Source organism: Diadema setosum, chromosome 17, assembly GCF_964275005.1.
Source record: "Diadema setosum chromosome 17, eeDiaSeto1, whole genome shotgun sequence".
Taxonomy (NCBI): Eukaryota; Metazoa; Echinodermata; class Echinoidea; order Diadematoida; family Diadematidae; genus Diadema; species Diadema setosum.
The window spans coordinates 26,060,926-26,205,104 of record NC_092701.1 but is presented as its reverse complement, the minus strand read 5'-3'; the positions used below and the strand labels follow the sequence as shown (position 1 = coordinate 26,205,104).

At 39.3% G+C, this 144,179-nt stretch overlaps 3 protein-coding genes across 3 annotated transcripts in view; all 3 read right to left on the bottom strand.

Moving 5' to 3' along the window:
• Positions 1-50,220, bottom strand: part of LOC140240460 (complement factor H-like) — an 89,335-nt gene extending 39,115 nt beyond the window's left edge. Inside the window, exons 1-21 of the mRNA XM_072320230.1 lie at positions 50,151-50,220; positions 47,352-47,570; positions 45,363-45,509; positions 44,918-45,115; positions 42,757-42,939; positions 41,148-41,327; positions 39,364-39,543; positions 37,397-37,591; positions 36,319-36,522; positions 35,034-35,255; positions 33,701-33,892; positions 31,846-31,962; positions 29,797-29,886; positions 28,434-28,676; positions 27,464-27,739; positions 26,389-26,568; positions 25,243-25,428; positions 22,614-22,805; positions 21,745-21,963; positions 19,106-19,327; positions 17,022-17,197 (exon numbers count right to left, since the gene is read on the bottom strand). Coding sequence (XP_072176331.1) covers positions 17,022-17,197; positions 19,106-19,327; positions 21,745-21,963; positions 22,614-22,805; positions 25,243-25,428; positions 26,389-26,568; positions 27,464-27,739; positions 28,434-28,676; positions 29,797-29,886; positions 31,846-31,962; positions 33,701-33,892; positions 35,034-35,255; positions 36,319-36,522; positions 37,397-37,591; positions 39,364-39,543; positions 41,148-41,327; positions 42,757-42,939; positions 44,918-45,115; positions 45,363-45,509; positions 47,352-47,570; positions 50,151-50,220 — 3,891 coding nt within the window. The remainder of the gene's footprint in view (positions 1-17,021; positions 17,198-19,105; positions 19,328-21,744; positions 21,964-22,613; positions 22,806-25,242; positions 25,429-26,388; positions 26,569-27,463; positions 27,740-28,433; positions 28,677-29,796; positions 29,887-31,845; positions 31,963-33,700; positions 33,893-35,033; positions 35,256-36,318; positions 36,523-37,396; positions 37,592-39,363; positions 39,544-41,147; positions 41,328-42,756; positions 42,940-44,917; positions 45,116-45,362; positions 45,510-47,351; positions 47,571-50,150) is intronic.
• Positions 50,221-59,757: 9,537 nt separating this feature from the next.
• On the bottom strand, positions 59,758-60,567 carry LOC140240567 (uncharacterized; the record flags this gene model as incomplete). Its single annotated transcript, XM_072320330.1, has 1 exon — positions 59,758-60,567. A coding segment is annotated over one exon (810 nt), but the record flags the coding sequence as incomplete, so codon positions are not given.
• Positions 60,568-72,926: 12,359 nt separating this feature from the next.
• LOC140240566 (uncharacterized) lies at positions 72,927-129,399 on the bottom strand. Its single transcript, XM_072320329.1, has 15 exons — positions 128,649-129,399; positions 120,364-120,543; positions 118,921-119,106; positions 113,286-113,477; positions 109,934-110,152; positions 108,902-109,123; positions 107,661-107,812; positions 106,159-106,167; positions 102,945-103,092; positions 101,671-101,868; positions 85,202-85,375; positions 83,252-83,503; positions 81,075-81,266; positions 74,018-74,119; positions 72,927-73,126 (listed from the first exon to the last, which is right to left on the bottom strand). The coding sequence occupies exons 1-15, from the start codon at positions 129,397-129,399 to the stop codon at positions 72,927-72,929; spliced, it is 3,177 nt and encodes a 1,058-aa protein (XP_072176430.1).
• Positions 129,400-144,179: the final 14,780 nt, after the last annotated feature.

Below are 144,179 nucleotides of genomic sequence, written 5' to 3'. Positions count from 1 at the left end.
TTCCTGAGGAGTTGAAACAGTGTGCCTCCTTGTTTTCATTTAAAGCAAACTTAAAGAAGTACATTTTATTACAGTATACTTCAAATACGAACTAAAAACAAACAAATTATACAACTAATGTTAGTCTCCCGATAGCAACAACGCATATCGTCCCCTCTTTCAGTAAACCAAAATTATTCTAAATTCCAGCCTATCTGCCATTGTGCACCTTCAAGCACCTGCACACACATTCACCACCACCACTATCACACACTAGAGTTTATTTTCCCCTGCAACCTTCGCAGCAGAATTTATATTGTTACGAATCTAGTACGTCCTTATCTTTTCCTCGGGCCGGCCATCTTTTCAAGCAATGCTTATAATGGCGGCCCTCTGCATAATCGTTTCTTAACTATAAATCTTATTCTTATCACTGCTGCATAGACATGCATATTGTATATTATATTTCTTTCATATCGTTGTTTATGCAAGTCAAAAGACTGTGTTAAATTTATTTTATATATTTCCTACATGTTCATGATTATGTACTTATATGTATCGTGGTTTATGCAAGTCAAACGACTCTGCATTGAATTTACTTTGTATATTTCCTGCATCTTCATGATTATGTAACTTATGTATATTGTTTAGCAGAAAATAAAGTATCTATCAAAAAAAAAAAAAAAAGATACGGCATGACAAGGCCTTAAGGCGGTGTCGGACAAGCTACGCGGGCTTGTGGCGAGGAGGTAGTTTAAAGCACGTAGAAGATTTTCCGCGGGCGGACAAGAATGTTTGCAATTTTCGCACTTGTTTCTTACCTACTAGACGCGTGCTACTTAGCTTCTACTTGCGTGCGTTCCGTGTGACTCGCGCGAGAGCTTTGAAACCGATTCATTTTCTGTTACGAGCGACTTACGGGGATTGCGAAGTACCTGCTTTGGAGTTGCCTGTGAGGTGCTACCGGTAAGGGTTTCCTACTTGTGTTCTGCGCGTACCTCTACGGGCAACTCCCGTGACTCTTCCGGAACAAGTTTTGAGCATGCTCAAGGCCTTGTCATACCGTATCTGGGGAAGTTTTGCGGCTTTACTTGCGGGGAAACAATTTTTTTTTTTTTTATTCAAGTTCCATATTCCACATTCCATATTCAGGCTTCATATTCCATTTGATTTCAGAGTAAAATATGTATAACACAACATTCAATTTTAGACATAATTTCACAAATGTATAAGGACATGTAATAAAATGATGTGTAAATATGAGGAACCTACTAAAAAGCAATGCTTGTAGGATGTAGGTTCCAAAGAAACAATATAAGCGTTTAGTACAACATGCTAAATTACGAAAGATGACGAAACACAAGCGAAATCGGTATGTCGAGATGATAATAAACTCTACACAATGTACAAAATAGTTTATGATGGTCAAGGTAAAACTCAGGGATTCAATGCTCCATAAAATTGCACTATTGGTCAAAGAAATATAGTCAAATGAAGACACCCGAGCGAGGCATCATTGAGAATAAGAACAGATATATCAAAATGGTCACAGCAAGTAACTATACATAAGATTGTAAAAAATTGGCTTTTAGATTTTGCTTAAAGGAACTTAGAGAACTTGATTGCAGCCGAACAGAATCTAACTCATTCCAGAAAGAAGGACCGGTAGAAGTAATTGTCTTAAGGGCTAGAACTGTACGAACGGGAGAAAAGTGATATGATCCACTTTGTCTTGTAGGGTAATTATGAATTTCACTGTTTTTAACAAACATTGAGGAAAATAAACTAGGAAGATCGCCAATGCTCAACTTATACATAAAAATTCCAACGTGATACAAATACAAATCAGAAACTTTTAGTAATTTACTGGAAACAAACAATTCATCTGTATGATCCAAAAAATGTGCACGATTTATAATCCGCAAGGCCTTTTTCTGAATAAAAAATAACGAATCTATTTTAGCCTTAGAGCAATTACCCCAGGCCAATATTCCGTAATTTAAGTAAGGTAATAATAGAGTTGAATAGAGGGAATGCAGTATTGGCTTGGGGAAGAGGTACTTCAATTTGTGAACAACTCCAACGTTTTTACACAACAACTTACATAAATAATCAACATGAACCTTCCAAGAAAGATTACTATCAATATAAATACCTAAAAATTTTGTTGAATCTATTTGATTTAACTGCAAACCATTCACTAATACTGAACCTGGAAGAAACTTTATTGTATTACTAAAAACCATATAATTAGTCTTGTTTATATTGAGCGATAATTTATTCGCCTGTATCCATTCAAATGCCAGTTGCAGTTCGTTATTCACAGAATCAAGCAACACATAAGGATCTGAGTGAGAATAAAAAAGACTTGTGTCATCCGCAAACAGAAGAAAAGACAGCAGAGAGGATGAGTTGCGGAAGTCATTAATATAAAGAATAAATAAAAGAGGACCTAAGAGGGAGCCCTGTGGAACGCCACAGCAAATCGAACCTATTTCTGAGTCGTGGTTATTCACAGTAACAAACTGAGTTCTTTCGGTAAGATAACTTCTGAACCACTCCAAGGCCTTTCCACGAATGCCGTAATGATTTAATTTGTACAAAAGTATTTCGTGGTCTATTGTGTCAAAGGCCTTGGAGTAGTCCAGAAACAAGCCGACTGTATGCGACTTTGAGTCTATAGCTTTCGCAACTTTCTCTACAAATAATAATATAGCATGAGTGGTTGCATGTTTTTTCCGGAATCCGAATTGATTATCAGCTAAAATATCACATTCATTTAAGAATTTAAGTAAACGATTATAAACCACCTTCTCAAGTATTTTAGAAAAAGAAGACAGTAATGATATTGGTCGATAATTTCCCAACTCATCCTCTCTACCCTTCTTATAGATTGGTAAAACTTTGGCAATTTTCATTTGAGCGGGCACAATGCCGGTAAGTAAAGACAAATTCAAAATGTGGACTAATGGTGAAAGAATTTCATTTATAATACATTTTATGAGATGATTAGAAAATCCATCGTGACCTGCACTCTTCTTGGAGGAAAGAGAATTGATAATGTCTAAGACCTCTGCTTCAAATACAGGGAGAAAAAATAAAGACTGAGGATTGGAATTTAGTAGGTATGAGTGGAAAGGTCTGTGTGCAGACGAAATGTTGCGTGCCAAATTTGGACCAATGTTAACAAAAAAAGAATTAAATGCTTCCGCAATTTCTCCATCATCTGTTATAATATTGCCTTCATAGACAATCTTATCAATTACACTTTTATTTTCATGTTTATGAATTACATTATTAATTATACACCAAGTAGATTTTACATCTGACTTATGCTGTTCAAACAAAGAACAAAAATAATCCTTTTTCGCTTTACGTAACAGGGATGTAAGGGTATTTCGATACTTGATGTACTTTGATTTATTCAAAGCTGTGTTATGTGATTTATATCTGTAAAACAGAGTATTTTTCTTGTTTATGGATCTAAGTAAAGCTTTAGTTATCCAAGGTGATCGTGGAACTGTTTTATAATTTCCTCTTTGATTTCTCAATGGAAAATGTGAGTGAAATAAGGGTAACAAAGTGTTCATAAATCTATCATACGCATCATTCGGGTCAATGGAATCAAAAACTTCATTCCATTCCATTGAGGATAAACTATGTTTAAACAGCTGAATATTATAATCAGAAAATATTCTTGTTTGCGATGAATTATTACACATCTTTTGTTTCTGTGATTCAGGTATAACAGGATTAGTAGAAACTATAACGGGAAAATGATCTGATATGTCTGTTACAACAATACATTGATCACCATAAGTGTGATTGTTTGAAAATACATTATCAATCAGTGTTGCGGAAGCTCCACATAATCTTGTTGGCTTGGTGATACAAGGAGTGAAAAAGGATGATACCATGGTATTTAGAAAATCACGTGTTTGTGGCTTTTCATAATCGAGTAAGTCTAAATTAAAGTCGCCCATTATATAACTGTGTTTGTTGCGGAGATAGGGCGAATCTAAAATAAATTCAAGGATTGACATAAAATCAGAATGATTACAGTTCGGTGGCTTATAAATTTCTCCTATTAATACATTCTTACCGTCTGGCATACTTATATCAATAAAAATACTTTCAATTGAATCCGACATGTAATTCAACTGGGTTACCATTTCAAATTTTAAATCATTCTTCACATAAAATGCCACACCTCCACCCCTTTTACAAACTCTATTATTTGTGACCAGTGTATAACCGTCTAATTGTACTAGAGAAGTGAAATTTTTGGTCATCCAGGTTTCACACAACCCCAATACTGAGAGTTTTACATTCAAAGTATCAAGAAAAAAAGTTTAATTGATCAATGTTTTTAATCAAACTCCTTATGTTATGGTGCAAAACTGAAAAAGTATAATACTCCGTTTTAAAAGACTTCAGCTTTGCTACATGTTGCGGTAATATATAACTAGATGTTCGTTTCTGGTGAGGAAAAATATCATGGTTATCATGAATAAAATCAAAATCAGGCATATCAGCATTAAGAGTTTCGATATCTTCGATTCCATTACATACATTCGCTAACATTTTGTAACCGGCATACCTGAGAAAGATGACAAGATGATATAACATTGGTTGGAATCACCCCCAGAGTTTCTAAAGAATACAACAACATAGGACATTTCAGTTTGGTCAACCAATTCGTAACAATGTGAAATACATGTAAAGCCACACGATCTGTCGCACGGGTGACTTGGCTGCAATAAAGCCATATATAGTATCGTGCAATCGACAATACACGTACCATCAGAGGAGGTATGACATAAATACAATAAACTTTCAATGAACTGTTTGCTTGATTTCAGCAGAAATAGGCTCAGTATAAGGACTAAGAAAGCTGTAAATAAATGTGACATCATAGAGAAGGCGAGGGCAAGAGAATTAAGGAACCATCTGTCTGGTATGACCGATGGAAAGCAATGAAATTGAACTTGGGGGAAAGTGAAAAGGAGTCCCACCTCCATCCAATTCATGAATAACAGGACGACAACAAATATGTGAACGAAAAGCACCTGATTTCTTGAGAGCGGAAGATTCATGGATACATATTGTGTTTCAATGCATAATACATAACAAGATGCATGAAGCGTCGCACGGGAGACTAGGGAATACCAAATCTGAAGTACAATGATCTCGACAAGACGTGATTCATATAAGAAAGCATGAGAAAAATGTGGCATTTGACTTTTGGTGAACTGAATTCTCGGTTTACATAGAAACAGACTCTGTGATGTGTATGCAATGGCTATGAATAAATGGAACATTAAGATGAGGCGAAAGGCTACAGAATTATGGAACGGTAAACGCACATCTGGTGTGACTGAAATAATGACGTAAAAAGAACTACAGGACTAGAGTTGGGCTGGAATGGAATCCCACCACCACCAGGTTCATTAACATGGCACCAAACAACATGCCAGAGAAATGCACTAGATTCGCTTGTTCTATATAATGCGTATAGGCGTGTTCTCATATGAAGAAGAAAAAAAAAATTGTCGTAATGAGTTTTATATAGAAATTCGGGAGGATTTATCCGAATAAAAACACATCATTCAAACAAGAAATTTCTCTCATAAAGTGCCTATTAGATGCCGGCAGAGAGAGAGAGAGGAAAAAAAGAATGATATCACAAAACAACCAAAATTAATGAGCAAACAGGTTTATGTTATATAAGGCAGCATTACACAATGATCAGGAGAGTTAATCTCTGTATGTTTCCCATTTCCTCGTACCTTTCTCCTTGCAAAACAAGACTACGTCGGTGCCGACGACGGCTATCTTCGTTGACAGGTTTTTATCCTTGCGAAGTTTGAACGCAGTGTTGGCGAGCTTGCTCCGTTTGGCTTTTAGGGCTGGGGGGAGGTCAGATCGGACGGTGATCCTCTTTCCGGTGCTAGGCGCGTTTACACCCGCCTTGCTAGCGGATTCGAATGCCGTGAGGACGCGGTTTCGCTGAGACATATAAACGAATTTGGCAATGATCGGTGGGGGTCTGTCGTCTCCCTCGCGCTGCGGAAGTCGATGGACGTTCACAAGGCTGATGGTATCGGCGTCTTCCTTGGGAATGCCGAGGTGGGTGAACGTGTGTCGAATAACCGCGTCGACATCCTCGTTGGCCGTGGTCTTCACACCATAGAAGAGGAGATTGGCCTTCCGTTGATAGATTTCGGCAGCCATGATCTTCTTTTCCAGGTCAGCAATTTTTGCTTGAAGCTTTGTTTCCACCTCCGGTATCTTAACATTCTCGATCTCGACGACTCTTGCTGAGTTGTCTTGGACAGCCATTTGTAGCTCCTTTACTTTCAGGTTAACAGCAGTAATGTCCGTGTGCATTTGCTCGAGTTTGGCACACACTCTGGTCTCCGAATCCTTTAATGAGCTCATGACATCTGCGAGTGTGAACGTGCCTTTGTCACCGGCTGCTGCAGTGGTGGCTGTGCGTTGCTGTGTAGGGCGTTGGTTATCGTTCGGCATGGCTGTATGGTGAGATTTGCTTCTCAAGTTGTAGGAGTTTTCCATCAGAAGCGAGCAAAAGTCTACTTTCAAATGTTATTACACCTGAAGTTGAAGCAAAGACAGTTCAGAAAGTACTTTCTATACATACGTTTCGAGTTGCTGGCTTCCTAAAGTCGGCGAAAAACCAGTGGTGGTGGGAGAGCTCAAGACTCATGCGTCCTCCATGTTCGAGATCGTTACGTCATCCATTTGCTACCCGGAGCTCTCCGCAGTTGGCCCGAACTTGACAGTACCTAGCACTTATCTCGTCCTTAGTTGCCCGAAGGTGCGCACGCTAGTCCAATTTTCCCGCAGCAAAGTTTTGAGCATGACCAAAACTATTTCCGGATGAGTCGCGAGGATTGCCCGAAGAGTTCCACGCAGAACACCCGTAGGAGGGCCGTAGCCGCCGCAATTCACAGGAATTTGACCCTGTTGCGACACGGATTGTCGCCCCTACACGGATTGTCGCCTCCTGCTCGGGGCGACAATCCGTGACGGGCGTTGGCGGCACGGATTGTCGCCCCCTACACGAATATTGTCGCCCGCCCTCGAAGCACATTTTGCTGGGTAATATCGTTCTGGACATAATCATTGAAATACTAACACATAACTTACATGGCTACATCCATGCAAACATGCCATGTAAAAAGTCATGGTGAGGTTTCAAGGAAGTGTGTATGTGCGCGTGCACATGATAATTTAGTGTCCGTTTGTGCGTGTGTGTGTGTGTGTGTGATGGAAGAATGCGTTTATTATGTCAGTTTTTTGCGTATGTGTTTTTTAGCTGCGCGTGGGGAGGGATACCTAGTAAGCTGTTGCTGGCATAAACGTTGATATTGATTTTATCAGCAGCTTTCAATTTGATGAGTTTGTTTGGCAGATTTGTATAATTATGAATTCGGAGTGGAGCTTGCGTGCGGGCAGATGCTGCTTTTCTGCGTACGGTCCGTTATGTCTTATTTATCAACATTGGGAAATCGTTTCATCAGGAAGGAATGTGGTATCGGTTCGGGTGTGCGTCGGTATGTGGGAAGGGGGTTACATTTCGTTATTGCAAAAGTTTGTTACTCTGAAGGCTCATTCGTCCGAAGGCTCATTCGTCCGAAGGCTCATTATGCCGAAGGTTCGTTATTCCGAATTTCAGTTTTGGATCAACGAACCTCTAGGTATAGGGAATTGTGTGTTTCGGATAAATGAAGCCTCGGAAAAAACGAAACTTCGGAATAACGGAACCTTCGTGTGTGTGTGTGTGTGTGTGTGTGTGTGTGTATTTGGGTTGGTGAATGTGGGTGTGGGATGATTTAGGTTTTGTTTAATCAGGGGTTGGTGGGTTGGGGATTGGATTTGAAGAAGGATAGTTATAAATGGTATGACAGATGTTGGTAGGATTTAATATTTAGGATAGATGTAGGCCCTAGATTTGTTTCGGATGGGGAGGGGAGGGGGTGGTCGGGTTTTTTATGACTGATTTCATTCTAGATTCGTGTAATGTATTTGTGTTTGTTTTTTTTTAATGTATATGCCCTTGTAAGTAAGAAGGTGTTACATGATCCAAACCAATGTATTCAAGGAATACAGGTTTGGTAGGGCCCTACATGTCAAAACTTTCTCGTGAAGAAATTGTTAGTAGGGTTGGTCTATAATCGAGTTATCTATGTTGAAGTGAGATTATTTGTGGTATAAATTGACAAATGGATTTGTTTCTGTTTCGAATTGCCATTTGTAACTTTTTTTTTTCATGTTACACCCAGAATGAGTCGATTTATGAATGATTTGAATGAAATCAATGAATATCAAGGAAAAAGTGTTTAGTTGATTTATTTGCATTATGAGGATTTGTTTGAGTGTTTGTTGGTGTTTGTTTGTATTACGTTTGTATTAGCGGTGTGCAATGGCAGTTCGTTTGTGCTAAAATCAACTAACGATTGACAATTTTTTTACGGCCTATGGAAATTATTCGCTCATGCATAAAACATGCCAAACCTATTCTGGTACAAAGAATAGTTGTATGGACGTTCTAGTTTATAAGACTGATGGAAGAAAATGACTGCAGTGAAAAATGAACAAAGACAAATAACATTTGGGGAGGGTACCTCCCTCGTATGTATTTTCTCTCGGTCTCTCTCTCGCCTAGCCCGCCTCACCGCTGATATTGGTTCACACACCCATACTATTTTTAGATCAACGCTGGTGTGAATTTTTTAAACACGTGCTCATACACTCTGAAGGCGTTTGTATTGCCACAGATAGCGCCACTATATTCCACATACACACGTAAGCATACAGGCTCACGTATACACACAGACAAACAAACCACTACCACTATGACCACCACACATGCACAGTTTCTACATATTGTATTATTATACTCCAAACACACACACACGTACACACATTTACACACACACATACACACACACACACACACACACAACAAATCATACACATTACATATCATGCAGCTCACAATACACACACACACACACACACACACACACAGACACACACACACACACACAAATACGCATAACTTACCAGTCATACCCATCCCACCAAAGCTTAACACCGGAGGAACCACCCCGAGCCCGGGGCGACAATCTGTGACGGGGCGACAATCCGTGTCGCAACAATTTTTTTGTCAACACGGATTGTCGCCTTCGAGGTCAAAAACTGGGAACTGCACAAGCGTCACGGATTGTCGCCAGGCGACAATCCGTGTAGGGGGCGACAATCCGTGCCGCCAGCGCCCGTCACGGATTGTCGCCCCGAGCAGGAGGCGACAATCCGTGTAGGGGCGACAATCCGTGTCGCAACAGACCCACTTGAAGTAGGTAAGTTGCCCGCTGATCTATGCCTATGTGAAGGGAGTGCGTGCCATTTGTGGGCTCATTCTCTTCTTTGTCCTCTGTCCTCTGTGGCGTCGAGGACTACCTGGTCCCTTTCGGACAGGACTTCATCCGCCGAATGGACTTCAGCAGCAATTTGATGCATTTGCTGTGAATCTTCCGGGCTTTGTGGCTGTCCATCCACTGGACGTTCTCTGCCCTTGTACACTTTCCGTCTACGGGACATCTTCACTTCTTGAAAGCTAGTTGACAAATGATTGTTTGCCCATCCACTCGAACCAGCCTATTGTTCAGACTAGCACTCACCTCGCAGGCGACTAGTACGCAGATAACACGCAGTTGTGGCGCAGGTACTTCGCAGAGCCCGTATGTCGCCCATAACTGACATACAAGAAGCTATCACGAAGCTATCACGTGACACCCACGCGCCTAACATGCAGTTCAACGGAATACACGCAAGAAGGACTTATAGACCAGGAGCTGGCTGCTGGTCAATTTACCCCATCAAGCCCAAAAGGTTTGACCCCTCAAAGTTACTGGGGCCACCCCCCTCATTACAAAACTGGGCGTCAGCCTGATATCTGAGGGCGGGGTCGTTCCCCAGGGACCCCCCCAAAACGCCCCCCCGGCGGGTGTAATTTACCCCATGGAGCCCATGGACCAAACCTGGTCTAAAAGAATGGCCTAGGGGTGTACATAATAAAAATATAAAAACTGACAAAATATCTGGTCGGGCACCCATGGATCGAATTTGGCCGAGGAAAGTAGGCCCCACTATGGGTGTGTAAAAAAGAAAAATAAAAGCTGACAAAATATCTCACTTAGAAAGAGTTATGAAACATATCCCCTACCTTTGCTACTCCCCCCCCCCCCCCTTTCTGAGTGTGAAGGGCCTATACGGTTTGGAGAGGTATGAATGAGCATGTCATAAAAAATAATATGGAACTTCTTGAAGTAAGGTGGAGTTATAACAACAAAAGCATTGTGTGTGTGCATATATTTATCCACATGGCCCACCCCACTCCCTCCCCCAAAAGAATGGAGTTATCGATATCTACAATAGAAACATACTCAGAGAGTGCAGACCTTTGCCAAGCAGCTCATTTCCACCCATCCACACATGCTAAAAACTGCCAAATTTCCCATATAAAAGCCTTTTACTTTTAAATGCCATCAACTTCCAGCTGTGTGGTAGCCCCTTATACCTTGAGCACATGCTTTTACCTTCAGTGCATGTATGCAAACCTCAAATTCATGCAGCTTTAACTCCCAATTTCATTGATCTCATCTGCCATAAGATAAAAATCATCAAAATTTCATAAGAATTCCCGGATCACTACCAAAATTTATATTAATCATCTGTTCAAATGTAATTGTGTTATTGTCATCTTTTCATACAAGTTTCATCCAAACCTTTCAACTTGTTTTGCATACAAACAAAAATGCAGACAATACTACTATGTAAGTAACATGAACTCCTCAAGAGGCGGAAATAATTACAACTGTATCCAACATCCTACAGTTCAACTGTGTTACCATGCATGTGGAGCAAGCTCATGTACAAGAAACTGTATTGATACAAAACTGTAGTGCGTGCATAGGCCATAGTGTGGTTAATTGCATGCATATATTTGTATGTTGTTTACATTTTATTCGTTGCATGCAATTAATCTCTACATTTCGAAGATCTGCAACACGTGTATCATTAGTCTGCAAACAATGAAAAAGCGGTGCTTTCCTGACCTTGGTAAGTGAACTGGGCTTTCCTATTGTAGGTACTAAAATACTGGTAGGCCCCTATGACAGTAGTACATGTAATGATGTATTTCATCACTGGATGACAATTAGTGTCAGTAACAGAGCAAGCAAAGAAGGTCAAGAGTCTAGATCTTGGACTAGATCTAGGTCTCAAATATGCTATGATATGGCTAGATATCTAAACCTATTTCCTATACACGCTATAGCTTGCAGAGTACCTGGTACTGTTTGGCGAAACCAAATGAACTGGAACAGGAGATGGATTGTCAGCGAGACGTAGTGTATTATGAGTCATAACTGAAAAACCAATATAAAGAACAACAATGTTCTCAGCCTATATAGGTTTAAGTGTCAAAGGTGTGCATTGCTTTAAATTTGCATAGAACACTTAAACCCTGAATTTGTTAAAGTCACTGCACTTCCAATCATTCATAGAGTCAAAAAGGCAGAATTATACTACATTTCAATTTCTCTATCTAGGACATCTTTGACTTTAGGATTAGAAATAGCCTTTATGTATCATAAGTGTTGAAGATGCAGATGTTCCAATGAATGAATACTTGGAGAATTGGGTAGGAAGATTTGGCAAATAATCTCAAACTCTCTTTAAATATAGCAAAAGAAATGACAAACAGCCTGATTAAAGTTGCAAAAATTGTGATACTGATGTCTTAACAAGATACAGTACATGCAGCATGTCTACCATGCCAGAAACATGGACATAGAGCCTTAAGATTGAAGAGCTGTGACAAAATGAAGCGTCAAATTGCTTAGATTGCAGATCAAAACCATTAATGGTAGTAAGATAACATTTTAAATACCTGTTCATTACTTTATAGATATGCAGATGATATGTCCAAAACTATGAGATAACATGCACTACTGAGTGTAACAATGGATGCATATCATATCTGAAACCATTTCTCCTTGTAAATCTAATGCAGCTTATTCCAACTGGAATTTACTAGAGTCACATAAGGTAATGTGAGCCTGAATGTTGTGATCCTAGCACTACCTCATACAAAATAAGGAAATGGTGTTTTTGTCAACTAAAAACATGACAGGTTATTATGAGGTTTTAAAAAGAATCTGAGTGAAGGACTGATAGTTGTTATTTGCATGTTATTAAAGGCATGTTGATGAAAAGATAAACTTTAATTTGGTGTACAACTGGCCATAAGTATTTGTGTGGTTGGTGTGAAACCGTAGTGTACTCTCAACAAAGGCTTTCTTTAAGCATTTTTTAAATAGCTACTTGTTTCCTATAAGGTGAATACATAAAGTACTCAGTAGGCTGTATATAGAGTAAAACATGATGCAACTTCACACACATAGCTTTCAAAATCTGTTAAGTGTTCCTGCTTGGAGGTCCACTGATAGTATCCCTGATTCCCTGTACAGTATAATATTCAAAAGGTATGAACATCTTACAGACCTACACTGTATTTGGTTTTGGTGTTGTTCTTTTATTTTCATATTTACTTCTACCACAACTGTGAAGCTTCAATATGCCTAATATCAGATAATTTATGCACTGACATAGCAATGCATCTGAGTCATTCAATACCCCATTTAATCACTTTTTCTTCATATGTTGGACGCTCCACATTTATGATTGATGTACAAGCTACAGTGTTATAATCCGAAATAGTGACCATGGTTGTGAGACATTTTATTTACCACTATGTACATACAGTATAAGAATACATGTATATCCATGGTCATGTGTAAGCAGTATGCATGTGTGTGTGTGTGTGTGCGCGCACGCACATGCCTGCTGTTACAGCATATATACACACCACAATATCCAAAATTATATACAAAATTGATCAAAATATGCATATAACTACTACATTTAATATACAGGTTGGGCTTTATGGATGATAGGCCACACAACATGAATGGATATCAATACTTAACCCTTTCTGTATGGACTTAAAAGATATGTATCACCATACAACGTACCTCTTCCTTCGGAATGACTTGGTACATTACAGTACACATGTGGGTGCGTATTGCTTTGTGTGTAAATGTGTGTATTTGTGGGGGGGGGGGGGGGGTATAGGGGGAATGGTTGTCCCAGGGGCAGTTTAACCCCTTTCCTGCCCAGCCCAGATGTAATGTCAGCTTTTCTACTGTTATTATGTACATGTAGACTTCTACCTCTCTGCACATTACACTGAGAAATCTCAACCCATAAGGGGTGTTTATGTGTGTAGGGGGCCTCAGGGGGGCCCAATGGGGCAGTCTGGCAACCCCTTTCCCGACCAGATATTGTGTCAGTTTTAATGTTTTTATTATGTACACCCATAGTATTTTCATTGGACCAATTTTGGTGCATGGGCTGCATGGGGTAAATTACACCCGCCGGGGGGGGGGGGGGGGCCCAGGGGGGGGGGGGGGGGGACGGTCTGGCAACCCCTTTCCCGACCAGATATTTTGTCAGTTTTTATATTTTTATTATGTACACCCCTAGGCCATTCTTTTAGACCAGGTTTGGTCCATGGGCTCCATGGGGTAAATTACACCCGCCGGGGGGCATTTGGGGGGGGGGGGGGGTCCCTGGGGGACGACCCCACCCTCGGGGATCAGGCTGACGCCCAGTTTTGTAATGAGGGGGGTGGCCCCAGTAACTTTGAGGGGTCAAAGCTTTTGGGCTTGATGGGGTAAATTGGCCAGCAGCCAGCTCCTGGTCTATTAGGTATCACGCGTTTATCATGTAATACCCACGCCAAGTTCGCCCTAAACCTTGTCCGGCCGCAGAAATTATTCTGCGTGCTGAAAAATCCCCATACGCAATAAGCCCGCTTAGCTGGTGTGACAGGGCCTTTTTTTTTGGCAGCGGGTAAATAGAGTCAGCGTGCGCACCTCCGGGTAACTACTTTTGAGATACATGCTAAGTACTGTCATGTCCGGGTCATCTGCGGGGACCTCCGGATAGCAAAAATGTTCTTCGGAAGTCGCACGCAAGGCTGGTGTGACACGGCCTTTAAGCATGCTCAAAACTTGTTCCGAGTGAGTCGTGAGGGTTCGCTCGCAGAGGTACACACAGAACACCAGTAGGAGACCCTTATCGACAGCACCTCGCAGGCAACTCCAACGTAGGTACTTCTCAGTATCCGTAAGTCGCTCGTAACTGAAAACGGATCGGTTTCAAAGCTCCCACGCAGGTCACGCTTAATACACGTATGTAGAAGGTAAATAGCACGCGTCTACCAGGTTAGAAACAAGGGTAAAACCCGCAAACAATCTTGTCCGCCCGCGGAAAATTCGCCTGCGTGCTGGAAAATTCCTCCTCGCAACAAGCCGGTGTAGCTTGCCCGGAAAGGTGTGACACGGCCTTGACTTAAAAGTAAATCTTGAATTTAATGAAACTGATTTACGCTTTCATTTCTAAATTACCTCCAACAAAATAGTACTCTATTCAGCTATTGCTCATACCAATGTAAGTATTATTTGCTGTACATTTTTTTTTTAAAACTATTAAGGATCGAAGTCGGGAAATATTTTTTGTAATACCTAGTAACCAGAATAAAAGGCTTGAAATATTTTTCAATGGAAGCACTGTGGTCTATTCACATAATAAGGGTACGAAAACACAAATTACCTATGCATGCCAATTCATTTTGACTAGTATCATTAGGCCAACTTATGCGACAAAAAAAATCTAAATACATTGTGTTCCATGTATGATGTTTCATGATTATTAATTGTATTTCTCTCGAGAAACTTGGATCCGCTCACACATACACACACACACACACACACACAAAATCCCTAACAAGATTCTGTCAATCACTGCATTACCGATTAAAAAAAAAGACATCAAATGCAGCTTTCCCTTTAGAGCATAACATTGTTACCATGCAGCATTTTGGAACATGCTTTCGTAGGAACGACATTGGCATTGTGTACAAAATCCAAACTGGTTTCCCTAAGCATGCTTTATCAGTGATACATTCTACTGTGATTCAAACCTATCTGAATTATGGAGCACTTGAGTCTGTAATGTTTTGTATGTCCTTTGTTTCTACTGTCTTTTAAAGGTTTCGTCTTTTACCTCTTCCTTCTGCACTTTCATAAATGCGGCACTTTCAGAGCGTGCTATTTTTCCTCACTGTTTTTCCTTTTTATTGATATCAAGGGATGCTAACGATTGTTCTTTTTTTTTTCCTCTGCAGGGACTGCAATATACAAAAAAAAAAATGCTTTTTAGCAGTCCCCTCTATTTTCAACAGCTGATTAAATTACCTATTATTTATAATAACCTCAAATAATTCGACACGATTTTGTTAAAAGTTTGTTATTATACCGTATTAAATAACAAGTTACAAGCTGATGTAAATATTCAAAATGCCAACCCCAGTACGAAATGCCCAGAGTAAGAACGCTTTTTGTTCACAGTATTTGAAATGGTGTTCTGGGTAATAACAGCTATATTTGTTTTTCTTTTTTGTTGGATGTTGATTTATTTTATAGCGAATAGTAGTAGAAGAAGCAGATTGTATGTTGTTCAATATAGGAAGATGATTGACGTTGATTATTATTGATTTTTGTTGTTAGAAATGAATGTTGAATTTTGAAGTATATGATATAATAACGTATAAGTGAAATAAGAGATTAGTATAGATAATAGTTATTGATTTGGTATATTGATAGAAACAGAATTCAGTGGTTGTGTCTTTTTTTAGGCACGCATATTTTGATACATATGATATACTAGTATATTCATACTATATAAAGGTTCATTTTTTGTAACAAACCCAGTCAGTAAGTTGGATTTTTTTTCATCGTGGTTGTAAATTGATATATTGAGTCTCATTCCTTATTCTCTAATTTTCAATAACAGTTCTGTTTTGTATGATGTACGACCTATTGTGTTATGTTAATGCTATTTGTTGTGATTGTTGCCTTGTATGTATGTGTTTACAGGGCCCCCTGGAAAACAGCACTTGATTACTGACGGGGCCACCCTGTATAAATAAAACGAAATAATAATAATAAAAACAATAATGATAATAATAATTTGTGTTAAGAAAATGGCGTTGTGCTTCTGATTGTGCATTTTTTGTTGGAAGTAGAAATGATAAGATGAAATTAAATGAAATGAAGAAAAAAGAAATATTTAAACCTAATTTACTAAGATATTGAAATAGAATACTGCGTTTATATATATTGATTTTAATGTTAGTTTTCTGTCGTGTACGTTCTGGACAGATTGGTCGACGACTATGAGGTTTGAAGTAAAACTTGATAAAGGGTAGATTTAAATTGCAAGGGGGGGGGGGGCTCAAAGAAAACTTCTAGTTGTATTTGGTTATGGTACCTTTGTATCAGCACTTTTCAATAAGATCACACATACGAGGTTTTCTCGAGTAAATTGCATGGCCTCAGTCCAACCGAAAGCAACGTCCATTTTTAACTAACCTTATTTTCCATGTCTGTTTCTGTCCCCTCCCCTACATACTCCCCTTCCTCTGCCAAGAAAATGGACTAACCCAGCAGATAGTCCAATAGTCCGAGACTATTGGTGGGTTTAACACCGCTATAGGCAGACTGGACCAGGTAAAGAGCTAAATATGCCAGTGACAAGAGGAGACAAAATCCTGGTGATTTTCATTTCATCTTTCACTGAAATTGGTGGTGAGCGCATGACCCCTAGAAAATATGATATTCTAATCTTGCTTCGTTATAATACATTTCAAAGAACATGGAGTATAAGAATGTAAAGTGAGAACAGTATCAATTTACTTCAGTCCCATTTTCACGAAAAGTACATGGTCAAGGATACATATTATGAGAAATGGCTGGGTAAGTTTTCAGGGAAAGAAAATTGAGGGGCAAATCTCATTATCAAAGGGGAACCGTAGAGTGGTAGTATACCTGTCGTGCGTGTAGATGACGTGCGTAAATATCAGCCTCGATCTCGACGTCATCATGGTTAAGGGCTGATGTGTCACAATCTATGTGGACAGGCCGGTTGGGGACGATGACGAATGTTCCGTCACTCCTCGTCTGAATCTGGGTATGACTGAAGCTGAATTGGACGTTGCTTTCTTCTGCAAACAAAAAAAGCAAAAAAAAAAAAAAAAATTAAGAATTTTCAATTCACGGTCTTGAATAGACCCTACCTATGACATATACATACGCGTATAGGTACAGGTAACCATGTAAGGAACCCCAATGAAGTCGATGCTGTTTATTGGTCATGCATCATACCCCTTTGCATACCTAAAATCTTCGACTTAAAATGCACTATAACGCATACCAAAATGGGTGTTAGTATAGTTCGGACTATTGCAAAACCGCATTGATCTACTTGTTAGAAAAATTGAAATTAAAAATTCCCTTCTGAGATTTGGAAAGGAAGTAGTTGAAAACATTAAATACTTAATTTTACCGAGTATCATGCAGTAATTGTGAGGTCTTCAAATCTTCAAGTGTTGACGACGAAGACAAGCATTTTGTTTTCCTCATAAAGAATTATTGATATATGAACCCCCTCCTTTCAAAAATGCAAAATGCAAATGCAAAATGGCAAATGTGAATCGATTTGTTATATAAAACATACTTAAAAAATCATTTGAAAAACAAACAAACAGAAAAAGGGGTTACAGCTCGTTATTCCGAAGGTTTGTTATTCTGAAGGCTCTTTAGTCCGAAGATTCGTTATTCCGAAGGTTCGTTTTTCCGAATTTCATTTTCGGATTAACGAATCTCCGGAATAACGAACCTTCGGGATAACACCACAAATGTTCGAATTAACGAACCCTTTTTCATTTTCGGATTAACGAACGTCTAGGTATAGGGAATCGGTGTGTTTCGGATTAACGACCCTTCGGAATAATGAACCTTCGGAATAACTAACAGTACCCGAAAAAAAAAAGAAGGAACTAATGTGGGGAAATGGAAGCGTTGTGAGGCGATGACATCCCACCTTGCTATGCAAAGATGATGGTTACTGTAAACACGTGAAATTTCCGTAACTCTTAGGTAATTATTTGCACATTCTTTTTCAAATTTGGTAATAGAATATATATATATATATATATATATATAATGGTATTATTATCCGCGTGTTGGAATAAGAGCATGAAGACGATGAAGACAAACAAGTTGACATAATGCATTAGAATCCAACTTCATTTATTTGTAAACCAAATTTTCGACCCTTGCGCGTTTCTTTGTTATTATTATTATTTTTCTGTGCTGAGCTTCAAATACAAATATCACTGTTACCCTGAGGAAGATCCGTGCAAGGGTCGAAAAATTGGTTTATAAATAAATGAAGTTGGATTCTAATGCATTATGTCAACTTGTTTGTCTTCATCGTCTTATATATATATATATATATATATATATATATATATATTAATGAAATTGATGTACACATTCATTTTCTTATTTCGAGTCACGTACACTTTAATCTGTATTTTGATATTTTCTGAGATATTACTGACAAGAAATTTGAAAAATGAAATCAGTCAATCAGTCAAACAAACAAACAAACGAACAAACAATTGATTCACACTGTATCTTAATGAGACGTCGACCACAAACGTTTTGTTTAAATTCAATAGTTTTAAATCACAGTTAACTGCGATATAGAGTCAACACCTGGAAAAGCATCCATTTCATTATTTTGCATGGATATCTATTGACATTGCAAATACAACTTTGCTGTCAGGTGGTTGTGTTTGTATTAAAGTAGGCCTACTATTAATATCTTTACATAGGGATTACTTCAATGATCATAGATCTAATATGCTTATCTCAGTGATTTTAAAAACCAACATGCCCTGTTAGTACGAATGACATTTTTCTGCTCATACATAAAGCGGCTTATTGGAATAAGTCAGCTGAACACCTTCATGACTGTGCCTTCTACCAAAGTGTTTGACATAGTACAACCAGTAGTTGTAACTCACTACAAAAACCAAAGTTGTAGGTGGTTGCGATCTACTCACTACAACTGGGTGCACTTCCAGTCCAGCGACTCCTCAAACACGTCCTTCTCGTGTCACCCAAGAGGACGAAGCGCTCTGGGTGGGTGCAGCGAGAAACCAGTACCGTACCACTGGGGAGACTACTGTCGTAATAACTACCGAGCTCTTGAGTCTCTCTTCCGTTGACAAATTGCAGAACGTCATCAACTTGATCAGGGACTTGACAGTGACCGAACCGTGCGACTGTGTCCAACAGGCAGAACCAGTTTGGCATGGTTGAATAATGATAAGAGATTTTTATTTTCATTTAATAAAACTCCTCATTCTTGTTAAAGGGAAATCTTTAGTGAATCTTACTTCCATACGTATTGGAATTTTTCACCAAACAGTTATATCGGCACAATCGTAAATAGAAAGTAGAAAAGACATTGACTTCATTGCTTCACAACTCTCCAACTTGGTGTGTTTTTAACATAGCCTTATCAGAGGAACAGTCTGTGACTTCACTTATAAGGCTGATATAATGAAAACAAAAGAAGAAGTCAACAAAATGTCAATTTGTAATGAAATGAAAAACTAAATTTTCCTTGGCTTGTTACTGACCCATTCAGGGTAATATACATGTATTTCCCCCTGTTTTTTGAATGCGGGAGACCATTGAGGCAATTGTTCTTTCATTTTGTTGTCAAGTACAAAAATATGTTTGTTTTTTACTCCATATTGCAGTGAAGTCATAACTTTTGGAATCTTCACATCCAGCTAGGGCGGCATTGAAACTGCAAAAATACATAACTCTTGAACAGATTATCCGATATTCCTCAAACTTGTTCTACTAAATACTGCTGCCTTCACTGAATTCGCAAATATATTTGGGTTAACTTGTCCTTTAACTTTAGTTCCAAGTCAGTAGAAAATTGTGAAGAGATGACGTAATCACCTCGATCGTCCACTTCCCGTACCTGACTCCGAGCAATTATGTTATACAGCTATGCTTCAAATTCCATAAAATAATTACTTTGTATCATAAACATTTTAGATTTAATCATTATTCTGTCTACCAAAGTGACCTTGAACATAAGGATAGTTATTTACGTTAAGAAGTTACCTGTCGATAGATTAGATATCTCTTCTGTAGGAATGTAATGATGTAATATTCCAAGTGGGGTTGCATGAAAACACAAACAATTCAGCTTTATCTCGCTTGCAAGTACCCTACCTAACACACTGCAATCCTACATGCAGGAAGTTGTGGTAAATCAAAATTGAAATATGTAAATCCAAATTGAAATTTTACTGAAGAAGGCTGTGAGAAATTGTACCAATTCAATTTATATTACACATACGCAGGGGGCTTCGATCGATTGGTGGGGTGGGGTGGGGGTGGGGGGGGGGGCAAGCTTGGAAGATACGTGCGAGGGAGCGGAGCCACCAAAGAGGTTCTATATATCAGTAGGAGCTACTTAGAGTGTAATATCCCCTCTCCCACACATTGTGACATGAGGGAGGTTCTGCACTTTCAGAACTGAACTTCAACGATCTGGTACGTTATCATGGTTCTCCCAATAGGTGTACATAGTACGTCTTGACAATGTTGTGACGACATGCAGTTTCACTTTAATGGCTAAACGAATAATAATGATAAAGATAATTATCATTAAGAAAGGGGAAATTTGTGACATGTTTGTCACAAATATCTTAAGTGTTTACTTTACTTGTACTAGTTTCAAGTGGACGGATAGCTAAATTGTTTAAGAGAGCAGGTATTCGGGGATTCAAATGAAAATTTCTCGCGAACACATTTTAAATTTTAATGGAATTTGGGTAATTGTAAGTCCCAAAAGTGAACAATGTGAACTATGGAGGGAAACCAAGAAGGGAAAGGGTAATTTGAAAGGAAGATATCCCCTCCCACATGAAGAAGGTTTTGAAGTTTTGGAGCTGAAGTGACAGATTTGATGGAATTTTTTGTGATGAAAGATTCGGAAGTTTGTCAATGTAAACGTGTACCGTGACTTTGGAAAAGGACCGAGTGGCGGAGGGTATATCCCCCTCCACCGGAAGAGGAAATTTTGCATTTTCGGTACCTTATACCCGCGCCAGAGTAGCGCTCGAACGTTCCAAATCTGGCACAGTTCGATACAGTTCGCTTTTGAGCACCCTAGGAAAGGGCCGTCACTTCATCAACATCATTGAATGTATTTATTGTGTATTCCTGTGGAACATACATTTGAAAAGAAAAAGTAACTCTCTATTGTTTATTTTGTGCCTAAAAGATTTCTTGAATTTGTTTGTAATATCTAATTTTCTTGGGAAGATCCTAAAACTTTACCAAAATATTGTGCTAGTGTTGTATGTTCGTTTGTACACTGTATTCTTGAAAAAGAAGTTGCAGAAATATATTTTAATTGAAATTGAAGTAAGCCTTTGAGACGGCATGGCTGAAATGTTTGAAATGTCACGAGTAATGTCCAAATCGTTCCACAACAAAAGAAATACTTCCAATATAGACTTTAGACAATCTTTTTCTCATATCATTTCCAAACATTCCTCAAAAAGTGTGCACCAGATCGTTCAAATTAGGTTTTCCACACCCTCCAAGTCGATCGGTCGCTTTGCACCCTCGATCCTCACCCTTGCCCTTAGCACATTTTATATCTTACCACATTGAGGTACTGGTGGGGTAAATGTGCCGTCGATACAAGTCGTAGATACCCATATACTTTCTGGCGCGTAGCTGCTCCTTGAACAAACGAGTGAGACTTGGACTGTCGACTGGTTTCGCACTCCTTCGCCAAAGACGTCATCTCCATGATCTACCCCCGTAACGGAATACATTTCGCCGTTCGATGCCGTCGGCAGACGACAGTGTTGGGGAAATACTTCAGCCAAAGGGAAAGTAAAACAGTGATTATTACAGTGTATACATGAGAATTACATGAACAGTTTGTCATACTAAGTGATAAGCAGCCTTACTAAGCATGCTATAAGGCAATACTAGTATACTAGTCATCACATGATATTGCCTTATGAATAAACTAAATTCTAAAAATGAGTTCATCATACATCTATAATTCATGGCTATTGTTACCACACCCACTTGTGGCAAAGTTTATGCCTAGGACTCCGTCCGTTGTAAACTACGATGAATAGGTCATCCATTTTACCCTTTCTCAGTCGGCAGATTCAAAGGACCCGGTTTTCGATTCCCGAGTCTATAACTGAGCAATATTGTGTGCAACCGTACCGTCCCCTCTGGTGAGAAACACTCTGTCCCTCGGACATGACATAAAATGGAGGTCCCATGTGAGAGAGAGTCACAACTCATGTACATGTACTTAAAAGATTCTGGTTCATTCATTTAGCGTAAAGAGCAGGGTGCACTTCCAACTGGACCCCATGGAAGACCAGCTAGTACAGCTAAATATGGGCTACCCAGTCATCATGTCACATTCAAATGAAACAAAAAAAAAAAATGTAGAGAATGATTACATAACAACTCAACTACCAATAATCGCTACAGGCTGCCTACCTTGGGCCACACATTCGGGTACGCTGCCACTCCACTGGCCGTACAAACAGTCGCGAACTGCGTTGCCGGTCATGGTGTAACCGTCTAGGCAAACGTAGCGGATCCTAGCCCCATGTACATAGCCTTCGACGCCCTCCTGAGGTATGTCTTCAATAGTTATGTCATTTGATCGTCCAGGCTCCCCACATGACACTGGTTTCGAGTAGTAATGATAATAACGATAATGATCCTATAACACAGCTGTACTACTACTGCCACTGATGGTCATTGTTTGTAAAAACAAAGTGATATGGATGATAACAGTTGGTCCTGATAACAAAAATAATACATTATATAATGCTAATACTATAGCTGATCTTGATTTATTACTCGATAATTACCTCTATTTTTTGTTTATTTGCTCTGTCAGAGAGACTACCTTGCATCTATACACCTGACAAAGAGAGACATCGTGGATGGTAAAACACCTTGCCCTATAGGTGAACGTAATAATCACCAGACAAGATTTGAACCCCTGAGCTTCCTGTTTGAGGATCAAGAGACTTATCGACTAAATCATATTGTTCCATCGAACTCAAGGAACTGATGATGGGGGGGGGGGGTGGTGGTGATGGAGGGTGTTGAGAATAATAGTTTGGAAGGAAGGAGTGGAATTACGTACAGGAGAGTAACGACCGAGTCGGATGGAGAAGATTAAATCTGAGCTGTGTTGTCCTGACAGGTTATACCAAAGTCTCTGATTCTCTGGAGATATGGAACGTCATGGTACTTAGTTGTTGAATAAGCACTAAAAATGAACATCTGAGAACTAACGGACTTTCCATTTACCTACTCACTGTTTTCCCCAGTGTTAGAATAAACCCCTCAAACAATCGATTATTCATAGATCTCTTGATAGTGACATCATAATGCTCGAAACATATTGTATCCGGGAGTGCGCTTTTTTGTGTCGCATGCATTAGAAAAGTCATCAGTCTTTTGAGTCAGCACTGTTCGACAATGTCTGAAATCGAGCGGCCATGATGTGAAATGATTTCTCTGATTTCATAGTTGTTACTCCTGGATGGAGCGGGCTTAGATCATGGGTGTTCATCTTGCAATCTGACGCACATCGACCCTTTAAGCTCGATCTTGAAACGATCATGACATTGTCCAGAAACATTCGGCATCATGATATGATTTATTTCATGTGGTTCTCTTTGATAACGCGCCTGTCAAATTGTTTCTCCGGACCCCGAGTACCTGGGCACTTGCGGGGTACTCGACGTGTATTGTCGGGGATTCGTGCAGACAAACGTCACTGCCTGAGGGAAACATGTTCGGGGTTGTGGCGGTGGCTCGAGTGTAGACACCCCTGCCGGACGGGGACTATGTACAGGGTTGTGGCGGTGGCTCGATGGTGTTCATTTGGGCCGGGAATTTGAGCCGGGATCTCGTCGGGGATGCATTTGGGAGCTTGTCACTCAGCTAATTCAGCTGGGAATTACAGCCGGATTTGCGTGCAGCACATGCACGTATTGCACGTTTTTGTTTTTTTGTTTTTGTTTTGTATAGGCCTACATATTCATCGGCAGCGTTTATACGTCTCCGGAGACGGTTGAATAATGCATGATTTGAGTCTTAAAACGATGATGTATATAAAACAAATATTAACTGCTGTGTATTCGGATGGTGGTGGAAATTACCCTCACTCGGTGCTTTTCATACCGATCCTTCTATCACCCCGAGGCGTTAGCCGAGGGGTGATAGAAGGGTCGGTATGAAAATCACCTTGGGAATGATAATTTCCACCACCATCCTCATGAGGAGTCAATATTTGTATACGGACACACACACACACACACATATTCCAACGAATGACTGTTGTTTTATTTTCCCTGACGTAATTACGGAGAACACGCGATCTCGAACTCAACGTCACTTAAGAAACGTAAGGGTTTCATTGAAATCGAAAGTATGAATGTTATGAAGTGTTGAATATCTAGGTTACTTCACACAAAAAAGTAGATGAGTTGATAATCTACTTACCTCACAAATCTCTTATTGCTGTGACACATATAGTTATTAAATTCAAATTGCATCATTTAATCATTCATGAAACTATAATTGCAAGTATTCAAATACGTTGATTGGAGGGTTTAGAAACCATGGCGCCTTTATTTACCCCCATCTCATTTGCATGAGCATTTTTAAACGGTGACATGACGTTTGCTCCTGCGACAATTGCTCCGGTTCTATTTTGTCCAACAACCGATCCAATGACTCAGCCACTTTAGTGTTGAGATTTGGGTTGTGAAAGGGTTTTAGGTTTAATTTGATATGAGGATTAGGATTAGGGTTAGGTTGTGTTTGCTGGTAGGTTTTATGTTTGGCTTAGCGTGCAGATATTTTATGGGAACAATTGTCGCAAGAGCAAATGTCATGGAACTATTGTGAACAGTAGGCCCTATCACAGTTTCATGGAAAGATGTATGAAGATTTTTTTTTTAAACTGGTTTCTCGTCGAAAGTGCGCTTTGAATGAAATTGTTACCTGTCTGTTAAAAGAGTGGTTTAACTACTATTTATTACGAAAGACAACGTCAGCATTATACTAAATGGCATTCCACTTTCAAATTAAGGCAGATCACCTTTTCGACAGGCCGGAATTTGGGTGTGGTTCCACTCTCCGTTCTCACAAAGAGGTCGCTGTAGATTCGATACCTGCTCCGACAACTCATATCCAGGTCTGCATTGGAGCTCCATGCGCTCACCGTGGTGATAACTCATTTTTACGACCATATTTGAAGTGTCAAGTTCTTCTACCCCGCAGGATGCTGCTTCCACAAAGGGGCGGGGCAGCGGCACGAACCAAAAAGTGCCGTGTGCAAAAAGAGCGAGTGAAACAGAATACTGATAGTATAAGGGATAATTTCGATGGAGATGGAACTGTTTATATCCATTTTCACTTATATACTGAAACTGAAACTAAAAGGACACAAAATGAACACAATTAAATTGGTTCATTAAGTGTCATGATTTACACACACTATCATTTTTTGAAGAAGATAGTTACAAGCAGAGATTACTAGTTTGGAAGTAAGTATGTACTACTTATTATAATTATAGATAACGTAGAGTGAATATACATGGTAATTTGGGAGAACGAAACATAGATAAAGTGTCTGGGGTAAATACAATTTGAAAGGATAGTTACAAGTAGAGACTACTAGGTTTGAAGTAAGGAAATACAAACAATGATAAATAAAGTATTCATAGGTTGAATATACGACATAATAACTTGGGGAATGAAACATAGATAAAGTGTCTGGATTGAATACAATTAATTAAGTCTTACTGACTTGAGTGGGAGAAACTTACTGAAAATCTAATAACTGTGTACAAAATTGTTCCTTCTTGAGAGAGAAAAAAAAATTATTGAAAATTAGATATGAGAATCTAGAGAAAATAAGTTGTGAAAAAGAGAGATAACGCTATACTGTCAATTATAATCCCGTGAGAATGGGGCATTTTTTTTCTGTTTAGAAAATGGAATTTAGGTGTGTTTTTTTACACAATACATAGCAAATTATTACATCGTCCTACGTATGGCCCATAACAAATACACACTATACATAATAATTTCTCGTGATGAAGAAGAAAAAAGGTAAAACTCTCAAACTATATCAATGCTGTGCATCTGCTATTCGCTCACTCTTCATCAAACAAATCAGATCGAAGTAATTAAAAGGCCATCTACTTTGCCTGCTTTCAATTAAATGGAGATTCGGTCTCACCTGGCGAGCAAGTGGGGACTGTCGGAAACAGGTTGCCATGCCTACACTCCACGCTGTCTGACGGAGGCCCCTCGTAACCGTCATTGCAAGCATACCGCACAACGCTGTCATGTGGAATGATGTCATCAATTTCGTATTGCAACAGTCGTCCGTTTTCAATAGGCTGGGCCGTGCAGTTCTCTGAATATGGGGGAAATATACATGTGATACATAATATACCTTTAATTCCTGATTATTAATGCTTAGGTTTATTTATCGAAATACAAAGATTATGTTACTATGATTGTATTATGTATTATTGAAGCTTGTGTGAATGGAAATTGTTTTGAAAATTCTTTACTCAGGTAAGCGGTTTGTATATTACTCTTTGTTACTTTACTTTTGAAATAAAATTATTTGAATTTGAAGTAGAATCTAAATTTGTATCCCATTGTCTGCTTGAACTGTGTCATATTGTTCATGAGGCACATATTGTCAAACGTTAAAGTTGTGATAAGTGGGAAAACATGGGATAAAAAACAAAGACAGAAATAGCCTTAATGAAAAGGTTTCTATCAGAAACATATACGTTTGAAATAATTCATGAGTATATTTCCATATTTTCCTTGTCCTGTCCTCCCTGAGACAGCCATCAAAATCACTCTCCAAATAACAGTGGTCTTTCATATCTGCACTTTTACCCCCTCCCCGCGTGTATTCACATAGAAAAAGTATACGATATGATTTGTCTTTGCTAATCGTAATTATCTGAATAAGGAAGAACATATTTAGTTTAGATTGACATTTTCCGTATCATCGAAATCATGAATTGTATGTTTTAATATGTCACTGCATTCGTTTAAAAAATGTAAAGATAGAACTGAATGAAATCCATATCAAATTACGGTTCCTTGACCGAGAAACGTCTTTGGTGTTTCATGAGGGAAACATCGCTGATAAGAAACTGTAATGACCGTATTATTCTTCCTCAATTTAACTAAAAACGTCAGTTGATTTGGCCTTCAGTTTTTACATGTTTCTACTCTAAGATATTTTCTCCACATATATATGTAGCTCAAAATGCACTCAAACTTACCTGGAACACATATCGGTGGGTCCGAATCCCAGCCCGTTACGTTAAGACATGTCATTTTGTGCCTTTTCACAGTCGACCCGGCAATGGCGTGACCATCGTCGCATCGATACTTGACGACTCCCCGCAGATCGTTTCTTCTTTCCTCTTCAGTTCCGCCTGTTGGTTTCGCCAGGATAACTTGACCGGGCGCGCGATCAGTCACCAACCTGGCGTTGGTTACCTGCGGAATGGTGCACCCCTCGAGTTCGCTGGGACTCTGGCTCTGTTCTCCGTGGACTGCACAAAAAAGAAAAAAAAAAAAAAAGAACTGCCCGGTGGTATAATTATAATTGAAGACTTTGAACGCGAAATCAAAGAAATGCCAATTTTATTCTTTAGAGTAAGGTGAGCACCAGATAGAGAAAAAACTCTTTTCAATGGTGCTTCATTCGTTATATAACAAGTAAAATGTTTGTGAAGATGTCATTTAAATCATCACACATGTTTTGATTATTTTCCTTGCTTTTCAGCAGATTTCATCTCTTACACCTCAACATGACGTATACATATCTGTATCGGTTACATCTAATCTCATGCCATGATTGATCAGAATTCCCTTCCTCCTTACATTAGGGAGCTTTAGATTTTAGACGCGCGGACGTTCAAAGGAAAAAACATGATCTGAGCATGCGCAGTAGCACGCGTAAAGTCAATCTATTTTTAGCTTGCGTCGCCTGAGTTGTTTACTACGCGTACTGGGCTATTTTCACGTCCGCACAGTTTGCGACGTAGAGAGCTTCTTCATGCACTGATCATATGGGGGCGCGATTTTATTTTTTATACCTTGCGTCCCAGCTACTTTTCCACACGACGCAGGGAGAGGAGAACGTCCAGCGCACTCGTCGTCTCAAACGTCCGCGCGTCAAAATCTAAAGCTCCCTATTATGTCCTAATGAGTGGAGAAAAGAAAAAAATGACAAACATCACTCACCCCTTACGGGCCCTATTCCAAAGACTTCCACTTCACATAGAAGAAAACTCCCTGCGCTGCTAGGAGGTAAGTCGATACTGACGTACCTCCCTGTCATTTGGTCCTCACATGTGATATTTATACCATGGTTGTCTGGAGTGCTTTGTAAAATCTGTTGCAGAGTAATGTTGCCCCCACATTGAGGATTTTCCAAAAAATTCTGCAGCGAGCCGACCCTTACAGCTGCACCTGTAAGTTGGCCCTCTAAATAAAAAAAAAAAGCAGTAGCAAAACAAAACAAAACATCGGCAAAAAGACGAGAACGTCATAATCATCATCAACAGTATCTTTATCATCATCATCATCATCATCCTCATCAATATATAAAAACGACTGAAATGCAATCAAATCGCTTATCTGTATGAGGCCTGTGTCCTAAGCAGGTTTAAGTCATTTTATAAAATAATTTGCAACAGCTGTATACGGCAGCCTACAAAGCAACCAGTCAGCTTTGGTCATCAAGTTGTTGCTGTGGTAAAATAAAATTACTGCAGCTTGCAGGAAACGCAAACATTTATTTTTGACACTACACTGTGACACCACACTTGCAACAACACCATGTTATAATTATATATATATATATATATATATATATATATATATATATATATATATACACACACACACACACTGGACAGCAAAAGAAAGCATCCACTTCTGTCAAAGGCCGCACACAAAAAATCACCAGCCAGAAATTAAAAAAAAAATACACAGGTATATATGCTGCAATATCCATTAGTAATCACATACCCAATGGCAAGTGATTATCTCTATTACAAAGGAAAAAAAATGACATGCACAGCATTTTGGTCACTGAATCAAAAGTCACAAAATCACAGGCATCTCTGACGCATGCTCTGGACAAGCTGTCTGGCGTAGGTCCTTGGGAAGTTCTGTCCATTACTCCTGCAGAGCTTGGATCAATGTTGGTTGTTTAAATATGTTGTCCGTTAGGGACCGTTTTTGATTGGTGGAAAGTGCTTTTGTGTGGGACTACTGATTCAGTGACCAAGATGTTGTGCTTGTCAAGTTCTTCTTTGTTATGAAGACATTCATTTGCTTATGTGCATGTGATTAGTAAGAGGCATTGTAGCACACCTGTGTACAAAAATTGTTAATTTCTAGGGGGTGAATTTTTGTGTGCGGCCTTTGACAGAAGTGGGTACTTTCTTTTGCTGTCCAGTATATATAATGATAATAATAATATCATATATATAAGATATTATTATACATCATAAACACTGACTTTATAGAAGCATAAAAAACACGACATACTAAATGGGTTACAATAGCTGTAGATTTCATAAGATTTGTGCTTTCTTACCAGTGTCAAACGCATTGAAAATCCGTATTGAGTTTACCAGATATGTTGCTTTCAAGTCTGTTTTCCACCACAAAGGTTTTTTTGACGGACCTGTAAAGTACACACAGCATGAAATACGGCGTGATGAAACTAAAAAAAAAAAAAAAAAAAAAAAATGAAAACTAAAAACAGAGACTGATAGAAGGCGGGCATCATCAAATTCTGTGCCATAACCATGACAACGATATCACATAAACATCAACTTTTGACCATGATCTGACCCCTTCGTCACGCCCCAACAAGAATTAAAGAGATTAATCAAAAAGCACTTTAAAAAAGTTCAATCAGCCATATTAGATTAGCATACATATTGATTTGAACTTTCATAATTATGATCGTTGACCTCGTAACCCGAATTATATTTCGCAAATCGCTGGACTTGTCTGTGCCGATTACATTTCGATGCCTCGAAACGATCTTAACCTTTCATTAGGAAATCATAAATGAATACGGCGAGGAAATCGTCTAACAAACCTTAATGATAAACAGGACATGACAATCTATTGAATGATCTGGTTACTTTCGAAATATCATTGTGAACAGACGTACTATGGTAAAATGTACGTATTGATGAAGTGTGTGTGTGACGATATCAGTATGCCACAGGGAGAAACACTTTACGACAAGCTAAGATTATACGAACCGTATACACCTTCTGCAGAATACCATGTGATTTGATGTAATTTGATTTGATTTCTGCATTTCACGTAGAATAGCATCATTTGATTGTTCTTAAGGTTACAGTGTAAGCATGATTAAAAAGATAGGTACAAAGTGTTGCCCATTAGAAAATTGGAATTGTTGTGACGTCATTTTTCTTGATTGCAGGAACTGAAAAAACTTTAACCTAAAAGATGGATAAGGCGCCATTTTCAGTGCTTGCTCGATATCAAAGGCGGCATCTTATACATGGCTGTATTCACAGAAAGCAAATGAGCAATTATTAATTTATGAAGAAATAATCACAGAGAAGAAATAGATATCACAAAATAATATTTGATATTGAAGCAACAAAGAGTGCGACTGTTAAATTTGTAGGTTTGACATATAGGTTTAATTTGCTAAATTCAACCAGATAGATTTGACCTAACATTCTAAAAGAATATTTTTTTTTCTTTGTGAACTAAACTTTCGCATAAATAAAAGAAATATATTATTCAGAGGGGTGAAGGCTCAGGTTTGAGTTTCTTCGTTTGTCTCCCTCTAGAAATAAAAATTTGTTAAGATCGCAACTGCTGATCTGTATGAATTAACAACCATGTCGGAAAAAAAAGGAACCAGTGGGACTCGAACCTGTCATCTACTGCTTCGAGTCCCACTGGTTCCTTTTTTCCGACATTTTGTTAATTTACAGATCAGCAGTTGCGATCTTAACAAATTTTCATTTGTAAAGGGAGACAAACGAAGAAACTCAAACCTGAACTTTCGTAATTTAGGATATCGGTTGATGATTATTCAATTTCTGCTAAAATGAAAATTTGTCATTTCTGTTTCCAAACGATATCAGATACACATAATGGATGATATAGCCCAAATATTCCGAGGTGAAAGAAAAAAAGATAGCCCTCCAACCTCGTATCAAAAAGGGGAAAATAATATGATATTACCGATTTATGAAAGAAAAAAACTTGAAATAAAAACTTCAGAGAGAGCTGTATAAAGAAAAAAAAAATGATAATCCTGAAAATTGAAAAAAAAAGGGAGATGACAAAAATCACACTCCCTCAACTACGGCGAGTGGACAAGTTCAAAGATGAGACAGATTAAATACAGGAATGTATATTCTTGTATATCTTACCCTTTTAATAAAATTCATAAAATTTTGCTTATCGTGTTTGGTGGAAGGAATGGGAGGGGGGGGGTGGCGGTGGTGGAAGTGATGGCATGGGCCTACTTTCCCCTTGAACACTGAGGTATAGCCATCGGAAAGCTGTTTACATATTCTGTTTATGGCGAGTGTGTTGATTTGGTTGGTCCGAGAGAATAAAGCGACTTCCGGTGCGCAATTACCTATTCTAGTACAGGAGTGTCCACTGTAGTGACCATTGGTACGACCGTCAATTGCCAGTTGGGCAGTTGGACGCTGTTTCGACTGAAATGGCGTTGATCCAATCGCTAGATTTGTATCTGTCCCAAAAAACAAACAAACAGACAAACAAGAAACGAATTAACATAAGTCGCATCATTCTGCGTGGGACAACCAAAATGACAAGATTTTCCCATATCTCACTTTGCTCATAATCATGTTTTTCATTTCTCATATAATGTCAACGTGTCTATACATTTGTCACCAACTTAACAATATTGTAATGCAATGATAACTTATCTTATTTTGCAGCTGAAATCATCGCTTTCCTAGCATGACGAGGAAATGTCAATAAAGATGTCATCATCTGAGAAATATTTTTCACTGGAGACAAATTACTTAACATTGAGATGAAACTGTTGTCCATGTTTGAAATGATAAGTTGAAATAGTGAGCAGACAATTTGCTATCGCGAACTTCCATCGCAATTGAGACGGTGAAACTGACACGTCTTCTCGTGGGGGACGCTCTACAAAGAAGTTAAGTCGATTTAAAATTCTGCAAATGTTGAGATCAACTTAAAGTTTATTGTGTGCCGATGTTTTCGCTATTCAGTTTTTTTATATTATCATATTCCCACGATCAGAATTTGCTGAAAATATTACAGAGAAATTCCCTTTACCCTTATTTTCTTTTGTATATCAATGCCATAATAAAAAAATAAGTCAATTTTATTTGGAAGTTACTAAGACACACATAGTAGACCGTAATTTTAGGTTGATATTTAAATCTAAGATCAACTACTAAATTCCTTGTGAACCCCTTCCCCAGCCCACCCTCGGTTAGGTAGTCTAAAAGGGTCCTACTGTAGCTGATCGCCTTCTTGCCGTGAAGTTTGATAACTTTGTGTTTGTTTTTGTATTCGTTTTTTTTTTACCCTCAACAATATTTTTTTCCTGAACAATATTACACATCATGTAATATACCAAATTTCTAAATACGCTTTCTTAAAGCAATGAGGAACTATTTTGGCCAATTTTAGATATTACATTAAAAAAAAAAAACCAAATTAGCCGCCAAAAACTTCCTGATACGAAGAAAATAATAGATAGACCGGTCAAAGGCGGTGCATTGACCAACTTTAAATCAATATTTATTGATTTATGTAATAAAATGATAATTGCTTTAGACGTTTATACAATCAAAAACAGTTTATACAGTTAGAGAACTTTTCCTAAATGACTTTCGCAAATTTGAGTTTTGATGTATATAATTTGCCATGTCAGTACAGTGAAAACTTTGCAGTTAACAAAACGTATATAACATGGTATGTACCATGGAAATTAAAATGTCTGCACTGAGCAAAAGAATTCTTTTTGCAGAACCTATCGGGCTCTAAAAAGTTATCTTAAGAAGCCACCAGGACGGTTGATATTAAATTTTATTTCAATTTTCAATACGTTCAGACGACAATGATACAGAAGCATTTCATTTGACCCCATGCGCAGAGATCAAATGAACACCTGCGTGTCCACTATTGTCCTTAGCGCCTTAAGTTTGTAAGAGAGGTCCACGAGAAATTGTTCGTTACTTTTTAAGTACACCAAGTACCTCATTCTCTCTTTTTTTTTTTTCAAAAATTTCATAATGTATATTGAAATGGCACGTAAATGGCAGTCATGATGTTTCAGGTAAATAAAATTATAATGAAAACGATTGCAAAATTGTAAAGAGCTATTTTGATAAATGTTTGTGATAGGCCGTGATGTGTTGGTAAGGTATCATGTTCGTAGCAGTAGAAGTAGCAGTGGTAGACAATGTTATCATCATTGCTCTTACGCAACAAGCACTTGGGCGTGGCGGGGATCCACCGTGATGCCCGACAGACGAAGGTTTCGCTGGTAATCGCCATGTGATAACCATCGTCGCATTGTGCTGTGGCCGTAGTTCCGTTCTCGTACAGTCCGTCCTGGCGGGGATCTCGTCCGTAACTGACCGTCATGTTCTCGTTTGGAATCGCGGTACATGGATCTGTATATGAGAATGGGAACAATGAATCAAATTGAAAAGTAGAAAATAAATAAATAAGTAGACCTAGACAGTAACAATGAACTGCTGACTAGATCGTATTGCCCAATCCAAAAGCATAATTATTGTCCTAGCCAGAGACGAGGGCAAAAACGGCCTTGCGGAAGGTAATACGTTTGATGGCGTTACTCGAAAAATGACTACCCAACATCATTGTTTTGAATATTAATGCCAAAAAAAAAAAAAAAAAAACACACACACACACACACACACAAATTTTGCTCTTAATCTTACCAACTTTAATCCCCCTTCCGCCCGAATCAACGTTGCAATCCAAGACTGCATGATGTGGAGGAAACAACGAATCCTAACTGAAGTCGAGTCGAAAAAGGAAATCTAGTGAAGATCTAGTGAAGAAAGTGACGGCAGCGTCACCTCCACCACCTTTTGCAAGAGAAGTTTGTGATTATTAGCCATTTTTTCTTTTTGAAAGCAGAGGAAATTTTCAAATTTCTACAGCCTTCTTATGCAAGGCAGATTTTGATGAACTCCTAACATTCTGCTCATTGGTTCATTTTGTGCAGAATTGCCCTTTTAGCTCTGACAATGATTTTGAGTTTACAAATTAAAAAAGAATGGAATGCTGCAATCAGAAAAAAAGAGAAATTTCTGGAAATCTGTGTATGGTAAATCTGTGATATGCCAGAATTTAATTTGATTTGATTGAGTGGCTTCCTAATCATTATCATAAAGGTTGCAATACAGACTTTACGTGTGATCGCGAGGAATAAAATATCAATTTGGTTGGCTGTGTGTGTGTGTGTGCGTGTGTTTGTGTGTACAATAACAATTCATTATGTATAATGGCGCAGTGCTTCATGAAACATACAGAAGAATAGCCTTCAGCTTAACCCATTCCTTGTAGGCGACAATCGAACAATCCCATGCACTTTGTATATTGATGGTTATTGTGTTTAATAATAATAATAACAATGTTTTATATGATACCCAGGGTAGCCTCTTCAGTGTTGCAACTGGTCTACCAGAGGCCCCTGCTATTATTATTACCCTAGACTTTGCCAGGTACACACATGGGTCGAGAGGGACATAGTGGGTAAAAACATCTCGTCCAAGGACACCCTACCAGGATCGCATCTTGGTGCCGAGGAAACAGCGCCAGTTTGCTCCTGTATCCAAATCCCGTCGTCGCATCGGCTTCGGACGGGGCCAGTGGTAGTGTAGCCTTCTTTACACTTGATACGTCTGAAAGCCCCCTGTGAGAGGATGACCGTGGACTGGAATCCTTCAGTCAAACTACTTCTGTACAGGATTTTCCCATTCGCGAGTATGTCTTGAACACATGTTTCTGTAATAACAATGGTGTATTCAAGGAGACGATACCGTAATGCGAGACATTTCAAGATGGCATAACAGGAAGAACATTTCTCGAGGGAAGTTTCTACGACCAACCCCTTCCTATGATTTGTAAGAAGAAAGCATTAGTTCGCAACACTGTGCTATTTACGCCAGTCCGACGAAAAATTAATAAAAGATTGCTATATTTCATTGTTAAATAAAAATGGTTATAAGGCAGATTATGTTCAGAGGCAGTTGTCCAAGTCAAGCGTTTTGCTTATTGATAACGGTCTCTACCTGTACACTTAAAGATCTGAAATGATATTTATGTATAATTTCACATGATTATATATTTCTAATGCCACATTTTGTTTTTATTTTCATGATTTGTGAATAATATGTTTGATATTGTCATACATATATCTTCTGTTATGTACAAGTGGAGAAATAAAGCTTACTGAAACTGAGGCTCGATTCAAGGATTTACCAAAACACCTCCTTTTCTCATTCTTGCGGTCACTTGCTTCCGTCAAGAAGACTGTCGTGAGTACACGGCCGATTCGGCGTAATAGGTACGTAACACTTCACATACTCAACTTTCCTCTACTTTGGTCTTTGTGAATATCATGCCTCGCATTGCCCTCCACCCCTTCCCAAGGCAGCAGGGTCCTTTCCACTCGTGTACTTTCGCGACCCGACTAATTTAGTTAGTCATTCTGAGCAAGGACCTCTGGCTGGGTCTTTGCTCTTTTCTCTCTTGTGACTTTGACTAGTTTCGCGTAACGACCCTTTGCTTGCAATATTGCAATCATTACAGCGGGAAGACTTTTGCCTAAGGATACTGATATCTTTGAGTTATATTTGAACGAACCTACCTACAAGTACAAGACAGAGAACAAGGACACTGAGATTAAAGGAGAAAGATATGCTATAAAGAGAGAGATAGAGAGAGAAAGAAAGAGTGATATAAGGAAAGAGAGGGAGAGGGGGAAGAGCAAAGAGAGTTAGGATGGGGAAGAAGAAGTGGGGATGAAGGTTCAGAGGTACAATTATTGACAGGTGTACCCACGTACTTGCTGTACATGTTACGGAACCCAGCGGAGGGTTGTACTGTCCATCGTCGCATACAGTCTCAGACACCCCATTAAGCTCGTATCCGCGTTGGCACGTAAGCGTCACACGAGTACCGTGGGAGATATCTGTCCAGCTGGGGTGTGGCGGGTCGAAACTGGCCGGATTGAGGTGAATGTCATTGAGAAGTGGCCGTTGGCAATCATCTAGGAATAGGAAAGATAACAAACGTTACCATTATCATATGGATGTAAATGAACTGTAGATGGCGAACTTCATGAAGTCGCCATCGCATATTATTGACTCTGAACACGTATCATTGGCAACGGTTGGTTAAGAGAGGTAAAAGAGGTCGCACAACCGGCAGAGAGAGAGAGAGAGAGAGGGGGGGGGGGGGGGAGGATGAACATAGAACGACCTGTTTGAATCAAACATTTACCATTTTGTTCGAGAGCTTTCCATTTATTTTCACTTACTTTTAAGTAAATGAGTTTAAGATGATGATGCCATCTTTACCACTTAAATTAACATAGACATAAGTAGTAGGCCTACTGAACATGCTTCTACAGATCACCGTCATCACATCACAACACACACTTCAAAGCACTGTACATCCTCTGCCCTGCTGTTTATCCTGTGAATGGTTATATTTAAAATGTACGTTCACTTTATTTTACGCTTATTCTGTGTCGTTGGTTTACCTGGGCCATCTTCCAAGTCAAGCTCTGCTTATGAAGATGGCCCCTTGCATTTTGTTTCATTTAAACATACTATTTTTCTCTCTAAACTTAATTTAAACTGATCCTTCTCATATAGTGCGCCTTCAATTTGACATTGTTTTAATGTTTTCCTCTTTGTACGTTTTTCCTTAATGCGAATGTACTCCATAATATGTATTGATGGGTATTTAGGGACAATCCATACATTTTATAACATTTTGTTTAATTTTGTTTTAATTGTACTGAAAATGAAATAAATGAAATAAATTGAACTGAACTACATGGAAATACAGTCTTCAAAATCAGCGGACTGTGGACACGCTGTTTTAAAGCAATGAGGGCAATCCATGGCCTTACTTACTGTATATGCTGTTGCAGCGGGGTAGCGGGTGGGCCCAGCGTCCGTTCGCTGTACATCGGTTGGATTGACTGCCACTGATTCTAAAGAGCGCGTTGCACAGATAATAAACCACATCTCCGTCTCTGTACACTTCTCTTCTGTTTCCCTCGTTTATCATACCGTTCGCAGGTGGACCCAGATCTTCGCATATAATCTCTTTTTATTTTCATTTTCAAAGAAAAACAATTGTGGAGAAATTGCAAAGTGCTAGTAGAGGAAGAAATAATGCTGACTTACTTCCAGCAGTGTTCAGGACGATAAAGGGGGGGGGGGGGCGGTTACAGCAACGCAAAAGAAAAAATGACAGGAGGAAAGTGAAAAAGATTGTCGAAGGTAACAACCAAGCTCCATCAGCAGGACTTGGCACTGGCAGGCAACAACTAGGCCTAAATGTAAACCTGAATTTCTGTTTCGAAGATGAAAAGAATATATTGAGTTGTTAAAGAGGAAAAATAAAAGGTCATTTTGAGGGTGATAGTGAAAGTTGAACAAATATAACACTTCACAAATCGAAGGTTTCACATGACTTTATGAAAAGATGCTTGCAGTCGAAGTCACGTAAAAAACTTGGCGGGGACACCAGTGCCTCAAAGTCTCCCACCATGTACTTTATGTATAAGTAATGTTGTCATAAAGATCACATCTTTTCTTTTTTTGTGACTAACTTCCTCTCTTCAAAAGTCATCATCACTTATTGCCTATTCATTACAATCATTGATGCTTAGGATATCGCTTCTTTTTTGTTTTTGTTTCAAAGAATGGAATATAGTGTCAAATGTTTATGTCAGCTAATAAAGGATTAATTTATTATCATTATCATTATTATTATTATTATTATTATTATTATTATTATTATTATTATTATTATTATTATTATTATTATTATAATTATTATTATTATAATTATTATAATAATTATTATTATTATTATTATTATTATTATTACTATCATCATGATCATCATTATCATCATCATTATTACCATTATAACTATTACTATTACTATTACTGCTACTGCTCCTACTACCACTACTACTAGTACTGCTACTATACTACTACTACGTAGGTAGTAGTACTGTTGTTGGTACTAATAGCAGTTGTAGTAGGCCTAAGTGAAGTATAATTACAGTGCACTCCCGTTATAACGAAATGCTCGGGACCGGCGGTTTTCTTTCGTTATAACGAAATTTCGTTATAACCGAACAAATACAATATATAACGAAAACAAGGAAACTACGCATATATATCATATTATATTTGCTGAGTACTCATCATACACTGGAAAGCTGTGTGAAATGTGATGGGATAACTGTATTACAATAATAAACGCAAGATCCACTCAGAAAGTGTGTGTGGCACAAGGAGCGAACACACAGTGGTGTGAAGCGTTCACCCATGCAGAGACGCTATAAATGCTTGTTCCGCTACGTATTTTCGAAAGCAATTCGCATTTCGTTATAACGGAGCACATTTCTTTTGTTTTTCTTTGTCTGTGGCGCTCGGAAAAGACTTCGTTATAACGGAAATTTCGCTATAACCGTGTCCGTTATAAGCGAATTTTGTGCCATAGACTTTAATAATGATAATTTTGGGACCAGAAGATTTACTTCGTTATAACGAAATTTCGTTATAACCGTGTTCGTTGTAACGGGAGTGCACTGTATGTAGTAGTAGTGGTAGTGATATTTTTCATATCATTGTCAATATCACTATTAGTTCACTGTACTATTATTATATTTTCATGATTATCTTTACTTCTGTTATCGTTACCATATTTTTCTCACGATTATGATCTCTGTTATCAAAATGATGAAAACGAGCGAAATTTGTCTTTCCCAAAATCTTAATGCACATTTTTTTTGGTACGTACTCTTGTTCTTCACAAGTCAATCTTAGCAGGTAGTGTCACACAGCGGAGCCCATCTTACCCACACAGACTGCCTCCTCGCCACTCCACGCTCCATTCGCTTCGCACTCTCGGTTGGCGCTCCCCTGCAGTCCGTAGCCAGCGTCGCACGAGAATCGTAACCTGCTCTCGTACTCGTAGTTGTCGTCGTAGTTGACTACCGTCCCGTGGGCGAGACTGTCGATCGGCGGACACGAGATGCCTTTTGGGATACGTATGGACAGTTTCATTAAGGGCAGTTCCATTCCATGTGCAAAAATACAGCAGCGTAAATAGTGAATTTTCATGCCCCTTTAACGATATGATGATATGCTTTAACATTGGACATTATACACAAAACTATTATTGAACTATCCCCCTTTTTTATTAGTCAAAAGCTGCGAAAAATGCAGTTCCCTACCCCATGGAAATCATTGCCGCTGTGTGGTTACAATCCTACAATATTATTGTGTAGAGAAATCGGAGATTCAATTTTCGTCAAAAATGAAACACTCACAAACAATTCAACAAGAATTTGTAAGTTCGTCAAGGTGAGACATCATATCGTTTCCTCTGACGATATTGTCAAAACTTCTAGGTATTTTTTTTTCGTCCAAGATATCTGTTCTCAAAGCAAAATAACATGCTGAGCCAAAAACAAACAAACAAACAAACAAACAAACAAACAAACAAACAAGGGTAACAACACAATCTATATCATTTTGTCCAATGACTTTACTCTTTTAACTGTGACACTTCTCTCTTGAATAATACTTGATGGTAATAGCGACAACAGGGGTAGAAATAGCAAGGAGTCAGTAGGTACTACCTTCCTCAGGGCGAAATTCGCTAGTAATTACTGTCGAAAGGTGGAAACTTAATGACGTCATCATCTGTCATCACTATCAGTTTTATCATATGTATTGACAATGATGTCATCAAATGTCTATATAAAAGACTATTATAACGACAGTACTGGTATCACTAATGTTTGACTATTGGGAATTTTTAACTACTTTGGCTGTTTATCTTGTTTTTATTATTTTGCTGCAAATAGAATGTGGAAAAATCTCCCGGCAAATTTACAGGGGAATTCAAAGGGGAATGAAATCCCAAAATACATGTTGATTGCGTGAATGCAGCAATATATTAGCAGAATACATCAGTGACAGAGGAAAATCGGACAATCCGTTCAAAAGTTATAAAATTTAAAGTTTTGGTGACGAGACCGCTGGTTCAGAAGACTACTACAGATCAAGGCATCACATTATCATGCACTCTGATATACAGAGAAATAAAAAAAAAAAACGATCGACATATTTTCAGTCTTCTGGCATAATCAAAGAGCAATAGATCTTTCAGAAAGCAGGGGGAATGATGCTTCCTTGATTTATGTCAGTAACAAGTGCAGGACTTGATTGTGTACTTTTCATATGAAATGACATTTTGTGGAATATGCGATGTCATGATGCAGCGGTCTCGTCACCAAAATGTCAAAAATTCAAAACTTTGGAACGCATTATCAGATTTTTCTCAACCTTTCACTTTTGTGTTCATAATATTGCTACATTCCCTCAGTCACCAAGTATGTTTGGATGTCACTCCCCTTTAAGCTTGGATTTTTTTTTTTCGCATACACGTTGTACATCGAGTCAAAGAGCTTGATAAAGCCTATGCCTTTCAAGTCAGACAGGCTATACGAAAAAAAAAAATCATGAGAACTATAACACTTTTTTTTTTTTTTTTTACAGAGAGCTTTTTAAATTGATGATGCGAATTCTCGAGGTAATGGTGACAAATGGCAATATGATTAAAATATTTACTTACGTCTACATGTAGGTGTGTTGGAGGTCCACTCGCCATTCGCCTGACAGGTCCTATATGGGATGGTGTCGGGTGGATTCTCGTAACCAGGGTTACAAGCGTACGTCACTGTATAACCGTACAAGAACACACTGTCGACCATGCGCATGTTGGCAATACGCCCCGGGTAGCCACAGGATCTGGCTGCGCGTGAGATTCACAGGAGGAATAAAAACGTGGGGGGGGGGGGGGGGGGGAGGGAAAAGAAATAAATGAACTAACATCGCTGCTAAGTAGTTTTATGTTAGATTAAGCATCTTGTAATGAAATCATTAAAATCACCTTATGACGTATAAATTGGATTTTCTGAAAAAGACGATGGACATTAATTATCATCTGTTTAAATCGACTTTTTGTTAATACCATCAAGTTCGACATGTTTTCAAAAGAAAAGAAACTGATGGAAGTTGACGACAACAGTCATGATTATCAAATTTCATCCGCATATTCCGTAGCCGATCCGTTAATTTTGATTTTTTTTCACTTCCATTATGTCATTTGCTGAAGACGACGCGTCGCTATCACCGAAACGGAAACACATGCATTGTGACATACTCTCTTAAAAAAATCGAGTGAAAATATTCACTCTTGAAGGAGTGAATACAAAAAAGAGTGAATCTACAGTGGAATTGGTGTGAATTTTGAGTGAAAATGTTCATTTACACTCGTTTTAGAGTGACCTCAGGGATCACTCCAAAATCTTCGAGTGATTCCTGAGGTCACTCCAAAATGAGTGAAAATGAACATTTTCACTCAAAATTCACACCAATTTCACTCTAAATTCACTCTTTTTTGTATTCACTCCTTCAAGAGTGAATATTTTCACTCGATTTTTTAGAGAGTATAATTGGACTTGAGTTTACTAAGAGTTCAAGTCCCACATCGGCTTCTCTTTACTCTTCAAGAGGTGACTTTCAGAGCAGGGGCTATATTCTTCTGTAGTTGATTGGGGTCGTTTGTTTTGTACATTTTGGGGAGAGTGTGCAATTACGAATAGGCTTTTTATTGTCTTGCTGTCCTATAGTAGTACAAGCAAGGAGGTAGTAAGCGAGCTACCTCCTTAATACGAGCAAGGGCGGTAAGGGGGCTTTTGCAAGATTTGGGGTGGAGTTCCACTGATGCCGTCTCCTCTAGCAACAGGCAGAACACTGTCCCTCCGTGTAGGAGAGATGGACAACCTATCAGAACCCATTTCACTTCCGTAAGGTCACCAGAAATAGCCAGCAAACTGTATTTTCTAGGCACATTGTGCCATAGGAAGAAGAAGAAGTAGAAAATAGTCCGAGCAGAAATGAGGAAATCACGAACTGATAAAAAATCCCTGTCTGGTTTCTCAGTTAGGCTCTATACCAAAGATCCTATACATTACATATTGTAGACCTACTAGGAGCTTTTGTAATTTTACTATGACAAAGATTGAACATACAAGGTTGATGCAATGTGAAATGCAACAACAGAGAAAGAGAGGGAGAAGAAGAGAGGGAGAGATAGAGAGAGAGAGTGAGAGAGCAAGAGAAAGGGAGGGGGGGGGGGGAAACAGTATGTACATGATGACTATAAATTTATGACTCACGTGAGCACGTGAATTCCGGTTCTGTCCACGTGTAGTCTGCATTGCACTGCACCGAGTTCACACTTCCCCTGATCAGGTAGCCAGGCCCGCATGTGTATGTGCGCCTGTCATTTGGCAGAAAGTAAAGCTGGTTCGTTGGTGCAGGCATTCCATGCGGAACCTCCGGTAAGTCACCGCAGACATCTGCACACAAACAAACATACAAATAGACACACACACACACAAGGAAAGTTACATTTGAAGTTCATGTGAAGTTCACTTTTTCAAACACACAGACCTGCATGATTGTATGTCACTGTACGCTCCCACCAATAGTGCATTACACACTGTAAAGCCGTCATCTGTCAATAATCATTGATTCAATTCTATTCGCATGATTACATTTCCATATAATGATATACAAAACAATTAACATAACGCTTGCATGAGTACATAATATTTGGATGAACTTTGAGTCACATAAGTTTCAACAAAACATGGATACAATACTATGATAATATCAACTTTGGTTTTTAGATATATAGCTAGTATGCTATATGATCCTATTTTGTAACTCTATGTGGAAAAGAGGAATTCACAAGAAAAGCATAGCTTGAAAAAAAATTGTGAATTACTCTACGAGATGAGGGCATCTCAAGATCCGTCAAGGACTCCATGTAGCAAAATCTTGATATCATGACGTCAGGCGAAACAAACACAGAAAAGGGACTATGACAAGGACAATAACGAAAGCAGGGCCGGAACTTTGTTTTCATGGTTTCCGTATACTCTTTCTTTCTTATTACTGTGGCATGTGAGTGTTACCTGATACTTTCCTTTTGCTAGTTTTTATGAATCCATGAATTGAGAATCTACATTATTTCTGAAAGTATGAATGTAGATGCACGCATGTGTTTCACGCATATTATATTGATTTTGTCGCTGATACGATGCCTGTAATATTGTTACTTTTTCCATCACTACATAATGACTTCTGAGAAGGAGAAGAATGAACAAACGATAAAGAAACAAATCAAACAATATTATAATGTATGAATCTACTTGATATGAGTTTTGCACAGACACACACGTACACACACATACACACATACACACCCTAACACCCACACACACACACACTTTTAAGTACTCTTTATTCATTAGCGCGCGCGTGCACACACACAAGGACTGAACCTTAAAACTACAAAAAGTAAGACTTGAATAAAACAAACAGTAGGTTGATTGAAACATGTTAGGCGATTTTGGTAAGAAAATTAAGGCAAATGAATGCATACCTTTAAAGTTTAAATTGTTTCCAAAAAACACAAGAGCTTGTAAGCAACTTTCCCGACATAACAGCAGTTAATGCCTTGATCCGTGTAGATCGATGTTAGAACTTGCTTTTAGCTATATTCTGAGGGAAAAAAATCTTAATGTAGAACAAACTATCCTCTTCGCCTGCCATTGAGCTGCTAAACAATTCATTTTCTTTTTTAAACTACGATTTGATCCGTATTGTAGGACACTGCATTCAGTTGTCACTTCTGGCGGCATTTGAAAATCTTTTTCTCTCAATCAAGTTACAGAAATTTCTGTGATAGCAAAACATAATCATGACGGTGATAGCAAGGAAAGAAAGAAAAAAAAAAAACCCGCGATTAAAAAAAGGCCTGCTGCTGTAAGGGTTATCCGTTAACACTAGCCTGAGAAATAGACAAATAAATGAATAGACAAATAGATATTAAAGAAAATAACATCGACGATACAAAATGATACAGCGGTCATTATGATGATAGTGAAAACACTAAAAGCAATGAAAATGATGCGAATGATAAAAATTATATGAATAATAACAATGATATCATACAATAACAATCACCATCAAAGTAGTAACGATTATGCTGAAGAAAAAACAAACAGAAATGAGATAAAACAGAAAGAAGAATACTATTATCTGATTATAATGAATGATAAAAAACAGAAGATTAGTGGCGGTAATGGTTAGAAGAGAATAGGAGAAGGATGAGAGACAAAAAGAAAGCAGAACAAGAAAGTATGAATGATAACAATGGTGACAAGCAATAATTGATGCAAAAGTACATTAACGGTTATGATGAGAAATAAAAAGGATAAGGATGAGAATGAAGAGGAATGCGAAATTGATGATAAAGGGGAAACCTACTCTGAGGTGCGCAGACGGTCTCTCTACCTGACCAAGTCTGGCTACTCATACAACGGCGGGTAAGACTGCCACCGAGATACCGGTACTCTTCTGCGCACGAAACCGTTGCCACGGCATTGTATGGTCTTCCGGGTGGGTCATAGGTTACCACGATGTTCAGACTGGCCTCATCAAGCTCGGGGCAAAAGTTGTCGGCATCTGGATAAGGGGAAAATCGGATTATACCTCTCTGTTTCACGATTAGATATGGGCAAAGCCACCATGACATTGTGTTTGGCTATGTGCCGGTAATGCTTTTCAGGAAGATGTTCTTCGTCATATAAATGTGAATTGAGTCCATTGTTATATACATGTAAATCTCACACACATAAATGATAAGGGTAATATTGTTCCCTGAGTATTTTTCGATTACACACTACGGGTTTACACCCATCTTTTTTCTTACCAATGTCTACGCAGCTCCATCCACAAACACCATCGCATATGCAACTTTTACCCCGCGGACACGCCCCTCGAGGTCTATTCGCACACGCCGTAGTGCAGGTCTGTCCCAAGTATTCAACGAAAAAATCGTCTCTTCGACACCTTCTGCCTAAGGGAGAGGTAAAAAAAAAAAGATAAGGGATAGGAATGAAGAAAACAGGGACTTTATATGTGATCTTAATGAATATTAGATCTTAAATCATCAGAAGAGCGCCAAACGAATAGTTTAGTTTAAAGGTGTACTTATTCAAATTCAAAGCAAAGCCCAAAATGAGAACGACGGTCGCAAACGACGGCTGGGGTTATATTGCAGGGGTCACCCCACAAGGTGCCCAAATTGACAGTGTCTGATATTACTCCTTATAGTGAAAACATAATGTATGAAAGTTAAGATTTCATAACTCTCATATTCCTCGTCCGATTCTGCTGTTCTCTTTGCTTCACTTTGGTAGTAACAGTCGACTAAAACGTAGAGGACAGGATCCTAATCAATAACTGGTTGTTTGTTATTCGATGGTTTTTAGTTTTTACTTTGGCAGCTATGTCATGGCTCTATAGTGCAGAATTCATTCCACTGTTCTTTACTGTTTGAATTGTGGAAAAAAACACACAAATCATACAAAGTCGCTGGTGTAACGTTTGCGTTATCAGTATTGTATGACACGTCTGATTGGAAATGTTTTATGGCCTATCGACAGGGGTCGATAGCTTAACCCTATAAGGCCCAAGGGGGGGGGGGGCACATTGTGCCCCCTACCATATTTCCGTTTGCCACTCCCACACCCTTTGCTCAATTTCAACCAAATTTGGTGACTTTTCTTAGAATCTTATTGCAAACATTCTGATATATAATTTAGCTATGTCCGATATTGCTGGTTGCCATGGCAACCGTAAACTGACAACCAAGTTGGTCAGATTTTGCATGATTTTCTGTTCCAATTTCAGTTAAAAGTATAATAATGTATGAAATGGGGGTTTTCTTTGCTGTAATTTGCTGTAGGACCAAAATGTGAAGAAATTATGGTTGTGAATTACCCTGAAATGCTCTTCTTATTATTTCCTTTATTTTTGTATGACATAGGCATCAAACAATAGATATAATAGAAATTATCAAAAATACAGCATTTTTCAAAGACTACCCTTTTATTTTGTGTTATTTTCACACAAACTTTGCATGTAATATCATTTTGTTTATCATATCATCAATCTGCAAACTCAAAATTTCAATATTATGGAAATATGAAATGTGATACCAATATATGTACCCATTCCAAGCAATACATCATAGGTTTCATATGTTTCTTTATATTGTAATGAATAGCGCCTCCACATGTTGACCTTGAGAAATTTCAACCATAAGAAATAGTGAAGGTTGACTTGCTTTTCTTTTGTGGTAAATATGAAAATGATTGATATAATATAGAAACATATATACTGAGGATAAAGAAATAGAAAGAAAAAACATGATTTTAGCATATTTCCCAAGTATTCATTTATATTTTGGTAAATAGCGCCTTGAGTGGATGACCTTGAGAAATATCAAATGTTGGGTCATGTAGAGTATGAGTTGCTCTAGCCATGTGCCAAATATGATGGTCATAATAGAGAAGTTATGTAGGGGGGGGGGGGCACAATGTGCCCCCCGCCCCTTGGGCCTGGAAGGGGTCAAAATAGCTTGGGCTTTATAGGGTTAAAAAGAAGACGGCTTGTACCAAGAACACGTGCATCGAAACTGAGTGGAGTGTTCCAATAATATGTGGCGCACACACGCTACAATAGAGACATATCATTGGTCTTGAATAATACAGCACGGATACAACTGAATATTTGATTTCAATTCCCCAATGATACATAATTCGCAAACAGAGAAATAGAAACCCCCCCCCCCCAAAAAAAAAACAAAAACAAAAACAAACAAACAAACTACATAGCTTTGTATTGTTTGCTATACCTATGTGTCGGCAAGAGCCCAATCGACCGCTCCATGATCCATCCACGCACGTTCTCTGGGCCGAGGCGGGCGGGAAGACGGCGTACTTGTCGTCGCACTGTGTCGTCGCTACAGTTCCCTCTTGATAAGTGTCCGGTTGCCCAGCTAGAGCCGGTGGGTCGTATGTGATGTCTGCGAAAGTTATCGCCTCAAGAGAGGTACAGTTTTCGGCGAGCACTCCTAAAGAAAGAGATGAACCGTACTCAGGAGGAATGTTGATTGTTATGTTTTAGCGTCACGTTTCAATGCGTCTTTGAACCGAATTAGTGAATTGTTAGGAAATGACTTTCCAACCACTAAGAAGGGAAATATTGTACCCAGAAAAAGTCATTAAGCAATTGTCATCATGAAATTATGTTCACTTATAAAACATCAAAATGGTGACCAACAATGTCATGGGAAACTATCGAGTGATGCATGGCAAGTTGTGACTATTAAAGGAAAGTGTGTCAAAATAAAAGCTGCCTGCTTTTTGACGAAAAGGTGAAATATTTAGAAAAGATGATGTTGATTACAGTGAAAGTTAAGTTGATAACATACTATTAAATGGAAGAAAAGAATTCATTTCCATCACTATACCACTAATGCCATAAAAATAATCTGTTGTCATTTATTATTATCTGTTATTCTTACTGTCTGAAATGATATAATTTTTATCAGAACAATTATTATCGCCCATTCTTCTTCTTCTTCATCATCTTCTTATTATAATTATCATTATTATTGTTATCATCAATATTATCATTATAATCATTATCATCAATATTGTAATCATTATCATGCATCATCATCATCATCATCATTTACAATCAGGAAGATAATGATTGTGATGACATTACTGATTCCCCAAAGGGTGATCCTATTATGATTACGCCATGCATGCACGCTCGTCAGACGTATATTAATAAACCAGAGTCAAGCCTAGAAGGATAAAGTGGGAAAAGCCATGGACCTACTTCCATGGTATAACTGTCTGGAGAGTGTACGGCAAGGTTTGAAAAGAAAAAGGACAAATCTGCTGTTTGCCAGACCAGAGCCTCACGTACTACACATGGTTAAAACTATTTGACATCAAGTCATTTAACACCTCCTGCTCTTTATAATACATGCAAGACGAGAAAGAAATGACAAAGCAAGATAATTGGAAACAGAAGCATCAGGTTCAATATTCTTGATTTCAGTTCTCGAAAGTGTCACATCATTCTTGATCACACGAGTACAAAGACCAAAATCTGTAAACACTCTGTCAAACTTCCGGTACAGATACTTGGGTTCCGGAGCTGAGCCTTGAATTGGGTATGGATTACAGAGCTTTCATTTTTCGTTCCAGGACTCCTGGTTTGCTACTCGTCCCCCCCCCCCTACGTTGGTATACTATAAAACATGGAGGTTTCCTCTCACCTCCCTGTATAAAATGAATATCCCTGAAGAGAAATTAAAGAAGCATGTGTCTAGGTCGCATAACCTATCCAGGGTAGCCTCTTCAGTGTTTGCTCTCTTAGTCCAGATGGTACCATTATTATCACGATACGCCTTCAACTTTATCCTTTTAAATATCACAATCTTAACGATTTTAATGATATATTGCACTTTCTGTATTACGGAAAGATTATATCGTTATAATGTTGTATACGTTATATTTGCATAATGAAACAAATAGGGGATTTGTGACGTGATTATAACCACATTCACCTTTAGCCTTGATTAATGATCAATATTTAACGGAATCTCAGAAATTGAAAAATTTCAAAACTTTTTGTTTGTGTCAAACAAGTGTCAATGCAACTTTATTGTTTTGTGTTTTACTTTTGTTTCCTGCAGTCTTTTTGCAAATGAAATGGAGTTACTTTTCATATGGGCAGATTGCAATATTTTGTCTTTTAGTTGATTGTAATTTGATGTACGAAATTCGTTTGTAAAAATAATCACTGATGTAATAAAAATTGTGTAATCTTTTCAATATGAAATACATGCATCGCATTAGAGGAGACATACACGCGACTGTGGTTATGTGTGAGAATTATGAAATCAACGCTATTTCGGTAACCTTTTTATTTCCATTCTTTCATACAATTGATTTCACAAAATCACTTTGAATGTGCTAACAAAAGATATGGAACAATTATTGTGAAAAATATTTTTGATATACAAATCAGCTATTTGCATAAGAATGGTAAAACATTTTCTTGCATAACTTTCATACTAAGTTATCAAAATAAACAGCGCTTAGGTAATAAAGTATTTAAACAAATAAAGTGAACAAATTACCTTACTGAACGTATCACGTGAAAACTAAGAGACACCCCCAAACATACCAAGTATTTTCACATAGGCATCGGACATCCCCCCAACCCCCTTACTTCCTACATGATTCCAGACATCCACTGCCCCTCCCCGTACATGCATGATACGATATGCACACACACACACACACACACACACACACACACACTTTTTATGACATTCTTTATTTGATTTTTTATTCAATACCTGGCTCTTTTTCACTATGAAATCAGTTCGAATTTCTCATTTCTGCTGTGAATAGCATTCTTCAAAAAAAAAAAAAAAAACAATACAATACACTCACGCACATACACGCATGCACATATATATACACACGCGCACGCACAAATTTAGAGCTTCTCAAGAATATTATGATAAGATTTATAATTCCAGTCTGATTATAGATACGCTTACTGTATTAAAATTCTGGACGATGCCTTTAGAAATAAGTATGAGCAAAGACAAGGGTGTAGGTACCTGACAAGCAGCATAGCCAAATGCATAATTGTAGGGCAGTAAACACCGGCGACCGCTGATTGCCCTCCATATTATAGGGAGCTACGATGCGTTCAGTCTGCGGTGTTCAATCTTGGATGTGTTCAATGCACAAAGCAGCGTTATCAAACTCGATACCAGAGGCACCATGTATAACAACTCAGTGATAATTGACATCCCGAGTTCAGCCTTCCAGCTTCGGCAATTCGCACACGGTCTCTGATTGGATGAGCCACTCCGACTTGGATGAGCTGTTGACGGCGTGCACTTCATTGATTGGCTGAGCTCGCCCCAACTTGATAGCCAATCAAATGAAGACAAGGCCCGTCGATCGTACAAATCCTCTCGATTTCTCTACTAATGGAGATTGACACGTGCTGCCGAGGGTATGCGTTTTGCCATCCCAACCCCACTCTCGTTGTTCAGAACTTCCTGCTGTTTCGGGATATCTTCGTGTCATTCCAAGAAAACAGAAATGGGGGAAGACATAAAATATAGACTATGTAATAATACTGTATTACATATTAGTTGTTGTTGTATTTTTTTTTTTTGAAATCTTGATCCGATAGGAAGTCTTTTCTTACAAAATATTTTTTTTTCTTTTCAAGTCTCTGGCAAAATATTTGTCGTGGGTATTAAGATTAAAATCAAAAGGTAGGGCGCTTTATATTTGAGGTTAAAGAATTAATACTATGTCCCCGCATATAAAAGGGTTTCAAAAATATATTGTTCTGAATGATCATTGTTATCATTTGGCACTTTTGAAGAAGATGAGGATATATCAGGTATTTTAGTTTACACTTGCTATCACTCAAGACTTCTGTCACAGTTAAGTTCTAAAGAAAGGAAACATTATACGCCATTACTAATTAGGTTTTCTTCTTAATTCTGCATCTTCTCTGCTATACTATAACTGCAGTTACTTCATCAAATATTCATGACATTTTTGGTTGGTTTTGTGAATTCGGTGAAAGATTAAATTATTGATCCATTCAACTCAGTTGCGTGTCTTTGAATTGATCATTTGATCTTTCACATCATGAACTATTCTGTCCATTGCACTAATAAAAATTCATTATCTATATCATATATATGTATATATATATACATATATATATATATATATATATATATATATATATATATATATATATATGTAATATACACATAAACACACACATACCAATGAATATGAAATGTATACAAAAGGTATATAATTAGATCACGCCATGCTTCATTCCGAACAAGAAAAGTGGGAAGTGAAACGACGTAGATGTTAACAAGAAAGCGAAGAAAGAGAGAGAGAGAGAGAGAGAGAGAGAAAGAGAGTAGGGTTATTGCAACAGTGGCTCGTTTTCTGAGGCACCCGTGACAAACTAATTTGGAAATATAAATACATAGAAATATTATAGAAATAAGCTTTAAAAACAGGTAAGATATAACATTGCAATAAAGAGGGACAGGAAAGGAGGGCGATAATGACACAGAAACAGATAGAACAGAAAAAAGGAAAAATGAGAGAGAAAAAAAAAGCTGAAAAGCAATAATTTGTAGATATATGACCGTGCATCACAAAACCAACAAAAAGTCGCACCCCTAGCTTAATTTCATGTAAGGTCTAAAAAAATGTGAAATGGGTCAGCCAAGTCAATCTTGAGTTTTCATATTTTCTGAAAGAGCTATCCTTCTTTTACGTTATTCTTTAGTTTGGGATCATGACATGAATGGGAAAGTGTGTTTTCAGCAGTTTTTCTACCTTTGGGGGGGGGGGGGAGATTAGAATGATCAGGTTTGTCTAAGAGGTCCCTCCCTTTTCATATCTTCAAATCTTTTGCACATATTTCCCTGTCAAGTCTAATAAGTTTTGAAAGGATAACCCTACCGCTTTGAAAAATGGCACTAATCATGGACAGAATGTGTTAATAGAACATTCTTCATTTCAGCTTAATCTAATAATCTCTTCATTTTTGTCGCTCAGGTGGTTTACATCCTGTGTTTTGTCCCTTTAATCCCTCATCTAGCACAGCTTGGTTAAGAGTAAGCGCTTGACTAGACCCTGTACTTCAGAGCCTGTTTTCTCACTTCACACTTTCCCAGTATTTAGGTAGGCTAGGGGAGTCCATTTAAATTGAACTATACATCAATTTAAAGCTTAGAGTCTTCTTTTGTAGAATCTGCCCTTAACTAGAAATCCATGTCTGGCAACTTGTTGTTGGTTTTGTGATGCAGGGTCACATAATAGTTTATGATGTTGAAATATATACCAGTACAATATAGGTTTGCCAAGTTTGGATTTCACGTTATCCGGGTCAGAGACAGCATCTATAGGACGGGTACAAAAACAGGAAGATACTTACTAGTAACATGACGCCTGCTTCCGGCTTTTCCCTGGCATAGTGTTGTTGCCATAGCTTCTACTTCTGTCTTCAATCCAGGAACTCGAAACACAAGAGGGAAACCCCCATCGGTGTTCATGAAACCCACTTCGGAAATTAGGTGCCCAGATTTGTTCCGATAATCACCAGTTTTGTGCAGCGGAAAACTTCCTGCGACCGATGTTAGTCTAATAGCGCACGGTCGCTGAAAGTACCATGCCGACTTTTTCCCATCTGTGGTTTAAGTTCAGTTCAGTTTAAGTCACTACATTCCTGCTTTCCGTTTTCAATACAATGTGTAACAGAATTTAACTAAATGTCATGAATTGTATGACTTTTTCCTATGCATCCTTCCATCCTTCCTTCTCCCTCTAACCTGTCTCTTCCCTTTGTCTCATTGTTTGTCCTGTCTTTGTTCTTGTTTACTGTCAGCGCCTTTGTACCTGTGTGTGTGCGTTGCGTGCGTGCATGTGTGTGTGTTTCCATACCTTTACATTAATTGTATTGTAAGTTTAATGTATTGAGTGGCCCACATTCATACAAGCTTGTCTTTTACTTGGGTACCTCTTTTCCTTCAACGCAATTAGTTTGAACAATTAATTTCATGATATATGCATGATTTTGTTGTACATGATATTGAACGTTTTGTTTGCATTGAATTTGTGTAACAACAAACATGTGTTATTTGAAATAAAATTTCATTTGATTTGAAAATAATGGAGTACACTCGTATTGAGGAACAGACTTAAAAAAACATTTAAAGCAATGCCGTATCGAAGGTACACTTTACGAGAGGAAACAATCGACATTAAGATTTGAGAGAGTAAATATAATTTATTATATAATATACACACACGCACATATATATATATATATATATATATAATATACATATAATAATAAAAATAAGAATGTTAATGACAATCATAATATTAATGATAATAATTAAATAATGATAATAATAACAATAATTATGTATACGTTTATATGCTACGAGCGGTGGCCCGGAGGCCCGGGACCAGCAACATTTCCAAAAGCAGATCTTTTGGTGGCCTAATCGGGCAACTAAGATATGATAGATCGCTATATTTCCCTTTATTTACGGCCACCAACATTTTGAATTAAATGACTTCAGTAGCCAAACAAGGGTATAATATTAATGTCAAACATATATATATATATATATATATACATACATATATTCATTTATACATATATACAAACGCTATGAAACCATTTTACTTCTCTCTCTCTCTCGCTCTCTCTGAGTTCTGTCGCTAATAATTCTCTGTCTTTCATCATGCTTACTGTTTACTTCAAGTCTTTGCTATACCACTGTTCTTGTTTGAGCGCGAAGAGATTTTTTTTTTTTAAATTTTCGCATTTTTCAATTTTATTTAAGGGTATACATTCTGGTTCCTAAGTCTCCATTAAAAAAAACAACAACAACAACAACAACAACAACTGCACAAATCAATGTCGTCATTACAACAAATGTATGGCTTATGTACTTTTCTTTTGAATGGTACTTACTACGTACTTGTTATCATCATAATCTTTATTTGAGATTATTTCTTTATAAGTATCTATGCACTAGAATATAAAAAACATAATGCATTATGTTCAGTAGTATTTTTCCATTCTGCTAAATAAAATATGTATAATAAGTAAATAGGTTTCCTGGGCTGACACGTGTTCAAGTATCTTCTTATAAGGCAGTCATTCTGCACAATCTTTCAGGTAAATATTTGCAAATTTGATAATACGATATATATTTCGTTAATGGAATTGATATACACATTTACTTTCCTTCTTCGAATCATGTATATTGTAATCTGTATTTATAATCTATAATCTATGTGATTTAATCGAAAATGATTTTGATTTATGAATGAATAATGTTGGAAGAAAAACAACTGTATCAAACAAACAAACAAACAAACAAACAAACAAACAAACACACACACACTCACACGCACAGACAGTGAACAGCTGGATTTTCGTGCCAAAATTAATTCTATATGGCTAACTGTGTCAGTTTGGGGGTGCTGATTCCGATTTTTTTTCCCCCGGTCACATCTTCAGCTGCCATTTTGAATTTCAAAATGGCCGTCATTTGGAAATAGGTTTTGTCCTATTTCTTGACTTGTAATGGATGAAAATTATGTAGAATGAGGCATGTTTCTACTAACACAGATTTCATTTGAATCATCATTTTTATTGTATCTTATCAGGCTAAGGCGGCCATCTGGAATGTCAAAATTTGCCGACAATTCTCCCTATCGCATATTATAATAGCCGATATCAAGCAATATCACCTTGCGATACCGATATCTGATCGATGAAGTGTACGTCTTGGGAGGTACACTTCCGGTTTTGCGGTTTACCCCACATAACTATGTGGCTTACCCACGTCACGTCCTTAACCTATGGATATTTTCCATAATTTCGTTTTTTGCATCATCGGCCCAGCATTGGGCCGCTTCGCAGGAGAATCCCATACATCAAATTTAAAGTTAAAGATTAGAAAATAACTCTATTATTCGACAGATTATAATTTGATACGATCTGTGAATACTGGTACTTCGGCGTTCAATATCCATAAAAGTGTACATTTACACATACCGCGTTCGTAACCGGAGGTTTATATCCCAAGAATTAAATGTAAAAAAATTAGAGCGCCACACGCGTGCAGATTCAGAGAGCTATATGCGATAGGGAGAATTCAAAAGAGGTTTTGTCCTATATCTCGACTCATCACTTTTGTTGTATCTCATCAGGTTTGGCGACCATCTTGAATTTCAAAATGGCCGCCAATCTAAAACAGACTTTGACCTGTTAGCGATAAGAATTATTTAAAATTGTGATTATATCTACAGTGTATATATTTGTGATACCACAGATACCATTTAAATCATCTTCTTAAGTTTTGCCTTATGAGGTTTGGCAGCCATCTTTAATTTCAATATGGCCGCCAATCAGGGTTGTAGGTCAGTTTTGAAGCTGTGCAGCAAGACTTACTGTCTTTCTTGCAGCTTCATTGCGTTGGCCTTTCACATGTTTGGTTTGTGTTCTAAATACGAGCCACCTCAAAGCTGGTCAGTATTGGCGGAGAATTGATTTCATAGAGAGATTGAAAACCAGGTAACTACCACGGTTTGCTTTTGGAAAGTTCTTTCCCTATACGGCGGCTGATTTGATAGACCTTAGACACCACTTTCGTCAGTTTGTTCCCGAATATCACTTACAGATTTACTTGAAAAAAAAAAAGTATATCCCGTTATACTTAAAGTAATTTTCTTTTTCATGCATGCCCGGTGTGACTTCACAAATTTGGCTTCCTCCATGTTTTTTCCTGATTTATTAATTTTTTTAGATACTTTTTATGATGATTAAGAGTTTGATCAATATGGATTGCCTTCACTAAAGGCATATATTCTTCATTGAATTCATTCATGGCATTAGAAGATCCTGACGTCAAAGATTTTGACTTCATTGAGGATGTCACTGACAGCAATATACTTTTCAAGTTGTGAAGTGGAGTGAAGGTTAGAAGCGGTCACTATTTTCTCTCTGTGAGATATCAAATCAAATGCAGCACAGCCAGATAGTTTGAGTTTGAGTTTATTTATTTTACCACGGTAAAAAGCTTGCTATCAGCTAAAAGCTGTTTTTCAGCAAGGCCGTGAAATGATAACAAAAACATAGAAATCATACAATGAAGAGAAATACAAAAAAAAAAAAGCCATAATAATTACATACGAACGCAAAAAAAAAGAAAAGTGAAAAAAGTCACAAAGTATGCAAAGTGTAACATAAAAATTATATACAATAAACACAAGAAATCAAAATGAGAATTGAGGAAAAGAATTATACAGAAATACATAAAGGTTTGAAGAAAATTGACAATCATAATATCACATTGCAAACAGATTTAAACGTTTGAAAATAACAGACGAGCTTCAAACGAAAGGGGGGGGGGGCATATTGACACACCTGTTCTGTGAGCAAATATTTGATTATACAAAATTAACACTTGGATATAAGTTGAATATAAATTGTTTCAATCATACAAATCTTTTCTTTATTTATGTTATAAATAATTTGATGTCATTAATTGTCCTGAGACTCAAAGGGAGATCGTTAAAGAGCTTAGAAGCTGAATATAGTGCGCTTTTTCTTAAAAAATTGGTTCGTGGTTTTGGGAGAACAACAGTGGTGTTATCGTTTCGGAGATCGTAATTAGACTGAGATCTAAACTGAATCTGGGAAGACAGTGAATCAGGGGCGAGGTTATGGAGCAATTTAAAGATGATTGTCAAAGCCTGAATCTCCCGTCGATTTTTCAATGGTTTAACATCGGTGGTACTATACAGAGCTTCTCTATTGAAGCGACCATCAACTCCCAGGATTAAGCGGAGACACCTGTTTTGTAAAGTTTGAAGCTTTGCAAGTTGGGAAGCATGACCATTCATCCAAACCATACTACAATAGTCCAGCTGTGGCTGAATCAATGTTTGGTAAAGTATCAATGAGGTTCTCTGGTCGAGGTATTGACGGACACGTTTTACCGCGTGAAACGTTTTCAAAGTCTTTTTCTTCACTTCTTCTATTTGGGGTGTCCACGTTAAACTGCTGTCAAGGATAACGCCAAGATATTTGCACTTGGAAACTCTTTGCAATTTACTGTTTTGAATGGAAAGATGCACATTTTCAAACTTTCGTAACAATCCCTTTGAACCGACCAACATAAAATGACATTTTTCTATATTAAGGAGGAAATGATTATCTAAGAACCATTTTGACATCGACTTTAAATCATCATTCATAACCTTTTCTAATACTCTTGGGTCTTTCGCGGCAAAATATAAACAAGTGTCGTCCGCGTAGAGTGAAAGGGAACAATTCTTAACAGATTTATATATGTCATTTAGCGTAAGGATAAACAACAACGGCCCGAGAATGCTGCCCTGGGGCACTCCACTGAGAACTGCTTGGCTGGTAGAGCTATTGCCATTTAGCACAGTCAGTTGCTCTCTTTTATAGAAATAATTTTCGAACCAATTCACAACAGTGGGGTCAAATCCAAAGAAAGTCAACTTTTCTAAGAGTATGTCAAAGGATATCAGGTCAAACGCCTTTTGTAAATCGAGTGTGACAATCGCTACGACATAACCTTTATCCACATATTTCGAAATGTCATCGGTCAATGAAAGAAGTGCAGTTTGAGTGGAATGGCCTGGACGAAATCCGTGCTGATGTTTATTTAGGAGGTTATTCTCAGAGAGATAATCATATACTTGATTGAAAACAACTTTCTCCATAACTTTAGAGAGAATAGGTAGAACGGAGATCGGTCTGTAATTAGATGGGTTTGAGGTATCTCCACCTTTATGTAATGGGGTGACACGAGCTCGTTTCCAAATATTTGGGATTTTGCCTGCTTTCAGCGACAGGTTGATGATATGGGTGATAGGTTCGACAATGTACTCTATTGAATCTTTCAAAATACCAGTTGGGATCTCGTCCAGACCAGTCGCTTTGTTTCTAGGAATATCATTAACACACTTGTTAACATCGTCTTGTGATATTTCCTTAAAGCAAAACGTCGATTTAACCCGGGACAAGTATTTCTTCATGTTGTTGCCAAATTTTCTACTTTCCTTATATTTCGTAGCTTAACTGACAAAATGATTGTTGAGGTTTGATGCTATGTTTGTTAAACCTGTGATTTCATTTCCATCAAAGATTAATTTTTGAATAGAGCTTGCATGAACTTTCTTTGGTAAGATACGTCTTATGGATTTCCACATTGCATTCGAATTTCCTTTACTAGACGAAATGTTTTCTGATACATACAAACGTTTTGCTTTTCGTACCGCATCCGTGACACAATTTCTCATTTTTTTTTGTACAATTTCCAATCATCTTCAGATTTGGATGCAATTGCTTTTTTCTTCGCAGCATTCCTTTCTTGAATCTTGTTTAAGATATTAGCATTCATCCAGGGTGTTTCTTTTTGTCTAACTCTTTTCTTTCTCAATGGGGCATGCTTATTTAACACAGCATTGAATTTGCTAAACCATACATCAAAAGCATTAATAGGATCAGATTCATTCAAAATATCGTCCCATTCTACTTGACTCAGATCAGTCTTGAATTTGTTTAAATCAATCTTTTTCACATTACGGCAATTGACGTATTTATGTTGGCTAAAAGGTACCTTAATTTTACCTAGAGAGCAAACCACCATAAAGTGGTCACTTAATGACAGGGGAATAACATCACAATATGTTACTTTGTCATTCGAAGCAAATAACACATCAATTAAAGTTGCAGTTTTTGAGGTCACCCTGGTTGGCTTATCTACATATTGTGTTAAATCAAAATCTTGGGCTAAACATTTCAGTCTCCTAGTATGACAAGAAGGTGCAGCTTTAAAGAAATCGCAGTTGAAATCTCCAAATAAGATAACATCATTTCCTGTAGATTCCAAGGACTGAAGCAGAGTTTCTACATTTTCAAAAACTGCAATAGATGAATCAGGTGGTTTATACCAGTATACAACAAAAAACGGCTTCTGTTTTGTTGGACTTATTTCTAAGCACATCAGTTCTAAACCTTCTACAAATAAATCATTCCTGATATTAAAGTGAACATTTTCCTTGATATATAAAAGGATACCTCCCCCGTCTCTATTTCTATCCAGCCGCACAGAATGATACCCCTCTATACTTATCTCTGAATCAGACACAGGCAAATCTAACCGAGTTTCACTCAGTGCTAATATGTGTATATTTTCACTGAGTAACATATGGCGTATCTCATCTATATTCCTCAACAATGAGCATACATTTAAATGAGCGATATTAATACCAGAGCATGATTTAAGTTTTTCAAAAATTTTCTTTACCTGTTGACAATCGTATTTAGTATCTTTATGCTTTGTTGATGTGGAGAAATTGGTATCATATTCCATTTCGGATTGGGGGAGTTCGGCAAGAAGACATGCGTCACAGATCCAATTTACATTGGACAGGAAAGTATCGTATGATGCTCGCGAACACTTCAAGTGCACCCACTTATTACAAGATACACATAATAAAGCATTGTGATCATTTTTTACTTCTTTCCGACAAGATAGGCAGGGATAACTGACACTGACTGACATTGAGTGGGATAACTAGATGATAACCAGAATATGACGTCGTGTCTTACAGTTTTTCGATGTCGTGCTCGTTCACAATCCGAATCCTCCTGCCATCCTGGTTCAGAGCGAAGATAGCTCCATCCTGCGTCCAGCATGTCTTTGCTTTCTTGCTTTCGATGACTTTCCAGTACAGGGCTGCGTTTTTCGACGTCAGGTCCTCTCTGATGAAGAGTTTTGGTCCGCTCAGGTCTTTCAGTCGTGTCCGCGCTCTGTACACGTCATTCCTCGCATTGTACCGGCTGAATTTCACAATGATGACTCTCGGTTTTCGCGTAGGTCCGACGGCGCTGGCGTACGATGTCTGTTGGTGTCGATCACGACTGGGGGGATCTACTTTGTCTCCATCCTGCTTCTGACGAGGTGTAATCCTATGGCTCCGGTCAATCGCATCTGTGGGTACATTGAGGCCAAGTTTGCTGTTGAAGATGTCCAAGACAAGTTTGTCGGTGTTTTCATTTGACTGTTCCCGGACTCCATAAATCATAAAGCAGTTTCGCCGACTATACTGTTTTGCGTCGTCGTTTTCATCTCGGAGTCTTTTGATTTGCTTCTCCATTTCTGTCACTTTTTGTTGTGCAGATCGTAGTTCATGCTCACATTTCTTCAGATCAAGTGACACAGCTTGGTAGACTTTCGACGTGATTCGTTCCTCAAGCTGTGCGGCGATAACGTCAAAAATTTCAGTGGCAATTTTTTTAACGAGGTCCGGTGACTGCCGTGAAAGAGCAATTTGTCGCTCAATGGAGTGCTTGAGGGTATTGTCCAGGCTGAATTCGCTGGATTGTCCATGCCGAGAGTGGTTCAGTGGGGTGTTTCAGAGTACTGCCATGGCCTAACTCGCTTGATTGAACAGCTGAAAGTGGTTCATCGTCCGAGCTGGAGTTCATTTACGTTTCTTAATTTGAACATTGTCATTGTCACAAGTAAGTTGGAAATTGCATTTATTTTACCCCCAGCTTTAAAGATGCTTAAATCTGTTTTATTTTGTTTTCGCGGGTGACAGCTAGCACAGGTGTACCGCATGCTTAAAGGGAAGGTAAACCCAAAAAGCAATGTGGATTGAGTGAAAGCAGCAACATTAGTAGAACACATCAGTGAAAGTTTGAGGAAAATCGGACAATCGATGCAAAAGTTATGAATTTTTAAAGTTTTGGTGTTGAAACCGCTGGATGAGGAGACTACTAGAGGATATGACGTATGAGTGGACAACAATACAAAGAAAATATAAAGGAAATTCAACAAAAATTCACTTTTCTAGAATTATGAAAGAGCAATGGACCAAGCTCTTTCAGAAAGCAGGGGGAATAATTGCTACCCCTAACATATGTCAATATCAAGTTGACGGAATTTGTAATTTTCATGAAAAATGGATTTTTGTAGAATTTTCTTTATATTTTCTTGGTATTGTTGTCCACTCATACGTCATAACCTCTAGTAGTCTCCTCGTCCAGCGGTTCCAACACCAAAACTTTAAAAATTCATAACTTTTGCATCGATTGTCCGATTTTCTTCAAACCTTCACTGATGTGTTCTACTAATGTTGCTGCTTTTACTCAATCCACATTGCTCTTGGGGTTTATCTTCCCTTTAAGCGGCGATCACCAGGGGGGTGTTTTATAAAGCTGTTCGTAAAGTTACGAACGACTTACGAGCGACTGGTGATCAGTTCTTGTGCTGAATTATGGAAATTCTGATAGGTATAGCACATCAGAACTGATTACCAGTCGTTCGTAAGTTGTTCGTAAGTTTACGAACAGCTTTATGAAACAGGGCCCTCGAACCTACCCCCTTATCATGTATCCTTTCATGGTGATATCATGTAAATTAGATGTCGGCATATGTGCATCGCTGGTATAGCTCTTTCGGTACCGTAATTCTGTATTAAGCTTGTTGTGTGTATGCTTAGGAGCCCAAAGGGTTACCGTGTAGCGTCAGCGGTATAGTTTCTGTGCCATGCCCAAAGTGTTATGCTGGGCAAGGTATATTAGCAGTCCACGGTATAGGTCAAGTTACCTCAGCAACTATTGCAATGTGTTGCTACTGTTCGTTTTCTTTTACTGTATTATTATTGTTTTCTCTGTACAAATTACATGCATTGTTTCTGTCACTCAAGAAAGTGAGATTCATGTTTATGATAATACTGTGGAAAAAACGAATAAATTTAAACTTGATCTTGAGGTCATTACGTTCTTTGCTTGCAGCCCGTTAAGTTGGCATTGAGTTCGTGTTAAGTTTTATTATTTTCGCCGTTTGTCGCCCCGTTCAACATTTATTACAACATTTGTAACAATTCCTTGTCGTCTACTGGCTTTAGCCAATACCGAGCTTGTATCGGCCGAGCCTCCGCCCCACGTTTTAGTGTGGAAAACTCATCTTTGTAGTGGCAGAGCTTCCATCCCATATATGTTATAGGGAAAACTCACCTATGGTTGTAAGATTAATATATTTTGTATTAATGATTAGGAAGATTGTGAATTATGTTGTAAAATTAAGAAGTTATAATAGAATGATGTTTTGCATTGAATGATAAGATACTATGTTAAATGATGGAAGGTTGATAATAATTATGATGTAGATGTGATACGGAATTGTAATTATAGTTAGTTACACGGACAGAATGAATGTTATGCATGCGTGTGTGTTGTGTGCATTGGAGTTTAATTACAAAATGAATATTACACGGAACAAATTATTTGAAAGACATTGGATAACTGTTCTTCCATATAGAGTTTTACTTCGGGACTGATGTCACGCTTCGTCAGAGCCGTGTCCTCCTGGCAAGTCAGCAGCGTAGCCAGTCCTCGTCACCAACATTAGCATCATTACTGACCGCCAAGTCCGCTATCATTTCATCACAGCACCGACGCAGCAATCATCGTTGTGCACTAGGATCCTCCAGCTCGCGTTTGTTAACTACAACGGGGCCCCAACCGCGAATTCTCAGGTTTCCATTGGTGTGACTCCGTATGTTTGCGTATGTGATTCCCCTTGTCCGTGAAAAATTAAAGTTTAACTTTAATAATTGTCTCCTTGCATAGCCCAGAGGGCGTGAATACAGCTTGTCATAAATCCTTTATATATTATTTACTCTGTAATTCAGAATTTGGGCGCGAATACAGTTTGTTATAAAGCTGTATATATCATTTACCCTGTAACTCAGAATTTATCAAGCTTTGATTAAAGTGCTTTAATTTGAAGTCATTTGTCTTTAATAGTCCGTTTGTTGTGTTGATCGTCCACAAATAAATTCTAACCCCTCTTAATTTACTGTCGGTCCTCAACCGGACCGTGACAGTCATTTTGGATTTTAATTTTGATGACATAAATCTTCTACTTATTGTCTCACTTTCAACTCGATGAAGTGTACCACTTCTGGCATTAGAGTAATGGAAATGACAACTTTTAACCTGTCCATCTCAGTTGATCCCCAGTCACAATGCACGTGCTCTTCTGGTGGCACAACTAGTGTATTACATAATGATAATGATGCTCTCCCAAATCTTGTCAATTGTCTGCAGTTTCTCGTAATCTAAAACATTCTTATAACCGCTATGATGGTAAACTGATCGAAAATTTTGCTCTTCTGAAAGACTTATCCTGTCTTGTCACACAGGGGGTGAGAAGGTTCTTTAACCAAAATATGATGTTTGCTTGTTTGCATGTTCTTTGATCTCTTTCAGACACACTTGGGATGATGGACCTCATCCGTGTTGTCCTTCCAACCTTGGGGTATTGGAGCAGTTAATGATGCATTTTGCTATCTCTTTGATATGCATCTCACATTTTCGCCTTAAATACATTAGCATCTTTTATTCATGGACACTAAGCAAAGTAGTTCTAATTTGCTTCGCCTTCATCAAATCTTGTGTCTAATAAATATGTTTTCAGGATTTTTGTGTCTTTCCCAAGGGGAAAAAGTTGTTAGTTTCACACACAATGTCTCAAGTTGATGTTGATAGACACAGTGCTTCCAGGCTTATCAGAGTAAACTCCAAGGTTTGTTAACTTTTGAGACTAAAAAAGGATCATACACACGAGTGTGCATCATTACAGACATCCATCTTCATCCATCCATGAAAGGGTATTGCAATTTAAAGCCCTGCTTCAGAGACAGTACTTGTGTCAGGATTATAACATTTTTGGTGAGATAATGAGAAACTTCTTATGAAATATGAAAGAACATGTAATCTCAAGAAGGATTCAATGTTTTTTTTTTAATGAAAATTGGTCTTGAAATTGTTGAGATATATATAAAAAAAGAGCAATCCTAATGAAATTGACAGGCCACGACTTCTATTAGTTTTACCTTGTTTTTAGATATCTCAGTCATTTCAAAAACGATTTTCATCTATAAGCTTTTGATTCCCCTTAAAATTGTATGCTCTTTAACATATCATAGAGTGATTTCTAAATATCTCGCAAAACATTTCAAACTGAATCCTCACCTCAACCAGTACAGTCCCTTAAATGATCTGTCTGGCTCACACGCCGAAATAAAGGCAAACATGGCCTACCCCTTTGGGCAATATATATATATATATATATATATATATATATATTAGAAATTACGGATTGGTGTTTTTTTCAACATGGTCAGTTCATGTTTAATTTCAACGCAAATGCACTTCCCAGTATTTTCAATTCAATGTTCCTACGGAACCAGTTTTTTTCATAATCATCCCAGTAGGCAATCTAACGAGTTTCATTTGCCCCTCCTGAGAACTTTATTGGCTCAGAATCAACGGCGTAAATCCATACTGAGGAGTGGGGGGGATGGTCACCATCACCGCGATTACAAGCCCATAACCGGACCGGCGCAGCCTTTTTTTTTTTTTTTTTTTTGGGGGGGGGGGGGGGGAGATTAAGCTTTGTGCCCCCCTCCCCCCCCCACACACACACACACTTTACAGGGATCGGATGCCCCACTCTTTTGCATGAAATATAAAGTGGGAGAAAAGTGGCAGCAACAACATAAAGACTTTTTGTTCTTGTTGCTTTTTTTTTTTTTTTTGCTTGTCAGACGACGTTCGGCGAAAAATATTTTTTTTTTTTTTTTTTTTTGGGGGGGGGGGGGGGGGGGAAATATCTGTGAGAGGGAGCGGAACGACCGAACGGGGGAAGGGTGTGTATGGGGGGGGGGGGGATATCCCTCTCCCACACGAGGAAGATTTTGCATTTTCAGACCTGAAATTCAGCGATCTGGTGCTCACTTGTGGTGAAAATTTTCTTTTCTTTTCTTTAAAAAAACAATAAGAAAATGAAATATTCACAATATAATATTGAATGACAAAATCATGGTATTTCAGCTCTTGCTGTGCGACATCACTGTGAAGGCTTACTAAATAATGGGGCCTATCATCGGCGTAGACAGGATTTGATCTTAGGAGGAGCGGTTATGTGAGGGAACGAATCAAGCGAGGGGGAGGGTAGTACAGAGGGTTTCCCCCTCCTAGGGTGAAATCTCTTTGCGTTGAAAATTTTGACATTTTTCAGTCCAAAAACTGCCGTTTGTAGCTATATTCTTCGCTTTGGAAATTAAGGGGGCACACCAGGCGCAACTGCTCTCAATCACTGGCAGCAACATCAGGAGAATGGCATAGCGATTAAATGCGAGCGAGCGGAGCGAGCGAGCATGAAAATTTTAACATTTTACAGTCTAAGAACTGCCGTTTGTAGCTATACTTTTTCGCTTTGGAAATTAAGGGGGGCCGCATCAGGCGCAACTGCTGGCAATTACTGGCAGCAACATCAGGGGAATGGCATAGCAGTTAAATGCGAGCGAGCGGGGCGAGCGAGCTTGAAAATTTTGACACTTTACAGTCCAAAGACTGCCGTTTGTGGCTGTATTTTTTCGCTTTATGGGGCACACCGGGCGCAACTGCCGGCAATCGGGCAGCAACATCAGAATGGCATAACGATTAAATGCGAGCGAGCGAAGCAAGTGAGCTTGAAAATCTTGATATTTTACTGTCCCACATGTCCTTTGTGGCTGTACTAGTATTTTTCCCTTTGGAAATTAAGGGGGCGCACCGGGCGAAAACTGCTGGCAATTACTGGCAGCAACATCAGGAGAATGGCATAATGATTAAATGCGAGCGAGCGAAGCAAATGAGCTTGAAAATTTTGACATTTTCCAGTCCCAAAAACTGTCGTTTGTGGCTGTATTTTTTTCGCTTTGGAAATTAAGGGGGCGCACCGGGCAAAAACTGTTGGCAATTACTGGCAGCAACATCAGGAGAATGGCATAATGATTAAATGCGAGCGAGCGAAGCGAGTGAGCTTCAAAATTTTGACATTTGACAGTCCAAAAACTGCCGTTTGTAGCTATATTTTTCGCTTTGGAAATTAAGGGGGCGCACCGGGCGAAAACTGCTGGCAATTACTGGCAGCAACATCAGGAGAATGGAATAATAATTAAATGAGAGCGAGCGAAGCGAGCGAGCTTCAAAAGTTTGACATTTTACAGTCCCCAAACTGCCGTTTGTAGCTATATTTTTCGCTTTGGAAATTAAGGGGGCGCACCTGCTCACAATCACTGGCAGCAACATCAGGAGAATGGCATAGCGATTAAATGCGAGCGAGCGGAGCGAGCGATCTTGAAAATGTTGACATTTTACAGTCTAAACACTGCCGTTTGTAGCTATACTTTTTCGCTTTGGAAATTTAGGGGGCACACCGAGTGCAACTGCCGGCAATTACTGGCAGCAACATCAGGAGAATGGTATAGCGGTTAAATGCGAGCGAGCGGAGCGAGCGAGCTTGAAAATTTTGACATTTTACAGTCCAAAGACTGCCGTTTGTGGCTGTATTTTTTCGCTTTGGAAATTAAGGGGGCGCACCGGGCAAAAACTGTTTGCAATTACTGGCAGCAACATCAGGAGAATGGCATAATTATCAAATGCGAGCGAGCGAAGCGAGCGAGCTTCAAAATTTTGACATTTGACAGTCCAAAACTGCCGTTTGTAGCTATATTTTTCGCTTTGGAAATTAAGGGGGTGCACCGGGCGAAAACTGCTGGCAGTTACTGGCAGCAACATCAGGAGAATGAAATAATAATTAAATGCGAGCGAGCGAAGCGAGCGAGCTTCAAGAATTTGACATTTGACAGTCCCCAAACTGCCGTTTGTAGCTATATTTTTCGCTTTGGAAATTAAGGGGGCGCACCTGCTCACAATCACTGGCAGCAACATCAGGAGAATGGCATAGCGATTAAATGCGAGCGAGCTTGAAAATTTTGACATTTTACAGTCTAAAAACTGCCGTTTGTAGCAATACTTTTTCGCTTTGGAAATTTAGGGGGCACACCGAGTGCAACTGCCGGCAATTACTGGCAGCAACATCAGGAGAATGGCATAGCGGTTAAATGCGAGCGAGCGGAGCGAGCGAGCTTGAAAATTTTGACATTTTACAGTCCAAAGACTGCCGTTTGTGGCTGTATTTTTTCGCTTTGGAAATTAAGGGGGGACACCGGGCGCAACTGCCGGCAATGACTGGCAGCAACATCAGGAGAATGGCATACTGATTAAACGCTAGCGAGCGAAGCGAGTGAGCTTGAAAATTTTGACATTTTCCAGTCCTAAAGACTGTCGTTTGTAGCTATATTTTCGCTGTGGATATTAAGGGGGGCGCACCGGGTGTACCTGCTGTCAATCACTGGCAGCAACATCAGGAGAATGGCATAGCGGTTAAATGCGAGCGAGCGGAGCGAGCGAGCTTTAAAATTTTAACATTTTACACTCCAAAAACTGCCATTTGTAGCTATATTTTCGCTTTTGTTTGTCCCACTTTTATTTGAGAACCATCCCCCCCCCCCCCCATCGACGCCTCTATACATATTAGGTTGCTTTTGTTAAGTGAAAGATCTACTGCACACTCTTTGATAAATTAGGGTATAGTAACGTCTATGTCAAAAGTGTACAAAGTTTATCCCTTATCCTGTATAGCGGACCTTTTGCATGTTCATGATTGCAATACAACGATCAGGTGCATAGTTCTGGCGATATTTGGACAATTTTCCATTAAGAAAGTTCGAGATTTGTCCTCATCTCGGGAATTGCTTGGGGGATAAATGATTTGTCTGTCTAAACACTTCCTTTGGGGCGGGGCAAATGCCCCTTTGCCCCCCATAGATTCGACGTCCCTGATCTTCCCTTGGTATGCCCATAGATGTATCCTGACTGAGTCATCAGTCACTGTCGTTTCTCAGGAATGATTCAGGAAATGGAGGGGATTCAATAATTATGGCGATAAAGTTGTTGTTATTGTTTGTTTGTATGTTTTCGTACATATTTTGCAGATGGTCCCCAGTTCCTCGCGTCATAGCATGTTTACATGTAGACCTATACTATTTGACGTTGTCAACGCCTGAGTCATACTTTACAGTGTATGTCCTTTCTTCGCGAGCGAGCGAAGCGAGCGAGCGCTTGAGAAAATTATACATTTTCCTACAAGGTAGAATACTGTTCAGCTCTGTTACCTGTCTGAAGGCCGGCGTACAAACGTCATGCAATATGCCAAAATTGATACAATCACATTTCTGCTTCCTCCATTTTTTCCCCTCAAAATTCAGGGGGGGGGGGGATGATTGTACAGGCCATCCCCCCCTCCTCCATTTCAGGGGGAATATATCCCCCCCATCCCCCCCGGATTTACGCCCATGCTCAGAATGCATTGATGTACACCGTTCCTAGATTTTAGAAATCATTAAGCTGTGAAATAAAAAAAAAAAGAATCTCATTTTTGTATTCTTTTAAGCGCAAGTTGAAATTCTTTCTCTTAAATCCTCTCCGATATCCTCATGATTTACTAGATAGGTCTCGTCAACCTCAGGGTTCATCTTCCATCCATCAATCAATCAATCACTGTATTCATTATTACGTAATGAACTAGCCATCATAATCCTTGCACAGCTGCGTGCAGCCACCAGCTGTCCGAAGCACCTCCTCAATTCCCTCTTCCACTTCTCTTTCTCACCGTGGAGGCATTTTTTTTTCTTTCTTTCCTTCCATTCTTTCCACTTATCTGTCGTGTCATGTTGTTGTGTTTCTCCTGTTTTGTTCCATACTGTCTTCAATTGTGCTAAGAATCTGCAAATATGTATTTAATAAGTTTTTGTTTGAGTGGTTAAAAATAAACAAGCTTGCTTTTTAATAGTGGAACTCTCAATTCTTTTTTTTTTTCTCGACTGAAGCATAACTTAGTATTCTTGCCAGTATGCATTTTTATGTTTATTTGTATCATTTATCCTTAGCAAAGTCGATTGTATATGTTTATCATACAATTTCTGATTTATTCTCTGTTATATTTTGTTGGGAAAAGGTGAATAAAAATAAATGAATGTATTGAAACTAAATTTGAAATGTGACTGCAGTGGTCGCCGTGAACATGGTGTTAAGCTGCAATTATATCATAATTCCCGGCGGCCACGGCAGTTATACGTTTCAGGGTTTATTCAAGTTTTATTTGACAAAATATCATAATGATGACTAGTATAAAAAATGAAGTGATATGTATTTCATTACGCACATTTTCTGGGAAATTTCAAGCATAAAGGTGCTTGAATTACATGAAATTCTACCCAATCAATTAATAGATTATGCACTTTTTCCATTAATGCCTGTTTGCGAATGTCTGACTGACAAATGGGAAATTCATGGGTGTCATCCCACAAGACCTACACCCACGAGTCATACAGCCCACTAGTTCGACATTGAACGCAGGTCCATGAGTCATACAGCTCACGAGTCAAACAGCCCATGCGTTCGACACTAGGCAAATAAAGCCCACGAGTTCGACAGATACAACACGGAGCTTAAAGTGTCGGTCTCGTGGGCCATGTTAGCTTGCGTGTCGAATTCATGGGCTGTATGACTCGTGGGTGTCGGTCTCGTGATGTGCACCCATGTTGTGATAAGAATACAGAATATGGTTTTGTCACAGAAGCTTGAGGTTTTAAGGTAATCCAACATCAAGCGGAAAAATAATGTTGGTTGGCTAGAGTTCAACTCAATACAAATGACATTTCCATTCATCAACAAACATAAACACAAAACACAAAGTATACCTTACATAATAATTTTATCATTTTGTAAGAAATACATAATCAAAGTATCATTAACTATATGCAACTATTTCAACATATGCAACTACACAATTTCATGAAATAAAAAAGATGCACACTCTGGAAGCTGACAGATGAGTAATACATGTAATAGAATTGAAAAACGTGGCCCACTGAAAAGTAAAGCTTGTAAGACATGGGTCACTTAAGACGTAGTATTTTGTAGGCATATTAAATTTACTCCGATATTAAAATCATTATTTACAATTTTCAGTTGGAACAAAAACCCAGCATTAGTGCTCCAAAATAGTTCTAAAATGTGAGTTAGGGATGGAAACAATCAGTGTAAAAAAAGTTAATCAGTTTAATCAATGTTGAGTATTACTCAATACACAAAATGTGAACAATAGTTACAATAAAGCTGTCTCCAGACTAAATCGTCTACAGTTATGGTTTAGTGAGAAAAACAGTGACATCTTATATTTTAGGCTTTATTGCAAAATGTTTTGTATGGTAGGATTTTGGTTATAAACCCACACATATGCATCACACGGGATAACTTGAACATTTTTTTTTTAATCACTGCTCTCCCTTGTAAACAATACCTTAAAGTCATATGAACAGGTAAAAAAACCCAAGGCAAGTACCAAATTGTGTCTCGCCCATTCGCGTACAAGAAATTGATATTTTTCTAACTCCCAGAAGTTCATTGACCCGCCTATGACCTTTGACCTTATGGTGACCTTCAACTCCCCATGGGACATTTACCATCCAAGTTTGGTCACAAACAGAAAAAGGATCAAAAGTTATGAGCCATAATCAAAACGCGCCAGAAAAACTTAATGGGCCCTAAAAATTTGTTGACCCCTTTCTGTGACCTTTGATCTTGTGATGACCTCTAATTCCCCAAGGGACATCTACCGTCCAAGTTTGGTCACAAACGGACATAGGGAGCAAAAGTTCTGAACCACAATCGAAATGCGCCCTTAAAAACTTAACATTGGACCCTAAAAATATGTTGACCACTGTCTGTGACCTTTGACCTTGTGATGACCTTCACCTCCCAAAGGGGCATCTACCATTCAATTTTGGTCACAAAGGGACAAAGTGATCAAAAGTTATGAGCCACAATCAAAACACGCCATAAAAACTTAACATTGGGCCCTAAGAGTTCGTTGACCCCTGTATGTGACCTTTGACCTTGTGATGACCTTCATCTCCCCAAGGGACATCTACCATCCAAGTTTGCTCACAAACAGACAAAGGGATCAAATGTTACGAACCATAATCAAAACGGGCCATAAAAAGTTAACATTGGGCCCTAAAAGTTCGTTGACCCCTGTCTGTGACAGTCTTGCAAGTATACTTTAACGTATGACCTCAAATGACCTTTGACCTTATCATGTGACCTCTTACGGCACCATAACATGAAGGTACCCCCTGTGCATCCATCACCCAAGTTTGATTGCCATTGTAGCAACATGTGTCGAGTTACGTGTCATAAGAGAGTCTTGCACGTAAACTTTCACGTTTGACCTCAAATGACCTTTGACCTTATCCTGTGACCTCCAACGGCACCATAACATGAAGGTACCCCCAGTGCATCTACGACCCAAGTTAGGTTGTAATCCAAGCAACTTATGTGCAGTTATTTGTCAAAAGAGAGTCTTGCAGGTAAACTTTAACATAGAAAAGAGAGTCTTCCGCATACTCTTTAATATATGACCTCAAATGACCTTTGACATCATCACATGACCTCCGACAACACCATAACATGAAGATACCCCTAGTGCTTCTATCACCCAAGTGTGGCTGCCATTGCTGTAACAGTTGCCAAGTTATGCATCATAAGAGAGTCTTGCAGGTAAACTTTAACATTTGTGACTGACGACGGACGGACGACGGACGGACTGACGACGGACGGACGACGGACGGACGCCATTTGGATCCCTTAGTCTCGCCTTCACCTCAGGTGGGCGGGACAAAAATCAGTGCAACAGTAACTATTTTCAAATATAATCCCGAGAAATACAAATTACAAATTACAAATGGGGACATTGCCAATTACAGTGTTATCAGATAAGATACAGACACGAGAGATTGAGCCTTTATTTGTGTACACGGGGAGACATCACAATAGTATACATACGGCCTACGTATACACATACACATGTATAATAAACACATTCATACATAGTACACAAAAAAAAAACCACATCATACAAGCAAGAAGGCACAATGACATTACAAAACAAAGAAGAGCAAGAAGAGACAGGACAGAAGAGGGGGGGGGGGGAGAGCAGAGGAATAGAAGGTCTGTATGATATGTTACCAGTTCTATACAGTACGCAATTTTTTTTTAAAGGGGCTACACTTAGAAAAAAAAGATGATCCTGTAAATTACACTTTCCGTGTTATGGACTTCAGACAGTGTGTGCAACGTTATGAGGCTTTCTGTGCCAATCGGCACTCAAAAAAATAATTATACAAGAGGTCGAGAACACGGACCCGATAGGAAATAATTACATGATTACTGAGTTTCCTGTTTGATACTCCATAGCAATCTATGGGGTTCCAAATCTGTCAATTTCCCATTTTCTGAGCAAGAACTCTAGAATACTGCTTGAGTAGCCACTATCGAAGTACTGGAAGAATTTATTCTTTCAGAAATCCTGGACAGCACGATCTGCAAATCTGAAGGTTATATACTTCTTTATAAACGTAAGTCCTGTTTTACTTATTATTTACTGATGTGTCGCTTTTAGACATCTTTCAAATCCCCTTTCCTTTCCTTGAAGATATAGTGCGTGACAAAGCCACGTCAATTTCGTTTAATCTAAGTTGGTAAAATTCATCAGCTTTCTTCCCTAAAGTCCGTGTCTTGATAATATCAAGTCTACGTGATTATATGACGTTGTATTCATATTAATGAAGTCATTCGGACTCATGCGCAAGTGATTGCTACGTAAAATTTATTCGAAAGGCATAGGTGCGCCAAACGCACACGTGGTCGGAATGTAACATTCTTATATGTATGAACTACTGTACTAGTACCACAGAACTTGAACTTAGGAGAACGCCTTTGATTAAAGATTGGTGTTTAGCCCACTGCTCTACGCGAAGCACGTGGCCATTAATTCTTCTTTCAGGTCATCGGAGTAGGGCCGAACGAAGTCAGAGGAGTGTAGCTCAGCTCGGCCATCCTCGCGTAAAGGTCGCCTGAATATCATGATGTCGTAGGCCCCGATGTAAAAGACGGCACAGATGCAGTTTTGCTCTTCATTAATAGGGTCCACCAGAATGATCTCCCGCACTGTGTTTCAAGGATTTCAGAACGAATATTGGCCTTGTTCAATAACAAATGCGATACCAATGTACCATTACGCATTCAAAAAATCTCGTACACAGGAAGCAGGTTAAAAAACATTGCCGTTCTGCATAGGGTAGTTATTGTAGTGCAGAAGATGCCGAACTCAGAGCGTATGGCATCAGAACCAGAAAATCTTTGAGGATACGTATTTGAATCATTTCGAATTTCTTTGGTGACGGCTCATTCGACGTAGGCCTAATTATTTACATGTGCAAACAGGTACAATTTATGCATACATGATTTCATCAGATGAAAACCTGAAATGGCCTTAAAACATTCCATCCTGCGTATATTTAACGAAACAAAGCAAAAACGGGTTAGTAATCGCATTCTTCATTAGTGACAGGATGTGATACTGATATTGATATCAGCTATGTACAAGACACACAATCAAGAAAAATTCAAACATGCAATGAGTGTATTACTCGTATACACAAGTTTTCATCTGTGTGTATATAAAAGAGCCAGGCATCGATTACACCATCTGCTGTACCTCTTCCGCTAAATGTTTTATTCTAGGCCTATATATACGTTATGCTGCCAACCAGATGTAGAGTGAATCAAAACAAATTCTATCTGATGTCATACGCACAATAATTTTGTAAATAAATTGAACTGAATTGAATCACCTTAACACATTGCTCAACCACGAGGTAGCACAAACAAGGAGGTACTAGGCGTCGAGTACCTCCTTGGTACAAACAAGATAAGAAAATATATGTTAGTAATCTCCAGATCTCTTGAAAAACGTCAAAGGTCTATTATGCCTAATATTCTTATATGTTTGCATTATATTCATGTATTTTTTTTTTTTTTTTTTTTTTTTTTACAAACCATCATTCCAGCGGGGGTTGCCGTCGTTGATTAACACATTATTCACAGTGACTGGTGTTCGGCCTGTTACGAAATCAAACCCATCTGCCCTGGCAATAAGGACTGGGTTGGGAGAAACGAAATAAAGTGGTAAAAGTGATCACGATGAGCGGCTTTCGGAAAGGCAGATTTAACACAGCTACAGCTCTTTAAAGAAGAAATTCCGACCAGTAAAACGTCAGTCTTTAAAGAAAGAGTACAATTTTCTAAGCAAAACAATGAAAATCTGAGGGATAGAAACAATTATTGATGTTAAGTATTGTTAAATACACAAATGTGAACAATAGTTACAATGAAAATGTTTCCAGACAAAACCGTCTACAGTTACGGTTTATTGAGAAAAACACTGATATCTCTTATATTTTAGGCTGTATTGCGAAAATTTTATAAGGTAGGATGTTTTGTGATACAACGGACCTACATATATGCATCAAATGTGATATCTTGCGTACTTCTTAAATGACTGCTCCCAAAGAAAAACAAGACCTTTAAGTTCTACTAGCGGGTATTCTGTTTAACCTTTATCCAATGCGGTCGGGCTTATATCCCCTGTGTGTCTGAATCGAGATTAATTGCGATACAGCAACGAACACGGTTGGAGGGGCAGCAAACCACTATACGTAGGTTATCAAAATGAAAAAAAAAAAGAAGCAACGGGGCAAAATTTTTCGATAGACCTACTTATATAGCGAGGTAATGAATACTCTAGTCATTCAATGCACTTTTGTTATTACTAAAGCCATATCTAATAGAATATTCAACTGTATACTATTAATGATTTAGTTGTTTGAATAGAGATTTCCCCCCCCCCACCATTTGATAAACGAATCCATGTAAACACTGCGCTTAAAACTATTACGATTGGCCACGATCGTCTCTAGCTGTTGAATATGTAAGACCCCTTATGCATATGCGAATACATAATGAGCTCCGCAAGTTAGCAAAGGCCTCACCGCTGACGCGGCTCGGTCCAGCGATCACTGCTGTCACGCACACTGCGTTAATCTATTTTCAGACAGTGCTGAGAGGCAAACAGCGCGCGAGGCCTTGTCCAAAGGCTAGTATTCTGTGTAACCTGCGTGCCAGGCGGGTGTGGCTGACAACTCAATGAAGAAATTCCTCTGAAGAAACGGCAGAAGTCACACAGAATGTCATTATCTTGGCCGCATACGGGGATTGCGAAGTACCTGTATATGCATCATGGGAATTGCCTGCGAGGTGCTGCCGCTGAGGGCCTCCTACTGGCGTTCTGCGTGGACCTCTGCGGGTATTCCACGCGACTCACCCGGAAAAAGCTTTGGTCATGCTCAAAACTTGGCTGCGGGTAAATCGGACTTGCGCGTGCAACTACGGGCGACATACGCGCTAGGTGCTGTCAGCTGCGGAGAGCTCCGGGTAGCAAGTTTGTTTCCCCGCAAGTCAAACCGCAAAAATTCCCCAGATACGGCATGACAAGGCCTGGAGCATGCTCAAAACTTGTTCCGAGTGAGTCGAGGGGGCAGCCCACAGAGGTACACGCACAACACCAGTAGGAGACCCTTACCGGTAGCACCTCGCAGGCAACTCCAACGCAGGTACTTCGCACTACCCGTAAGTCGCTCGTAACAGAAAACGGATCGGTTTCAATGCTCTCACGCAGGTCACGAGCAATATACGCAAATAGAATTTAAGTAGCATGCGTCTAGCAGGTAAGAGACAAGTGTGAAACTCGCAAACATTCTTGTCCGCCAGCAGAAAAATTCTCCTGCGCGCTGGAAAATTCCTGTTCGCAACAAGCCCGCGTAGCCTGCCCGAAAAATGACTCGGAATTAACTTTTGAAATAATAAATAAAGCAAAATGCAATTTAAGGGGCCGAAGCTATTTCTCATTACTTGCATCATGCAGAAAACCTCATTCGATTTTCTTCATTGTTCACGGAGATAGAGGGATCTTTGTAAAGTATATATCAGACCCTAAAGACCATAGAAGACCATAGAAGACCATAGAATTCCCTCTCCTCCAAGTCTTTACGGAGATCTCTGATATTGCTTTTCATTTGATTCATTGTATTTAAAGTTATATTGTAAAGAGTCCGATCATATATAAATACATATACATATATATTTTTTTTGGGGGGGGGGGGTGGGAATAAACGGAGTGCAATTTTCTAAGCAAAACGATGAAAACCTGAGGGATAGAAACAACCAATGTAAAAATTTGAATTCGAATTATTGATATTAAGTACTGTTAAATACACAAATGTGAACAATAGTTACAATAAAAATTTCTCCAGATATAACCATCTACAGTTACGGTTTATTGAGAAAAACACCGATATCTGTCTGAATCGAGACTAATTGCGATACAGCAACGAACACGGTTGGAGGTAGCCTTTAAACAAGGCGACTCGCTCTGCGTGCCCCCGTATAGCGCGTTTACCCCACAAACCTGTTGGCCGGCGAGTGGAGCGAGCCGCCTTTATCCACTCGTTCATCAGGGATGTGTACTTTTGTCGTTGTTGTTGCTTTATATTCTTTGACAAATTTGCGTACAAATTTGACGCAGAAAATACACACGGCACCAAGGCAACCCGCGCTTGCTTGCTAACAAATTTATATTCTTTGACAAATTTGCGTACAAATTTGTTAGCAAGCGCGCGCGGCTTGCCTTGGTGCCGTGTGTATTTTCTGCGTCAAATTTGTACGCAAATTTGTCAAAGAATATAAAGCAACAACAACGACAAAAGTACACATCCCTGAACGAGTGGATAAAGGCGGCTCGCTCCACTCGCCGGCCAACAGGTTTGTGGGGTAAACGCGCTATACGCAGTCAGACCGCAACGTCCTGAAAAGCCTTCGCATTTATCGTACGCGTATGCATGGACCTCGCGGACATGAATACGTAATGAGCTGGGAGACCACATTTTTAGAGTCTCTGTAAATCTAAACGACACTATCAATCTTCATGATTTATACATCGATGAAAAGCTGACGAGTTGTAATTTGATGAAATTCGACCATTTAAAAGGTTATGACATATAAAATATACTGAACAAGGAAATTATAAAACACAAAATTTGCATATTTTTCATTTTTCTTAAGGGGTACACTAGACCAACGAAATTAAGGTGGACCAAAATGGAAGAGGTATAAAATGAAAGAGGAAATATCATTCTATGAAAACATAATGACTTTATGTGGACTGATCCTATGAACGGGTCAGGTTGGCGAATAAATCATTGCGTTGTACAGTTAATTTTTGACGAGATTTCAGTTTGCCGCGAATACGCATTTCTGATTGGTTAATTCCCTCTGAGTGGAGAGTTGAACGAACCTCGCGGAATGACAGTAAACGTGTACTCTACATAACAGTAATAGACTGTGTGTAGATGACAGTGTAGGACACTATGGTGTGTGTGTGTGTGCGCGCGCACAATGCATGTATACACGCTCAGGTTCAGGCAACTGCAGCTGCGACAAGATCTCCACGTAAACAACAAGAACACTCCACTCTGATCGACAGCTCAACTTTGGCTTGAACTTTGTTTGCACAACTAGATAGAGTAGCGATACAAATCAATAATAAAAGATCTAGCACTAAGTTTGCGCATATGAGTTCCTTGGGGTTCTCTATTTGGTATTAGAATAATTATTCCTTATTAATCCACTGTATACATCGCTGAGTAATTTATCTAATGATACCTTAGGAGCGCATGATCATTCATGTATCTCAAATTGCCACACTATGATTTTTACTCGACGAGACTTTCAATTTTCGTTGGTTTCTAAGCGAGGGACCAATTCAGTTCTTACTGTGCTATTATAACAAGTATATCTAAAACGTTGACCATCATTCATGTGTTGATTCAACCTATGAACGGGTCGGGTTGGCAATAAATAGAAAGCCTTGTTCTAATTTGTCTCAGGGTCGTTTGGAAAATATCGATATAATGCAGAGATGTGAATAATGGTATCATAAGCTCATTTTTTATAATGTAAGCATCAAAAGGTGTGATTTATTTCAAATATTCACAAACCATGTCAATTAGTCAAGGAGAGTAGATCTTCATGTCGTCAATAAGTGAATCTCGTAGACCATGCACTTTGTCTCTGAATTATCTCGCAAAATCTCGGGTGCTGAGAAGGACATGCGCAAAAACCTGCGCGTACGATAAATTTTTGATTTGAGCTCATTAACAGCAGCGTTGCGGTCTGACTGTACGGGGGCACGCAGAGCGAGTCGCCTTGTTTAAAGGCTAGGTTGGAGGGGGAGCATAAACGGCATTATTACCCGTATCGGGCATCTGAGCGGTGGTTCTACGAAATTGTATTCCACTCGTATTACGGGCGGGATTGTGCGCCAGTAAGGGGAAAAATGGGAAGAATTTTTCATATTCATATTTCATATTTGTGTGTTAAAAACGAGGGGACCGGGCACCTGAGCTCCCATTCAGGAAAATTTGCTGTTGATGACAGTTTCTCGCGGAGTGGTTTCCCGACGAAGGGCAAATTCCCATAGGTTAAAACGAAAAAACTAAAGGACTATCGCTGTTACTGTGTGAGCTGGCTCTTTCTACGCGCGCCGCATACCCGAGTTTCGCAACAGAGGGCAAATGTCCATAGGTTAACGCGTAAAAGCAGATAGCGATTCCTGCGCCTGTATGAGTTGGCTGCAAAGAGACAATAGGGAGCTTTAGATATGCTGCGCGGACGTTTGAGACGATGCTTGGGCTGTACGTTCTCCTCTTCCCTGCGTCGTGCTGAAAAGTAGCTTTAAATTACGCTGAGACGCAACGTATAAAAAATAAAATGACGTCCCCATATGATCGGTGCATGAAGTAGCACTCTACGTTGTGAACTGAAAGGACGTAAAAATAGCACAGAAATCGTAGTGAAAACTTTGATACGCGATTCTGCGCATGCTCAGATCATGTTTTTTTTTTTTTCCCTGAACTTCCCCGTCGTGAAAGTCTAAAGCTCCCTAATCTCTTTGGTTGCCTAAGACCCCGTTTACAGTGCGGGGCCGGGCTCGGCCGCGGCTCGGCCGCGGCCGAGCCCGGCCTCAATTGCGCGGCCGAGCCTCGCAATTTTGTCCGTTTACACTGCTGGGCTCGGCCGCGCTTTCGATTCAAACCTTTCATTATTTGGTCGTAGTGGCGCTCTGCTTGTAAACTAACGCAATTTGGTATTGTCTGGTCTTCAGACCCTTTGCCAACTGAATTCCGTGGCGACGAAGTCGCCGTTCGGGCAAAGGCCTTTGCCGAAGGAAAAAATCCTTTGCAAGACAAAACCATCTTAAACTATACTAGTTTTCGACGTTGAGGGGGTTAATATCCTGAACAGCGAAAGATACAGGCAGAGGGTTTGGAAGCCAGACTAAAACTGGCCGCGCAATTGGCCGCGCATTTGGCCCAGTTTGCGTTTACACCAAGAAAAGGCCGGGCTCGGCCGCGGCTCGGCCGCGGCCGAGACCACCTCCAGAGCGAGGCCAAATGCGAGGCCAATTTTGGCCTCGCATTTGGCCTTTTGCGCGTTTACACTGAAGCGGGGCTGGACTCGGCCGCGGCCGAGCCGCGGCCGAGCCTCGCACTGTAAACGGAGTCTATGTAACACTTGCGCCGCATACCAGGGGGGCATTTCATGAAGGAACTTGTCGGATAAAATGTCCGACAAGTCAATTATATCCGACAAGTTCAGAGAAATCAGCCAATCAGACTAAAGAATTTCTCAAAACTTGTCGGATATAATTGACTTGTCAGATATTTTATCCGACAAGTTCCTTCATGAAATGCCCCCCTGAGCTGTGTACAAGGATGTAGCGCGCTAGCGCGCTGTGTGGTATGTGTTGTAGAGTTAGAGTTGGCGCCGAGTGGGATACAGTGAATTGGAAAGTTGTAAAATGTTTACGTTGTAGTGATTTATATTACTACTCAAGATGCCTGAAATTGGTAATTATAATGATATGGACTGTCTACTTTCGGGTTAAACGACATTAATTTGCCCTCGCTAGGATTGTAGTCGAAGACGAGGGCAATACAGTTCTAGTTCAGGCGATAAATGTCCTATCCCCTCAAGGCCAGTCCATTGTTGTATGTTCATGTCATGAGACAAACATACTTGTGATTCTATTTCTATTTGCAAGAAAGCCATAGTGGAATCATTATATCAAGTCTGATATCAAGGCTCGGATCTATTGACTCTCTCGTCCATTTGATGCTTTTTGGTAGTTATACAAAGGTATTTTATTTATTCATTTATTTATTCATTTATTTATGTATTGTAATTATTACTGTTATTATGATTATGATTATTATTATGATTACTATCATTATCATTAATATTATTATTAATTTTTTTTTTTTTTTTTTTTGGGGGGGGGGGGGGAGGGGTAATTTCTAGTGTACTTCGTGCACTCATATGGCTCATATACACACGATGTGTACATTCAACTGAATTGGCAAACCAGAGCTTAATTCTGCCTGCGGCTTAACAATTCTGCCAAACACGACGTATTTCTCCAAACCTTATGAATGTATATGATATTGTTTGACATATTATAGGAAGTATTTAGACTGTCTCGTGAATAGGTGACTTTCATGGGCGTTGATACTAGTATTCATGTTTAGTTTATTGTCTGAACTAAACACTACGTTCGTGGTTAACGAAGTATTCGTGTTGTGGATCGCCTAGCTGTCGCGTATGCAGCGTAACCATGGTAACGTACTGTACATCGTATGCGCGTGTATTGTGTGCGTGCGTGTGTGTGTGTATGTGTGTGTGTATGAGAGTTTGTGTGCGCGGTTACGATGTGGCTCGTATGAATACTCGAAGGCGTGGAGAAATATTTTTTTGACTGTACGTACTAATTTGTTAACGTGTAAGAGTTAAATGTGGGTACAATTTATTTCCTAATTAATGTATTTCTGTCCTATTCTTTAATGTGCCAACACAATATCACGTTGACATTATGAACGAACAAAAACAAAAAGAAAGAGAGAAAGAAAGCTCGGTCCAAGGCCTATTAGAATGTCTGTTGTACCTGCAGTGATGTTCTCGCACGAATCTTGCACTGTTACGGACTGACAGCCGCCTTTGTCACAGAATTCAAGAGGTACCTCGCTGCTGTCAGTGCTGATAACCTCAGACGGACCATAAGCCGTGTTTGACGAGAAGGATGAGCCAGTAGAGTCCCAGTCACTCTCGGAAACATCCATGGGCGCCTCCGTTATTCCTGTTGACCGACAAGCGTTTTCTTCTGATTAGAATATAGCATGGATATGAACGTATACGGAATTATGGAGCTACCGAGCTTCGTAGCACCTCGTGGCGAATTGATGACAATGACTGACTCTCATTACATATATTGGGCATGTTGGGTGTTACAAAAAAAAATACCACGGAGGATTAAGAGTTGTAATTCCAACTGGCTGTAATTAGTCGATCAGTTTTCAGTTTTGATGATCGATGTTCGACGCCGCCATCTTGCTGAGCAATTTGAAGGCATGTTGGCTATATTTTGCTTGTTCATTTGTTAAATGAAATGAAATCTCACTTAATGATAAAGCATATAAAACAAAAGTCAATCCCGTCCAGATATTTGTGCAAAAATGTAAATCAGAGCTGTATCATGTGAAAGTTTTTAAATCTGTTCCATGCTGGAAAGCCGGTTTTAATCACTTTTCCACTTAATTCCCACAAATAAAACTGATAGAGAACAATCTTCATGTATAATTCTTTATTAATAGATATATCGGATTAGTGCCCGGGTATCCCCAGTCGAGTAATTTTCATTTCTATTTCATAATTTTTGGTCCAATTTCTATTTGCGCATTCGCGTCTTTATCGCCCATCTTTTATGAGAAGTGATGGCGAAAAGACATATTCCCTAGAGAGTGACTGGTGATTAGGCAAATAGACACGAGTCAATTGTTTCCTATCTGCACGGCAGATCCAGTTTGGCACATGCTTCAAACATTTTCGAGTGGCGGCATCGAACGTCTATAGCAAAGGATATAAGACGGTTGTGACTCCATTCTCTTGAACCTCCTTGAAAAAATATTTCCAATTTTCACATTTCACATTTATTCAGCTATTATTTATATCAATGGCAGTGTTATCTGACTTTGTAGTTTTCGAGCTATCACCGATCAAAAGTGGGATTTTTTTTTTGGTAACATCTAGTATTAACAAGCTTTAGATCAGCGACACGAACGCTAAGCCGGCGCTATCAGGCCAAAATGGTGTTCTACACATGTTCGAGACAGTCGCTTCCATTGTCCGGCTCAGGAGGATGCCCGTCGTGAACATTAGCGTCGTATCGCAAACCTTAGCTTGCTGATGGCAATATAGTAAGGAAAGAAGAACTGTTAGCTCCATGCTCCACTTTTTTTCTTAATATTAATATGTGACTGCTTGCAGTGACTATTTGACTTAATCATTCACAATATTATAATGGTAATGCGTCAAGCAGGCAAAGAGAGGATCTGTTATACTAGTATGCCCTGTAAATTTCTTTTGTTCACACCTGCATCGGGCTCGATGGTTTCTTGGATTTCATCAACTTTTTTTTTCTTTCTTGGACGGGCAAGAATACATGATCCTTATTTGAGGAAATCGTGTATTTTGGCTATGGAGCCCAGCGACCGAGCCGGTGGAGGGTGAAGGAGATTTTGCATTTGTAAAAATTGAAAAACAAATATTGGCACACTTTGGGGAAATGTTTTGACATTTTCAATAAAGAAAGAAAAGAGAAATGTTGAAGAAAATGTGAATGGCTAAGTTTAATCATCGAATCTCTCACCTCTGTTGAATAATTGCTGCATTAATTTCTCATCTACTGATCGAAGTCTAAAGAAGGGAGATTAAAATTTTTGTGGGGAAATTGCAAAGTGAAAATTAAAAGTGCTTGGGCTACTACATACAACCATTATCATTATAATGGTAATTCTCCGATGGTCAGTAGATAATATGATGGGAATCCACATTTGGCAAGTTCTCTTTATCATTTAGAAGAAAGGAGCAGTCCTCCCTCCCGATTATTTAATGGCTTATATGACACATACATAACATGCGCACCGGCTATATATTGGAGAACAGAGATAAAGGTAAAAAAAAAGATGGCGTAGGATTACAGCATGGAGAGAGAAAGGAGAGAGTGTGTGGGGATTTGGCGTATGCGTGCGTGCATGAGGGATAGAGAGGGTGAGAAGAACTTGCCCGAGTGACAAACATCCGGGCTAGAGGCCACATCTACCCCAGTCCGTGAGAGGCACGCTACAGCCTTCAGTCGACATAGACTTGGATAGAACTGCGCGTTCGTACCGCAGACCGGAGGTTCTCCACTTTCGGGTTCCGGACAATCGAAGGGGCTGATGCATCCGCAGCTCGCACCTCCCGCGCTGTTCACAACGCACCTCTGCCACACCTCACACTCTATTTCGTCACAAGGACTGGAGGGAGGCGGGATCTCTACGTTTCCAAAGCAACCAAGAGTGTGTTGTTCAAGTTATTTTTTTTTCATTTTCTTGTTCCACATAACATTATACGGAAAAATGATCTTGTGTTCACACAATTTGTCAACTTTGAACATTTGAGATGATTATAAATTAAAAAGCATATTTTACATAGTTACAAAGCAACCTTCTTACATGTTACAATATACCCGTGCTCTAAGGAAAAAATAGAAGTTGAGGAGTCAACTAAAAACAGAGTTTGTACATTGTGGACAACTCATACAACCACTCAAACACTTACGAAAGAAATATAAAGTGAAGTCATTCTGAACAAAACAAAGATCACTGGGCAAACAGAACAGAAAGAAAAAAAAAACCCATAAAAAACGCAAGTACGAAATCAAAAGAACATTAGATGACTGCAAAATCTATAATGGTTGCAAGGAAGAGGAATGAAAATGTAAATTAAGTTTGTTGATAAGACCAATATTACGTTATGAACGTAAAATTGTTTGACAGACATTAAGCATAATTATATGGTCTCCAAGACAATTTGTTATCAACAGTAACATCCAGAAATTTGATTTCAAAATTACGTCTGTTGGCTAAACTTGCTATAAAGCATCTATAACTGGGTTTTCTGAACATTTTAAGACAATTTGCTTTTATCCATTAAGTTAATGTTTTGCCATTTTTAGAATTCATGGCATGTACAAGAGCAATTGTATTTTGGTGTGAAAAGAGATTATGATTTTTGAATCATCTGCAAATAGAATGGATGAAAGGATATTTGGAGATGTGCAGAAATCATTTATGTAGACAATCAAAAATATTAGCCCAAACACACTTACTCTGTGGAACCCCGCAAGTGATATCTTCCGGGCTTAATTGATCCGTTCAAAGAAACGTATTGTATTCTATATCGAAGGTAATTTCTGAACCACTCCAAGGCCCTACCTAGTATGCTACAATGAGATAGTTTGTGAAATTAGATTTCATGACTGATATTTTTAACGGGTACGAATTTATCAACAAATTCCAAGAAAGCGTGAATATGTTTATGTCGAAGTCCAAATTGAAAATCAGTAAAAACATCATGGAAGATTAAGAAGCCTAAACATTCATATTAATATCAAATTCTCAAGGACTTTGATAAGGACGAAAGTAAAGAAATTGGTCTGTAATTACTTATGTCAAGATTGTCGCTTTTTAAACAGAGGAATAACCTCGGTAATTTTCAGCTGGTCAGAAAAAACACCACTTCGTATTGAGCTTTCATATAAATGTGATAGAGGATCAGCAACAGAAGAGATTGTTCCCTTGAAAATAAAGTTACTTATATCATCAAACTCTGCACTTTGTTTATCATTCATAACAGTTACAATTATGTTACTTAATATCTATAAGCACAGAAGCGAAAAAAAAAAAGACAGCATGAACATTTGGTTGGTATAAAAACTTTGAAAAATGTTTATCAGATTGCTGATTTTTTTCTCCACAAAGTTTTCAGTAATTTTTGAAAAACATGAATGAAATATATCAACTACATCAATGAAACTTTCAGTTCCCTTGTCAAAACAAGAACAGCGAGTCCACGGATGAACCAAAGTAGAAAGTGGTATCATTTATCTATCAGGACGAAAACTCTCTAGTCCGAAATGAGGCCTAACGAATTGTAAACGTTTAGAAAAGGTCACTTTTTATAGGTCCTTACCGTGGCAAGTGGGCGGCTCATGTGACCACTGTCCGTCCGATCCACAGGTGAGCAGATCATGTCCTCTTCTCACGTAACCATAATCGCAGCCGAATAGCGCCTGGTCACCTACGTCCACGCCTTCAGAGAACATGTTGCCATTTGTCGGCGTAGACAGCTCTCTACACTTGACCCCTAACAACGAGGAAGCAAAATAAAAATAACGTTCAAGTTACATTTGTATGTAAAACATTATCTAGATACGCAGAAGACTTATGAACAACATAACTATTATGTCTGGGAGCAATAACAACCAAACATATTCCTAGTTCCGTCTCTTTCATTTTTTGATAATGGCTGCAGCCGGACGGATGCATTTCCATTAGGTGGTAATAATTTAAATGGTTGTAACGGTCGTTTGCCACCGGCTGCCTGCAATCGCGCACTTGTACGCATATATACACGGGTAATCAACTGAAGTAATCATCTTTTAGGTCCTAGACTACATCTCAACTGTAGATTCAAAACCTGATTTCTGTCGCCTACACACACAACACTGTAAGCGGGAAATTATGCTAACAAGATGTCTCCACGCACGGCGCTGCCACCCCCATTGTAACGTGTCGACAAGCCAAGCGCCACACACGCATTCACCTTCGCGAGCGTCCGCTCTGTGCGTTCCTCGGATTTTCTGCGTGAAGTGGGGCAAAAGTGTTTAATATGGCCAACAACCCCATGTGGGACCCATATGGGCATACTGAGTAAAATGTGGGTAAGCCAGGTTGGAGTTTGGCAAGGGCTACCTGTGGGGCCCTTCAAGGGCCTTCAAGGGGTCCTTGTGGTTTAGCGGTTCTTATAACGTTTAAAAACGTTTTATGAACGTCCAAAACTTTTCAGAAAAAAGTCCAAAGAAGTAACTGGAACGTTTGAGATGAAAGTTCAAGTTCAAATCAATTTTCATTTCCATCAAATAAACAGAGAAAATTATATACAATTCATAAGCAGAACATAATGATTGCAAAAACTTAAATTAACGACATGCATGTTACAATGAGTAACAACAATTAAGAAAACATAAGTTTGCTTGTTCTTTTTCAAATATGATACTTTATACATACGTATAGTACAAATTAAATAAGGATGGGAATGAAAAATGGAACGTTCCACTGAAAAGCAAAGCTTGTACGATATGTGACTCTCAGAAAGTACATAGAACGAATACTGAATTAATGAAACTACAAACAGATACAAAATGAAATCAAACTAACCAATGTCAACTGACATGAAATCAAATTAGGAAAGAAATAATGAGGGGAAAATGAAATTACAACACGTACCATCGTGCACACACGCAAACTGGATTCCATGATGTAAGAGTAATCATACAAAATTAAACCTGGATTGAATATATTGCAAAGAATTGTGTAAATTATACCTGTAAGAACGTTCTTCAAACGTTCAGAGTGTGTTGATATACATGTATGTTTGTAAAGTCTTTGCGATGATAAGTCTTGAGCAAAGACTAACCTGCCAGCTGTAGCTGGATGTAACATGATATGCCCCATGTGCAAAGGACATACTGGAAGAACCAGTTGAATAAAGGCACTCACACAGTTCACATCAGCTCAACAATGTCTCCTCATTACTAAGAATCCTCCTTTCCAATTAAAGGCATATAAATGCCAAGACATGGTGTCAGAGTGGTTCAACTGTCCAAGTCATGGTGTCAGTCAACTGTCTACATCATTCTGAAGTACAGAAGGGACTAGGACAAGGAATAATCCACGCAAGAAACAGGCTAGACCGTTTCATTTGAAAGAGTGGAGGATGCATGGAGCTATGTGTACATTAATAGCATGCAGTACAGTAGCCAAGCAGCAGTGTGTTGAGATGCACTAACCCAGCGTGTGTGTGTGTGTGTTTGTGTGTGTGTATGACATACCTGAATGTGCATGACTGTATTGTGTGTCCAATGACCTGCATCAGCACTGTGGTAGCTAGGAACAGAGAGTTCTAGAGGCCAAATGACCAGACTGCACAGTGCATGAGGTATTGGGAACACTACAGCCAGTGACGTGGCCTTGATAAAGTGTAGACTAGGCTTGGCCTTATAAATATGAGTTAATGTTTGAGCTTCTTGTGAGTTATGTGCCAGCTGGTCAAGCTCTTGGGCTAGTGCCTTAAACTGCCGGTGAACAGAGCGATAAGGATTAGGCCTAGATTAGCCACATATCTATGATGCAACATACTAACCTCGTGAAAGTGTTAGATGATTGAGCATAAGTTTACTTGTTGAAAAGATACAGTTTTCTGCTAATTGTTAACACTGTTCATGTGAGTGAATGCTCAGAGAGTGAACATGGCAAACTTAACCCAACCAGCACCACTAGATTTGAGGGGTAATTTGTCTGAGAATTGGAAGAGATTCAAGCAAAGATTCACTCTGTATAATGTTGCTTCTGGAATGTCAAGGAAAGATGATAAAGCACAAACATCAATGTTGTTGCATATGATAGGTGATGCTGCCCTTGATATATACAACACATTCACATTTGCTGAGGGTGATGAGATGAAGTTGGAGAAAGTGCTTGAACAGTTTGAGAAATATTGCACTCCCAAGAAGAATGTCACGTATGAGAGGCATAAATTCTTTACCAGATCTCAGGGTGTGAGTGAGAACATTGATCAGTATGTCACAGAATTGAGAAATCGTGCACAATCGTGTGAATTCGGAGAGTTGACTGATGGTCTGATCAGAGATCAGATAATTTGTGGAATCACAGATGGTGGTTTGCGTGAGCGTTTGCTCAGAGAGGATGATTTGACACTTCAAAAGGCATTGCAAATTTGTCGTGCTGCTGAAATTTCCAGAGCTCAGGCACAAGAGCTTGGTTCAAAGGCAGATGTGTCAGTCCCTGTTGATGCTTTGAACAAAAAGAAAAAGGCAGTCAATCCCGGTAAAAGATCAGAACCTCCAAGGTGGAAGTAAAAAAGTCAAAGTCAAAGTCAAGGTCAGAATTCCCAGGATTGTGGCAGGTGTGGCAATCGACATGCCATGAATTCATGCCCTGCACAAGGAAAGGTGTGTAAAAATGTAGAAAAATGAATCACTTCGCAAAGTGTTGCAAAAGTCGTGTTCAGGTAAATGAACTACAGAGTAATTCCAAGGATGAGAGTTTTCTTGTTGATGTCGTCAAGTCACAGGATTCATGTGACGAATGGAAAGTGAATCTCATGGTGAATGAACGTCAAGTGCTGTTCAAATTAGATACAGGCGCGCAAACGAATCTACTACCAGAGAGTGTGTATCAGACGTTGAAACCAAAACCAAAGATCTAAACCGCGCTGTAAAGCGAGAGCATTTTCAGCTACCGTCGAGAGCTGAAATAACCGCGCAGTTTGCCGGAGCGAAGTACTTCAGTAAACTAGATGCATCCAGTGGATTCTGGCAGATTCAGCTGGATGATGAAAGCTCAAGGTTGTGCACCTTCATCACGCCTTTCGGAAGGTACCGATTCCTGAGACTTCCGTTCGGAATATGCAGTGCTCCAGAGGTGTATCACAAGATAGTGCACCAGCTCTTTGCACATATTCCAGGAGTGAACACAATGATGGACGATATCATTGTATAGGGAACTACAAAGGAAGAGCATGACCTCAGGCTGAAAGAAGTTCTAGAGACAGCGAGAAAGAACAACTTGAAACTCAACCGAGAAAAATGTGAGTTCCGTGTCAACAAGCTGACATTCATCGGAGATGTCATCAGTGATCAAGGAGTTCAGCCTGACCCCAAGAAAGTGGCAGCCATACAGAACATGGAAAGACCACAGTGCAAGCAGGATGTCCAGAGATTCCTCGGCATGATCAACTACCAAGGAAAGTTCATCGCTGACTTGTCAACCAAATCAGAGCCCCTCAGGAGCCTTTTAGAGAAAAGGAATGAGTGGGTGTGGACCGATGCACAGGAACATGCATGGCAAGAGCTGAAAAAAGCCTTGACAACAGAGCCAGTGCTGCATTTCTACGACTGTGCAAAACCAACCAAGCTGTCAGCTGATGCATCAAAGAATGGGCTCGGAGCAGTGTTGCTTCAGAAGCATGACCAAGATTGGGTCCCCATAGCGTATGCATCTAGAGCCATGACTGATGCAGAGACAAGATACGCGCAGATCGAGAAAGAACTGCTAGCTATCACGTACTCATGTGAAAGATTTCACCAGTACATATATGGACGACAGGTTGAGGTAGAGACGGATCACAAGCCGCTAATACCCCTGTTCGTCAAGCCCCTGTGTGACTGTCCCCTTCGCATCCAGCGACTCCTCATCAGAGTTCAAAGGTATTACTTGAAAGTGTCATACACACCAGGGAAGTACATGTACACAGCGGATACCCTCTCCAGAGCAGTTGACCCAGAGTCAAAACCAGATGTCATGAGAGAGGAAGACATCAAAGTCTATGTAGATGCTGTCGTGATGAACATGCCAGTCACGTCAAACAAACGAAGCCAGTTTGTAGATGAGACAAAGAAAGACACAGCACTACAAGAACTCTTAGCTGTCATCAGAGATGGATGGCCAGAGACAAAACAACAGTGTCCAGTCTCAGTCAGAGAATACTGGAACATCAGAAGTGAACTATCAGAGGCACAAGGCATCATCTTCAAAGGAAGTAAGATTGTTGTACCAGCTACAATGAGACGTGAGATGCTGCAAAAGGTCCACGAAGGGCACTTGGGAATTGAAAAGTGCAAGAAACGTGCAAGAGATGTCCTGTACTGGCCCCGGATCAACCGCGATGTAGCAGAAATGGTGCAAAATTGCAATGCTTGCCTCATGTACCAGCCAAAACAGCAGAAAGAGAGCCTTCAACCTTACATGGTACCTGATAAACCATGGCAAAAGGTGGCCGCAGATCTGCTTACGCTGGACAACAAGGAGTACCTTGTGATTGTGGATTATTTTTCACAGTACATAGAACTGTGTTCACTGTCGACCACAACAAGTAGAGCAGTGATCAACAGTATGAAAGCTGTATTCGCCCGCCACGGAACTCCGTGTAAACTCATCACAGACAATGGACCACAGTTCTCAAGTCGTGAGTTCCAACAATTCACAGCAGAATGGGACTTTCGCCATACGACCACAAGTCCATATCACCCGCAGTCGAACGGACAAGCAGAGAATGCCGTCAAGATTGTCAAAAACCTGATGCGGAAGTCCAAGCACAGCGGACAAGAAGTCCTTCGAACTCTACAGGTCTACAGGAGCTCACCACTAGAATGTGGAAAATCGCCGGCAGAACTGCTCAACAGGCGAATCAGAAGAAATCTGCCTATGGCCGAAAAACTACTTGACCCCCAGCACATCAATGCTCGCTCGGTGAAGGAAAGGAAAGAAGGGCAGAAACAGAAGCAAAAGGAGCATTTCGACAAACATGCTCGTGACTTACCCCACCTGAAAGTAGGAGATCATGTCAAACTCCAAGACATGAATACCGGCAGATGGTCACAAGGTGGTGTCATCAAGAAAACACTACCACATCGGTCGTACCTGGTCCAGATAGAGACTGGCGAGATTCGTCGCAGAAATAGGCGTCATCTTCGACCTGATCCTAGACGAGGCCAAGACGAGCGACAACCAGCGCAGAGGTACGATGACGACGACGACAACGCCAACGCCCCGATGGTAGACGAGACTACACGAAACGCGACGTGTGTGAAATCTACCCGAAGTGGACGCATTGTGAAGCCTCCCATCCGCTTAGATTTGTAAATAGTGAAACTAGAGATGAAGAACTTTTCGCGAATTAGTAAGACCGCTCGAGAAGAACTTTTCGCGAATTTGTTAGAGTTAATACTGTAGTTGAAACATGATGGACTCTAATGATAATGTAAAGACAGGATTTAGTTAAAATACGCGAATGATTAAATACGTACACCAAAGAAGCAGTGAAACCCGGTTGTCGCATATGAACTCTAATCATTGAACTCAAAGAACTCAGTTTTGAAAATACAGCAAAGATTTTTGGATGTTTGAAACGCACATGCATGAAAGTCAAAAGAGTTAAAGTAAACTCTGAGAGGTTGTCATGAATGTGTATGTAAATAGTCGATAACAATGTTATCTCCTTTTAAAGAAAGGGAGATGTGTTGATATACATGTATGTTTGTAAAGTCTTTGCAATGATAAGTCTTGAGCAAAGACTAACCTGCCAGCTGTAGCTGGATGTAACATGATATGCCCCATGTGCAAAGGACACACTGGAAGAACCAGTTGAATAAAGGCAGTCACACAGTTCACATCAGCTCAACAATGTCTCCTCATTACTAAGAATCCTCCTTTCCAATTAAAGGCATATAAATGCCAAGACACAGAGAACGTCTGATTGTTAGGTGGCTTGTTGCCCTCATTCTTTACACGTGAACTTCTGTTACGGTTTTGGTCCACTTCTGGCTTGGTACAGTTCAGTATGGTACGCTTTAGGAGCGTTCAAGCGCTCCTGTGGTACGGTTCGGTGCGTTTTAGGAGAGCGCGCGAATGCACCCTTGGTGTACGCGATCAATCGGAGGGTGCGCTCCTAAAGCGTACCGTACTGCACCGTACCCATGCTAGAGGAGCGCTCAAACGCTCATACTGCCGCCAACCAAAAGTAGTCCACTTCCCGATGTACTCCAAGAGCGTACCATAACCGTACCAGAAGTTGGCATACGAAGAATGCGCATATAAAACACGCACATGCGCAAGACGAATGACCTGGTTGCTACAAATATTGTGACCCCCTCTGAAAACAGGGAGCTTTATATTTTCGTGATTCGAGAGTTCAAAGGAAAAGAAAAACCCAACTGTTCTACGCATGCGCAAAATCGCTTATCAAAATCGATCTCACGACGGATCTTCAATTTTTGCGTCCGCCAAATTTACGACCACGGAACTCTACTATGGAACGGACGAAACGCGCAGTGCCTTGTAGATTGCGTTCGCCATTTTGAGATTTCCAAGAAGCGAGCTGTTTATGTGGTATAGATCAAAGTATAGAAGTGCACTTCTATAAGATATAAGTTATGCATAGTATACACACAGAAATACACGTACAGTGCACTATGGTGGGAATTGGAGTCTCAAAATGGCGCCGGTGCATTCAACACTTGTGCAACGTGCTCAATAGCCTTTCAATCTGTACTTCGCGCAGCGTCCCTTTCAGATTAGAATGCAGTGTTCACGAAGAAGAGAGGTACTTAATGCACTGGTCATAATTATGGGGAAGCTAATTTCCTTTGTGTACGCTGCGTCTCCGGGTTATATAGAACTGCTTTGCAACACGACGCGGGGAGTATATTAAAGGAGAACGATCAACGCAATCGTTTGTTTTGTTGTTGTTGTTTTTTTTTTTTTGTATTTCTGGATTTTATTGATCAGATCGAAAAACATCTGCTTTTTCACAGGTCATATGACAAATACATTTTTGACATCACAAAACAAAAGTAAAACTACCAGGCGTCTGATCATTTTTGGATTATAGTCTCTAACACATGTTAACACCAATAATTCTAGAATCGTATACACAGAAAACGAGGGAAATGAAAAAAAAAGAAGAAAAAATAGCCTTCAATGGAAACACTAAATATTACCAAAGACCAGACAAAACAAACCAAAGGCGCAAGAACACACACTACAATCTTGAAAAAAAAAATAGAAAAACCAAAACAAAGGTACTATTCACCTAGCTCATTTATGCACTCTCCGTAACTTCCTTTCTACGATAACATAATTATACACCCAGCCCTGGGCTGAAGATGCGAAGTCTCCTGTCCCTTCTCCCGGCATGGGGGGGGGGGGTATTCGACGCTGCAATATTTGAGGTGATAATGCAGGACAGAACAATTGTTTCATAAACAGAAACTACAGTGAACGCCATGACAAGAGCGAGAGAGAGAGAGAGAGGGAGGGAGGGAATTAGAAAAAGGAGTATAAACCGCGGTGAGGAAGAAAGGTCCATCAGAGCAAGGGAAAGGAAGAAGAAAGTGGGAAGGGCATTTGACTTTCTATAAAGATATAATTTGTCCTATTTTCCTCCACTTTGCCCCATGCAGATCAAATTTATTTTTGATTTTAGCTATTTCTTCTTCAATCAAACTATATTTTTTTTTTACATATTGCACAAAATGTTGCCTTTGAGGACATAAACTTTGATACTTACAACTTAAAATAAATTGTTTACCTAATAATATTATGAAATTGTATGAAAAAACAAAATCGTTCCTCGGATGTATAACACCATATAACACCTTTTGACATGAAAACAATTGCAAGGGGTCAATTTTCCTTTTTTCCTCTTTAAACAATGATTCCCAGAATACTGACACCTTCCGGCAATCAAAAAACAGATGTTCTATTGTCTCCGGTTCACTTTTACAAAAGGAACATCTTGAGTCATCTTTTCTCCCTATTCGAACAAGCCACGAATTGACGGGGATCAAATTATTCAGTATCTTATATTGCGTTATTCTTAATTTTGTATCAATTGTCAAACTGGCAGGTAATTTGAAAAGAGATTGAACATCTTCAAATTCAATGTCATACATAACATCAAAACGATCAAAAACACTAGATTTTCCAGGGTTATTCAAACGCAGATATATATCATATAAATGCTTTGTTGTTACGTTATGTAATTCCAACCATCTACCCTTAATCCAAATTAAAGGAATAATACTCAGGGGCTTAATAAAGGGGTGATAATTTTGACGAAGAAAAAAAAAAGCTTCCATTCACTTGGCATCTTCTTGAAGCAATCAAGAAGAGTGAAATACTGAGTAAACTGTAAACCTTTACCCTTACAATCCTTCCAACGCAGAGGTCGGCCGTATTCATCTAACATATCAGTTACCTTCAAAAAACCTTTCTCTACTATTACTGTGTATTAAACATAGACTTCCCGTGAAACAAAATGTATTTATTATTCCAGAGTATTTGATTGGATATGCTTAATTCTCTGTTCTGAAAGAGGGACCACGTTTCTGATACCTCTAAAAACCACCGTGAAACATTCATCTTTAACTTTGAAACATCAAAGTTACAGAAGAACAAAAATTCTCCTCCTACAGATGCTAACAAATTCAAACAAATGGATTTCCACCCTTTTGAACATGACCCAAACTTCTGCACCCATTTTATTTTTTGAGCTTGCATCATTGACTTTAAACAGCACATTTTCAAACCTCCCTCCTCATAATCTTTTACTAAAACATCGCACCTTATTCTATCTGGGCCTCTCCAAATAAATTCATAAATAACTTTATTCACGTCATGTATAAAAGAATCTGGCACTGAAACTATACTTGCGATATATAGCAACTGAGATAAAGCATAAGTCTTAACAATCTGAATTTTCCCGTAGAGGGATAAATCTCTAAATCTCCACCTATGCAGTTGTGATTTAATATTCATCAAAATTCGTTGTAATTGTGCCTTCCGGTCGTGAAAAGAATACGAAATATCTATTCCTAAAACAGTGAGAGCAGATACAAATTCTACATTCCTAAATTGTTGCACGTCCGTCTTAGGTGCAGTAGTAAACACCGATGGACCAATTCGCATCACTTTTGTCTTATCATAATTAATTGATAAAGACGAACAGATAGCAAAATCATCTAAAATCTTTGCAAGATTAAGAAAACATTGATAATTTGTTAAAAAAACTGTGATATCATCAGCATACATAGAAAGTTTTATTTCCTCCTGTACACTTAACTTTATTCCCATAATTTCTGGGCTAAATCTAATATGAAGTGCAAGTGTCTCTATGGCTAAAATGAACATATAAGGTGACAAAGGATCACCTCGGCGGACGCTCCTCCCAATCCTAAAATACCCAGTTGACCTATTATTATTCAAAACACAACTTTCTATATCATTATAAAACACACGCACAAATCTACAAAATTGTTCTCCAAATTTAAAGAATCTTAAAACTTCAAATAAATATTGATGATTGAGGGAATCAAAACCTTTTTTAAAATCAAGGCTAACAATAAAACCACAAACCTTTTTCTAATCTAGAATAAAAGAGTGTCTCTGAAACGGTGCGAACCGCTTCACCTATATACCTATCTTTGATGAAGGCTACCTGGTCCGAATGAATGATATTAGGTAAAACCTTCTTTAATCTCATCGCTAACACCTTCGAACATAATATCTTGTAATCAACGTTTAATAAAGTAATCGGACGGTAATTCTCAGTAGATAATTTATCTTTGCCTTTCTTAGCTATCAACGTTATCATTCCTTGTCGTTGCGACGAGCATAATTTACCAGACATAAAACTGTAATTCATAATTCCTACGAAAAAAGCCCCAAGTTTATCCCCAAATTTAATACAAAATTCTACCGTCAGACCATCATTTCCGGGGGATTTATTTTTAGCCATTCTTTTCAGAGCCGCAGTGAATTCTCTCAAAGTCAGATCTGCATCACTCGTTCTGCTGATGACAGTGATGGACTATCATCAGACTTTAAAAAGGGACAGTCTGTGAAAGTGTTCCTTTCGGGCTCCTTATATAACTCAGAGTAATAATATCTAATATATTTACTAATAGCATCACTATCATCCAAAATATCTTCTCCTTTCTTCAACACGTTAATACATGCATGCATCTTATTCACCTTTTCCAGATTAAGAAAATAACTACTATTTTTTTTCTCCATATTCAACCCAATTTGCTCTAGACCTCATTATAATACCATGTGTAATGTGATCCAAATGCGCCTCATAATCACATTTGACTTTTTCATATTCTGAAGGAATTGATCTCCTTGCTCTTCTATCAACTTCTGTAAATTACATAATCGTCTCTCTAACACCTGTCTCTCCTCCCTCATCTTCTTTGCTTTTTCAATACTATATTTGCGAGAAAAACAACGAATTTTATACTTCACAAAGTCCCATCGTACTCTCAAATCTTCAGACTCTAATGTTTCATTAATCCAAACATCTATACTTCGGGACATCTCAGTACAGAATTGCTCATCATCACAAAGACTATTATTAAACTTCCAATTTGTGACCTTAAAATATTTCCTTGTTTTATTCTCAATCTTTAGAATGATTGCAGAGTGATCAGTGCCAACCCCAGGAATAATATCAGTTTCCTTAACATAACTTTGAAGAACATCCGAAATCATCCCAATATCTAATCTGCTTTGTATCAAAGGGTGGGACTGTCTCCATGTGTACCTTCTAACAAGGGGGTTTCTTAATCTCCAAATATCTGCTAAATCAAAATCATGTTGTATTTTGAACGCAATCGTTTTGCTCATGAGTTACGCTTTCTAAACAGAGTGCTCGAACGCTGGCTCAGTATCAACGATATGCATTAGATCAGTTCGCTTTGGTTTGCCTTTGAGCGCTCGAACGCGGCTGGACTTTGCATAACATTCCATAGACTTGGCCGGAATTCAGTCAGGTAGTTTTTGTAGTCCATGGATGACACGTGAAAGATAAGCCTATCGCGCGATTGCTGTAGTAAATGGACTAGATCTAAAACATGGGTTTGATTTAAACTACCTCTGTGAATCCATGGTGTTAATCTGGGCCAATATGTGTATTCAGTCACTTTGAAGTCTGGGCTTCATGCAATAACTTGCACGGCTGCCCGGAGGTTATCGTTAAAGAGCATCATATTCGAGTCATAAACAGAAAAAGAAGAGAGGAAGAAGAAGAAGAACTAGACCAGGAATTTGTCAAGACTGACAAATTAGGTGATCCGATTTTTTTTAAATCAATGATTCGAGTTTTCACCTGAGATTAGGGACATTGGTCGTGTGATGTTTGGATTCTCATTTTGAAAAGGGAGTTAGACCTGCCATCTTGGGTACCGAATTCCGTATACACTATCAAAGATGCAGAATGGAGTATATTTGACCTTTGACCCCACTTTGCACCCCCAAGATGGCATCTGAGCAAAAAGTGGTTATTTTGTGAAATGATTCTTGTAACATGGTCTTTGCGTGTGAAGAATATGGGAAAGATAAGACATGTATTTACCAAGATACAGGATGAAACATTTATGACCTTTGACGCTAATTTACATACCCAAGATGGTGTCTGATCAAGTAGTTGTTATTTTATGAAATAATGTACGTAACATTAACTAAACATGTGCAAAATATGGGGTTGATAGGGGCTATTTTTCTTGAGTTATTGCAAAGAACATTGGAAAAATAAAGAAATATGAAAATACATCGAAGATAATCTTTAATTTCAACCACGTTTTTGGACGTGATCCCGACACCATATGAACAACAAAGGGAACACGTACGATAGCGCAAAGTCTCAGCTACAACATATTCAAATCTGGGAGAAGTTCACCGAAGGGTAAGTGAGCTAGTGCTCGATAGAGACAATCATGTCAATTTTCACATCTAGAAAAATTCCCTCCCATAGAGATAACACGTCATAACGAAGATAAAGAAAGAAGTACATATGACCTTTGACCCCGATCTGCACAGACAAGATGGCATCAGAGCAAAAAGTGGTTATTTTGTGAAATGATCCTTGTAACACGGTCTTTACGTGTGCAAAATATGGGGAAGATAGAACATGTATTCACCAAGATACAGGATGAAACATTTATGACCTTTGACCCTAATTTACATACCCAAGATGGCGTCTGATGAAGTAGTTGTTATTTTATGAAATAATGTACGTGACATGAACTAAACATGTGCAAAATATGGTGGTGATAGAGTATCTTTTTCTTGAGTTATTGCAAAGAAAGTTGGAAAAAGAAAGAAATATGAAAATACATCGAAGACAGGCTTTGATTTCAACCAAGTTTTTGGACGTGATCCCGATACCGTATGAAAAAATGAAGGGCACACTCATGATAGCCCAAAGTCTCAGCTACAACATATTAAAATCTTAGAGAAATTCACCGAAGCATAAGTGAGCTAATGCTCGAAAAAGATAGTCATGTCAATTTTCATTTCCAGAAAAACTGCACTCCCATTAAGATAACACGCAAACTGGTCAAATTTGACAAGATTACTTTCAATCCAATATTACGAGGTGATGCCGTCATCTAATCAAAATGTTGTTATTACATTAATGAAAGAGCATTTAGTAAGCTACAACATACTGAAATCTGAATGAAAATTGGCAAAGGATAAGTGAGATACGCTCGAGTGAACTTGTAATTTGATGACGTCATTTTGAAAATTTACTCTTTTTATTTTATTAAGAAATTTGATATCTTTTAATCATCTTTCCAGCATCGCCAACCCATGAAATGACATGTACAACTCATCAGCTTTCAGAATATGTAAAGAAAATCGGATTTAAAATTGGCGGTTTTTTGGCATTGTTGCACTGTATATCGCCATTGACGCGCGCGCGGAGTTTCAACTTTGACGGGCCCGTATGACGTCATATTGAGTCGGATTGACTTGAAACTTGGTAGACATATTCCCTGACATTTCAGGCAGGCGATAAGTGTGAAAAAAACGGGAAATTTCTATTGCATATGAGCTGTGCGTGCGTATATGCGCGCGCGCGTACGCGTCCGTAAATTTTTTTCAATTTTTCAAAAAATGCTCTAAATGGGTCTGAAACGTGTGCAAAAAAAATTGAGCTCGATCTGAGCATACAAATATTTCAACGCGCGCGTACGCGCACGTTTTAAGGTATAGATGAATTTTGAGAATATGAGTAGAATGCGCTTGACTTGAAATATATGTGACATAAATTTCATTGAAAAATTCCATTCCATTAATGAGATATGATTGAGAATGTGTTTTCATATAATGACGTCATTGTGACGTCACGGTCGACTGATCACTTTGATTTTAGTTCGATTGCCGTCTTTGGGAGACGATACATATATGGTATAAGTTTGAAATTGATAGGAAGAGGACTTTCTGAGCTAATCGATGCACAACTTTTGGGGAGAAATAAGAAAAAGAAGAAGAAGAAGAAGAAAGAATCCGTACAAAAACAGAAGGTGATCCGAGAGGATACTCGGATCACCTAATTATGATTCAGGTAACAAACCGACAAATAAACCCGCAACCATTTTCTTAATTTTTTCTCTTTGTTCTGTCGTGTATCAATATATGTACCATCAACAACTAGAAATGTCACTGCGCGACTGGTATTGCCTCCGCCATAACGCATGGTTTTCTAATAGGTCTATAAAAAAAAAAAAAAAAACATAATGCCTCCTCCCGAATAAAAACGAAAACAAAAACCGGAACATGAAGCCATCTGTTGCGACACGGATTGTCGCTCCTACACGGATTGTCGCCCCCGGCTCGGGGCGACAATCCTTGACGGGAGTTGGCGTCACGGATTGTCGCCCCCGTCACGGATTGCCGTCTGGCGACAATCCATGACGATGGCTGGCGGCAAGGATTGTCGCCCGCCCTCGAAGCACATTTTGCTGGGTAGTATCGTTCTGGACATAGTCATTGAAATACATATTGTACTAACAAATAACTTACATGGCTACATCCATGCAAACACGCCATGTAAAAAGTCATGGTGAGGTTTCAAGGAAGTGTGTATGTGCGCGCGCACATGATAATTTAGTGTCCGTTTGTGTGTGTGTGTGTGTGTGTGTTTGTGTGTGTGTATGATGGAAGAATGTGTTTATTATGTCAGCTTTTTGCGTATGTGTTTTTAGCTGCGCGTGGGGAGGGATACCTAGTAAGCTGTTGCTCGCATAAACGTTGATATTGATTTTATCAGCAGCTTTGACTTTGATGAGTTTGTTTGGCAGATTTGTTTATGAATTCGGAGTGGTGCTTGCGTGCGGGCGGATGCTGCTTTTATGCATACGGTCCATTATGTCTTATGTATCAACATTGGGATGTCGTTTCATAAGGAAGGAAGGTGGTATCGGTTCGGGTGTGTGTGTGTATGTGGGGAGGGGGTTACATTTCGTTATTGCAAAAGTTCGTTATTCTGAAGGCTCTTTAGTCCGAAGGTTCTTTATTCCGAAGAATCGTTATTCCGAATTTCATTTTTGGATCAACGAAACTTCGGAATAACGCCACAAACGTTCGGATTAACGAACCCTTTTTCATTTTCGGATTAACGAACCTCTAGGTATAGGGAATTGTGTGTTTCGGATAAATGAACCTTCGGAAAAAACGAACCTTCGGATTAACGAACCTTCGTGTGTGTGTGGGGGGGGGGATGTGTGTATGTATGTGGGTTGATGAATGTGGGTGTGGGATGATTTAGGTTTTGGTTAATCAGGGGTTGGTGGGTTGGGGATTGGATTTGAAGAAGGATAGTTTTAAATGGTATGACAGATTTTGGTAGGATTTAATATTTAGGATAGATGTAGGCCATACATGTAGATTTGTTTGGGTTGGGTTTGTTTGGAAATTGTTAGTAGGGATGGTCTATAATCGAGTTATCTATGTTGAAGTGAGATTATTTGTAGTATAAATTGACAAATGGATTTGTTTGTGTTTCGAATTGCCATTTGTAACTTTTTTGTTCATGTTCATCCAGGATGGGTCGATTTATGAATGATTTGAATGAAATCAATAAATATCAAGGAAAAACACACACAAAAAAGTGTTGAGTTGGTTTATTTGCATTATGAGGATTTGTTTGAGTGTTTGTTGGTGTTTATTTGTATTACGTATGTATTAGCGGTGTGCATATGGCAGTTCGTTTGTGCTTAAATCAACTTACGATTAACAAATTATTTACGGCATGTGGAAATTATTCGCTCATGCATAAAGCATGCCAAACTTATTCTGGGACAAAGAATAGTGGTATGGACGTTGTAGTTAAGACTGATGGAAGAATATGACTGCAGTGAAAAAATGAACAAAGACAGATAACATTTAGGGAGGATACCTCCCTCGTATGTATTTTCTCTCGGTCTCTCTCTCGTCTAGCCGGCGTCACCGCTGAAATTGACACACCCATACTATTTTTAGATCAACGCTGGTGTGACCTCTTTGAAGTCTAAACACGTGCTCACACACGTTGAAGGCATTTTCATTGCCACAGTAGCGCCTGCAGCAGTTTCGGATTAACGAACCTTCGGAATAACTAGGGAAGTGACACCTCCCTGGAATAACTAACCTTCACAACAGATACACACACACACACACACACACACACACACACATACCCATAACTTACCAGTCATACCATGGAGCTACTAACAGTAGTAGCTCCATGGTCATACCCATCCCACCAAAGCTTAACACCGGAGTAACCACCCCGAGCCCGGGGCGACAATCTTTGACGGGGAGACAATCCTTGTCGCAACAATTTTTTTGCCATCATAGATTGTCGCCATCGAGGTCAAAAATTGGGAACTGCACAAGCGTCACGGATTGTCGCCGGACGACAATCCGTGAAGGGGGCGACAATCCGTGACGCCAACTCCGTCAAGGATTGTCGCCCCGAGCCGGGGGCGACACTCCGTATACGGGCGACAATCCGTGTCGCAACACCATCCTCACGTTCACATCGCGGCGTCGGATGAGACCATTCGCCGAGAACACATGTCGTGTTGCTGGCACCGTTCAGGTGGTATCCATCTCGGCATTCAAAAAGCATCGTTTTCGTCATCGGATAACCGTCCGGATCCCAACCCGTTCCCCCTTCGGGGTCTGCTACTCTTCCATAGGCTGGCCAAGAGGGAGTTGGGCATCGGTACTCTGAAAGATAGGAGGGTATAAATAACAACTACAAGAGCGAATAGATAATATCCTCGGCGCAGACAAGGGTCCGCGTCCGCAAAGGTACCTCAGACCCTGTGGACATGCCCACAAAAAAAAAAATAATGATAAAATACTAGTACCCAATAAGACTCCGTCGAAGACACCACCCCACAGCGCCAAAACGACTCCCAAGAGACACCGGAACGCACCCGCCCTCGAACCAAGCACAGCCCACACCCCGCCAAGTATCCAAATACAAAAGACTGTGGGGAAACATGCAGACCATGTCCAGCCCATGCAGGCGGAGGAGGAGAACCCCAACGCCCTCATCACTCAAACTGAAAGCAGAAGCAACCAACAGACGAAGCCACTGGCGGGATCAGGGCCCAGCAAATTCTCCGCGGGCTCATCTAAAATAAGCGGAAAAACTACTGAAGAACAAACGAGACATGGGAATTCCAAGCTAAAACAGGATGACCTTTTCCTTAAATACGTCTTATTCATACATAAAAAGGTCACTTTTACTTTTACCGAAGGATTGTCTTTCCCTTAAATACATATTCATACATAGAAAAATTCACTTTTAACTTCAGCTCGCAAAATATGATGGGAGAAATCTGGCGGAACAACTTACACAACGAGTCACTACGTGTCAGATTTTACACAAAACTTTTAACCCAGGAATATGACGCACTCAGTCCACGTGCTTTTGTAACCATCTGAATGATTTTGTGTCTCCATGGAATACGGTGAATAGATTTCTGATCAGTCCCTTGATTTGATTATCTCAAGAGGACATTTTCCTTACATCTTTTCTCTTACTTTGGTTACAGTAACAGTATCAAACAATATTGCGATCAGTCATTTCAAATTGCATACATTATGAAAAATATTGTGATCAATCATTTTAAACTACAAGCGGAAGTGTGTAATTCGTCTGAGGGCCTAAAGGTCGGCTAAGCCGTTATTGAAAAGTCGGCGACTTTATAGAAAGGAATCAACAAAGGGACGGGGCGGTGGTGTTAGATTGAATATGATATTCAAACATTATCACTGCTGTTCATGCATCTTACCTGCAAATTCAACATGGATGGTGTGAACATTGGGTATTTTATGACTCATAGACCTACACCTGAAGGTCCCAGAGTCTTGGGGTGTTGGTGATGGAATTGTTAGCCTTATAAAGGTGAGAGGCCACCAGCGTAAGTAGTGAGGGAAAACCTGGACAGATTTTCAGTAGGGAAATGTATATTTCTATAAGATATAAGTTATGTATATACACACAGATATACACACAGATATAACATATCGTCGTGTGCCCGGCAGAACGACAGGAAAGTATGCGGTGTGCGTAAGTATAACGCGCGCCTCGCATGCGCTATCTATAGTGTCGTTCTGCTTGGGCACACTTTCCTTTAATCTCGTGCTTTCGTGCCGTTCTACCAGGCACACGACGATATAAAGGCTGTATCAACTAAAACGTTACACTTTTGTAAAATTTTCTAAATCACATTTCAAAATATTTTGAAGATTTTTTCACATTTATGAATGCCCAATAGTCTCATCTATCAAGTGCAATCAACAAAACAAACTTTTATTCACACTTGGCTGAACACTGACGCTCTTTGTCCAGAGTGCGAAAAATGACCTGCGCCAAATTGAAAGAAGATTGAAAATTCAGTCAGCGGTCCAATTAAGTGCTCCTATTCAAACAAATTGTTTGTTTTTTTTTTCGCTTAAAGCTTTGATGATGTTATGATAGTCTGAGATTTTTTGTCAGATTTGTCGTAATTTTAATGATTTCATTTCTAAATTAATTGGTGAGAATTATAGTGTGTAATTACTTCAAGATCTTTAAAGCAAAGATTTCACAATACACGGACACATCAATACCATAATGCCAGTTATTCATTAATGTGGCAATGGTACCAAATTCATCAACATTCAAATCATGCATCCTTTTAATCAATCAATTGATTGACCAATCAATCAACCCATCAATACACCAACCGCTATATTATATCAGTTAGTTAGTCATTGAGTCGTTCAATTAGTGAATTAACTCAATAATCAATCAATCACTTTTCAATCATTGAAATAATCAATCGGCAGATTGAATGAACAAATCAAAAAAAATAAATCAGTTTTTCAAACATTGATTAGCCTTCAAGCCACGGGGGGGGGGGGGGTGATATTCCCTATGTCGATCTGCTACATTTTATAAAAACATACAAACAATTGTGATTGACTGATTGTTTGATTGATTGATTGAATGAATGATTGATTGATGGATTGATTGATGGACTGATTGATTGATTGATTGAATGTTTGATTGAGTGGATTGATTGTATTGATTGAATGATCTGAGGATGCATTAATTTTGTACTTTTCTTCTTGACTGAGTGGCATGTGGGTTCGATATCTCTGTGCATGATTTGTGATAACCGTGCTTAAAAGATCTTGATGTTGTTAATCAACCTTCCGTAACACAATGGAATCATTTAAAACGTGATAGAAAATTGCCAGAAAATTCCTAAACTATCATAACATAATCAAAACTGTGAGCAAAAGAGCAATTTGTTTGAATGAGAACACCTACTTGGGCTTCTGGCTGAATTTCCTATCTTTCAATTTGGCACAAGTCATTTTTCACCATCTGGACAAAGATCGTCAGTGTTGAAAGATTAGACTATTGGGCATCCACTAATCTGAAAAAAAAAAATCTTTCAAATATTTTGAAATGGAATTTAGAAAATGTTTTAAAAGTGTAACTTTTTTTTTTTGATACACACTGTATAGCTCGTGAAGTTGACCTAACCATGTACATGATGGGCGCTGCATCATTTCATGTAATACGACAGAAGGGAGGAACAAGTGTGATAGTTCATTTCCAATGACTTTATTGCCAAGCTTTCGACTGTTTGACTGGTTTTCACCAGGGCTTTTGAAATTCAGCGTATATAACGAAAAACTACGAGACTTGAGCAAATTCATAGCAAAGCAAAAACCAACAATGTGAATTCAATAAACTTGCTCTCCAACAACATGGCGATTTTAGCAATAAGCCAGCTAGTGTTTGCTTTTCGCAATGTTGAATATCCAGAGCCCGAAAAGACCGGTCAAATCGTCGAAAGTTTAGCAATTTGTACGCCACTGGAAGTAAACTACCTCTCCATGTTCTCTGGGTCCTCGTTCAAGCTACAAGTATGTAATCATGATAAGCACGATTTCAGAATAAAAGGCTTGCATGCATTTCAGTGGGAGCACTGTGGCCTATACAGATAGGGATAAATGAAATCATATGAATGCCCTATACGTACATAAGCGTTTTGACATGTACCTTGATAATTTCTTATGCGACTAAAAGAATATCTAAACAGGTGGAAATGTAGGCTCATTTCATTAGTATTTGTTTCTTCTGATTACTTGGATCCGTCCACAAAAATAGCTTCCAAAACAAGATTCTGACATGAGTCGTCAATCACTGCATTAGTGATTAAATATATGTGTGTGTGTGTGTGTGTGTGTGTGTCATTACACGTATGTATACATTGCAATGCAGCTTTTTCTTTAGAATCCCTGGAATACAGCTGAGCATAACTCTTTCTAAAATGTCTTTGGTTTTTACTGCCTTTAAAGTTTTTGTCTTATTTGTCTTTTGTCTTTTTTTTCACAAATAAATTTCATTCACTTCTCAACATTCAGGTACAAATAAATGTCATATCATATGATGCAATATGCAAACAGATAATACAATTTGACAGGCAGCTACAAACAGTGTAAGCATTCCGCGCGCACTTTTCTGCCCTTTTTTCTTTATTTGCAGTAAGTGTTGGTTACTTTTGTGTTGCTTTTTTTTCTGAGGGGATTGCAATATACAAACTCTGGTCTTTTTTTATAGCAGTCCTTTCCATTTCCAATTGCCTACCAATTTGCCCATTATCCGATACAACGTTAACTAATTATATATTTTGTTAAAAGTTTGTTACGTTATCAGAAAAAAAATCCCGAACTGATGTGAATAATGAAATACTCTCTGTTCATGCAATTTTCCGTTTGTGTAAATTTGCTTGTTGGAAATCGAAATAAATGTAATGAAATAAGATGCTCGTTTTTCGTTGTCTACGTTATGGACAGAATGATCAAATGGTGTGACGTTTGAAATGATATTATCAACATTTGATAGATTTACATGGGGGGGGGGGATGGGGTGATAGAAAAACCGTACTTGTATTTGGTATGTATCAGCACTTTCAAGTTTGATACCTAAGGGGTTTTCTCACAGACTGATTTGGCCTCAGCCCGACGTAAAGCCCCTACCACTTCAAGCTAACATATTTCACAGGCTGAACTCAGCTCTGCTTGTAAACACACTGGCTGCCAAGAGAATGTACTAACCGGGCAGATAGCCTCAGACTAGTATAGCACGGTACTTTGCTGGGTTTACCACCGCAATTGGCAGACCGGTAGGGTTAAGGGGAACAAATGGAATATCTAAACATGCCAATGACAAGAGGAGACAAAATCGCGGCGATTTTCCATTTGCTTTTTTCACTGAAAGAGGTGGTGAGCGCTTGGCCTCTTGGAAACATCCTCAGGTTGTTTCATAAACATTCAACGCATGCTTGAAGGGTAACCTTTTTACCAGATTTGGTGTAAATATGGTGCTTGTTGTATTTTAAGTGTATTACTCGATTGTTAATACAATACCTTAAGAGTGGAGACAACATATTGAAAGAAAATCAAGGAATGATAACGAAATCAAGACGCAACGAGAAGATATAATATCCAATTTGCTTGAAAGGTCCAAAATTGTTGATATACTGACTTCGCTATTTTCAATATAAAATTGTGCACAGAAATGTTTGAAATATTCCAACAAGATTTAGATTGGATCAATTTATATACAAAATATTCTCATAGATGTATCCTAGGAATTAAAGACTTCGTTATATTCAATATAAAATTCTGTACGGTGATATTGGTGTCAATAAAGTATTTTCTGCAAAGGGAATTTCTAACACAAACCTCCGTACGTTTTGTCTGAGCTCCACAAAAACACAATTACATGTCTGTTTTGGGAATACGATGTTACACGAGGGAGGTGGAAGAACGTCTTTCTTCCTCCTCCCTGGTTACACAAAGATCTATTTCTCAAATACAGGAAAATTATTTTACAAAATCGAGCTCAAATTAACATAAGTACTTTAATACTTGATTCTCCAAAAAAAAAAAAAACAAACTTAAGTGTTACAATGCGTTTGTGTTTTTCCTTTGTGTGCAAAGTACTTTATATTTTCTACCAGAAATGAAAAAAAAAAAAAAGTTGTTAGACATTCACCAATTCTGTATTTTTTCTAAAGTAAGCGAAGGATGTAGATGAATACATATCTAAAAAAACAAACACCCAAAGGTTTGGTATCCAATATTAACTAGACTCGTATTCAATTATTTAGACAGTCTGTAGCTGCCTGTCAAATCGTATCATTTGCTTTATGTATCATAATATCATTTATTTGTACCTCAATTTTGATGCATTAAAAAGAATTTCTTAGTGAAAAAAATCTAATATATTACAAAGAGTATGGGGTATACAAATTTGTAAGTGAGAACTGTATCAACTTCACTAAGTCCCACTTTCACAAAGTATACATGATCAATGAAACATACTGTATAATTAGAAATGGCTGGGTAATCTCATTATAAAGTATACATGATCAATGATACATATAATTAGAAATGGCTGGGTAATCTCATTATCAAAAGGGCACCGAAGAGTGGTACTATACCTGTAGATGAGGCGCGTCTATATCAGCCGGGACGCCAAGGGCTGATGTGTCACAATATATGCTGACAGGCCGGTTTGGGGCGATGACTACTGTTCCGTCACTCTTCGTCTGAATCTGGGCGTGACTGAAGCTGAATTGCATGTTACTTTCAGCTGAAAAAAAAAGCAACAAAACAGAATTTAACAATTCTCAATTCACGGTCTTGAATAGAAACTACCTGTCACATAATAACGCGTATAATGATAGGTAGGTAACCATGCAAGGAACCCCAATAAAGTCGGTGCTGTATATGGGCCATGCATCATCCCCTTTGCATACATAAAAACTTCAAAGTTCAATACACTCGAACCAGAGATTAGGTAAGATAATGATGGGACAATTGGGAACATCGCATGGACCGACTAACTTCATAGAAATGAAAACTATGATTACAGAACGTTATAAAACTTTGCGAGATTTTGACAGGAGATAGTTAAGAACATTCAATATCTTATTCATGTCATTTTAACTCAAAAGAACGGGGCATTTTCTTAATCAAAGATTTTGCATATATAGATTCTCTTTTTATGAAGTCTAATTCATGACAGATACCAATCAGTTTGATACATAAAACATAATTTCTTCCTCTTGAATCCATTTGAAAAATAAAAGGTATCTCATGAAGAAAATATAATGAATGCAGGAGAAATGTAAACATTGTAAGGCGTTTAACTTCCCTAAATCTTATTTCAAACTGTATACTAATGAGACCTCGATCTCGACCGCGTTGTTTGTTTCAATCTAATATATTTCACTCACAGTCAAATTCAATATTCACTTAAGTTTTACCTTAAGCTGCTACTGGCTATATTGCTTCCTTCCTATGTGTCAGGAAATAAACTACCATGCACGTTGCCCTATTTGGTCTTCTCCGGCAACTTTATTGGGAAAAAAAAATCCGATCAGACAAAATCCGTTGACTTGTACATGAATTTCGACTTTCACAAAAGAATTAACGTATATCTATGCTATTTGGAGGGGAAAATGTTTCTTCGACTTTTTGACGTGTGAGAGGGCACTAGGCGGAGTTGACTGAATAATCAGATTATATAACATTGGATCAAGTGGGATCGACGCTTTCACGACTGCTCCATGAAAGTTTATTGGACTTAGTACTATTCAGTACAATTACCAGTAGTCGTAACAGGTTTAACCGGACTCAATACAGAAACCAAAGTTGTAGGTGGTTGCGATCTACTCACTACAACTGGGTGCACTTCCAGTCCAGCGACTCCTCCAACACGATCTTCTTGCGTCGCCCAGGAGGACGTAGCGCTCTGGGTGGGTGCAGCGAGAAACCAGTACCGTACCCCTGGGGAGACTGCTGTTGTGATAACTACCGAGCTCTTGAGTCTCTCTTCCGTTGATAAATTGCAGAACGTCATCAACTTGATCAGGAACTTGGCAGTGACCGAACCGTGTAACTGTGTCCAACAGGCAGACCAGTTCAATATTGACATGGATGAATAATGACGAGAGAAGAAGAAATTCCGCTTATGTTCAAGTGGACAATGAAAATATGAGTATCGTCAAAGAAACATTGCGGAAAGATTATTTTCATCTGAGTAAATAGATATGGGAGGGGGCGGGGGTGAAATGACAAGAGTCCGAATGACCCGTCAGTATCTCTTGTGATCTCTCAGGATATAAATTGGGACACGCAAGAAAGCAATTCCAACTAATCTGTTGGAGCACTTCCATACAATTTGTACCCAGTGACAGCACACACGGTCATCAAAAGGTGACAGATACTACGATCAATCACTCCCATTCTTCTCCAATATTTATTTTCTTTAAGCTTTATTCAATTATTTCCCCAAACATTTCACCAAACGTGAGCATCTTACCACTGAAATCTATAATCCCCAAAGCTCTCTCTTTGGCACCCCTCCCCACCTCTCCTCCACTCTGTCGCTTTGCTCCGTCGCACATTTTGTCCCCTCCCCCCCCCCAAAAAAAAAAAAAATCCTGGAAATGAGGCCAAAGCTACACTCTGCTGCATAATATTAACGCGCAAAAGATATCTCTTCCATTCCGGTGAGGAATGGAATAGCTGACGACACTGGAGTGATCATGGGCCCATTGACGTACATTATCATCTTCAAGAGCAGAGCTACTATGAAGTGACCATCTTAGGCAAATACCACATGTTTTCTGTTATGATGACAGTCATAGTTGTCAGAATGTTCATGATTGTAGTTATTGTTATGTTAATTACCCTTTTTACATCTTACCACACTGCGGTACTGGGGGCGTAAATGTGCCGTTAATACAGGTCGTAGAGACCCATCTACGTTCTGGCACGTAGCCGCTCCTTGAACAAACGAGTGAGACTTGGACTGTCGACTGGTTTCGCACTCCTCGGCCAAAGACGTCATCTCCAGGATCTACCCCCGTAAGGGAGTACATTTCGCCGTTCGTTGCCGTCGGCAGACGACAGTGTTGGGGAAATACTTCAGCCAAAGGGAAAGTAACACAGTGATTATTACAGTGTATACATGAGAATTACATGAACAGTTTGTCATACTAAGTGATAAGCAGCCTTACTAAGGCAATACTGGTACACTATAGTAATCACATAATATTGCCTTTTGAATGAGCTAAATTCTAAATATAAGTTCATTATTCATCTCATTGTCTACCACACCCACCTGTGGCAAAGTTTATGCCTAGGACTCCGTCCGTTGTATCCTTCGATACATAGGTCATCCACTTTACCCTTGCTCAGTTGGTAGCGCATCTGCCTAAAGATCCAAAGGACCCGGTTTTCGATTCACTTTGCAAGATGATGGAGCATGGTGTCCGCCCAGCTATCATTCCTGTTATTTCAAGCTTCTTGTCTTGTCGCACTCAAACAGTGAAGTATTGTGGCACATCTTCGACCGAGCAGAAACTCACGTGTGGAGTTCCTCAGGGGACCAAGCTGGGGCCCATAATCTTCCTCATCATGATCAACGATGCGGCAATGAGCACCGAGAGGAGATGGAAGTATGTTGATGATTTGTCACTTGGGGACGTACGACACAAATCTCATGCTGGTCAGCTCCAGTTGCAGGTGGACACATTGTCACAGTGGTGTTCCGTCAATGGTATGACGCCCAAACCTGAGAAATGCAAGATCATGCATGTTAGCTTCCTACGCAATGCTCCAGCTCCGCCTGTTATCATGCTTGAAAGCACAGCACTGGAAGCAGTGTCTGCCCTTCGTCTGCTTGGTGTGACGATACAAGCCAACCTGAAGTGGGATGCTCAGGTTGATCACATGATCTCACAAGCATCTCGCCGCCTGTACATTCTTACCATGCTGAAATCATTCGGAGTTCCTCGTGGTGATTTGGTGTTCGTCTACACAACATATTACATTCGCCCCTTGATGGAATTCTGTGCTCCAGTCTGGGGAAGCGGCATCACCGCACATCAGTCCACCAGAATCGAGAGAGTTCAAAAGCGGACTCTTCGCATGATCGCCTCTCCTGAGAAACATCATTATGATGAACTCTTAGTGTTATATGACATCCCAACCCTGGAGTCTCGTCGAACAGACCTCATCCTGAGCTTTAGAAAATCTCTGTTGCTCTCTGACAGACATAGAGGTCTGCTTCCCTCAAGTAGACCATCTGTATCTCGAACTGGACTCAGAAATGGTCACAAATTAACACCGCCAAAAATTAGAACAAAAAGGTACGCACAATCCAGCATCCCAGCAATTGTTAACCTCTCGAATTCTCTGTAATTGTATATACATTACTCAATTATAATTAGAATAATAACAAATTATATTATGTATCTTTCATATGTGATTTGATATATATTTGTATTATGAATAGGATGTGTGCAATCAAGTATTTCAACAATTATGATTTTTTTTTGAGAAATTTGTGATTTCATCTTGTATTTGTATTTGGAACACTGCCAAAAATTAGAACAAAAAGTAGGCACAATCCAGCATCCCAGCAATTGTGAACCTCTTGAATTCTCTGTAATTGTATATACATCACTCAATTATAATTAGAACAATAACAAATTATATCATGTATTTTTCATATGTGAATTGATATATTTGTACTAAGAATAAGATCTGTGCAATCACGTATTTCAACAATTATGAAATTTTTGAGAAATTTGTTATTTCATCATGTATTTACATTTGGAATCTCATATATTTCTTTTTTTATAGAGTTGGGCAATCAAGTACTTCCGTAATTGTGCAACTTTTGAACATTTTGCAAATACATTACTCATTGGCAAGTTGAACAGATAAAGCTTCATCGTGCTTAATGTATTATGTAATTTGATAAACTTAGAAATAAATAGTTATGTAGAATTAATTACTGAAAATTTGAATTTAAATTTCATAAAATGAATGAAATCTGATTTTGATATTATATATTGTTGAAATACTGTTAGTAATAAGGATATAATGTATAAATAGATTGAATCTGGCGTTTCTAATTTTACGCTGTTTATATGTACGTACATGATACATCTGTTTATTAGTTATGAGTGTATATCTGTGTATGGTTATGTTGATGAAGGTAATATTTTAGTAAAAGGGGTATGTTTTATTGATTTGGTTTTTTTTTTCTGGATTCGTGGTAATTTCACATTTGATATATTCTATATATGATATACACACGTGTATTTCCTGTTTCTCACTGTTGTGCGTGTATGTACACAGTTTATTTACATGGTATGTCCAATTGCATACTACCACCATGTGGTATATTCTTTTTCTGAAGTGCAGTGCAATAGTAATATGATACCAATGATATATAGAGCTGAAAGGTGAGTTGATATCAGTTTAGTGGAATGTCTGTTTGTTTTTTGAAGGATATGACCTGCTGTATTTTCGTTCTTTCCATATATAGTACTATATCCATCCGCTGATTTAATGTTTTTTTTTTATTCGTTATGCTGCATATGGAAATTTATTGTGCTCTAGATAGCTATAGTACATGTATATTGTCTGTTTTTGAATGTCTGCATCTATATGTATGTTTACAGCAATATCACCACGTGTGTATCCAGTTTTAATCTTGTGTAAATGTAATGCGTAATCATAGGACTATAAGGAATATGATATTGGTATGACTGAATAATTCAATAGGTTTTTTAACTTTTTGATTCTTTTAATTGTGAATGTTCTATAATCATGCATATACTTTTATTCTGTACGCATGACACTATTAGTCTGCGGACTTACTGTTATGCTTCTTTTGATTTGAAATAAAACCGAATTGAATTGAATTGAAAATTCCCGAGTCTATAACTGAGCAATGCTGTGTGCAACCGTACCGTCCCCTCCGGTGAGAGGTAAAACACTTTGTCCCTCGGATATGACATAAAATGGAGGTCACATGTTTGAAAGAGTCACAACTCATGCACTTAAAAGATCCCGGTTCATTCATTTATGGTAAAGAGCAGAGTGCACTGCCAACTGGACCCCATGGAAGACCAGCTAGTGCAGCTGAATATGGGCTATCCAGCCATCATTTCATATTGAAAATGAAACAAACAAACAAATAAACAGTGTAGAGTATGATTTAATTAACAACTACTGACCAATAATCGCTACAGGCTGCCTACCTTGCGCCAGACATTCCGGTACGCTGCCACTCCACTGGCCGTATAAACAGTCGCGGACTGCGTTGCCGGTCATGGTGTAACCGTCTGGGCAAACGTAGCGGATCCTAGCTCCATGTACATAGCCTTCGACGCCCTCCTGACGTATGTTTTCAATAGTGATGTCATTTGATCGTCCAGGCTCCCCACATGACACTGGTTTCGAGTGATAATGATAATGACGATAATAATCCTAATCAAGATCAAATCACGAATTCTGAGGGAGCGTGTAGTATAGTCTTTGGTCAGAGGCCCGACCTCGAGAGAGAGAGAGAGAGAGAGAGAGAGAGAAAGTTCTCTAGTATCGGAAAATTACTCTTACTGGTGCCTGCCAGGGTATGGTTCTTCCATCCTACCCTTTTGCAAAGGCATCTTGCTATAATTTCAGCACAAGCACACAGAGAGCAATGGACTCGCAATCACAGCGCGAGAGTCCGCCGCCCGCTGTATACGTTGTTGTTGTTGTTGTTTTGGTTTTAATGGCGTGCATCACTCAAGATTGAGTATTTACGAGTCCATTGGTGAGCCGCCTTTGCAAAAGGCTTCTTCCATCCAGATTTCTCATCAAGACGAAGAATACAACCGTACTACACTTAAGAATACCTGTGTGCATAAAACGCAGGTGCCACTTCCCAAGTCACTCATTTTTGTCTCGCCCACCGGAGGTGAAGGCGAGACTAAGGGATCCAAATGGCGTCCGTCCGTCGTCCGTCCGTCGTCCGTCGTCCGTCGTCAGTCACAAATGTTAAAGTTTACCTGCAAGACTCTCTTATGATGCATAACTTGGCAACTGTTACAGCAATGGCAGCCACACTTGGGTGGTAGAAGAACTAGGGGTATCTTCATGTTATGGTGTTGTCGGAAGTCATGTGATGATGTCAAAGGTCATTTGAGGTCATATATTAAAGAGTATGTGCAAGACTCTCTTTTCTATGTTAAAGTTTACCTGCAAGGCTCTCTTTTGACAAATGACTTCACATAAGTTGCTTGGATTACAACCCAACTTGGGTAATAGATGCACTGGGGGTACCTTCATGTTATGGTGCCGTTGGAGGTCACAGGATAAGGTCAAAGGTCATTTGAGGTCATACGTTAAAGTTTACTTGCAAGACTCTCTTATCACACGTAACTCGACACATGTTGCTACAATGGCAATCAAACTTGGGTGATGGACTGGGGGTACCTTCATGTTATGGTGCCCTAAGAGGTCACATGATAAGGTCAAAGGTCATTTGAGGTCATACGTTAAAGTTTACTTGCAAGACTCTCTTATCACACGTAACTCAGCACATGTTGCTACAATGGCAATCAAACTTGGGTGATGGTAGATGTCTCTTGGGAAGTTGAAGGTAACCACAAGGTCAAAGGTTACAGGCAGGGGTCAACGAACTTTTAGGGCCCAATGTTAAGTTTTTAGGGCGCATTTCGTTTATGGCTCATAACTTTTGATCCCTTTGTCCGTTTGTGACCAAACTTGGATGGAAGATGTCCCTTGGGGAGTTGAAGGCCGTCACAAGGTCAAAGGTCACAGACAGGGGTCAACAAACTTTTAGGGTCCAATGTTATGTTTTTAGGGCGCGTTTTGATTGTGGATCATAACTTTTGATCCCTATGTCCGTTTGTGACCAAACTTGGACGGTAGATGTCCCTTGGGGAGTTAAAGGTCATCAAAAGGTCAAAGGTCACAGAAGGGGTTAACAAATTTTTAGGGCCCAATGTTAAGTTTTTATGGCGCGTTTCGATTATGGCTCATTACTTTTGATCCCTTTGTCCGTTTGTGACCAAACTGGGATGGTAAATGTCCCTTAGGGTGTTGAAGGTCATCACAAGGTCAAAGGTCATAAGTAGGTCGATTAACTTCTAGGAGTTATAAAAAATATTAATTCCTTGTACGCGAAAGGGCGAGACACAATTTGGCGATTGCCTTGTTCCTAAAGGCGTACGACTAATATGACAAAAAATATAATTTGACTCCTTTTTTATCTTAACCGTTAGAGTTCGTTATAAAGAAAGTTCGGTTGTACGAAAATGAAATAAGGTTCGCTATTTCGAAGGTTTGTTAGTCCTCGATTTATATATGGACGGACGCAGATACAGACAGACAGACAGACACACACACGCAAACGATTTACTTTATATTGTAGGGTTTTTAAGGTAATAACAGTTATATTTGATTTTGATGATAAAAGAACACGTAATCTGGAACTCAACGTGCAACGTTACTCCAGAAACGTAAATGTTTCATTGAATTGAACATAAGCAAAGAACAAGAAAGTTATGAAATATTGAAACTCTAGGGCCCGAATTCACGAATGTGGTACAATAGAACCATGATTTAAACCATGGACAATTTGTATGGAGCGTCAAGTGTCGCATGGCCTATTTCGTTACGACGTCGACAAAGTGACCGATTTCGTAATGAAATATGCCATGCGGCACTTGGCGCTTGATACAAATTGTCCATAATTAAGTCATGGTTTCAGTTGTACCACATTCGTGAATTCGGGCCCCAGTCCTCACAAAGCAGCTGCACGGACTACAGTCACTAATATGTGAAATAGATCAATTGAGGATCTCATTACTTCACAGTCATTGTTGAGACACATATTCTTATCAACTTATTTTATTCAATCATTCACGAAATTATAACTGCATCAAACTATTGTAAATCTTAAAAACCTAGAATATATCTCTTTAGAGCGCCATTCCATAATGTCACTTCAAGTTGAAATTGACTTTAAAGAATATATGAAAAAAACATAATGATTGAGGCGTTATTCATACCGGACGTAAAATTAGGAATAAAAATGGAAATGAAACGTTTAACTTGTTTCCATCAAACTGTCATACCATAAGGAACTACGTAGGCCCTATGACAATTACATTATCTCAACATAACGTGAACTTACTTACATATGAAGGAGAAAGAGTGCTGTTTCAAAATTGCCCCTAGCCAGCATTTCTATTACTTGATAAGTTTTTAAATACATTTATTTGAGAAATGAGAGACCATGGCGCCTTCATAATGAACACATCTGATTTGCATGAGCTAATGTGAACGATGTCACTGTTTCATGAAAAGATATGAAGAGTTTGAAAACCAACTGGTTTCTCATTAAAAGAAAAGTGCTTTTAATGAAATACTACCCGTCTGTCAGATTAACGTAACAATATATAGCCAAGGAAACGTGGGCATGGAATGATATTTCACTTTCAAGTTAAGTCAGCTCACCTCTTCGACAAGCCGAAAGTCGTGTTCGGGTCCACACCCCGTACATACAAAGGGTGCACGTCACGAGACCGACACCCACGAGTCATACAGCCCACAAGTTATACAGCTCACAAGTCATACAGCCCACGAGTCATACAGCTCACAAGTCATACAGCCCACCAGTTATACAGCTCACGAGTTCGACACTGAGTAAATAAAGCCCACGAGTTCGACATCAAGTAAAATAAGCCCAGGAGTTATACGGCTCACGAGACCGACACTACGCACAAAAGGCTCATGAGACCGACAGTAAGCAATCAAAGCCCACGAGACCGACACTACACTTAAAAGGTCCACGAGACCGACGCTACGCATACAAGGCTCACGAGACCGACATTACGCAAAAGAGGTTCACGAGACCGACATTAAGCAAAGAAGGCCCACGAGACCGACAGGATGAACAGCGCCACCTATAGACCAATAAATTGTATAGGGTGTCCTGATAATAGCATAGGAAGATATGAGAGATGGAAAAGAAGAGTTGCCATCTCCGGCAGGGTGTGACCCCATCAGTTGCCCCCCCCCCCCCCCCCCGAAATGATCAGGATCTTTAATTGTGTTTGCATGGGTGTTTGTTTGTGAAAAAAAATTAACAAAGTACAGTAAAAGTGTGTAACAGATCTTTCCACAGTAAACCTGCGAGAGTGTTGAATTAGTATTAATTAAAAATAAAAAAAAATAACGTAATCGTCTATTAAGGTACCGTAAGGGATTCGGGAAAAATTAGATGCATCCAGGAAAACAGCTATTGTATTTCACGAAAAAACGTACTGTTTGGAGGAGAATAACACAAGCCACAAATTGAGGTGAATCCCTGCGATATAAAACGTTTTAATCAGTAGCATTACACTATAGTTACAGAGAAAATTACAAATGGATCTTACTGCAAAACTTCCAAGCAGGAGGGTAGAATATCTGAAATAGAATAAGTACAAAAATGTAACTAGTGAATCGGGAAAGAGAAGAGGTAAAAATTATATCCTGTCCATCTTCTAGCTAAAACCTGGGAAAGCCTATTAAAATAGCACGATGGCATTATTAAAGCTCTAAAATTAATCCATACATCGTTCTTGCCCTCTTTTTAATTCATTTGTGGCTTCTTTTTTTTTTTGGTCTTTTTTTGGGGGGGGGGGGTGGATGAAGAATACTAATTCTATTTTTCTACTTGATAACAATGTCGCTCCCTGACACACTTGCCCCCCCCCCCCGAAGTATGTAGAATCACATGTTTGATGTCGATGTTTGATGTAGATGGTCACCGTCTTTCACTTGATAGCGTGACGAAATTACAACCGCCAGTATGTCATTTTTCCGTTCATGGAACACCCTGTATAGGTGATTGACATGTAGATGGCGCTGTTTATCCTGTCGGTCTCGTGGGCCTTCTTTGCCTACTGTCGGTCTCGTGGGCTTTCTTTGCTTAGTGTCGGTCTCGTGAGCCTTTTTAGCTTAGTGTCGGTCTCGTGGGCCTTTTTTGCCTACTGTCGGTCTCGTGGGCTTTCTTTGCTTAGTGTCGGTCTCATGAGCCTTTATTGCTTAGTGTCGGTCTCATGGGCTATGTTTGCTTAGTGTCGGTCTCATGAGCCTTTTGTGCGTAGTGTCGAACTCATGGACTGTATGACTCCTGAGCCGTATAACTCGTGGGCTGTATGACTCATGGACCTATTATTGATGTCGGTCTCGTGGACCTTATGACTCGTGGGTGTCGGTCTCGTGGGATGCCCCCATACAAAGAGGTTGCTGTAGATTTGGTACCTGCTCCGACAATTCATAACCAGGTCTGCATTGGAGCTCCATGCGCTCGCCGTGGTCATAACGCACTTTGACCACCATATTCGAGGTGTTTAATCCATCTACCCCGCAGGATGCTGCTTCCACAAAGGGAAGGGACACCGGCACAGATCAAAAAAGAGCAGGTGAAACAGGAAATGGTCAAATGGATGGATTTCTTATTTGCTCTTTGAGTCTGCCATCACTATCAAGCACTAGCTTAAGATGGCAGGCTCTAGCTTAAGATGGCAGGCTCTAGCTTAAGATGGCAGGCTGCTGCATTTTTTCTTCCTCTTTACCTGGAAACTATGGTGTATCTTCGATTCCTTCGATCTCAAAGTCGTTATTTCCAAACTTTAAGGATTGTTGTGATTATTATACTATGAATGTAATACTTTGTTTATTTTGTTGTCAGATACGTGTAGTCATTTTCATGTATGATTTCCTTGGAAAAAAATGAAAGATTACCAGTCTGTCAGATTGACTTAAAACAATGTATATCCAAGGTAGCGTGGGCATAGAATGACATTTTACTTTCAAATTATAAAGGCAGCTCACCTCTTCGACAAGCCGGAAGTTGAGTTCGGGTCCACTCCCCGTACATACAAAGGGGTTGCTGTAGATTTGGTACCTGCTCCGACAATTCATATCCAGGTCTGCATTGGAGCTCCATGCGCTCGCCGTGGTCATAACGCACTTTGACCATCATATTTGACGTGTTTAATCCATCCGTCAAGCAAGATGCTGCTTCCGCAAAAGGGAGGGACACCGGCACAGATCAAAAAAGAGCAGGTGAAACAGGAAATGGTCACATTGATGGATTTCTTATTTGCTCTTTGAGGCTGCCATCACTTTCAAGCAGTAGCTTAAGATGACAGACTCCTGCATTCCTCTCTTCCTCTTTATCTGGAAACTATGGTGTATCTTCGATTCCTTCGATCTCATAGTCGTTATTTCCAAACTGTAAGGATTGTTGTGATTATTTCATTTCATTTCATTTCATTTGTTTTATTTCCAACAACATTTTCATACACAAAATAACACAACATCAATGCAATGTAGTAACAAAGAAAAATACGTGAAGTTGACAATACTACGCATCACAAAAGCAAAGTAAACAATGAAAATTGAATTGAAACTAAAGTTGCAGGAAATGGAGGAGACATGCTAAAAAGCTAAGCTTGTATTTATCATACTATGAATGTAATAATTTTTTTGTTGTCAGATACGTGTTGTCATTTTCATGTATGATTTCCTTGAAAAAAAAAGAAGAAAGGTTACCAGTCTGTCAGATTGACTTAACAATGTATATCCAAGGCAACGTGGGCATAGAATGACATTTTACTTTCAAATTAAGGCAGCTTACTTCTTCGACAAGCCGGAAGTTGGGTTCGGGTCCACACCCCGTACATACAAAGAGGTTGCTGTAGATTTGGTACCTGCTCCGACAATTCATATCCAGGTATGCATTGGAGCTCCATGCGCTCGCCGTGGTCATAACGCACTTTGGCAACCATATTTGAAGTGTCCAGTTCTTTTACCCCGCAAGACGCTGAGTCCACAAACAGGTCAAAGTGTGCCGAGTAAAGGAAAAGCAAGTGAAGCAGAAAACGGTTAAAGGGAAGAATTTCGTTGGAGATACAGATATGAGAACACAGAGAGAATTAAATACGACTGAAGAAAGGCAGCTTTTACTCCAATTAGTTGTAATCGCGCAGGATTGAGACATGTTTAGAAGAATTTACAATTTAGGGTTATCAGTAGGTTGTTTGTTTTTCAATAAACAATACAACAGAAATTAGTATGCGCTGATAATGAATATTAGTACACAATTGATTTGTTAATTTGCATTCAGTTCTGTAATTTCAACAATTTTGTTAGACAGCCAACAGCGGATTTCATTAAAGATGTATGAAATTATATCGGCATAAGAGGGTAGATGAGGACCAACCACAAGAAACCCAAAACTTTCTGCTGGAGACGTTCAAACATCGGTCTCACCTGGCGAACAAGTGGGGACTGCAGGGAACAGGTTGCCATGCCTACACACCACGTCGTCTGACGGGGTCCCCTCGTAACCGTCATCGCAACCATACTCCACAACGCTTTCATGAAGAATGATCTCACCGATCTGATAATGTGACAATTGTCCATTTTCAATAGACAGGGCCGAGCAGTTTTCTGAATATGAGGGGAAAAGAATTATACTTTCAAGTCCTGACTACCTGATGAATTCTTATTTTGCGACTTGAACAATACATTTGCAGACCTCCCAACCTTTCTGACTGAAAAATAGGGATGATTTGGCTCAAAAGTAGGAAAGAAAGAGCAGTTCCCATGGGAGTGTGTTGTAAAATTATCCAGAAAAATACGAAATTCCTGTTGAAACAAGAACTGGGAATGGTCAAAATTCAGATTCTTTCCTCCAAATTCAGTATGGTTGGGAGGTGTGCATTTGTAGTTCAGGCAATAAAAAAAAAAACTTTCTACAACTTTCCAATTTAGGGTAACAATAATATTTTCCAGTCGACGCCAGCTCGGACTCTACACCACACTGCGCGCGGCATCCCTATACACAGCTCAGGTACGCGGCGCGCCTACAACAACCAACCACACAGGCTCGAGGATTGTCATCTATCTTTTTTTTTTTTTTATTTTGTTAACCTGTGGGAATTTGCCCTCTGTCGCGAAACTTGGGTTTAACCGCGATCATCCTTTCATTTTACGTGTTAAAGGTACATAGTCCCGGTAGTGTAGAGGGCGGTGTTGATGATACTGCCGATCACCGCTAGCATTGACACGGAGATAGCCGAAGTTGAGCTGTCAACAAGAGTAAAGTGCGTAGGTGTTGCTAAGTAACGTTGCCTTCGTTGTCTTCTCTGCGCAGCGCGCAGTCTGTAGTAATGCCAGGGTGCGTGCATATGTGATTGTTATTATGACATCACAAAAGAAGTTTGCTAAAGTTGTCACACCCCCCCCCCCCCAGCCGAATCATGAGCCGAACTGTGATCGGACCACTGACAACAGTGAATCGGACTTCTTCGGACTCGGGAAAGTGGGCCAAAGCGTAAGCGCCATACAGGACTCGATAGCATAGTCTCTATAGGAAACTTGCGCCGTGCGCCCGCGTACGCATTTGACTAAAACACCGGGACCATGCAGCTTTAACCTATTGGAAATTGCCTTTCGTCGCGAAAGTACTCCGCGAGAAACTGTCAACAATAGCAAATTTTCCTCACTGGGAGCTCAAGTGCCGGATGCTATATTCCCTTCGTTTTTAACTTGTAAATTGTATTGGGAATATGAGAAATTATTACCTATATTAGGTAGTTTTGCGGGGCAGTTGTAGTTGGTATTTTGATCGGTCGTCGAGGTCAGCGGGCGATAATAGTGCGTATCACCCTTCATCCGGGTCTCGCCATTCACTTTACATGTAAACATTCCGGTCAATCACAAAGAGGAGACATTCACAAATCCGGGACCACGCACCGCAGAAGAACGCCAATAAATCAACTCATACAAGATCGACCTTTTCCAGCAGCACTATACGGGTCAAACAATGAGTCCATATTTTATTTTATTTTATTTTTTTTTTTTGCTCAATAACTGCACGGTGACCATAAGCTATTACAAATCTCCGAATTGAAACAGTAGCAAAAACAAAGTGTAAATAGTAATAAATAGAGGTTTCAAGTTCGCGTGTTATAACTACATGATACATTGCAGGTATCTTGGAAGTTGGAGTTGAATGATGTACATTGATGAACAATTTTGCAACTATTCGACATGTTGGTGATATCTACAAGTAAGTCAAATGTGGGGATTGCGTAAGAGAACCCCCATACGAGTGGGCAAGCGCGTAAGAGTTACACACCACGTCTCATGATAGGCAGACGGGTATACGCTACGCGTACAGCGCGCTTGAGCCATGCGCGTAATACACATGAAATTTATTTTTGCCCCTCAGCCAAAGCGTCATTTGACGTCACGGAACCTCGTCTATAGCCGTATTCACATATTTTTCTAATTTACCCAGGGGATAGGTAATAATTATGATATTGACTGGCCTTGAGGGAGATACCAGAAAATATTGCCCGCACTGAAAGTTGCCCTCGTCTTCGACTCGGGCTATATTCTTTCAGTTTGGACAGTATTTTCTGGTATCTCCCTCAAGACCAGTCAATATCATAATATTATAATTGGTACCCGTATCGGGCATCTGAGCTATGGTTCTACAAAATTGTATTTTCCTCGTAGTACGCGCGGGTTTACGCGCCAGAAGGGAGAAGATGAGTAAATTTCCCATATTCCCAGCTTTGGCAAATGCCTATGGGATTTGCGTGATAAAAAAGAGGGGAATATAGTATCCGGGCACTTGAGCTCCATGTGAGGAAAATTTACTGTTGATGACAGTTTCTCGCGGAGAGGTTTCGAGACAAAGGGCAAATTCCAATTAGGTTACCACGTAAAACTAAGGACGATAGCTGTTACTGTGTGAGCTGGCTGTTTCTACGCGCGCCGCATACCCGAGTTTAGCGACGGGGGGCAAATTCCCATTCGCTTACACGTACAAACAGAGGACTATCCCTGCGCCTGTGTGAGTTGGCTGTTATACGCGCGCCGCGTTCCTGAGCTGTGTAGAGTACTGGGATGTAGCGCGCAGTGTGGTGTAGAGTTTGAGCGAGCGCCGAGTGAAATACTACTACAGTGAATTGGAAAGTTGTAAAAAGTTTCATTGTAGGCCCTAATTATTTATTTTACTGCTCAAGATGCCTGAAATGGGTAATAATAATATGTACTGTCTTCTTTCGGGGGATACGACATTAATTGCCCTCGTCTTCGACTACAGTTCTAGTTCATGCAATAAGTGTCGTATCCCCCTCAAGGCCAGTCCATTATGTTATTCACCTCTCCTCTCCCTGCTGGCGCACAACCCCGCGCGTAACAAGAAGGGAATAAAATTTCGTAAAAATGATATAGCCACGCCTAATATGGACTGGCATTGAGGGGGATAAGACATTTGTTGCCTGAATTGGAACTGTATTGCCCGAGTCGGAGATGAGGGCAATACAATTATTCTATAGTGAGGGCAGTATATCGTATCCCCCGAAAGTAGACAGTCCATATCATTATTATTGCCCATTTCAGGCTTCTCGAGCAGTAAATAAATCTTTCCAATGAAACGTTTTACAACTTTCCAATTAACCTTACCAGTATTCAACTCGGCGCTAGTTCCCCGAGCTCTACACACACTGCCCGCTACATCCCTTTACACAGCTCACGTACGCGGCGCACGTATAACTGCCAACTCACACAGGCACAAGGATCGTCCTCTGCTTTTACGCGTTAACCTATGGGAATTTCCCCTCTAATGTTGCAAATCTCGGGTATGCGGCGCGCGTAGAAACAGCCAGCTCACACAGTATAGCAGCCATTGTCCTTTAGTTTTACGTGTTAACCTGTGGGAATTTGCCCTTCGTCGCGAAACCTCTCCATGTCATCAACAGTAAATTTTCCTTACTGGGAGCCCGGATGATATATTCCCCTCGTTTTTAACACGCAAATCCCATAGACGTTAGCCAAAGAGGGAATATGAACCCAGCAAACACATGACGTTTTCAGAACGTTTCCTAAAATTTTTTTGAGGTTCCGTACGTCTTCGAATAAAATGGACGTTTTAAAAACGTATATAACGTCAAAGTTGGGACTTAGAATTTACTGCTAAGCACCTGTTTTTTGAAAGCGTCTTAAAAACGTCCATGGACGCTACGAAACGTTTTTATTATGTCTGCTACCTCTTCGTCATTATATTATGAAAGTCTACAAAACGTTTTATTACGTCTGCTATGTCGACTTTGTCTTCAATGAACGTAAAAAAGTTTTCATTTGGTCCGCTGCGTCTTTGTCATTGGTTTCTTTATCATGAATATACATGCATATTTATGAATATTCAAATATGGAAATCTAAAATGTGAAAATTAAGTAAAGACATTGAAATCTGTTGAGTATTTATGCTGGGTTCAAACTCTCCTTGTTAATAATTGTGCCTACGTTATTGTTCAGTTATTCACAATTTCAAATTGTGCTATGAACATAATTATGTTTATAGGCCTAATCAAGATATCTCTGATTTGATTTTAGTAACCATGTCTTCATGCATAACAACTTTTTTGCAGGTATATAAAAGATTGTGATACAGGTTCACATGTGGTAGGTATAGGTGGTAGGACATTAGGTTAGTGTAGGATTATAGGATTAGGATTAGGGCTCATATTTCAATTGGAATTAAAAATGGCAGCCATTTGATGTTTGTCAGACACTTCAAAATAATCTGTCATCAAATTCAATGTGTCCAAAGGCTCTTGTGTACCAAATTTTGGTGCCACAGGTCATTCAGAACTGAAGATAGGGATCTTTAAATTTGTTTTGTGATGGCAGCCATATTGGAATTAAAAAAGGCGGCCGACCCCGTGGTCATTTCATTTCATTTTATTTCATTCATTTTATTTTACCACGGATAAAAAGCCCAATCAGCAAATATGCTGTTTTTCAATGGGGCCGTGAATCAGTGTACACAAATCATATTAACATGATAAGAAATGATTTAAAAACAAACAAAAACATCAACATTTGTTGCACTTCATCCACAAAAGTAAGGTTTAACATGATAACTTTCACAACACAAATCTACACAATAATCACAGAATGAACATAGATATAACAAACTATGTATCACCGTCCCACCCTCCCAAATTATATATATATATATATACCCCCCCCAAACATCCAAGACATTTACCATTTATACCTAAAAATCCATTAAAACATCAATATGGAATTATATGCAATAATTCAAAGAAAATATATGTATGTCTTATCTGTCATGTCATTCTAAACAATTTCTTATTTTTTTATTGAAAATGGATATGAATCTTATACTTTCGAGATCAGTAGTTAGATTATTCCAGGCCACTGCCCCCTGTATCCTAATAGTCTTTTCCCATAGTTTGTTTTGGCTCGAGGAACACAGATGCCGTATTCTGACTTCCGTGTAATATAATGAGGATTTCGAAAACTAAATCTGCGACTTATGTAGTCAGGGACCACACCGTATAAGATTTTATGCATAAAAAATAACATTCTTTGATTAATCCTCTCTGTAACTCTATTAATATTAAGTTGGTGGAAAAGTTGTTCCGTTGAATATCTTTTATTCACCATAAGCACAAACTTAAGTGCTCGTTTTTGTAATAGGTTTAACTGTTCAATATGCCCCTTTCCAGTGTTTCCCCAAACTCCATCACAATAATCCAAATGATATTGTATCAAAGTTTTATACAGTATCAGCGCTTCATTCTGAGATACACACGATCGAATCCTCTTTAAAAGGTATACACATTTAACAATCTTGGACTTCATGTATTTAACATGTGCTCCCCATTCCAAATACTCATCGATAACAATGCCGAGATATTTTGCAGTTTTTACTCTCCTAATCACATCACTATCTAACGATATTGTAATTGTTTTATCTACCTTCTTCAGGCGATTTCGTGTACCAATTAGTAAAAATTCACATTTTACTAAATTCAACTTAAGTTTATTGCAAACAAGACATTTCGATATAGCTTGTAAGTCACTTTCAAGACTTGACTTAATTTCAGGTACATTCTTGGAACTGTAATATATACAAGTATCATCAGCATACAGCGATAATTTCGATTTTTGTACTACTTTTCCGAGATCATTAATGTATGTTGAAAACAGTAACGGGCCGAGTACAGACCCTTGTGGTATCCCACATTCAACTGTAGCCTGCTCTGATCGTATTCCATTCATGTAAACATACTGAGAACGAGAGGACAAATATGACTTAAACCACTTGTGGGTAGTACCCCGTATGCCAATGAAATGAAGTTTATCCAGAAGAATCTGATGAACTATACTATCAAAACTTTTTTTAAATCTAACATTACCATGCCAGTAAGCAATCCTTCATCCACATTATTTAAAACATCTTCTGTTGTATTCAAAACTGCAGTATAGGTGGAGTGATGTGGTCGGAAACCCGATTGGTTTTCAATTAATTTTTTTTTTCATCCGTGACATATTTATGTATTTGTTCAAATACTATCTTCTCAATAACTTTAGCTAATACAGACATAAGGGAAATTGGTCTGTAGTTGTCCATAACTTCTCTGCTACCTTTTTTTAAATATGGGAGTTACTTTTGAAATTTTCCAGTTTTCTGGTACATCCCCACTCTTCAGAGATAAATTTATGATATGATGAAGAGGTACAACTATATATGGTAATATTTCATGAATTAATTCGGCTGATATATTATCAGGTCCACAACCTTTACCCTTGGGGAGACTTTTCAACAGATCAGTGACCTTCTGAACTGAAACCTCGTGAAACTGAAATGAATCTTCTAATTGAGTGAGGAAATCCAATGCAGACTTTTCCGCGTGAGGTATTTCATTCTGAACATTCTTTCCTACATTAACAAAGTAGGTATTAAATGCATTCACAATTTCTTTGGGGTTTGTGACGTAGTGACCATCACCTAGTTTGACTGAATTGACCAGAGAGTGCGTTATTTTGTTTGGAAGTAAATGCTTGAGTGACGCCCACATCGAATTTCGATCTCCATTATTCTCATTGATACATGATGCAATGAATTCACGTTTTCGTTTGCGAATGATTGACGTGATTTTGTTTCTGAGCGATTTGTATTCACACCAATCCTTTTCTGAAGAGAAATTTTTTGCTTTCACTTTATTTTCGTCCCTCTCTCGTATCAGACCCAGTATATCAGATGTCATCCAGGGAGAAATTTTTATTTGTTATTCGGCATTTCTTTGGGGGAGCATGTTTTTCAATTTTATCTGTGATGGTTTGATATAAATTGTCACAAGAAATCTGGCAATCAGAACATGTCAAAACATTCTCCCACTTCAGTTCATTAAACTCTTGTTTTACAACATCCCAGTTCACTTTTTTCCAATTTCGAAAATACTTAAACTTATGCTTTTGTGGCTTTTTTTTTTGCCTACCTCTGACGTAGTAAACCATATAATGGTCACTGATTGTTAACTGCACAATCCCCGAATCTTGTATTTTTGAACAATCATTTGTTATAATCACATCAATTAGTGTTTGAGATAAATCTGTTACTCTAGTCGGATCTTTTATTATTTTTGACAATTAAAATCATTTACAATATCAGATAATTTTTCTGCCTGCCACTTCTTAGGACTCGACAGCATGTCACAATTAAGGTCTCCAAGGATGATATATTCATAGCCTGTGTCTTCCAGAACTTCAAAACATTCTTGTATGAGGTTAAACATTTCTGATCTTGCATTCGGTGGTCGATATAAGATTACAACTAGAAATGCTTTTTGTCTTTCTAAGCATATTTCAGCTACCATGCATTCTAAATTATCATGCATTAAGTCATATCTCATACGATAATTGATGTTGTCATTGATATACAATGTAATGCCTCCACCTGATCGATTCCTGTCTAATCTTTCTAAATTATAATTCTTTATATAAAGCTCATTATTACCGATCAAATCAAGTAAATGAGTCTCACTTAAAGTGAAAATATATATTCTAGAAAGTAATAATAGCAGTTTTATCTCATCAAAATGCTTAGTAAGTGAACAGACATTTAGATGTGAAATAACATGACCTTTACTTGAGGATAAAGATTGAAGTTTCTCATCTACCTCACTGCGTTCAGAGGGATACGGATCAATTTCATCGTTTACATTTGCATATAACAAAGAAGGATGGTTAATTGACTTATCTCGCTCACATTCAGGCTCGTCTAGGCATATACTGAATGGCAGTTCTGAAAGTAGACCGGAATCACATATCCAATCATTATCTGAGTTAAAGACAGCTTCAGACACAGACGTACATCTGAAGTGGCACCAAAGATGACAATTTACACACAGTAATGCTCTTTGATTTCTTTTAACGGACTTTTGGCATATGACACATGGGTATGATATCAACATTATCCAGAAAAAAAAAATCCCTCGTTACCTTATTCCCAGATTAACCCCCCCCCCAAAAAAAAATCCTGATAATCATTAAACAGATTAACAAAGCAAATGCAAAAGCATAAAGCAAAAACAAAAACAGAAACGACAAATCATTAAAATATCCAAATCACACAGAAGTGTTCAACACCAAAGTATCGCAGTCAACCTTTATTATTTTTCTTCAAAGTTAGCTTGCAGGAAGATCCTTTACTCCGCGGATCCCACGAGTGATGTATATTCCACCCGTTGCTCGTACTAGCGCAACAATTCTGCCGTCTGATGTCCAAGCCTCTTTGACTGACAGATTGGCTCTCGTTTTCGCGAGTAGGTCCTGATTTTTTCTAGCTAGATGTTCTTGTATTGACATCCGGGAGCCTTTCAGGAGCTTTCGATTTTTGATGACCAGCTGTCTGCTTTGGTAGGATACGAACTTCACCAAAAGTGGTCGCGGTGCTGTAGACGGGGAGCTGCCTTGACTGTTTCTATCTCGTTGTCCGCTCCTTGTTTGCCTTCGGTCGCTAGGTGGCGCATCGTTCGCGTCGTTGCCTTGGCTACGTCGTTGAAGCCGATGCGATCTGTCAATGGCAGAAGGTTGTAAGTCGATTCGTAGTTTCTCCCGCGCTATTTTACAGACCAGCTGAGTTGTGTCTTCCTCTTTTGTCTCGGGAACCCCGAAGAAGAGAATGCAGTTTCGTTTCGAATATTGTTCGAGATTGTTTGTGTCATTTTCCAGGCGGGAGATGCGGGATTCATACCCTTCGACTAACCCGTTTAGCTTCGCAATTTCTTTTTTCTGGGACTGTTGAACCGATTCCAAGTCCATTATTCTGCTCTCTTGCTTTTCAAGCTGGTCTATCAATTCAGCGAATGCTTGGCTCGCAGCTTCTTTGACTGCTTGTCGGATAGTTTCGGTCAAGCGTTCACTGCTCATTATTTTGTTAATGGCCTCGTCAACTGTTCTTGGAACTGGCGCCATTTTTCTTTCACTTGCTCCAGAACGATGAAAAATGACGTTGAGTTCACAATGTACAAAGTATCAATGTTCCAGAGTCATGCACAGACTAGATATGACAGATGATGATAAAATTCATTTTAGAGTGACAGATTATTAATCATATGGCAGAATTTTGTTAAAATTGCGATCGTTCGGCATCCGGAAAAGAAATATGTTTGTACAGCTTTAGTCTCTAAAATGGAGGCATGGTTTTGGAGGTGTAATAGCTGTTGAAGATCCGCGAAGAGTAGTATTTAAAGAATTAACTTCACATTGTGGTGGCAAAAGTGCACAGAAGATTCAACAAATTCACTGCGGTATACACCGTCTATTCATTTATCGAGAGAGGTATCATGCAACGTCCATATCACTCTCACTTCCCACGTACCTTGGGGTTGCATGTGCAGATGAAGAGTACATCTTCTTCTTCTTCTTCTTCCGTATAGTACAGTCCACAAAATGTGTATCAGCGTACTAGTGTGTGGGCAGGTGTGGTGCATGCATATACAGTGTCATTAAAATGTCTACAAAGTCACTATGTGCAGCTAAAAACACCCCTGGTTGTTAACGCAGTTGTATGTCCTGCACCCTCTTTTTGAATAGATCTAGAGAGGTGCAGTTGACAGCATCCAGAGGAAGGATGTTCCACAACTGGATGGCATCTGGGAAGAATGATGATTTGTAACATAACGTTCTTGTGTGAGGGACAACAAGTTTCAGGGTATGTCCACGATGCAGGTACGGTATAAGTCCGTGGGAGGTCCACTAGGGAGTTCATGACCCTGTACATCATTACTGCCTTTAGCTGGGCTCTGCGTTCTTGAAGTGTTTGCCAATGCAGTTGGTGAATCATTGGCGTAACACTCCTTGTCCATCGATAGTCACTAAGGACAAAACGTGCGAAACGTCGCTGGACTTTCTCTAATTTGGTGATGTTCTCCTGTGTAGAGGGGTCCCAGACAGTACTGGCATATTCTAGGATAGGGCGCAACAGAGTTGTGAAACAGAGGATTTTTGTTTTCCTTGGGCAGGCGTTGATGTTCCTTCTGAGGAAAGCTGATGTTGAGTTTGCTTTCTTGCTTAGGGTATCAACGTGATGATTCCAGCTGAGGTTTTTGGTTAGGTGGACTCCAAGGTACTTTGCAGTATCTGCCCTCAAAAGTGTCTGCCCATGGAGGCAGTAAGGCTGAGTGATAGGCTTCTGTTTCTTGGTTACAGTGAGAACCTGACACTTTGGGGGATTAAACTTCATGATCCAATCCTGTTCCCACTGCTGCAAAGCATTTAGATCTTGTTGTAGTGCAGAAGAATCCTGTTCTGAGGTGATTTTGCGATACAGCATGCAGTCATCCGCGAACAGACGTGCTTTCGTATTAGAAGTCAAGTACTCTGGCAAATCATTGATGTAAAGAAGAAACATCAGAGGTCCAAGGACACTGCCTTGTTAGTGGCACCCCAGATGTAACGTCAGCGATTTTCGAGGATGTCCCCTCAAGGATCACCTGCTGAGTGCGGTCCTGCAGGAAGGCGGCTATCCAGTCATTCAACAAGCCCCGTATTCCATAAAACAGTAATTTGTATAGCAGCCTTTGGTGTGGGACTTTGTCAAATGCTTTGGAGAGATCAAGTAGGATGACGTCGTGTTGTTCCCGAGCATCAATTCCTTTGGCCAGATCTTGAACAGCAAGGATGAGCTGGGTTTCACAGGACCGTTTCTTGCGGAAGCCATGTTGTGCGTCATGTAGGACATTGTGGCCGTCTAGGTGATCCATGATGGAGCTGCATACGATGTGCTCCAGTATTTTACAAGAGACAGATGTTAGGGAGATTGGTCTGTAGTTACCCGGGTGGTTTCTTTCGCCTTTCTTATAGATGGGCACAACATTGGCTTTCCTCCAGTCATCAGGAACTTCACCCTTATCCAAGGATGTCTGGAAAAACAGTGTGAATACTGGAGTAAGTTCTGCTGCAAGATCTTTCAACAATCTCACTGGGATGTCATCGGGTCCGGTTGCCTTGTGGATATGAAGATTTGAGAGGAGTTTAAACACACCACTTTCTGACACCACAATATTCTTCATTGCTGGGTATGGACTGGGGCATTTGTCTACCATGCAAGTTGGATCCTCATCATGGTTAAACACTGATACGAATTGGTCATTCAAGATGTTGGCTTTCTTTTGACTATCACAGTAGGTTATGCCATCTTGCCCCTTAAGTGGGGCAATGCCTGAGGTGTCACACCGCTTGCTGTTAATAAATGACCAAAAGCGCTTTGGGTTTTGGGTGGCATCTGGACTGATGATGTTAGTGATGTAATCATTGTAGGCTTCTTTGCAGGCTGCTCTACACTGCTTCTTCAGACTCTGGTATTTGTGGAAGTCATTCACCTTTCCACTCCTCCTGGCACGCAGGTAGCTGCGCTTCTTCCTTCTGGTGAGCCTCTTAACTGGTCTTGTGATCCATGGCTGATCAAATCTTGTGGAAGTCATTTTTGAAGGAACATGTTTTTCAAGAAGATTAAGGAGGAAATTTTTGATGTCGCACCACATTTCAGCAACATCACTTGATGAAGAATGTCGGTTGATATACTCATTCTGGAATCCTGCACAATCCTCCTTCATCTCCAGACTGGAAGCATGTTTCCACAGGTGGATTTTCCGTCTTGCAGGTTTGTTCCTCCTGGGGGTGGCGTCTGATTCTATAAACACGATATCGTGGTCACTTATGCCTTGAAGACTTGTGCATCTGTTTATCAGCGATGGTCTGTTAGACAGGAACAAGTCAAGAGTGTTACTATTTCTTGTAGAGAAATTCACCATCTGCTGCATCCCACTTCCAGCCTAGTCGAGAAAATGCCTATTCAAAGCAAGCAGGTTTTGGTTCCCTTTAATAGTGTGAGAGTTCCAATCTATATCAGGCAAGTTAAAATCTCCACACCAATCCAGACAACAGCTTTCTTGTGGGATTTCTCAAGATTGGCAAAAAGGCTGCACATATCCTCAGTGTAGTGGATAGAGCTTGAAGGTGGACGGTATGCAGACCCTACGATGAGTTCTTGATTCCCATTCACTTTGAGTTTAATGAAAACAGCCTCACAATCCGTGTTACATGGTAGCTGCTCATAGCAATATTCCCTAGAGATAGCTATGAGGACCCCACCGTAGCCGTCTTCTCTATCTTTGCGTATAAAATCATAGTTAGGAGGGAAGATTTCAGAGTAGTGGTTGCTATCATTGAGCCAAGTTTCGCTTCCGATGATTATGTCTGGTGTTGATGAATCAATCAAGTTGCAGATCTCTTCCTTCTTGTTTTTGACACTCTGGAAGTTGACATTCAAGATTTTCATCCGCTTGTGTGTGTTCTTGTTCCCATCTAGCTGTTTCCTCTGCACAGGAGATGAAGTGGCAGCTGGGGAGCCTGGACTGTCGATGGGACTGAGTGCGTCACTCCCCGAGGATAAGCCAGAAAAAGGGTTGGTAGTTTCAATGATGAATGATTCGAAGAGGCTGGTTGAGAACTGTGGCATCCCACAATTTACACAGTGCCAAGATACATTACTGTGGGTAAGGGCATCGTAGACAGGCGTAGCCATGTGCATGCAGTCTACGTGATACCAACACTGGCAGTCATCACAGGCTACGCCTCGTTGTTTCCATGTCACAGCACGATCACATAACTGGCAGGGGTACTTGGGAGCTCTTGGGCCCGGATTGAGTTCAACATCGGCAGCATTAGCAAGCAAGAGGAGACTGATGTACAGTAATGTGTGAGTTTCACGAGAATTCAAAGTGGCTTCTGAGTTTGTAAGCCGCAAGGATGACTTCCTTATTTGATGGAATACATGGAGTGAATTCGTAACACTTGCTTCCCAAAATCTACATGTAGATGATCTAGTATCAGGCCAGGTAGCATGCGACCCATCTTGATGCAAGTACAGTACATTGACAATTGAGGCTAATAAAAACTAAAAACTGATTCGAGGCAACATATTGGATCTAAGGTGCAGGGCACAACAAGCTGAATGAACCTACTGCCTCAAGATACATGTGGGACTGGGCAGGGTATATCATTCCAAGTAAGATGGTCCAGTGCATTACTTTGAACACAGAAAATCCAACAAATTATTCCATATTTTCCTCTGGCACCAACATTATCCTGACGTCAATGAGAGATCCAATAATATACACTTGCTTTAGTCGGCAGCAAACTACTATGGGTAGTTGCGCAAAGCTGAAATTTTACGTCAGGTTTTCTGCTCTGCTCCGCTCCGCACTCAAGGTAAACTGGGTCAGATCTCTTGGATCCGGCAATTTTAGAAATCAGCATCCCAAAATACCCCTATATGCAAAATCTCATACTTTTCGCCGGATGTTAGCATCTCGACTACTTTTTGCTCCATATATTTAAGTGCGAAGGTTATGCGCAAGAATGCGTGCTAAATTCGAGTACTTCTCTACCATTGGGCTGCGATGTCTTCCTCAGACAATTAAAAAGTTTTGTATGCAGTTTCAGTTCAGTTTCAGTTTCAGTATTCACAAGTCATGAAAAAAATTATCAACAAGATTTCACTTTACAAGTATGGTATAATCATGTGAAATAATACATGAACTTCATTACAAATCTTTAAGCGTACAGGTTGGGGAGACCGTTATCAATAAGCAAATCGCTTGACTTGGAGAACGGCCACTGAACATATTATGCCTTGTAACATTTATTTTTTAAACCTAAGGATTCGTATTCGATAAATACATGCATGAGACGGGGAGGATGATGTAGGAGCCATAGCAGGCCTCGATTGAGTAGGTAAGCGCGGTGCCAGACGAACTCAACCATCACTATCACTTCCATGAGAGTCTATGGGCTCGCAAAAGATGCAATAATTTGAACAACATCGTTTATTAGAAATTATGTGCAGAAAAGCGTAGAAGGTAAGCTCAAACTGACATCAGTGTAGTGGTCGTACGACTGACAAAATCGTTAAGGGGGACCTCCGGATGATTTTCAGACTGTTATATATGAATAACTATAAAAAAGTTATGCTGAGTACACACTCTTAAAACATCCGGGTCAGAACTGACCCGGAACTGGGTCCGTTGGGGTCACACACCGTTCCGGGTCAGAAATGACAGGGAATGGGGTCAGATATGACCCCGTTCAGAGTCATGAATTGGGTCAGGATGACCCCAATCGGGGTCTTCATGACCAAATTTCAAGATTTTTAGAGTGCAGAGTTTCAGAATTTATAGTGATTGGGATGAGGAATAGGAGTGTTTTCAAAATGTATATTACATATCACAATGAACAACGATGATGACATGGCAGCCTCACCTCAAGAATGCATGAGTAGGGGCTCGAGGAAGCAGAACAAAAGAAGAAAGCATGCATAAATTCTGCACAGATGAACGTGTTAAACACATGCTATTGCCATGGATTACATTTCTTAAAGTGTGAGGCTCCTAAGCCATCATCTTTGTTCAGAGTAATTCGTTCGGGTTATCAGAGTATTGATTTCTCAGCTCAAGGACCACAATAAATTCCACAAGTCTACGCATGGAGCTGCGGATTTTTGTACTACAGAATGTGAAATTATGAAAATCGTATGGAATGCCCCTTTAACAGCTAATGAAGGTTTTGGTATGTCGTACACCTATACCCGCACAGCGCGTATACTCTTTGCAAACGCCAATGAACGCCAGTTCACCAACTGAAAAAGTCTCTCGTTACTAGCAATCATAATAAAGGCTGATAATAGCTATAAAGATATTTCAAGTACATTTCAAAAATAGAACGTCCTCCTCTAGTGTATGTTATATCAGACTTAAAGTAATTATGTGCTTGCCGACCACCAAAATGTAATGAAATGATTTAAACGATATATCATATTCCCTGAACCCTATAACCGTTGTGTACACAGTCTATGCAGCGAATAGGCCTTGCGTTCTGTCAATGACGTCACATCAAGTACGGAACGCATAGCCGACTTTTGCGATTGAATCGAGGGTGTTCCCAGGATAATAAGCTATATACCAATTAGGGCCTACTCCAAAATGGGTTCATATTCTGGGAAACGGCTGTCTTATTCTCTTCTTTTTTTTCAGGAAAACTTGCATTAAAAGAGCTGGGTTGAAGAATGATAGCCCCTATAGTATAAAATTCATAGTATTATAGTCCCTTAAAAAAAGACATGATTAGAAAGAAGTTGGTGATTAAAAAATGATGAAAAGACCTATATTGAGTCATAAATGTTGGTTCTGTACGTGCTTGAGGTAACTTCTGACTGGAAATAACTTACTTTCTATTCCCCTATACATTCTTCCTTTTTTTTTTAATCTGGCCTAATCCCACCTTACCATTGGTTACGCAGCTCCATCCACAAACACCATCGCATATGCAACTTTTGCCCTGCGGACACGCCCCACGAGGTCTATTCATGCACGCCGTACGGCAGCTCCGTCCGTAGAATTCAACAAGGAAATTGTTTCTCCGACACCTTCTTCCTGTGAAGGGAGAAAAAATATCAAAAGATAAAAACAAGAGTAGGAGACATTAAAGGACACGATGTACTAGAGTACTTGAGAGAAGTGATAATAATCTTAAATCACTACAGATTAAAAGTAAGTATCCCTTTAGACCGAGGTCGAGTTCGCCGCAATAAATAGAATAAGATCAAAGAAACAATATCATAAGAATTTGATTTATTATTATCATCATTAATACACACGCTGTAGTACGTGACTCATTGCTCTTCTAATGATACTAATTAGCTGGCCACAACATGGAAACAGTTTAGTATTTTCCATTTTCCTCCGATTCGTGATTCCCTTAAAAAGCTATTTAAAAAAATGACAATAAACACCATTCACACAGCGATAATAGGCTCTATAATACCTATGTGTCGACAAGAGCCCAAACGACCGCTCCATGATCCATCCACGCACGTTCTCTCGGCAGAGGCGGGCGGGAAGACGGCGTACTTGTCGTCGCACTGTGTAGTCGCTACAGTTCCCTCCTGATAAGTGTCCGGGTGCCAAGCTACAGCCGGTGGGTCGTATGTGATGTCTGCGAAAGTTATCGCCTCAAGAGAGGTACAGTTTTCGGCTAACACTCCTAAACAAAGAAACAAACAGAAAAGTGAGAAGAGTCTTGACGAACAGAAAACAATAAGTTGCGGTACACAGTATTAAATCCAGTTTTAGACCTCGGCAGTGCTGGAGTGTATCGAGGCTCCTTTTGTTTCTTGTCTTTGTCAATGACATTGTTTTTTTTTTTTGTGTGTGTGTTATACTCTCATGTTCTCATTAGTTGCCAACGCACAAAAATCCTTGTATCCAACAAAGATTTGAATGATCTTATAACAATAGCTATAACTTGGAATTGAGAATCTGCATGATTGCATTGTTCGCCTGTAACAAACTATTAATTAAGAAACAGAAGAATACCCAGTAATTCCTCAAATACTTGTTATTGAGGCCACATTGTGTCAGTTGTGGATAAATTAACATTTATTGGGGTCACACTAAATTGATATCTCTCCTATAAGAAGCCTCACGTCAATGCAATGTCACTTAAACATTAACAAGTCATGGTGTTCAGCATGTCTTACCCCTAACCGCACGTAAACTATTGTTTATTTAGACAGTATCATAGTGCCACATTTGAATTGAAATTCATAAAATAGAAATACTTTAAAAAAGGGTAATCAGAGTTATAACGAATGCCTATATATATGACCACACAAGTACACATCTGTTTTCTCATCCCGATGAAAACCCATTTTCTTTGCTCAAAGTTTTCGCTATTTATTATTACAACTGTTTCTGGTCAGTTTTTCCTTCCTTGTTTCAAAATATATTACAAAAAGCTGCATCGCTTCGGCGATCCCTCACATTTATTCCAAAGTTGATTTACATCATTTGGATTTATGTCAGGTTAATGTGTGTGTGTGTGGCACACATGTACACACTATAGCTTCTGACCACTGCACGAGCAAAGAGAATTAAGGGTTTGGGACGAACAGCGATCTAGGGCTTTCAATAGCTCAGTCGGTAGAGCACCGGTCTAGTAATCCGGAGGTCTCGGGTTCGAATCCCGATAAAAACCCATTTTCTTTGCTCAAAGTTTTCGCTATTTATTATCACAACTGTTTCTGGTCAGTTTTTCCTTCCTTTTTTCAATATATATATATATATATATATATATATATATATATATATATATATAAACAAAGCAAAACACAACAAACGTGCAATAAGAATTTTTACCCAATCACAGCTCCAATCCCTCTCAGAGCTTTTACGAAAAACAACAACAGCAACCTACAAAATCAGTCTAAGAAATTTGCACATTTGTTACCTGTACTTAATAGATTTATACATCAATGATATTTTGCCAAACCGTATTGGAATTGCATACAATACTCTACAAAGTAGTAAGATATAATACTCCATTTCATAAAACAATGTTACTAGACGTACTTTGCTGGCTCTTTTTTATGGAATTTCATATCAGATAATGCTAAATGAAGCGTTAGTTTCTCGTCTTTTAACAGAAGAAAAAGAGTTTCTTTTAAATCAAGACTTCGTTCGACAAATGTATGAATAAGTTAAAGATATCTTCTCTATCCACTTGTTCATGTTATGTCCATGGTATTCTTTAATGATTTCATTACGTATGCCTATCTTTTTTTTTTATCACGCCTATGTTTATGGCCTTGATGAAAGCATCAAGTTTGTCACGCCATCAATTCCAAAACACTGCAATTTACAGCCTCATTCTTCGACTTCACTACCTTGAGGATATGGATTTTTAAGGATTGTACAATGAAACAAAGTAATGAATAATTTGTGACGAGACGATACAACCTCATTTGCATATTAGACTTGATTGATGTCAGTATTTCGTGGGAGGGCGGGAAACTTCATAATTATACAACATCTTTTAATAAATATCGATACAACTGTAGTCATGTTGCTTGTTTAATTCTACTCTTGTTTCTGACTGGGAGCTTAAATTGGAATGGAGTTACCCTTTAAAAGCACAAATAGCATGAAGACAGTGTTGTTTTTAAGATGAGTGCTATTTGATGTACGGGGTATATTCGTTTGTGATGAATGATCACGTAATGAAAATTCTGTAATTGTTAAGATTTGAAAGCTTTCAGAAATCCTGTAATGGAGCGAATTACTATCAAATAATATGAACACCCGATGAATGGCATAACATTAGCGCGGCTAACACACGATAGCCTCATGCAGAGTGTGGTTAAAGGCACTCAATCGTGGCGAGTGGTTTGTGCGGCACGGAGACGAACGCAACACGCTGCCTCCCCCATTCTGTATCAAAATGTAGTGACCCCGAATGAGAATAGCGCTGGCTCAATGGGTCAGCGAACAACACGCTAACCTACAAGAGCTCTATGCTACAAATCTCCTAACCCAAAATGGCTGTCCGAGCGAGCCACGAGAGCTTCCGAATGGACGCACACTCTCAGTGCGCATGCACATGAAGAGAGGCCAAAAGAGCCACGCGTCTTCTGGCCTCTCTCCTCCAATCACCGCAGCTCGCGGTGACAATGTTTGTGTATGATGCGTACACACACACGCACACACACACACACACGTGTCTCAGTGGCAGCATTGTCCCACACGTTTATGGATATAGCACCGAGTCTGGCATTGCGCAATTGCATGCACAAACTTCGGTCGTTCGGAGTTTACGTACCATAAGGGATGGCGATCGGCTGCCTTGAAGTATGTGCGATATACATCCATACGTGCAATTTAACAAAATCACTTTTGATATGTTCACAGAATATACAGAACAATTATGCAAAATGTTTTACATTGTACAAACAACTGAAATATTCGGAAAATGTTTTGAACAGGTTTCATACTAAACGATTGTTATTATCAGGTATTGGGTAATGACATAGGCCTAATTTACTGAACACAGAAAACTGAACAAATAACTTTCCTGTATCGTTTACCTTAAAGCCAACTCTGAATCCTATTCTTGCATTCTCACATGGGCATCGGAAATTCCTCCCAATACAATCCCCTTACTTCACGCATGATTTCAGTCATCCACACCCCATCCCATGCAGGAGCACGTTCAACACACACACACACACACACATACACACACGCAAGCACCAACCCATAAACGGACACACATACACATACGCACACTCACATTTGTGGCTTCCCAAGGAGATGATAAGATTTGTTATTCCAGTCTAATTATAATTGGTGCATTAATATTCTGGATGATATTTTTAGAAATAAGTATTTAAAGCTAAGACAAGGGTGTAGCTACCTGACAAGCAGCACAGCCAAATGCATAATTGTAGGGCAGTAAATACCGGCGACCGCTGATTGCCCTCCATATTAACGGGATCTACGAAGCATGCAGTCTGCGGTGTTCAATCTTGGATGTGTTCAGTGCACAAAGCAGCGTTATCAAACTCGATACCTGAGGCACCATGTACAACAACTCGTGCAGTGCTAATTGACATCCCGAGTTCAGCCTTCCAGCTTCGGCAAATCGCACACGGTCTCTGATTGGATGAGCCACTCCGACTCGGATGAGCTGTAGACGGCATGTACTGCACTGAATGGATGAGCTCGCCCCAACTTGGTAGCCAATCAAATGGAGACAAGGCCGTCGATCGTACAAATCCCCTCGATTTCTCAACTAATGGAGACACGTGCTGCCGAGGGTATGCATTTTGCCATCCCAACCTCACTCTCGTTGTTCAGAACTTCCTGCTGTTTCGGGATATTTTCATGTCATTCCAAGAAAACAGACATGGGGAAGACATAAAATCCAGACTGTGTAATATTACATATTTTGCTTTCAGAAATCGTGAAACGAAAGGAAGTCTTTTCCTACAAATTGTTTTTGATTTTCAAGTCTCTGGCAAAATATTTGTCGTGGGTATTAAGGTTAAAGGTCAAAAGGTAGGGCGCTTTATATTTTAGGATAAAGAAAATTCAATATGTCCCCGCATAAGTGTTTCAAGAATTGTTCTGAGTGATCATTGTTATCATTTTTCTCAACTTTTGAAGAAGATGAGGATAAATCAGGTATTTAGGTTTACACTTGTAATCACTCAAGACTTCTGTCAATCATTTCCCTCAATGACCATCTCGATAAACCTCCCTTAACTGCTTGAAGAACTACAGCTAAGTTTTAAAGAAAGAAAGAAACATTATACGCCATTACTAATTTGGTTTTCTTTTTCATTCTACATTTCTCTGCTATAGGCCTATTATAGCTGTGATTATTTCATCAAAATAATATTCATGGAATTTTGGGTTGTTTTGTAATTTGTGAATTCGGTGGAAGATAGAATTATTGATCCATTCAACACAGTTGCGCCTCTTTCAATTGATCATTTTAATCTTGATCTATTCTGTCCATTGCACTTATAAAAATTCATTATTTGTATTATATTGATATATATATATCATTAATATATATATTTATTTTATATGGCGTGAAATGATTATACATACCTTTTGCTTATATACATTTCATATTCATTGGTGGTGTTTCTATTATACATATGATATATATATATATATATATATATATATATATATATATATATATATATTTATGTATATATGTATATGTATATATGTATACAAAAGGTATATATAATCATTTCACGCTTATGCTTCATTCCGAACGAGATCCGTGAGAAGTGAAACGACGTAGAAGTTAAAAAGAAAGAGACGAAAGAGGGAGAGAGATTAGGGTTGTTGCAACGTCGGCTGGTTTTCTGTGGCATACTTGGCAAAAGAATATGGAAATAGAAATATAGAGAAATAATATAGAAATAAGCTTGAAAAACACAGGTAAGATATAACATTGCAATAAAGAGGGACAGGGAAGGAGGGCAATAATGACACAGAAACAGATAGAACAGAAAAAGGAAAAATGAGAAAAAAAGCTGAGAAGCAAGAATTTGTATGTATATTATTATATATATAAATGTATATCTAAAGATTAAGCGCTTGAATAGATCCTGTATTTCAGAGCCTCTTTTCTCAGTTCACACTTTTCCAGTATTTAGGTAAGGTTACGGGAATCCATTTAAATTGAGCTATATATCAATTTAAAGTTTAGAATCTGCTCTTGTAGACTCTGCCCTTCACTAGAAAGCCATGTCTGGCGACTTTTTGTTGGTTTTGTGATGCAGGGTCACATATGATGTTGAATTTTATACCAGTAGAATATAGGTTTGCCAAGTTTGTATTTCACGTTATCCGGGTCAGAGACCACATCTATAGGACGGGTACAAAAACAGGAAGATACTTACTAGTAACATGACGCCTGCTTCCGGCTTTTCTCTGGCAAAGTGTTGTTGTCATAGCTTCTACTTCTGTCTTCAATCCAGGAACTCGAGACTCAAGAGGGAAACCCCCATCGGTGCTCATGAAACCTTCTTCGGAAATTAGGTGCCCAGATTTGTTCCGATGATCATCAGTTTTGTGTAGCGGAAAACTTCCTGCGACGGATGTCAATTTTATAGTGCACGGTCGCCGAAAGTACCATGCTGACCTTTTCCAATCTGCCGTTTAAGTTCAGTACAGTTTAGGTCACTAAATTCCTGCATTCCGTTTTTAATACAATAACAGAATATAACGAAACGTCGTGAATTGCATAAAATTGTGCGAATGCATCTTGAGTACATTCGCAGGAAGGAAAATATACAATAGTGGGGCAGATATGTGAAAAAGATGCTCACATCCGGCGGAAAGTATGAAATTTTGCATATAGGGGTATTTTGAGGCGCTGATTTCAAAAATTGCCGGATCCAAGAGATCTGGCCATGGGGTCGGCCGCCATTTTGAATTCCAATATGGCCGCCGTCAAAGATCCCTATCTTCAGTTCTGAATGACATAAGCCATTGGAATTTGATACATAAAAGCATGGTGATATGATAACTTCAATAAAAGACTTATTTGATATGTCTGACAAGCTGCACGGCAGCCGATTTGAATTTTTGTACAAAGTTGCCATGTTGGAGTGTTGAAAATCTCTATCTCGGGTTTGTAAATTAGGCTACCTGATTGAGCGCGCGTTTGTAACTGATTGAGTGCGCGGTGCTGTATTTACATTGTGACGTCAGTGAAAGGTGCGTTATGCTTCCTTTGTGCTGCACTTTTTGACATGCTCGTGAATGTTAGTTGTAGTGTTTGTCTTCGTAGCCACATTTGAATTCAAAATAGCAGGCATTGCGTTTGTCAGACACATCTTATGAGTTAATATTTTAACTCAGTATGTTAAAATACTTGTTTACACCTAATTTCAGCGTCACTCACCACTTAGAAATCGAGATAGGGATTTTGAATATTTCGTCGAGGCGGCCATATTGGAATTCAAAATGGCGGCCATTCGATCTTTGTCAGACACTTTAAATCAATCTGTCATCAAATTCAATATGTCAAAACGCTTTTATGTTCAAAATTTTGGTGCCACAGGTCATTCAGAACTGAAGATAGGGATCTTTAAATTTGTTTTGTGACGGCGGCCATATTGGAATTCAAAATGGCGGCCGACCCCGTGGTAAGATCTCTTGGATCCGGCAATATTTGAAATCAGCGCCCCAAAATACCCCTATATACAAAATTTCATACTTTCCGCCGGATGTGAGCATTTCGACCCATTTTTGTTACATATCTGCCCTACTACAAAGGAGAAAGCTTAAAAGGGCATTTTACCGTTTTTTTATTTTTTGATATGTTGTTCTTTTAATTCTAAAAGACCCAGCGGTGCAAACAAAATCAAAATTTCATAACGACTAAGTCCGTAATTTAATGTTGAAAATGGAACTTTTTAGGTGAGAATTATGCTAATGAGCTGACGAGCCCGGATGTTATGATGTCACAGGTGCTCTCACTATTACTGATTACAAGTGCTCGCATACGCGTGCGTTAATTCGTATCGAGTAGCAGACGACGCTTAGGCCTAATTTAGCTACCAGGCGGCGCTTGTGTACTGTTCTATCCATGTAGATATCTCAAATTTCACTAAACCAAATCGCACCAAAATTACAGGATATACTTCATAGCATATTTCAAAGTATTCTCTTATATTTGAACAAAATCAGTAATCGAGAAGTATCAATATTGACGTCGACTTTCAAGTCGTCACTCAAAAAAAACCTCACTCTTCGCGAGAGATCTTGGCGAACGCAAAATGCACAATCTAGAACTGAAGTTAGCCGACTAGTACTGTGCGAACGAGGAATTTACGCGAGAACTAAACTCAAAAGTGTAATGATTTTTGCGAGTTGTGTGATATAGGAACTACATTTTTCATTCAACTTACCACAAATAATTTGTAAATTTATTTATTGCCCCCGATTACTTGAAAGATTTGTCTCATGATATTACATGGCTAACTTCAGTCTGTGCGTGCGCAGCAGGTAGGTAGGGCCTGGCCGCAATCACTCGTGTTAATCGTAGAGCAGATTATTTTTAGCGACGCCGACAGGAAAGTCGACATCTACACTTACGCTTCCCGACATGTGATTTGTTTCCAATTAACGTGAGCTGTTGGATATGAATCATAAAGTATTTCCTGTGAGTTTGGTGCCATTTGGCAAGGTGAATTTTGAGATATCTACGTGGATACGGAAGTACGCTAGCACTATATACCTACACCAGCGCTGGGATCGCGAAGCGGCGACACTGTGTTAAAATTTACGTGGTCACACCACTCTTCCGAGATATGGGTCCTAGTACGT

Excerpts from the sequence above, each read along its gene's own strand:
- LOC140240566 (XM_072320329.1), bottom strand. The coding sequence starts at position 129,399 with ATGGCGCCAGTTCCAAGAACAGTTGACGAGGCCATTAACAAAATAATG. Across the intron at positions 85,376-101,670 it reads TCCGACGCCGCGATGTGAAC|GGGTCAAGTGTAGAGAGCTG; the intron begins GTGAGGATGGTG and ends CCTCGTTGTTAG. Across the intron at positions 73,127-74,017 it reads CAACCCCCGCTGGAATGATG|TGCGGGAGATCATTCTGGTG; the intron begins GTTTGTAAAAAA and ends CTTGAAACACAG.